This window comes from Festucalex cinctus, chromosome 2 (assembly GCF_051991245.1).
Source record: "Festucalex cinctus isolate MCC-2025b chromosome 2, RoL_Fcin_1.0, whole genome shotgun sequence".
NCBI classification, from domain to species: Eukaryota; Metazoa; Chordata; class Actinopteri; order Syngnathiformes; family Syngnathidae; genus Festucalex; species Festucalex cinctus.
In genome coordinates, this window is record NC_135412.1 from 12446631 (window position 1) to 12590809 (window position 144179).

At 40.0% G+C, this 144179-nt stretch overlaps 1 protein-coding gene across 1 annotated transcript; it reads left to right on the forward strand.

Moving 5' to 3' along the window:
* Positions 1 to 6771: 6771 nt before the first annotated feature.
* Positions 6772 to 94655, forward strand: LOC144014952 (chemokine-like protein TAFA-2). Its single transcript, XM_077515249.1, has 5 exons — positions 6772 to 7272; positions 48125 to 48225; positions 83029 to 83178; positions 86753 to 86877; positions 93898 to 94655. The coding sequence occupies exons 1-5, from the start codon at positions 7226 to 7228 to the stop codon at positions 93907 to 93909; spliced, it is 435 nt and encodes a 144-aa protein (XP_077371375.1). The 5' UTR covers positions 6772 to 7225; the 3' UTR covers positions 93910 to 94655.
* Positions 94656 to 144179: the final 49524 nt, after the last annotated feature.

Consider the following 144179-nt stretch of genomic DNA (forward strand, 5'->3'; position numbering starts at 1 on the left):
TTCGAAAAGATTTATCATGGTCACATTTTTTTTAGATCACAAAAACCTGGCATTTGAACAGGTCTATGTAGCCTTTTTATGTCCATTGTATACAGTCGGCCATTTGTTTTATTGGTACCTAATAAAATGTCTTAGATGTGAGAGTGATCCATCAAGAAATACTATTTTTTATTTTCTCCCACCACCAGGGCTATATCACCATCAGAAATCTGTATATCCCCTGCTATTCCCCTCCATCATTTTATTTGACATTCTAAAATACATCTATCAGCTGTTTTTTCAGCCCGTATTGGTCAAAACAGAAAAAGTCAGAATTCATGACAAACCTGTAGGCCTACCTATCTTGACCTTGACTACTGAATGTTTTAAAAAGTCATGGCAACGAGTCTTCTTGCAGCCTCTCTCCTTGCACTTGCTCCCAGCTTTCCAGCTGGTGTGCATATCACGGTGCACGTATAGGATAACTGTCTCCCTTCACACGTGGACATCTGATAAGTTAGAGGATCATCACGTTTTTTCCCCCCCAAGTGAGACAGCAGGTTACTCAGTCAATAAATGGTCATATGAGCATTTCCTCATCTGCCACCTCCATCGCTTTGGCTCAATGAAAGACTTGGAAGTCAGACACAATTTCTATCATAACTCAAAGAACTTGATAGATAGATAGATAGATAGATAGATAGATAGATAGATAGATAGATAGATAGATAGATAGATAGATAGATAGATAGATAGATAGATAGATAGATAGATAGATAGATAGATAGATAGATAGATAGATATGCACAATTTATTCATCGAGGATATGTACTGTAAATGCACAATTTATTAATCGAGGCAGTCTAGCTAGTAGCAGAAATACAATACTGCCAGCGTAAACGACATCCAATGTTACAATTTGACTGAGAAGGCCAGTGAAGGTGTGTCTAGAATGTCTGTAATGTAAATTTAATGCATCTACTGTAACTGCGCTGTCACTGCCGCTAATGAGAGTCTCGAGCAAGGCTCACTGGGCTTTCATGCAGAGATGTGAGGCCACCAATTAGCAATGCGGGAGGAGACTGGCCTTTCATGCTCATTGCAGCTTTGAAGGAATTAGTCCGTTTGAACATTTACATCTCTGAGTGAAAAAAGGGAAGGGGAGAAACAGACAAGAGGAGAAAGTTGAGATGGTAGGTTGCACCCCGCTGTTATCTGACATAAAGCCTTCGTTGCCGAGGGCCGCTCTGCTTTTCAACTTCTTACAGCCTGGGATAAATGATCCAATGTAACTTTTTTTTTTTTTTAGATCCAATGCAACTTTTTTTTTTTTTAACTCCAGAACGTGCAAGTGTTCAGTTTTTTTTAAGCATGTCTCAAAAAAGGATATTCCATTTAATACAATGCAATTATAGGATATATAGTGGCACAGTATGAGTGGTTTGCACATTCACAGTAATGATGTTGGGGGTTCAAATCCAGCCTCCTTGTATGGCATCCACTCATGGTTATGTGGCTATTTCCCATGCAGGTAGTCGAACTTCCTCCCACATTCCAAAAATATTCATCTTAGACTGATTGAAGATACTAAATTGTCTTTTTGTACTTTTGCGTTCCCTCGCAATCGCGAGGTTGGTTGCAAAGTCGTTTTGCGAGGGAACGCAAAGTTGTTGTTTTTCGCCTACCATGTCACCTTAGCTGCGCCGTAAACACTTCCGGGTCATCTTCCATGTGAACAAAAGCGACGAGGATGGAACGTTTGTAAACATGAAACAAAACAGTGGGAAAGCTTTCCCAAAGCGACTAGGATGGAGCATATATTTTCCCACTGCTTTGTTTACACGCTTTTGTTCACATGGAAGATGACCCGGAAGTGTTTACGGCGCAGCGAAGGTGACATGGTAGGCCAAAATTCTTTTAGGAAGTATGTTAATGAAGATAGATTTTTTATTATTAATCTGTTAATATTTATGGCAAAATTCTTTATCCATAGATGCAAGTATGGAAATCAAAAACCCAACTTCACACACTTTCACATTGACATGCTCACCTATATTAGACTTATAAATGGCTCTCATAACAGGAAGGCTATGAAAACTATCACTATTTGTAAAAAATATAGATTGTTTGAATGTACATGAACCCCTGGCATTTTTGTTTTGTTTTGTTTTGTTTTTTTGTTTAGTAGTGTTGTCTTTGTTTTGTGCTGTACTTAAAACTCATTCACTGCCAGTCATTATAGAAAATTTTTACATTTCCAATACTCACGTGATATTACATTCAATAATTATATATAAACCGAATCTACCAAATAACAGAATAGACTCCCTACTTTTTGTCCCGTCCCGTTCTTTTATAATTGACAGCAGAAAAATGTAGGTTTGCCAAAATACAGCCATTTCTCCCATGGACTCTGAAACTGTGTTTATTTCCTATAAAATGGGGCAATGATGTCATCTACCGGTGGTTGGGCATCAGTAAAGTTGTTTCCAAGTTTGATATTTACAGTGGAGCATGCTCAGATTCGCCCCCATTTAGCACCGCTCTAAAAAATACAATTGACAAGTATACTTGTCAAAGGCAGTGAATGAGTTAAGTATATTGATATATGTTCCATTTTTTTAAATTCATTATCCTGATCTGTACTTAGTCTTTGGGTTAATAAAGCAAGCAAAAAAATAAAATAAAAATAAAAATAAAAATAAAAAAGAAAGTGACGCTTAAACCTTAAAAAAAAAAAAAAAACAACAACAACTGCGTTCTCTCGCAAAGATTGCGTTCCCTCGCAATCATTTTGCGCAAAGTTTTTTTTTCTTTTTTTTCTTTTTTTTCTACCATGTCACCTTAGGGGCTCCGTAGTATTTCGCCTCTCGTCTAAAATGATCTGGGATTGGTTCCAAATCACCGTGACCCAAATGAGAATAAATGGTGGGGAGAAAAATGCACGGACCAAACAACTTCAGCAAACAGGAAGTTGAAAACAATTAACTTAAAACCAAGCAGAAAATCAGTGTTAACCCCCCCCCCCAAAAAAAAAAAAACCCCAAAAAAACAAAAACAAAATATAATTGGATATGACGATGTGAAGACTGAAAAGAAATGACTCAATCAGCCACGACACAGGCAGGACAAAAAAGCACATAAGAATCTGGATGGCTAACTCAGCATGGCAGAAAGTAAATTACATGTAAAAAAAAACAAAAAAAAAAACAACCTAAAATATACCTGAAACAGCATAGAAACCAACACAAGGACAAGACCCATTTGAAGATTTGCAAAATATGACAGAATATGCTTGGATTTTATTTGAGAAATGACACATTTTACATAATTTCTCTACACTCTTTGGAGTGTCCATACATCTTGCTTTACATGTCTCTTACATTTCCCGAGGGGGATGATTAGCCACACACAGTGTGAGAGGCAAAGACAAAGTGTGATTGACGGGCGGAGCGAGACTCACAGAAAGACCGGAGGAAATGCAAGTGGGAGCTTTAGTTCAGCAAGAACAGAGGAGCTGCCATCCGAATGGATAACACAACAAGCAACAACAACAACAACAACACTGACAGCTACACCTTCCAGCTGCTGTCTTTCATATGCAAATGTTGGTGGGACTGCCTGCCAGGGCAAAACTAAAGAACATGTGTACATGGTGTGAGTGCACACGCGCGTGTATTTCCAGTGAGGTCAAGGTGAGGTACTTTAGCCACATAGCATTTAAAGTGGAAGTCAAGTAAAAATGTGTCTTTCTAATTACATGTTCCATGTGCCGCCACTAGTCTAAACGCGTTATTTTTTTTAATTTTTTTTTTTAAATCAAACCCAGGAGGCGGGTTTTTGTGTCAGTGTCAGTTTGTGCATAGTTTCATAACTCTCATTTATTTAAAAAAAATAATTTATGTTTTTCCCCAAGCAATTCATTTGTGTTAATTTATGTTCCGGGTGTTGATCAAATACTCAGAGACTTAATGAAACCAACTGAAGTCCTCTTTACTATGAGATTTTCCAACATTAGTCAACATAAATTAAAGTCCCCGTAAAGTGAAAGATTTTGACAGCCCACAGAGAAGAGTGTTGTCAACAACCCTGACAAAAAACAAACAAACAAACAAACAAAAAAATCTGTTTAGAAAACCTCCAGACAGTTACTGGAATACCCCACAAGTTTGTCGTGACAACAAGGTGCTGTAAAGCAGCCACAGCAGTGAAAAGTCCTGTTACATCTGTTACATAAGGAGCACACACTCACTGCCAACAACGAGGCGCTCTAAAGCGCAGCAGACTATCTGAAGAGAAGTTGCGTGGCTAACTGCATATTGCAATTGTGGTCGAGGGTCACGCAGCACAATTTTAGCTAAAAAAAAAAAAAAAAATCAAAGAAAAAAAAGCTGAAGAAGTGAAATGGTAAAAAGAATTTGATGCTGTATCACCACAATTAAGTACAATATACAGTAGTCTTCGCACGTTTTCAGCAATTATCTTCAAACGTATAATTTACTATAACAGATCTCAAGCCACATCACCATCCGGGTCTTTAACAGCTCTGTTCATGAGTGTGTGCCATGTGGCAAATGTTTGGAAGGCTTATCTCAGGGTCCAGCAGGATTTTGCCGCATTTAGTGCAAATCTTTCCGCTGCTTTTCACTTCACTTCCACAACTGAAGGAAATGTTTGACAAACAAAAGTGATCAAACGACTCTGACCTACTCTTGGCCTTGTTGATGTTGTACATGTTTATGCACGACTGATATGGTCATGTGGTCTGCAAAGCTCCTCTCTGAGGAAACGGTCTATCTTTTCGGACACAGAGATCCACCAAGGTCTGTATTTGGCACATTTAAATCCCTGTGTGTGTCACTGGGAGGCCACCAACTGGAGTGTATTCACAAATGACTGGGTGAGGGTGTATGCGTGCAAATGCCATTGATCCCAAAGGAGTAGGGATGATTTTTGAGGGCTTCCAAGCAGCAATGGCTTCTTCCAAGCGTGTGTCCGTTATCTTGAGGTCCACATGTCGACTTGAAGTGTTTTGCCAGTTAACAGAGCACAAGACAAATCCCACGGGTGCGGTATCCACAAATACTACTTGAAACGGAAAGCAACGATGGAGGCTTGGGTTTAATAGGAAGATAACATGGAGGGATCAGAGATGGGAAAACGCGAAGAGCGAGGTGAAAACAGAGAACAGAAGAGTGTTGCAAAGGAGGTCGGAAAGGAGAGATCAGTAATGTGAACTCTCTGACAGAGTAACAGATTAGCTCACTGGCTGCGATGATATATGAGTGGCACCAGACCTCCTTACGTACACACACACTCACAATCACACCCCCAATATGGATCAATTACACTGCCATCCATGTGTGCAACCATTCATCATCACCTCAGTTAGCATGCGCACACACGCATCCAAATGCTATATGCTATTGCTATATGCTCTGTCTATTCTACTGATTAATACACAGTCAACACCTACATAATCGTGATTCGGCACCTGTGGATTTGCATATTGGTGGACTTTTTTGGAATTTTTTTTCACTTTTTTGTTGTTGTTATATCTGTATTATTACTATTATTATTATTATTATTATTATTATTATTATTATTATTATTATTATTATTATTATTATTATTATTATTATTTTGACCCATGGCCTTTTTGTTTTATTTGGAAAACATGAACTTTTGAAGGTTTATCAGTGTACTCCCCCCCCCCCCCCCCAAAAAATTTTTTTTTGGTGTTTTAATTTTTCTTTTTTTTCCCCACTTCAAAGAATTTTAGTGACCATCAATTGCACACAGATATTGGTGTGCCGGCCCGTTGACTACCAATCCCCCGTAAATTGTACTGGTTTGTAATTGAGGAAAGTGCAATTGTTTTAATTTGAACTTCTCATTGCCAAGACACAAAGGAATTTTGAGGGATAAAATTGAATGTTCCAGCTACAGAATGAGATTTAGGATGGGATAAAGAGGTTTATGTCAAAAGTTGTGTTGGTTTATATTTAGATGATCAGATTTAGAACAACAAAAGGCATACAATTATACTTAATCACACCTAAGGTCTATTTAGAGTCTCTAATTAAACTAATAGGCATGTTTTGTTTTGTATTGTGGGAGGAAGACACGTGACTAGAATCCATGTAATTTGCCATTATTATTTTTTTGCTTTTATATAAGGGTCAACATAATAGAAGCACTTCATTTCATGGTGCAGCAGTTTTACTGTACATTAGAAAAAAGAAAAAAAAAGTGGTTAAAGTGTATTTGATTCATTTCTGTTCATTAAAAATAAAATTATAATTCTTAGAAAATACCCATTATTTTAGTATTACTATTACTTATTAGAAGTAATCTTACCTTTAAAATTTTGTAAAAAAAAATAAAAATAAAAATAAAAATAAATAATAATAATAATAAGAATAATAATAATAATAATAATAATAATAATAATAATAATAATAATAATAATAAACGACTGGGCCATTTTGTTTAAAAAAAAAAAAAAAAGAAGTGAAACGTGGCCCTTTAAAAGAAGATGAAACAAAAGATTGACCACCACTGCACAAAACTCAAATGTTGATATTATTTAATTTAAATGCAGAGACAGACCAATTCCCACACCTATTAACAATAAAACCCTCCAAATAAAAAAAAATCTTGTTCAGTTCAAGTTGGAAAGTTGATTAATAACTCAAGGTTTCGGTCTCTTCTCTTCACTCTGGTCAGCGGTCACCTCATCTGACCGCTAGAGGGCGCTGCTCCACTTCAAGGCGACCCGAGTACAGACAAGTCACGCACAGACACTCATCCTGCAGGAGGGCACCAACAACCAACAAGCCTGTCTCATTCTAACAGCAGCACACATCTGTCCCGGCACGTTCTCGCCGTTTGCACCACACCGGATAAAGAAGGATTCTGGACACAGCAAAGCCTGATGAGCGGCTTTAACTTGGATTTTTCTGCCATGTTTGCCTCCGGGCTCCGCAACTAAGTTTCTCTCGCTGTCATCCGCGTGCCAAAGAAGGGGAGACGAGCGCGGAACTTTCAGTGGACCATTTTCCGGCGAGGGCAACCAGGAAAACCTGCCTGGTGCCGCGGTCGTGTCTCTGCAGCGCGCTGTGGAGGCGGATATTTTTATGCTGCAACTTTCCCACGCCAGGCGAGCCCCAGAAGCCGTGAAAATTATACCGGAGAGGGGATGAGAACCCTTCTCTCGCGGATAGCGCAGCGGCAATGAGGATTGATGCCTGCGCTCAGGGCTAACAGAACCAGACCACACCGCACCAACAGGTATGGATCATGCCACACACATGGGAACCAACTCCATTTTGTGGAGATGTGCTTGATTCCTGCACATCTACGAGTGGTAAAGTCACAACAAAGTTCACGAACACGCTGTCGCTCCGTTTAATTGTACTGAAAAATAATAATAACGAACTAGATATCATTTGAGAAGCATCCCACTGGTGTCATTTTGTGAAGGGGGAAAAAAATGTGGCAAAGTGTCTGCTCATCTGCTCTCACTATATGATCATGCTTGCCATTATATTGCGAAGACTAATGATTGCGGATGTACGAGTCCACCAGGCACGCACGCGCACACTATAGCTACTGCTTGTACATGCGGGACCGCATTCATAGTTTTCTTTTTTAACAGAAAGTTGGCATTTTCGTTGTTGATATTTCAACATGTGTTCTGATTGAAATGTCTCATAATTACCATTTAAAATACATGCGTTAGTATTTGAACATCATTTGGCCATGAGATGAATGTAAAATTAATTTATAGTATGAAACAGGTCTCCTCTCAAAACCTTCCTCTGGGAAGACCCTTGTTTTAGATGTTTGAGTCTCGGGGTGTGAATTGCCTAGTACCTGACGATTCGATTCGTATCACGATTCACAGGTCACGATTCGATTCGATACCGATTAATCCCGATACGAATTTATAAGTCGATTGTTGCGATTTTTTTTCATTCAAATTCAGAAAATACTAATCAGTAAGCTTGTAGAGTGTAAGATTTATATGAAAATGTATTATTTATTTATCTGAAATTTCAGTCTTATAGAGGTTGTAATCTGTTTCATGTTTGAACAGCATTAAAATAAAATATTAAGGCTTAATGTTCCGTTCATATAACATTCTTCCATGCTCAAGGTGTGAATCCTAAAAAAAAAAAAAAAAAAAAAAAAAAAAAAAAAAAAAAAAAATCGATTCTGCCGATTATTGAATCGATTCGAGAATCGCGCGATGTAGTATCGCGATATATCGCCGAATCGATTTTTTTTTTTTTAACACCCCTATTTGAGTCTATGGGAAATTTCAATCATTCTTTATAAGAACATTTGTGTGGTGCAAAGGTTTTCATTTTCATCCCAAATGGTTGGTAGGAATGAGGTAGATTTGTTCAAAAAGTGTAGGTGAGGGGAAAATAACATTAGTAGGATGGGCAGCACTGGTGCCTCACAGTTTGACATTATGGATTTGAATCTCTGCTCCTTACGCCCACGTTCCAAAAAGCTGCACTTTAGGTTCACTGAGATTCCAAATTGTCTATACGAGTGAATGTGAATGGTTGTTAACTTGTTTGTTACAGAAGTTAGAAGATGTCCCGCAATTGGCTGGTGACACACAGAAAGTCAGCTAAGATAGGTTGCAGCTCACCTGCAATATAAGGACACATATATAAAATAAATGGATAAATGGTAAAGAAAGGGGTGCAGACAAACCTCTATAGTCCCCATACAAATACTTCGCTAGTGATGTAATATCATAGGCAGTAGAGGGTGTTTCAGGGGTTGTGCAGTAACCACGTTTTGGCCTAATCTGTTTATGCAGAGGTAAGAAGTGACATCCATCCGGCTTCTGATCACTGAGGCTCTCAAATTGCTCTCATTTTCTTTTATTTTTATAACCTCATAGCATCAACATGCGAATGCAAAGTGGTTTTTGATTGCAACAAATAAGGTTATTCCAACTTGCAGCTATATTTTGGCATCCAGCTGCTCCTGCTCCCACTTCACTTTTACAAGACCCACTGAAGAGCGTGAGTGAGAAGTTGCAATTTAATGAGATCGAGAAGCTGCAGTGGAGAAATGATTGACAGCAGGGAGTGATGGAGAGAGGGTGGGATGAAGTTGTTGGCTGATAGGATGCCAAGGAAAACACCAGTATGTAACCAGAATGGCACACGTATTGTACACCTTCATTTGTGCCCAGGATTGGCATTATCTCTAAATTTTGTTTTTAATGCACTCGGTGTGAAATTAAGGAAATCACAGCGTATCTAAATGTCTTTACCTGTAATGTGTAAATTGCTTATGGAATTTTCTGTAATATAGCTAACATACAGTAAGCCGATAACAACAACAAGAGACAACAAGGGTGTAAGGTGGGATTTAGTTATTTTCTCTGAAGCACTTTGTGTTGCTTCTTTAGTATGAAATGTGGTACTGTTTATGAATAAAGTATTGATTTTTTTCCCGTCTACTTTAACACTGCCTTTGACAAGTATACTTGTCAATTGTATTTTTTAGAGCGGTGCTAAATGGGGGCGAATCTGAGCATGCTCCACTGTAAATATCAAACTTGGAAACAACTTTACTGATGCCCAACCACCGGTAGATGACATCATAGCCCCATTTTATAGGAAATAAACACAGTTTCAGAGTCCATGGGAGAAATGGCTGTATTTTGGCAAACCTACATTTTTCTGCTGTCAATTATAAAAGAACGGGACGGGACAAAAAGTAGGGAGTCTATTCTGTTATTTGGTAGATTCGGTTTATATATAATTATTGAATGTAATATCACGCGAGTATTGGAAATGTAAAAATTTTCTATAATGACTGGCAGTGAATGAGTTAAAGAGAGAATTTTACCCCTGCTAATTAGAATGAATTGTAATCTATAACAGGTGGAATATATAGATAGAGGGAATATGGAAACAGCTGTTGATGAACTTTCAATCACGTTTTTAAACAAATGGTAACAAAATACAGTAATCAAAAGCACATTCTTAGAGCACCTGCCATAGCCCGAACTGACATTGTTGACCACAGTTACTAATAATATAGCTGGCCAATAGCACATCCACATAAGTCTCTTCAACATAACTCAACAAATCAGACCTAACTTTTAAAAAGTCATGCAAACAGTCACAGTCATAGTTCTTCTGGTTTAGAAAAAAAGAATATCAGCGGCTCACATACATATATTGTATCAGGGCCGGAGTGTCACAAAAAAATAAAAAATAAAATTAAAATTGGCCCTGGCCTTTTTGACTTCGGCCCATCGGCCCGGCACAGCCGGTCTTGCCTAACATGTAGTTCTTCCACTGATGTTTATTGATGATTCAGTTTGCTATCTATTCGAAATGGACTGGCCCTTCTAAATTGTGGGCCAGTGTCTTGTGGTAAAATGTAGGAAAATAAGCACGAAAAACCACTGCATCGGCCCGAAAAGAGGCCGGCCCTCCGGGCATCTGCCCTGTCTACCAGATGGCCAATCCAGCCCTGTATTGCATTGATGCTTGGTGATGAAAGTATATGCATGGAACATTTAAATACAGGCACACACGACCCGAAATGCACTCAAAATAGTGTTCCCATAACAGTATAGACATTTAAAAACTCTCTTCATCTTTCTCGCTAACTTCTATCTACTCTTCTAGCAATAAGCCCTATGGGCCATGGGGATAATGTCAAAGCTCCTGTCCAGTGAACAAAAGAGCGAAAGCGAGACCGAGAAATGAGACAAATAGAGCCACCAGAAGAATTGTGTCCGATAAAAGGCGATTTCTATTTCATTTTGCTTGATGCTGTAGCTGTGCCTGATGGGAAGAAAAAAAGTGCAGACTGAACAAAGGACAAGAATGAAAATGTGATTGAATGCCAAGGAGACCATGCCAGAGTGGATAGAAAAAAGGGTGTGGGGACGTTAACAGCAGATAGATGATAATAAATAAAAAGCAGGTGTCTTATAAAAGAGTGTTGTGCATTTGATTGGCTCCAGTCGCCGTGTGTTGTATGCTGAGGCCCAGAGGGAGCGAGTAGCCACTCTAAATGTGTGTAACCCATCCATCCATCCATCCATTTTCTTGACCGCTTATTCCTCACAAGGGTCGCGGGGGCTGCTGGCGCCTATCTCAGCTGGCTCTGGGCAGTAGGCGGGGGACACCCTGGACTGGTTGCCAACCAATCGCAGGGCACACGGAGACGAACAACCATCCACACACACGCACAAGCACACCAAGGGACAATTCGGAGCGCCCAATTAACCTGCCATGCATGTCTTTGGAATGTGGGAGGAGACCGGAGTACCCGGAGAAGACCCACGCGGGCACGGGGAGAACATGCAAACTCCACCCAGGAAGGTCCGAGCCTGGACTCGAACCGGAGACCTCAGAACTGGGAAGCGGACGTGCTAACCACTCGACTACCGTGCCGCCCTGTGTGTAACCCACATAAAGAAATTGTTTCTGGAAGATCGGGTCCTGTAAATTCCTTTCTAGCCGCCAGTCCTGTTCTTTCTTATCCCACCTCCCAAAGGTGAGCTAAAACATGCAAACACTTCTATTTTTTGACATTCTTTACCAGTCCCCCTACTACACACCTCACTCTGTGTGCACACAAATATGCACAGATTTTTTTCTTCTTTTTTTTCGAGCCACAAATAGGCACACACAAACATACATCGTTACACTCCCGAATGACTTGCGCGGGACAGCATGGGCGACGGCTCCAACAACAGCAGCACCTGCTGTGGAACGGAGAAGCGTGTCAGAGAAGAACAGCAGCAGCAGCTGGGCAGATTACGTGAGCCTGAACAAACTCCATTACTGCCACCATTACCTAGGTATACAGAGCACAGGAAAAAAGAAAAACATTTTGCCGAACCACTGTTTACCGAGCTTCTTTCGGCCCCACACACTCTTCCTTGACTACACAACGAGTTGAGGACTACAGTAAGCAGTCTGATGCAAGTGAGCCTCATGAACGATTGTCTGCCGAGGAGAGTGGGAGGTGCTGACAGCTGGACCACCTAAGTGAGATGAAATAATGATTAGTGTTGCAGTTATTAACAAATTAATGAAGCTGCTGATAGTCAGTCTCAGTGGTATCGAGTGTTTCAATTCATTGACATCACTTGTCATCTGCACTGTGATTGAACATCTACCATCTTCGGGTATTATATAAATCCCACACTGTCCTGAAAATAGCCCAAATGAGACATGCTAACAAACAACAATAGAGGAGAACAGGGGTCTGATTCATTCCATGTGGCCGTTAGCGATTAAAGTCCCTGTAAAGTGAAAATAAATGTCTTATACATTTGACAGACCACAGAAGAGTCTTGTTAACAAACCAGCCAAATTTTCTTTCGAACGCTGTGGGCATATCCCCTGAATGTGCTGAAACTTTGCCCAGCTCAACAGTCAATCAAACACTACGATATTTACCAAACTAGGTGCAAAAGATATCAACTTAAAACCATTGGAGGCTGGAAAATATCCCACCGGGTCTCGCCAGGGCAACAACAAGGCACTCTAAAGTGGTCATGCAAGCCAGACGAGTCTGTCTATGCTCTTTCAAGTTGCTCTTCCACTTTTCTCTGTGCAACATGTGCACACTCACAGCCAACAACGAGGCATCTAGCTAGCTTACAGGCTATGTCGCAATGGCGCCAGATAATGTTGATGTGAATGAAGGCGCTCAAGTTAGTGTGCCACTGGAAAACTACGCTACACAGTTCTCAGTCTTTGCTTATGTTTTTACACATTACTGAATCGGGTATATGCAGTGCCGAGACTTAATGCATAGCAACAGAGTAAACTATGCTACTTATGCTAGCATCCGTATCGAATACCCTGGATTTTCTGCCAATGGAAACAGGTTAATACAGAGTAGAGATATGCAAAATGAGGTAGTAAGAGAACCAGCATGGCTGTAAGGAGTTCATGTAATACAATCGTATAATATGACAATAAAAGATTTGGCAGAGATGCTGTATAAGCATCTGAAAAGGTTTAATGTAGTCAGTCACTTTGTCATCAAGTAACGGCTTCATAATCCTTTTGCTTGTACCTAGATTACCATTTTAATTTGACAAGCCTGAACACTGAGTTAGCATTAGCTTCATTGCTAACATTACTTTTAAGAGTGTTTGTATAACTCTGAAATAGTCTTGTGTTTGCCACAATGACTAAAATGTATTATTTACACATCAGACATCACTTCTGTATTGGGAACATGGGAGCAAACAGCCGTAAATTTACAGCATTACTAGGAAAATGCTAATATCAGAAAGCTAAATGGAACAAAATGGCTACACTGACAGTGGACTATCTCATTAACTAACGAGGGTCTGCAAAAATACTTTTTCTGTGTGTGCTCAGTGCTCACAAATGTTTTCCATGGCCATTGTTGAGAATGCAGCGCCGTACCACATGAAGCACAAGTGGCACGTACAGAAGGTTAATAAGGGCGAAATATTAGAGAACATGAGGGAGCTGTGAATATGCACTGTAAGGATCTGTATGCGTGTGTGTATTTGTCTGTGACATGAGTGATGAACCGCCGTGTATATGAGCTGAAAGCCATCAATCTCCCTCATGAGTAACTCTGGCGTGCTGTCATTATCGGTTTCTCTTCATTTGCACAGATAATGTCCATATACTGCATGTTTAGCAAATTGTCTTTCTCTTAAACATCAAATCTATCAGACTTTAAAAAAATATTTCCATTATTTATTTTCTTTTTCTGGTTGACCTAATGCTAATCCAATTTATTTTTGGGCTATTATTTCCTGTAGCCTACCCCACCCCTCACCCAAAGTCACCTATGATAGGCTCCAGCACACCCTTGACCCTGTGAGGACAAGTGCCATGGGAAATTGCTTGACTGATGGAAACACGATTATGCATTGTGTCTCCAGTAGGTGTTAACTTAGCTTGTAAGAAGAAGTAGCACAATACGATAATCACACGTTGCGCTTTTACATTAAACACTGCCTCATTTCTAGTTTGAGGGCTAATTTGTGTGCATTCATTCAATCTGCATTCACTTAAGGCTTTTCCCATCTTAGCTCATTACATTTATTAGTCAAGGTTGTAGTCAGTTAACACGCTAAAGTTTCTCCTGTGACAATGAGTGGGGTCTACTACATCAAAAGTAGTGAATCAACTTAATATTGTTTGAGATTTGTCCAAATGCATGTATAGATGTCAGATAGTTGGTGGGTAGTAATACGCAAAAAAATTGTCCTTCACATTTACTAAAATGACTTTTAGGATTATGTGCACGGGTCAGAGAAGTTTTAATACAACATAACTTTAAATGTGAGTATTACTACTATTTTTGTTTTGAAGGAACATTACGGTTTCTCTGTTACATTGAGCTACATTCTGCTCGTTGCTTTTATTTTTGTTTATCTATCACTGCTTGAAGTCGAGTTTCCGAGTTTAGAGAACTATCCAAGTTTCAACATGGCGGGATTCGTGAATGGCAAGAAATATTAACACTTATAAGGGCGTTATCGTCTGCTATCAGGTTGTTATCGAAGCTACACAATTACGTAGCGTAACCAATTCAATGTCCTGTCATTTACAAGTCATTATACGCCGTAATTGTTCAGTTTTCGAGCAAAGAGTTCATCAGCTTCCATGGGTATTTTTTTTTTGCTACAACAACAAAAGCACATGAGCAGAACTCGGTTGTACTCTTACTCAAGTACATTTGTGGCGACTCACATCTGCTTGTCGTGAATATGTCACTTAAACTCAATTGCACCACATTTCTGACTTGGTGTTCAAGATCGTTATTCGAAACCACCATTTAAATTTGACAATATTCTTTTTTCTTCGCTGCCGTTTCTGCTAATGAGTCTGTGGTGAGTTAACCTCCCGCCATGTGGGGCCAGGAGGTTGTCTTACTAGCAGCACGAGTTATGAAAAAGGACCAATTGAGATAATGGCACTCCAGCCATGTCATGGCTGATTCATTACGTCTGACAGCTCAAAGGAGCCGATCGCCACAAGTCGACACCACATTGCAGCTTTCTTCTTCAGGAACGACGACACAGTAATCACGGTGGCCATTGGCCCGGTATAATTAGGTCCTGTTGTGTGTGTGTGTGTTCTTTCTCTGCTTTTTGGTAGACCTGTTTGTGTGGCCAGTAGTGAATAGCAAGGAAAGGTGAAGAGCAAATGATGTCCCAAAGGCTGCGACATGACAGAATAAAGCCTCTGTTGACAGATTATAATGAGAACACACACAGGCACACGCACACGGTCATTTTTTCAACTCCTTTTGCTTGTTTAGCTTGAAGCCTGTCCTACTGCTTGCCTTGATTGTGTATGCACTTTTATCTTTTTGTCTTTTATTATGTTCTTTTAAGTGGAACCGCTCGTTGTTTTCATGTATGCCTCCATCAGTTGTCGGGCAAACCCTCAGCATATGCAATTACTACATCTACTCAGCCAATTATTCATTCACTATTAAGCTTCATGTGTCAACATCGAGTGCAGCTTTATTTTGGGGGCGGTCACTCACTCTCATTGAGCCATCCAAGCATTTGATTATTTTCTACCACTTATCCTGTGTGGGGTTATGAGTGAGCTGTGGGTAAAAGAAAGAAATTTCTCAGTGGTGTCCCGCAGGGTACTATACTTCGTCCAGCACTGTTCAGTATTTACATCAACAATATAAACCATGTTACCAGTAAACCTCTTGTCCATTTATATGTAGACAACACAAATGTATTTCCTTCAGCAACACCAACAAACCGACACTAAGCCATTCCAACCAGCGGGCACTGCTCATCTGCTCCTTCTTAAAATCAGCATAGCCATCTTTCTTTTGCAACAAAAATGGTACATGTTGTTGAGGTGTAGTCTATTTCTTACCTAAACTAGCAGCAAAAGACCGAGGGGCCTATTCACTAAAGGTTTGCATCGCCTTTGCATGGCGCTAACCGGTAAAAATGGAGCAATCCGGGAGCGCGCAGATGGGGAAATCCGTCACTAAGTGCGCTGCCAACACAATGCAAATGAGACTCATTGATATACAGCGTCTTATTCACTTACGCCAGCGCAAATAGCCACATGTAGTTTGCGTGACACAAATAACATTTATGGAAAGCATGTATTAACCTGCCACAACCTCGATCCCGGGATCCTGACAGCGGTGCATGGCATTGTGCACAGCCCTCTCTGGCTGATTATGCAGAGAGGAGAGAGAGGGAGGGGGACATTTTTCATGTTGGTTTAGGACACCTAACGTAGGGGTGGGCAATATGACGATATTAGATCGTTAGGAACTTTAATAATGTGTTGACGATCTCATAAAGTTGACAGATTGGCAAGATTGTCTGTTGTGGCACATTCTATACAGTTCAACTTTATATGGGCTCAAGCTTGGTTTATGCTTGATGCATCCGTGTGGTCTTTTTTTTTTTTTTCCCTCCCTCCACTTACTCACACAAACACGACAAACACGACAAACACGAGGCCCAGGGCGCGCACGGCTGCGGATTTTTTGCTCACTTTGCATACCACCGCCCACATTCCGCATTCCAGCAGTTCCGTTTCCTTCCTAAAGTCCATACTACTCATGGTTCACCCTAAAAGTTGGTTGATGACTGGAACATTGCAGCAAATAATATAAGTCAATTTATTCCAGTAGCAGAAACTGCAAATGATTGCTGCACCTGTTTTTAGCCTCCTAAACTTTTATTCACCATTTGCTATGATGTAATGTAACATATGTAAAAATGGAACTACAGCAGGAGAAAAAGAGTACCGGTATTTAGACAGTCACTGAGAGAGACAGAACCAAAAAAAAAAAAAAAAAAAATCATGGAAAACATGACATTTTCAGATTTTTACAAGAATTTATTTGTGAATTATGGTGGAAATTAAGTAACGAAACAGCGATGAAAATGGAACACAATATGAAGCAGTAAAATATGTACACAATAGGCTTGCTAACGGAATATTTCTTCATGAAGGTTCACTCATAAAATGCTAATTAGCGTAATTTTGTAGGTAATTGATTGAAAGACAAATTTCTAACAGTATATCAATAAAATTAACATGAAGTTCAATTGGAAATCAAATTTTTTTTTAAATGAAATAGTCACGTCTCAAAGGCCCCTTAGGTGATAGTGACTCTCCCATACAAGCACTTTAAAAGATGAGATAACGGCATCCACACTGGAAGGAGACCGAGATCCAGCAGGGGGTGCACCTCTGTGTGTCAAGTTACTTTACAGATCCTATTGAGAGATGCTGGAAAATCAACTCCCAGTCTGCTCAGGAGGCTGAGCTGACAGTAATACAAGCAGTATGTGGCACCCCCTCCCAGGGATCACGTCCTTAAGACGGTTTCTCTTACTAATCCCCTCCTAATAAGACTAATGACATAATGCTGCTGTTTGCCACAGTGCAGAGAGGCAACACAGAGGGGCTGAAAAGCTCACATACATTTATGCATGGTGGGATATGTGCATGGAAATAGGCTGGCAATCATGTTGTACAATATATAATGTAGTACCCTCAAAAATATGCCCAAATATGTCAAGTAAATTTGCGCACATTGTCACTGGAACCAATACAAGACGTGTATTAAAAATCCTGCTCTGCAAAGATAGTTTTGCTCAGTTTAAATCGGAACACAACGGATTGATGTGGTGTGAAAATTACTGACCAATCTAAAGTGTAGAAAATGGCATGTTGTCTTGACAATTCAAATGTCAAAAAACATACTTTTTTGGGGGGTGGGGGTGGGGGTGGGAGTTTGCTCAAAAGTGATGGTTAAGGACAGGGGTGTCCAAACTTTTTCATTTGAGGGCCACACACAGAAAATCAGAAGGATGCAAGGGCCACATAATGTTATGAAGAGAAATTGTGTTTAGTATTTAGAAAAAAAAAATGCTACAGTATATAAACCAATTTATTTGTAATATGGCAGTAGGGTTATTATAGTTTTGGAATTTTTCATTTTAGTTTTTATTTTATTATTTTATTTTATTTTGTTTTGAGTTTAGTTTAGTTAGTTTAATAACTTTTCAGGGTGGTTCTGTTAGTTTAAAAAAAAAATTGTTTTAGTTCTTTACTAAATGCTTAGTTTTAGTTTAGTTAGTTTCAGTATTAGTTTTATTTGTATTTTATTTTTTTAATGTCTAGTATTGTGCGCAATATTTAAAAAACACCATGGGTGTTATTCCGGTTTATATTAAAATAAATCTACTAAAAATCACATTTAAAATCATCCCCAAAGGCTCATGCATTAAATTAATTACCAAAGACTAAAACGAAGGACATGTTTGCTATAATTATAGTTTGTTTTATTTTAGTTAGTTTTGTAAACATAAAATGTAGTTTCAGTTAGTTTTCTTCTTTAAAAAGCATCTTCGTTTTTATTTTATTTCGTTAACAAAATTGTTGTTTGAATTTTAGTTTTTTCGTTAGTTTGAGTTAACTGAAATAACCTTTAATAGCATATTTTTAGCATATGTTGCGGGCCACAAAAATATGGACGGCGGGCCGCAAATGGCCCACGGGCCGTAGTTTGGACTCCACTGGTTTAGGAGATGTGATGATTGTGTTCAATGGTAGCGTTTATGTCCATTTAGATGATAAAGTATACCTTTTTAATAGACTGTGTGTTATTGCAAAGAGATTTCGACCATTTCCTTCCATCAGAACACAAAAGTGTCTCAGTTCTAGCCGGAATAAGGCTCCGGCTGTGTGAGAGACTCTGTGTGAGCCTCTGAATGCACAACAAGAATTCTAATTTTAAAGCCATGAATTGCCAAAAGACTACTTCCAATCTGATTGAATCCATCTTTATTAGCATTCCGACCACCATTCTGTGTCAAGGCAGCGTCTGGCCTCCTGTCCTCCTGGAGGCTGCACCTGTGGTGGAGGTGTGCACAAACAGGTGATTAATTCAGGTTGCATGTTGCTTTCGGGCCTTCAATCTCCAAGTTTTACCATATCATTTGTTTTTGTCAGTCCCCCTCCCACCAAAATATGTCCTGTCAATATTTGGATCACCATCCTACCCATTCTGTTCTGACAGTGATGTTTGTTCCACATGAAAGAGATTATTTCAGGGGATTTAATGGTGAATCTGAGTTGAGGGGAAAACAATAAAATCCCATCACTTTTGAAGATGCCATGTGACAACACAGAATTTACAGTGTGCTTGCATCCTGTCTTAATCCAGTTTGATAGACTCATTAATCGTCCTCAAATCCCCTCAAGTGGAAGGGTGGTAAAAGCAGAGGGGATGGTTTCTTTAAAAGGTGGAACGTCAGGTAAGATTTACGATCAGTGTTGTGTGCTGGAGGCTCAAGTGTCAAACTGAGCTGCGAGTATTTTTTATATGCACAATCTGCATATCCATGACGATATTAATGGGGCCCCTGAAGGTTTTTGACCGTCTCTTTGAAACTGCTGCGGGGTGCATCTCGTCCAGGGTGGAGCCGTCTGTATGTGCTGACCAGCGCAGCACAGCGCACAATCCTCCTTTGAGGAAACTCTCTGAGGAAATAAAGACCTTTTCTGCGGCCGCTGTAAACCACTTGGCATGCACGGCAGTCGTAGATCAGAACAAAAGCATTTCTCACTGGGGATGCATCAGTCAGACTTCTGGCGACCCACACGGCAATGATGGCTGGAGAGGCGGTGCATGCAGTGGTGCTGAGCAGCTTTAAGGAATTGTCAGCACAGCGTGGACATCTTAAGAATCTCCTTGACATAGCCTGCTCTGTCCGACCCCCAAAAGGTGTTTGGAAAAGAGGAAATGATGCACAAGGTAGAGAAAATCCATCTGATGCAGAGTGGGTTTGAACTCGGGGTGAGCGAAGAAAGGGGAGGTCATCTCTGTATCACTCCTGAGGAAAAAATGCGTAAAAGGGAGCAAAATCAGAATAAAGCAGATAGACCTCCTTTGAAGCAAAGTATGGTTTGTGTGTTGAATTGGCAGTTTCGATTTTTATTTTTTTTTTAGCTTAAAGCATGCTATTTAACTATTGAACGATGCCAATTGTTGTGGCTGTACTGTAGTTTGCAGCACATCAGAGTACTTCACAGTACAATAATTAACAGTAATAATGGCAAATCTGAACATTATTGTAATTGGAGCTCTGACCCACACCCAAAAATCTGCGTTCGCTATTCCCGTTCATGTTAACGAGCCAACACTGAATTAACTCGAATTGGTCATTTTGTGCACTTTTCCTGAAAAACACTTCATAATCCAACAAATAAAAAATGTACGTTGGATCAAAATGGCAAATAGTAACGTGCACTTATACAGCACTTTATGCACAGCATGCATACGGTGTCCAAAGCACTTTACAAGCCTCATTCGTTCACTTATTTGAAGGCATAAGTGTCATGTTTTGGATGTGGTGGATGGACCCAAAGGGGGAGAAAACAGGCAGGAAGTGGATTGGCAGGCATATGAACAATTTTATTGATGAGAAGGAACGGGGTAGGACGGGTCGTAACGGGGACAGACTGAGCAGGGTGTGGCGTGTAGGCTGGGCGTGGCGTGACGATGACATTTGATGTAGACATGAAGATGGCACTTGGTGTAGACATGACAATGACACTTGGCATAGATGTGAAGAACTTACAGACAGCACAGTTCCGTGACAAAGACAATGATCCCACACAGACAAGACAGAACCCACAGACTAAATACACCAACACTAATGAGAAACACCTGGGGAACAAAATAGGGAGAGGGCCCTGATTGGTCAACTCACACTGGGAAGGGGAATGACACACAGGTGGAACCTAATCAGCTATAACGAGACAGGGGAAACACAGGTTCGAACACAAGACAAACACACACTCACCAAAATAAAACAAAAAACCAACTCAAACCAAACTGAAACACAACAGTAAGTATGTGAACCAGAGTATACGCCGTGCGTTGACGCAGCTGCGTTAAGTGATGGAAAGGTTATCTTTTTTTTTTTTTTTTAGTTTAAAATAGCTTACTTCAACTTCCAGGAGTTCTTGCCATACAATTCCCTGGTATAATTTGGGGTGTTTTTCTTGATTTGCTTTGTAAATCCATCTGTATTGTTTCATAACAGCTAGCTAAGCGCTAAGCTAACCTGTCGTCTCCGGGCCGGTGTCCGCATGCCAATCTCGCTTCTGCTTACAGTTGAAATTAATGCTCATTAGCTGGCTAGATATTCCCTTTTCACATGGCGCGTTTGCCACTCCCACATGTGTATGTCACACATATTGAGTGTGGCATGGACGTCTGTGGCGTGTGACCATTCAACATTCCTCCGTGACGTGACAATGCTAGGAGTCGTTCTTACTCTGAAATTTCTGATTCAGAATTCTAAACGTCAAATTCACATCTCTATTCAAATCAGCACCAATGCACAGCCCTAATTATCATGTTACTGTATTAGTAATGCTGTGACAGGTGAATGTAAATGACTCATTTTCCATCCTTTTTGGTTTCTTGGTCCTATCAGATTAATCTCATCTTTCTTTGACTTGGACAGAAATGAAAGTTGGGCTCAGGGTTGAAGTGAGGATCCAAGTCTGTGTGTGTGTGTGTGTGTGATTGTCCGTGCGCTGTGCAGGGTAAGCCTGCAGGTAAGCTTTTAGAGGTCTGAAAAGATGGGCGTGAGCGAGAAGGAGAGGACAGATTTGAGCGGTTATCTCTCCCTGCAGACCCCCCATCCTGCCGGTCCACATATCTACACCCACACACATGACAGCAACAGAGACACACACAAACACTGTTCACATCATGTAATCATGTTTACTGTTTAGCATGACTCACACACGTGCACCAGGTGGTCTCAGTGTTGTCAATGTGCAGCGGGAAAATCTCCCTCAAATCACCAGAAGCAGCCAGCAAACACAACATTTCAACAACAAGTTGTTATTTTTTTTTTTACGGCTAGTGGGATGGTGGATGTGTTGATAGGAAAAATCTCACTTCTACTCCAGATACTTGATTTAGAATGCATACTGTCTCACCTTAAGTTTAGATGAGATCATGTGGAATATGGAATAAGAAACGCGCATGTTTAGGCTATATAAACTACATTGCTGCCTTGAGATTCAAGTATAATTTGTTTCGTGACTATGCTCAATTTTCCTTCCTGAAATGACCACAACTGCCATTGTAGTCCATTTCAGCATCCCTAAAAAACATTTTTTGTAATTTTTAAAACAAATAGTACTTTATAATATTGTACTTTATCAACTTATAACAGATATAAATAATAAAGCAGCTTGTGCATGAAGGATTAATTCATCGCAACTCCTGGTCCGTGCGACTTTCAGTCATGAGGACACAACAGTAGATTTTCACAACTACTCCAATGACTCTGAAAACTGTGGTAATATTTAGGGCCTGACCGATTAATTGGCCACGATTATAATCGGCCAATAGGGCCAAATGACCGATTCTTTTCCCTTTAAAATGTTATATTGTAATAGAAGAAAACCGAAGTTTCCGACCTTGAATGCCCCATTTTGCTTGCGTAGCAATAGCAACGAGCAAGGGTGTAGCATATGTGACTCTGTTGTCCCTTAGCGTCCTTCAAGCTGTTTAACGACACTCCAGTTGGTGTTACCTGTAAAACTAAACACACGGCAATAAGAATTACATCCTCTATATTTAAATACAAAACATGCTTCGTTTTTAAAACATCGCAAGCCTCGCATTAATACTAAAGTGAATGGAGAATCCCATTCAAAATGAGATGAATTGATTCCATTGCCTCTGTGCAGTGCTCGTATTTGAAATTTTTGCATACAATTGAAAACAAAACACAACAACATCCATCCATTTTCTTGACCGCGCATTCCTCACAAGGGTCGCGGGCGGTGCTGGAGCCTATCCCAGCTGGCTGTGGGCAGTGTACACCCTGGACAGGTTGCCAGCCAATCTCAGGGCACACAGAGACCAACAACCATCCACGCTCACGCTCACACCTAGGGACAATTCGGAACGCCCAATTAACCTTCTATGCATGTCTTTGGAATGTGGGAGGAGACTAGAGTACCCGGAGAAGACCCACGCAGGCACGGGGAGAACATGCAAACTCCACCCAGGAAGGCCGGAGCCTGGACTCGAACCCGAGTTCTCAGAACTGGGAGGCAAACAACACAATGACACATCTGAAAAAAACTCGGGTCACGTTGCATCGTGTGTAAGCAAATAATTGACGGCTTATTCTGAAGGTAGATTTATTGACAAGCATGTCTGTGTGTGTACTAAAGAGGAGGTGAAATCAATGCAGGGAATATAGTGGCAATTACCAAGGCAGTCTGAAAGTCAACCTAGTAGAACAAACTAAAAATGCATGAATAAATAAGATCAGAGAGAAAGAGATACACTGTGTGCATGTGTGTGTGTGTTTGGCTGGTCTGTAGATCTTGTACAGTTCTTAGCAGAGGCCACCAATTAACTGAGTGTATAAATTTAGCTCACGAAAGAAACACATGGTCACACACAGTAAGCGTTGCGTTTTGTTAGTCTTGTGGAGCTGTTTGTGTTTGCTATTGAGTGAACACCGGTCCGGGTGTGAGAGAGTGTGTTTGGGCACGCTGTGAAAGATTGATTTCGACTATGTTGCTTTGAACCACTCGCCAAGAGCCGCCTGGTGAGCCACCTGTGTTCCCTGAACAAAAAGATTGTCTCGCTGCCACCTACAAACTCTTCCTCTCTCCCATTGTGTCTCTCTATCGTCAGTTTCTGCTGCCACTTGGCTTGACTTGTCTGACACTCACCTGCTTCCAGTCTGGCTTCTCCATTTCTGCAAATCCTGCCCTCTGCTCTCCAGTGCTGGATGAGATGAGCAGCGCAAATAAAACATTTTCCTTGTTTCGCCGTGTAATAACGTTGAGTCATGGCGGCTTCTTCGGCTCTGTGTGTGTCTGTAAACTGTCTCTGCCCAATAAGATCGGGGTAATATGCATTATTATGATTCCGTTGGAAAGCAGGTGTGACTTTTTAATTGCATCCTATTATGTAGTCGATGTATTACCCGCCTGCCTGACTGCATCTTGATTCAAATGTGTTTCCTTCACTTAAATTAAATTACTCTGCTTCTATGTCATGAACACTCATTTCAATATTAATAACTAGATGTAAGGGCAACGATTGGTTGGTTTGCGTGTTAATTATCAGTGCTTTGCAAAATCTATGTCACAGACTTCCATGAGTGTTTGTGCACATGTGTCTCTTTGGGGAATTTTTCAGGTACTGTGGCTTGGTAGAGGAAGGACATGCAAATCGTGCTTTTTGCTCAGTTTGACTGAATCTGATACAGACTTATGCCCAGTCTCATTCACTCTCTAGCACACCCAGCACATGAATTCATACACAGTAAATTCTGGAGAGTAAATTGGATTCTATTTGGTGTAAATTTGACTCTATTAAGAGTGGGACCAAATAAATTCAGTTTTAGAGTAATATTTACACTTGGAAGAGAGTAAAATATAGAATTGGAAAAAAACAAAGCCACTCAAGGGTTGAGGAACGAACTTACAAACTTCAGCTTGCGAGACTGCAGCACTACCATCTGAGCTATGCCCATCCTAGTGTTTGCTTATATTCAAGATGAGACCATCGTTTTTGGTCTCTTTCAGTTACGAAGATTCCAGCTGGCACGAGCAATATACGAACACACAGCAGGCTCAGGGAGTAGCTGAAGGTCGTGAGTTCGTTTCTCCACCCTTGAGTCGCTTTTAGTTATTTATTTATTTTTTACCACAATTCTTCATTTTATTCTCTTACAAGTGTAAATATTACTCTAAAACTGAGTAAATTTCATCCCACTCTAAATAGAGTAAAATTTACTCTACAGAATTTACTGTGTACGTGACTTTATGATGCTGCTTGTATTGAGAAATAATTAATGTTAATTTTTTTTGTAACCGGTATACTGTAAATGTGAACATACTTATTGCATTTTAATTATCTTGCCGTTTCCCCCACACACGGAAGCACTTATACCATCCAGATAAGAATCTGCAATCTGTACACAGTAAATGAGGCCAGGAATCCTTGGCAAAAATCAAAACTAGATTAATATTAAACATAGGCATCGTCGTTAATTAGTCACGGGCCTACTGGGTCAAGTGAGGACACAGAAACTCACAGAATCCCCAGGCTGTCTATATTAGGAAATCTTATCTTTTTATTTCCATGTGAAACTTTGTAAGCAAGAATAATATGGGGAAGGTGGGCACTGGGCATACATAAATGTAACTGCACAAACAGTATCCCTCACACAGAGATAGTATCCAGTTCAACCTTTTGCAAGAGTGGATTGTGTGTTGTTTTTGAGTGTGCGTGCGCACCGAGGGATATGAGAGATGAGTGAAGCTGTATCACAGATTTACCCTGGTTGTACTAACTACACCTTTTACAATCAATGCTAATCCTAAGCATCAATACAGTTGCCACAATTTTCAGCTATCATGTCACATCTCCACCAAGCTACATGATCTTATTTTGAAAAAAAATAAAAAATAAAAAATGCACTGCACAACAATATACATTCTACAGTTGTGCTGGACAGTAAAGTTCGACTAGGATTTGCATTAAACCGCTTTGAAGACATTTTTTAAATTATTATTATTATTATTATTATTATTATTATTATTATTATTATTATTATTATTATTGGGTGGCACGTGGTTAGCACGTCCGCCTCCCAGTACCGAGGACTTGGGTTCGAGTCTAGGCTCTGGCCTTCCTGGGTGGAGTTTGCATGTTCTCCCCGTGCCCGCGTGGGTCTTCTCCGGGTACTCCGGTCTCCTCCCACATTCCAAAGACATGCATGGCAGGTTAATTGGGCGCTCCCAATTGTCCCGAGGTGTGCTTGTGAGTGTGGATGGTTGTCCGTCTCTGTGTGCCCTGTGATTGGCTGGCAACCAGTTCAGGGTGTCCCCCGCCTACTGCCCCATAGCCAGCTAGGATAGGCTCCAGCAACCCCCCTTACGACCCTTGTGAGCAAGTGATTCAGAAAATGGATAGATTATTATTATTATTATTATTATTATTATTATTATTATTATTATTATTGCTTGATATTTTAGCATTAAAAATGAATATTTAACTCACAAATCACGACATTGCCCAGGGAGGGCTTCATCGTGAAATTAGGGGCAGTCAAGCGTTAGCCTAATAGCTTAATTGCCAAAGTATTTATTTATTTTTTCTGGCACAATATCAATTAAAAAAAAAATACTATATGTTTGCTTCTTTTTTTTTTTTTTATCTGTGCATATTATCCAGCCCATGTCACAAGGCAACTGGACTCTTCTTTTTGCGTTTTTTCCTCAATGTCATGGTTTGGGTTGATTTTGTTACTTTTGTCATGGCTCGGGTTTGATTCTGGTTTGGTTTGATTTTGTTCTAAAGTTTCTTTGAGTTCTCTGTGTTTTGTCATGTCCGTGTGAGCTAACACTGTCTCGTGAAACCTGAGTATGTCCACCTGTGTTTGCCTACCCCTCCTAATGTGTCAACCAATCAGCACCCTCTGGCCCTTGAGTCTTGCCGAGTTGTGTCTCGTTGTGTCAGTTAGTGTGTGTATTTAGTCTCTTGTCTGCACACTGTCTGCGTCGATTCATTGTCGTTTTCCTCATGTCATGCTGCCGGTTCTGTTCCACGTCTTATCTCGTTTTACTCTTTCCGACTCTTTTTTGCCTCCTCATTTTTGTTTATTAAAGATGTTTATGACCACATTCTTTGCCTCCTCGCCCCGCTTGCCTGCATTTGGGCCCACCACCACCACCACACCCCTGACCTGACACTCAAATTACTTTGGAAATTACACAAATAGGCCAACAAAATGCTCTTTTACATTCACGTTCCACCCCACACACAGCAAGAAAAGGACAGGAACTGACCCGCCCTCCACGCCACCTGCCACACGGGTCATTCAGCCAGAGGTGGCATGACCGTCAGGGCAAGGGTGAGCTGGTTAGCCAGCCACCAAGCACTTTAATCTCCAACAGATTCCCACCACCTGGCCCGGCTGGCGTCACACCAGGCCCCGCAGCACTCAATCTGGCAACCCCTGCCATCGTGCTGCAAAAGGGTTCAACAGGCACTCAGCTGGAAACGGCAGCACGGACTGAGCACACAAGTGTATCAAACCTGCCTTTCTTAAAGAAGATTGAACATCCTCTATTGCTGGCTCTGTGAGGGCTACAGATGGGGCTACGCCACTGTGTATGTGAGCACCTGAATGCTGGGCTCAGGAGATATTGGGCTTCTTTAGCTATCAAATATTTTAACGGGCATAGAATAATTTACATTTATCTCGCCAGAAACTGTTGAGTCATTTGGACTCATCCATCCGTATGAATTTTCAGCACCCAACTGCAGTGATGTGGCTTATTAGCTAAAGCAGTGATTAGTGTGCTGTTAGAGACCATCAGATGTGCCGTGGGAAATTATACAATTTGACTTAAGTTAATTTGTCTGGATTTTTTTTCCCCTGCCAATAATGCAGCTCTGTTCATCTATTTAACAACTGATTTGCCACTAGATGGCAAAAAAACAACAACAACTAATGGACTGTGTCTACTTTTTGTGGCATTTGTTTGGTGGTGTGTAGTGTTAATTTTGTCCGCCATTTTTTTAAATTTAGTCTCAGTTTTAATCCAGTTTCAATCATGCTTGTTCAGCCTCATCCCGTTTTTATTTAATCCATTTTTAGACTATAAATCTAGCATTTTAGTCTTTATTTTAGTCCTCATTTGCTGCTAGTTTTAGTCAACAAAAACTGTCAACGTTTTAGTCTAATCAAGACAATCATTTCACCGCTATATTTTTTTGGTCAGCAGATTATGCTGAAATTTAAACGGGAGTCCTTGAGTTGGGCGAGTTCCGTTCCTACACTGGCGATGTAACCCGAATTTCAATAATTTCTCTACAATAGAAGGTTTTAGGCGGTTCCTCTCCATATTCACTATTTTTACGGATTTTGAAAACATTGGTTCACATCTCACTGGATGCACCTATTTACAAGTCACTTTCCACAAACTTTAGTCGGAGATTTTAGCTCAAAATAATTCCAAAGTGTAGAACAAAATGACTATATACGATTGTGGTCATTTTGTAATAAATTGTACCCGTGACATCTACTGTATGTGTGTTAATTCGTAATAAATGGACAGCTGAACAATAATGAGAGCAGCATTCTTTTGGGAAACTTCCATTGGGAGTCTCTCCTGCATGTTTTGCTGTCATCAGCCTCAGTTTCGCGGCCGAGCTTTACCTGCTCCTTCCAGCTGTGCTACAAGTCAAATATGAGAGGAAAATACACGAGTGAGATGTCAACAACACCTGACTAAAACACAGCAGAGAAAAAAAAAGCCTCCTGGAAATCACTTATCCTCCCTCTCATTTGAAGTAAATTCATTTATGTGTAATATCAATATCATGCTGATCCTCTTCTACCTGCTGTGTGTGCGTTTTAGCACGTCTGTCTGCCAGATGTGTTTGTATTATGTGTAGACAGATTTATATTAGAGTGCGTGTTGAGGTGTGTTTGTGTGTAAGACAACCAGTGGTGTGTTGGAGTCACTCTTGCAGAGAGAGATCTGTGTCGACAGGGCTGATGCTGTTTATTTTGGCAATGTGCTGTCAGGGGCGATGGGACCTTGGCTCTTGGTTTGTGTGCGCGCGCGCGTGTGCATGTGAGAGTTTGTGTGTATCACGCCACACCGTGTAGACGGCATCCCATAATGAGACATAATGAGGTGGCATGCCTGGCTGCACATGCGTGTGTGTTTGTCCCTGGAGACGTTCAGCAGGAATTTGGTGCGATTGTGGACCCATGACGTCACAGCTGTGTAAGAAACACACAAGCGCTGACTCTTTTTATGTCGGTGTCCACTTAATTGTTTGTTCTCTGTTGTGTTTCTGTGTGATAGCACCCCACAGCTAACTGCAGCTGCTCGATAGTAAAACCAGCCAGGGGCAAAAGCAACACCATCATTTACAGACTTCCTTTAGCTGATTGCTTAATTTGGATCCATATGTGCTACTTCACAAACGTAACAGAAGGTGTTAAAAATGTACTTTTTTTTTTTTTCCTAACAAAATTAACCCAGTGACCTATATGTCATGACTAGGGTCATACAAGGGTTATGCTTACTGTTGTGACTTGGGTCATGTAAAGGTAATGTTTACTGTCATGACTAGGGCCATGCAAGGGTTATGTTTGGGTCATGACTGTGAGGTCAAGTGTCTGTTTTGAACTGATGTAATCGGCATCTAGTTTAAACTGGTAATATGCTATGTGATGTCAGAAGCTATGTGATGTCAGGAATCTTTAATCTCTTTATCTGGTCAACAGCCAATCAGATGATTCCATGTCAGTCCTGTTACCCACATGTCTAGCCACAACCAACAGATCAATTCACTGTCTATATAAGCCTGTCTGAGAAGTGTGTGTTTTTGTCGGATTATTACCTCTGTTCCTCTGTGCACCTCCACAGCCCAAGTTAGCTTAGCGTATCGTGAGCCCCGATACATTCTCGTTGTTTCTCGTCTAGTCAAGTTTGTTCTACACCTCTCGATGTTATGCGAATAAAGAGTTAAAATCTTATTGGTGTCTGCGTTTTTGGGATCCAACTTCAGAACATAACAAAATACTGGGTTAGGCCTATACAATAAATACTGTACAGTATATTTCAGTTTTGCATCACAATTAATTTGAAATCAGGGACATGCGTTCAAACGTCCGTGGTCTGAGAGAGTTAAGCGGGAAACATTTTGGAAGTTAATCCATGCAAATTTGATTAAAAGAATATGGAAAGCAGACTAAGTAGGCTCGTGCCAGGCGTGAAAATGAATAACATGAATGCATTACGGATCAGGATGATTTATGCATTTCAAATAGCTGAGCATTAGAGATGTATTTGTTCACCCAATTTGCAGATGCAAAAATATCACACGAGGTGTCAGATAGGCTTGCGTGAGAACACGTATGTGAAATAGAACGTTATATCGGGGGTACATTGTGTGCTTACATGTTTTGAGGTATTTTCTTTCACATTTGGATTGCATGTGAGTTAGGGGTGTGACATCGAAGGCACCCCATGATTACGATTAAGGGTGAAACAATTCGATTATTGAACGATTATCACGATGATCATCATGATTATCAAAATTTTCGATTTCACATCACAGTAAGTGTAATGTGAGGTTTTGCATTGTCTACAAATACAAATTTTAGTCACTTTATAGCGAAAAATGATCAAGCCAAGGAAATGAGTGCGAACGAGGACACATTTCCCACAGTGTCTTGCAAAAGGTTCTTTTTATCGAAGAATGTTCTTAACCTTGTATCGTTTGTCTTGTATTTTCATGAACCTCTTTGAGTTGCAACCCTCAGCAGAGCAGATCTGCCTGCTCAGAATATGCGCAGTCACAGTACAATCTCACTGGCTTGACATTTTTCATGATGGAAGGTGACAATGCAACTATAGAGAGAGAAGTAAATTCTAGTTCATTCGATTTGTACTTTGCATTTTTCTCTTCCGTGTTACATGACATTTTTTCCTGGTGTTTGGGGCATTTATGGACCAAATTTTTCAGCCAAAAATGTGCCCACTGCTTAAAACCTTACATCCAATGGATGTATGCTGAAACTATATCCATCATACACAATCACACGCCACTGAATGCATTCTTTTTTTTTTTTTTTTCACTGCACCAGGCTCTAAAGCAGGGGTGTCAAACATACGGCCCGCGGGCCGGATCAGGCCCGCAAAGCGGTTTAATCCGGCCCGCAAGATGATTTTGTAAAGTTAAAAAAAATAATAATAATTGTAACGTCAGATTAATTAATCAGCCGGCCACAATCAAAATATATACAATTTGTGATTTCACAAGCAGTCCTCAGATGAGCAATTCAACTTGTACGGGGGTCGTCCTGGATGTCATTATTTTACATACAGCTTAAAGTTACGGTTTGTTTAAAGGCCCGGTCTGCCGGTTTCACTCAGGAAAATGCACATTTTAAATACAGGATTCAAACAAAAAAAACAACTTCTCACTTTACAGCTCTGGGCTTCTCTTAATGTCTGGTGGTGATTTTGTCCTTGTCATTAACTGCGCCACCCAATGCATTCTGGGAACAATATATATGCAAAATGGGTCGATTTAACACGTCCGGAACGTATACCGGCAAAGTGTCGCCCCGTTCCGTTTGCATTTGTGTTATTCTTCGGAGCAACACGATGACAGTTGAGCTCCGTAATTTAGGGCTGGTCCACAAATCTGTGTATAAATGACGGTAATCGTTTTTAAGTTATATATCGTTATTTTTAGTGTTGTTCCGATACCGTTTCTTGGCTCCCGATACCGATACCCAGCTTTGCAGTATCGGGCGATACCGATACCATACCGATACTTAAGGTTTTTTTAGTGCTGTTCCGATACCTTTTTTTGGGTCCCGATACCGATACCCAGCTTTGCAGTATCGTCCGATACCGATACCATACCGATACTTAAGTTTTTTTTTTCCTCAACATGAAAAAGCTGTCACCGATAGTCACCAATACCGATACCACTGTTTTAAAGCAGTATCGGCACCTCTGCCGATACCAGTATCGGTATCGGAACAACACTAGTTATTTTACCTATGCGGCCCACTTGGTAATATATTTTCCTCCATGCGGCCCCTGAGCGAACATGAGTTTGACAACCCTGCTCTAAAGTGAGCCCAGCGACGACTGTGTTCTTGTGTGTGTGGTCGTGATAGTGTGACAAAAGGGATGAGGTGACCACATTTACATGATCACAACTCTGATAAAGAAAAACCGCAACTTACAAGCCACTCTGGAATACCCGAGAGACATTCATTCAAGAGCGAGATCAACAAGATGCCTTTACAAAGATAGCACTGGTCAGTTTTGATTGACTGTAACAAAAAACGATTTGAACCGGAAATCCGGTTTTAATACAAATAAAATAAAACTAAACTAAAATAAAAATAAATAAAACTAAACTGCACTTATCAGAGTGGCCTTATCTCAGCAAAGGAGAAGTGCTCACACAGATTTATTTTAGTTTGTGGACAATATTTGAGAGATATTTTGATATTGTGTAAGTGGAAGAAGTTTTAGATCTGTGAGTTCATCTCATAAAAAAATGGAAGCAAAAACAAAAGTCTTGCCATTATATTTTTGTTGAGTGTAGCAACAATTGGAATCAATCAGGAAATGAGTAGAAAACGTCATTGAGTGTGACTTGTTTGCGTGTACTCGCCCAAAATCATCGGCGAGAGGCTCCAGGTCACCGACCCGAGCGAAGATAAGATCGAAAATAGATGGATGGATGTCCTCATCATCAGATTTCAGTCAGTCATGCTTTGGAAACACATCCACAATGTCAGTGTGTGTCTTGCGGGCACCCGGGTGCGCGAGGCCAAGTATTATAAACTCAAATTACAGAGAGTGTGGGTAACATCTGCCCAGACTTAGCGGATATACAAAACCAAACCAGCCACAAAAGGTCACACTAACGCTCCAGATGTCAATATTGTGCTGGCAAAATGGATGATTCATGATGAAATTATCAAAAATGTCGGCCCTATTTTTCTATCCTTTTTGAGTGAAAATATGTCATTGAAACCACACCTTTTATACTGGAAATAGTCATGAGCAGCCACATAAGAAAATGCATTGATGGTATAAATTCCTCATATCAACACAGTCAATAAAAGCAAAAGTGAGCGACATTTGTTTGCTTTTTTTCTCTTTAGAAGTCCCTGGCAACGGCAGTTAACTTATGAAATGTACAGTATTATACTTTAAAGCTACTGTGATGACTTTGAACAGTCCATTTGTTGAAAAGCATCAAGGTGTAGTTTCTTAGATATGAAATATTACATTGATTATAGGACTAAGCAGTTCAAGAAAAACGATGCCATGTGACCTTTTGGTTCAAATGTAACGCTACATGAGAGGTGCCTGTATATAATGTACTAATTATAGACCATAAAAGTGGGTAATTTGGGGTTACCGTGGCAATGACAGAGGCACTGTTCCTATTTTGACAAGCCAGGATATTGGCAGGATTTCCAACAAACTGTTGGTTTGAATTCCAATAATTAGGGGTGTGCCAAAAAAATCAATTCATAAAAGATTATCATTTATTAATCGAATCGAATCGATATTAATATCCAAAAATTGATTTTATTTAAATTAGAAATGAAGAAGAAAGGGAAAAGGCAGTTGTAGCCCACATGCTGATTTTGTGGAAAAAGGCACTTACAATACAAAATGAATAAATGTTTAAAAAAAAAAAAAAAAAAAAAAAAAGACACTTTAATGTCTCTATTTGTCATTTTGTCTTGCAAAACAGACTGGAGTAGATCATGACAATGTTTTGCATATCTGTAAATTGAAGCAGAAATCATTTGTCAATCAATTAATTTTGAATCGAAAATCGTTTGAATCGAGAATCGGAAATCGATTCTGAATCGAATCGCAGGCCCAAAAATCGTAATCGAATCGAATCGTGAGACAGTCAAAGATTCCCAGCCCTACCAATAATATATTTGTATAGCAGGACTAACCAGATTGGTATTGTGAATCATTTTCATAACTTGTATTTTCTCATAACTGGGACATTTTTTATCATGACTTCTCCTTCAGCACAATTCTACTTCAGACATTACTGCACACTTATCTCTGCCGAGATTCACATCGATGTTGGACTTTTATTTTAGCAATCTGAGCCTCCTGTGGTGCAAAATCATTGCTTTCTTGATTTACTTACAATTTGACAAATCAGCATTTTAACCCCAAATTTGGAACATTCCATCTTTCTTTTGTCATATAAAACCAAGTTTCATTAGCCTACACTCTTTATTTGCTGTCTGCAGCAACAAATCAAAGAAAAAAAAAAGTGTCAAGTTTTCAATCTTTCTGATACTAATTCTTGACACAGCCTAGTCCGCCTGCCCTGACAGCTTCAGTTCTCCGTAACCTGGTAGAGGAACTCAATGTCTCATTGTGATTTGTTGGCGGTAGCGTGTGACTGCAATATTGGTTTGTGTGTCCATGTGCCAAATGTTCCAGTTTAGCAGAGATGCTGGCTCTGTAAACTGTATTCTGATGACAAACCACATTGTGGCTGCTCACCTGCCTGGCCCGCCATGAGACTTTATAGTAATGGCTTTCCACAATCGCAGTACACAGGAATGCAAATAGTTCCAATAATAACACACATTCCATTTTTTTGTAATATGATAATTTAGATTACTTGCTTGTGTGTGGATTTGCATGCATATGTGTGTCACTGGAGTCCATCTGTTGTTATGCGTGCTGAAATTGCAAGTGCATCCCCGGGATGCTACGAAGGACATTACAGACACACACACACACGCACACACCCCGTGCATATACAAAATAGATAGCAATTCATTTGACACTGTAATTACAGCTAGTGATCACGTATCCATTTATCAGCCCGTTTCCTCCGGCTGTTGGCTGACCTCCAAAAAGTATCAGTGTGTCGCAGAGGAATGCGAATGAAACAACCGCTGCAAAAAAGAAAATTGCTTCACTTGTCACATAGCCTGTTTGCTGTGTATTTTCACACCATTCCAGCAAACTGCTAACACTGCTGTCCCTTTTCTCAAAATCCGGCCTCACGTGACATCACGTGCGCTCCCCTTTGTTCGAGGCAACTAACAGGTCGGAGACCTTGAGTTGATGGAGTGCTACTTTAAGAGCAGACCCCAGGAGATGGGTTATATAAAGTGCATATGTGGGAACTGTGTATCAGTAGGAGACCTACTTCCACACTGACTCAGAAGCAGCTGGTGACTCAATGTGCAAGCATGAATAAAAAGGAAGCCACTGTCACTTGGGTAGATAGAGAGGAATGAATAGAATGACCATGGAATTGTCTTGTTGTTGTTGTTGTTGTTGTTGTTGTTGTTCTTCTTCTTCTTCTTCTTATTCTTCTTATTCTTCTTCTTCTTCTTCCATTTCTTCTTCTATTTCTTTTTCTAGTTCTTCTTCTTTTCTTCTTCTATTTCTTCTTCTTCTTCTTCTTCTTCCATTTCTTCTTCTTTCTTCTTCTAATTCTTCTTCTTCTTCTAGTTCTTCTTTTCTTCTTCTATTTCTTCTTCTTCTTCTATTCTTCTTCTTCTTCTTCTTCTTCTTCCATTTCTTCTTCCATTTCTTCTTCTATTTCTTTTTCTAGTTCTTCTTTTCTTCTTCTATTTCTTCTTCTTCTTCTTCTTTCTTCTTCTAATTCTTCTTCTTCTAGTTCTTCTTCTTTTCTTCTTCTATTTCTTCTTCTTCTTCTATTTCTTCTTCTTCTATTTCTTCTTCTTCTTCCATTTCTTCTTCTTCTTCTTCTTCTTCTTCTTCCATTTCTTCTTCTTCTTCTTCTTCTTCTTCTTCCATTTCTTCTTCTTCTTCTTCCATTTCTTCTTCTATTTCTTTTTCTAGTTCTTCTTCTTTTCTTCTTCTATTTCTTCTTCTTCTTCTTCTTCTTCTTCTTCTTCTTCTTCTTCCATTTCTTCTTCTTTCTTCTTCTAATTCTTCTTCTTCTTCTAGTTCTTCTTCTTCTTCTATTCTTCTTCTTCTTCTTCTTCTTCTTCTTCTTCTTCCATTTCTTCTTCCATTTCTTCTTCCATTTCTTCTTCTTCTAGTTCTTCTTCTTCTATTTCTTCTAGTTCTACTTCTTCGGCAGTTGGCAAGCAACTGTGTGTACATTAACTGGACAGATGTCTGGTGAAAATCTTTTTGCAGAGCTAATCTGCGCAGCTCTGCTTACCTTTTGACATTGCACGATCGGCGTCAATTTCTTCTGCTCTGGAACGTGCCATTGGTGGAGGGGTGGGGTTATGTAAATGAGCCAGTTGTGACATCACAGCGTGCCGGAAATTGTCAAGGGCCAATTTTTGAAGGAATGCTGTCAGTCCAGAAATTTCATTTCCTCCTCTTAACATTTGAATCAAAACCAAGAACTTTTCTCTTCAGCTGTTCACATTTTGAAGCAATAAATGAAACTTTGCCAAAAAATAAAAACTAAAATGTGTACATTACCACCACCTTCTGAAATACAATGCAAGTCTGGTGAATGGCTGTAATGCACCAAAAATTGTTTGCCAACCGCCAGGAGAAAATGTCAAAGAAGAAAGGTTTATGGATCAGTAAATTTCCCATGCTTTTGAAGTTTTTTTTTTTTGAATGACTTTGATTTAATTTAAAAGATTTATGGGATCCTTTTCTTTTTTGACAATTTGTAACAACGCCCCTTGTTCTTTTTTTCTTCGATTTATGTATGTTTTTTTTATTTATTTTTTATTGCATATTTCTTGAAGCATTTTGTAATCGACGTGTGTAACATTATGTGGTGCTTAATTTGTTTGTATGGTATTTGATATCTAATTAAAAAAAATACTGAGAATCAGCAGCTCAATGTTTATTCTACATTTTTCATTTTAATAATGACATTTATTAAGTGAAACAGAAAGGTGGGAACGGGGTGTGTTTGTGTGTGTGTATGCCTCCCCAAATAAAACAAAATAAAACAAATAATTTATGAAAAGTCTACCTAAATTGCCTCAATTCACCTATTGCAGGGGGATTGAAACTAATAATAAAAATAATGATGATAATAATAATACATTGTGAAAAAGAATTTATGCAGTTACAAAAGCTGATACTCTAGTGGAAATTTGGATTTGTTTTTTTTTTCAATGAAAGTTGTCATTTCCCTTCAAACTGAAAATCAATGCAGAGTCAAACTATTTTTGAATGATGGCGTGCCTGTTTGCATGTGTGTGCGCCTTAGCCAGACACACACAGGGGCCTACCGAGACCACCCAAGCAGATGCTTCATTTATGAAATTATGCATTTAGGGCAGGGAAATAGGTCTTAACCGGGGAGTTCGGAAAACTTGCAAGATCAGAAAAGGGCCACAGCTTTTAGTGCGATGGCCCGTTCTGATCTCTATGTTGGTCCTTAGATAATCCTGCCAGAGAGAAAATGAGGGAATAAAAGGAGAAATGCAAAGATGATTAGCCGATGACATTTCACCCAGTATTCATCCCAATAAAAAAAGAATTTTACCTTTATCCTTTTCCATCTCTTTCATGCAAATTTTTGTCTCCATGCCACACAGGCAGACACACTGACAGGCCTCCTCCACTAGTACACACGGAAGGTTGCAGATGTTTTTTGTTTTTTTTTAATTAAGTTTGCATGCCACTTTATGTGGGAGTACTTGCCGTTAAGTGTGTGTGCATGCCACTCTCAGGGAGGTGTTGCTTTCAGAGTGCTGCTCTGCTGGGATGTTCAACTTTAGGACTTAGAATTTGCTTGGAACTTGCAAGTGTGAAACTTCAGTGGCAGGAAGTCCACGTTAATGTGTTGAAAGTCTCGTTGATGTCATCTAACCGCTGCTGATGTCACTTGATATGTTTTCAGTGCAGTACTGCAGGCAAATATTCCTCAGTCAAACCCCTCCCTCATATGGAGAACTGATTATCACACCACGTTATTATCGCCATATCATCATTTGAAGATCCTTTATGGCCAGTAGTTCGCTAAAGTTTGTTTAATATGATCCAAACTTCAAGGTTGCTACTATTGAGGCACTGACTCTTTATTAACTCTTTGACTGTCAGCCATTTTCAGAAAAGATCACCTCAGAGTGCCAGCTGATTTAGAGCATTTTGACTGATTTATTGTTCTTCCTCCTTTCTTCTTCTTCTTCTTCTTCTTCTTCTTCTTCTTCTTCTTCTTCTTCTTCTTCTATTTCTTCTTCTTCCTCAATTTCTTCTTCTTCTTCTTCTTCTAGTCCTTCTTCCTCCTCTTCTTCTTCTTCTTCTATTTCTTCTATTTCTACTTCTTTGGCAGTTGGCAAGCAACTGTGTGTACATTAACTGGACAGATGACTGGTGAAAATCTTTTTTTTTTCAAGGACCACAGAAAATTGTGTGTTAGGACTATGCAAACACAGAGATGACCAAATGAAAGATTGAAGTCTCATTGTATTCTCATTTTATTCAGCTTTTCCGTAATCTGTTCTAGAAAACAGGTTGGTTTGAGCGAAATCCCATTTTTTGGACGAAAAGTCAGAGAAAAGAGGCTTTTTGTGAAAAGATGTATTTCATGCACATCTTTGATTTTGATGCTGTTTTTTTTTTTTCTTTTATACACCACAAACATCGGAAGACTGTTTCCCTTCGATAAAACATATAACACCGACAATATAAAGTGTAAATTCCCATTAAAAGTGTAGTTTTCGGGAATTCCCGACGATGGCCTTTTACGGTCTGTTTGTAGGGTTCGGGAATTGCCGAACCTGGCAAACAAAGAATCACTTAACTTTCAAATGATCAGTTAACAGCTGAGCGAATGCAGAAGTAATAGTACAGCTTACACTAGTTAGTTGTTTTGATAATCTAAGATGAAGAAGGCAAAAAAAGCAAAAGTGATTGAATTAAAACATTCTTCTGTCCTCCCACTGGGTTATTTTTTCTTTTTCATGTTCTCCCATGCCTGACTCTATCCTCCTCATTACTTTCATATTTTTCAACTCCTTTAGCTGCTGGTGGTGTTTTGTTTTTTAGCTTAAAGTTTGTTATTGTTTCAAAACCAGGTTTAAAATGCAACAAAATCATATATACTATTGTCGTGAGGAGCAGGAGTCAGCATGTGAGGTTTTGATGATGTTGGGCTCAGTCAACATGACTGCATTTACCACCTGGATCTGCACTGTCAGCAGCCGCACTCATCCTTTGCACGTCTGTTTGACCTCAGGATGTTTTAGGGGCTGCTGTGGAGCCTTGTAGACGACGGATTTGCAGTGACATCGGGATTGTACCTTGAGGTGAAACAAGTTCTCCAGGTTAGCATAGTGAGCGACAGAGGCAGAGCAATAAAAAGAGAGAGATCGGGAGGGGGAGATGGATGGATGGAGTGTGACACCCTTGGGTTGAATCAAGCTTTCGGGTTGTGTGGCGGGGACATGTTGAGGACATGCATATATGGCAAAAGCTGATTTGAAAGATATGAATGTCAAGTGTCTGATGTGCTTTTTGCTGGAGTCGGGGAAAACTGTCTTAATGAGAACGTGATGGTGCGTGCACACACACACACACACACACACACACACACAGTTGAATTTCCCAAGTTCATGGTAAATTGGAGGCTTAATTTAGAGCCACTGGCCTCTTTGACAAGCCACATGGAGTGCATTAAAAAGGCCAAATTGAGGATTTCATGTGGTGAAACACACATGAACCACACAGCAAAAGCATGCAAAAGGACACATACATGCTCCTGGCTGTACTTGGGGAACCTTGTCCAGTTGAAACCTCTTGAGGTTGCAATTAGTTTGGAAAGACTGCGGCAACAGAAGAGATCCTTTCAATACGTCAGAATATACACAGTGCTCTGACAATTGAATTTTCAATTTTGATTTCAGCTTTTTGTTTTGCTTCACTGAGATAAAAACATACAAGATAAAACAGAAATATGCTCTCACAAAAATGAACCCAACAAAATTTGATATTAGCCTGTTGACGATTTCAAGCTTACGTCACAATTGCGTCACAAGTCAAAATGGCAGTCTATTGCTGCATTCAAGGACAAGAGAAAGGTGGGGACTTCAAACTAGGGCGTGTACACGAGATCCGAGTTGCGAAGTCAAGGAAAAAAAGGACACAGGCATCACTGACAGGCTTCAATCTGATGTCACTCAACACAGACCGTGAACTGCAAAACATCATTTACACCATTATAAATATATTTCTCTCTTTATTTATTATGACATAAATTTTGTTATTTGAAGTAACTTCACGTTACTCAACATGATTTGGACTGATTGCGTTAATCAGAACAACAAACATTTTATCGTAATAAACCATCTTTGTTATTTACATTTGCCTCGAAGCTTTGAGGTTGGAAGTGGGACAATCCGAGTAATCTGACTTTCCCACCTTCCTCGAATGCAACATTAACTCGGTGAAAGTAAGCTCTCCGTTTATTGACAAGCATTGGTCTTTGGATCATTGGAATTTGATTTGAGAGGATTATTTTGATTTCAAAATGTGATGAAATGTCGTTTTACTAATATAACAATCTGTCTGGTTTGTATGCTAGTCACAGGCAAGCGCAATACAAATATGCTGTTTGTTTGTTTTCACCAAAATATCAGAAATGCCCAGATGTTCGTAATTGTCAATATTCATATATGATTGTTTTATAGTAGTTATTCAGTATTATTTCCCCACATTTGTCCTAATGCTGTGCTTTTTTTTTTTTGAAGCACTTTGTGCTTTTCATATTTCGATGCCTTCTTAAAATAATTGCAGAAGTCATTTTTTCCAGATTCTTCAGGAAAATAAATAAATAACTAAATAAATAAATAACCATTTGCATCATGAGGAGAGGTTTTAGGCACAAAAAAATGCAAAAAAAAAAAAAGACAGACAATTATTTTAAGAGGGTGACATGAGTGCTATACAAATAAAGTTTGATTTGAGGTGCTAGTACCTACCATGTAGTTCTCAATATCTATCTCCCGATTTTCCAGGCAGATGAGCAGCAGGCTAGTCTTCCGCTTCACCTTCTAGCTTTAAGTATTTAATTTACATGACAAAGAGCTGTTCTGCAAATTGGGGCACCTGGGGAAGATGCATTTTCAGGGAGTAAGCATAGCTAGCTAGCTAACTAAATTCAATAGTCGTAGAAATGGGCCTAACAATAATAACTCGCAATTGCGCCGTTTATAGTCACTCATGTGAATGAAGGTGCTCAAGTTTTTATGTGTTGTGGGCAAGTTTGACTCACGCCGGACTTCAAAGTGCGCCACTGGGCACCATTTTAGCAATGTACAAATGATCAGGAAACTGGGTTCATAGTTCTCCATCTCAAGTATATGTTTTCAGCATTTTTTTCCAAACTTACATGATGTGTTTAGAAACATTCAGAAGCTGTATCAGGTCATTTTATGGTCAAATGAATGCATATTATCATTTCTTTAACTAAAACTAAATTTGTTGTCCCCCCCCCCACAAAATATGCTTTTGTGTTCGCTCCAAAAACAACTTGCTTTTAATTACTGCTATGAGCGATGTTGTGGGATATTCTCCAAATATCTCCAGGAATGGCTACACCTTGAATATTAATATATTTCCATTACATTTTCTCTCTCTCACCTTTGGGAACACAAAAGATGCCCGCGGGATGTCGGTCCAGTTTTAGCAAGAATGCACACAAACATGCATGCCCACAATGTGCACACGCTGAAAACAGAGTGGAGTTATAAAGAGGAGGCAGATGAGGCGTGCGGAGTGGGGAGCGCATTCCAACGGGACTAATTAAAGGAATGGAACAGACTGCACAACTCATCAGAGACCACCACTTTTTCTCCAACTATCTCCTGCTCTTCCTTTCTCTTTTACTCCTCTGAGTTCGATTAATGAAAGCAACATCATGCAGGGTTGTAAGATCCACTGCTGCTTTATTGCCACCATTTTGCCTGGCAGATATCATCAAGTGGTGTAGACTTCTCGACGTGACATCTATCAGAAATACCTGCGGAAGCCGCGCAAAACGTTTTCAACACATGCTGCTGTAAACAATACCGAAAATATTGCGTTGTTTGTATGCAGTCAGTTAATTATTCTAGTGACAGTATGCGAGTTTGGTTGTGATTCAGATCATGACACTAATGGAGTCAACGGTCGTCCACCTGCCTTCCTTTCTCTCATCCTCTCTTTTTTTTCCTGTGCTGTTCTGTGGCCATCACACATCACACGCCCTCTCTCTCCTCTGCGGCAGACAGACCAAACAAGCAGTCATGATGAAATGGTGCTGCGTTATCACAGACTCTGCTCCGTGTGTGTAAATGAACTGGAAAGGGAGCAGGTACGAAGTGAGGACAAGAGAAAAGTGTGGGTGGGGATGAATGAAGGGGGAAAAAAAGAAACAAATGTGGCAATAAATCATACATGTGCATGATTCCATGTGTGATGCCCTCTAGCCTGAAAAAAAAAAAAACGTCTTGGCTCAGATTGTCTGGCTTTGCAGCTTCCCTCAGCTCTAGAACTGCCTTGCATAGCCAGATGACTCACACATGCTGCTTAAAAGTCAAGCCAAGGCTTAGCACACATACACAATCCCGCATAACAGGACTCACATATGTAACCTCCGAAAGTCAAGATTGGTTGACAGTAGAGACCAGTGGAATGATATAAATAAATGAATCTTGCTTGTTTAAAGTACCGTATTTTCCGCACTATAAGGCGCACCTAAAAGCCTTCAATTTTTTCAAAAGCTGACCATGCGCCTTATAATCCAGTGCGCCTTATATATGGATCAATATTGAGCCGCAACAGGTCTCGCTGTCAAGACGCTATCGATGACCCTGCACGATCGATGACACGCATGCGCAGAAGATCCCGCCAACTTGGATCGCTAGCTAATACTAATACTTTAGCTCAGAGAAAATAATAAAACAGCTGTTTATTCATTTTGGGAGTGAATGGAGTTGTCAGAAAGCTGGTTTGTAATCTAATAATAAAGTTTGACTGACCTATCTAACTTTTTTTGTTGACATTCCCTTTAGCACAGCACCATCTAATGGATGCATAACATAACTCCAGCCTCTACTATAGCGCTATATATGGAAAAAGTTTTAAAATATGTCATTCGTTGAAGGTGCGCCTTATAATGCGGAAAATACGGTACACTGATAGAATGCTGACAAAATATTGGTGTGGGCTGGGGGTCAAATCCCATCACAGGGCTACGATTATATCCTAGCATGTCACGTCCACTCAATAAAGTGGCTCTCACACAAAGATATAAACTTACTGTACTTTCTCTATGTTGTGAAGTCCCAAATGTTGAATGAAATCTTCAGGGTATTCTACATTAATATATGATTGTTTAAAACAGTACAGAATAGAAAAAAAGCACAAGCAAGCAAGAGATTTACATTTTATGGTGCATTCCATCAAATTGGTGACTATTTGTTTGTTATAACACTATCAAAATAGACTTACATTTTTGTTTGTTTTTTTACCAATTCAAAATATGATCATACACAAAGTACTCAAAATGTTTACCTGGAGGTATTGTCCCATCTCAGGCAACCTTATATTTTTTATGTCATATTTTATGCTAATTGTTTTTGAGTTGTGTACCATGATTTAACTCAGGGGTGTCCAAACTTTTTAATTTGAGGGCCACATACAGAAAATCAGAAGGATGTAAGGGCCACATAATGTTATGAAGAGAAATTTTGTTTAGTCCTAAAAATTGTACAAATAATTTATTTGTGCTTTTGCATATTTAGAAAAATGCTACAGTATATAACCAATTTATTTGTAATATGGCATTTTAGTTAGTTTTTATTAGTTTCCAGGGTGGTTCTGTTAGTTTTTATTAGTTTATTTCTTTTAAAAATGCTTAGCTTTAGTTTAGTTTGTCAGTTTCAGTATTAGTTTAAAAAAATGTGTATTACTTGTGCGCAATATTTAAAAAACACCATGGGAGCGACATTATGTGAAGGTGCTTTTCTATTGGCTGCTGCTAGATGACGTCACTTCTGTGTGACATACTTTCAAACGTCATTGTTCCGGTTTATATCAAAATAAATACTAAAAATCATATTTAAAATCAGCCCCAAAGGCTCATGCATTAAAATAATTACCAAAGACTAAAACGAAGGACATGTTTGTTATAATTATAGTTAGTTGTAGTTAGTTTTGTAAACATAAAATGCAGTTTCAGTTAGTTTTCGTTTTTTAAAAAGCATTTTCCTTTTGATTTTATTAGGTTAACAATATTGATTCTTTTTGTACTGATTGCACATTGTCCTGAAGGGAAAAAACCCAGAAGAATTCAAACAGAAGAAGAATGTGAACTTATTTATTTAAACTTAACATGATATATGTTCTATATTTTGTTTAAAAATAAAATAGCTTGTGTTCAATGGAAACGTTTTATTCACCCATTTTTTATTTATTTATTTTTTTAAATGCATTTTATTGTCATGTTTTGGTTTGGTGGGGGTGGGTTTTTGTTGTCTTTTGGTCGTTTGTCATGTGTTCCTTGTTTCTTCCCTTGTCCCGTTATGTCAAACCACGTCCACCTGAGTGTTTCTTCCCTTCCCAGTGTATCCACCAATCAGCTTCCCCTGCCACTTGTGTCTTACCCAGCTGTGTCTAGTCATTGTCATTAGCCTGTGTGTATTTAGTCCCCTGTTTTCCGTTCGGTTCTTGTGGAGTCATAGTATCTGTTGTGCCTGTTGTTGTCCCTGTGTTCCATGCCATGCCATGCCTTGTGTTTGTTTTTTGATCTTGTTAATTTTTTCATAGTACCTTGTTTATAGTTTTTGTTAGTGATGGCAAAAGGAAGCCCCGTAAAGCAATGAAGCCCTGCATTGAAATGCTTCACACACACGTAGGGGCTTCAAGATGATTCATTTCCTCGACTACGCCATCATGTGGACAGAAAATGTATAACATGCTTGGTGCATGCAATAAAATGGTGGGGTGTAAATCATGCTCTAAATACAAAAGAATATATAGTGGAAGAGTGTTTTAACATGAATTGTTCTGTGTTACTTTGTCTATGTTTGTGCTTATGCAACAAGTGAAAATGTGAAAAAATGAGGTAAAATAAAGTGCTTATTCATTTTTATTTAAAAACAATATTTTTTCCAAAGTTTTTGGACTCAGGCGGTTTCTTTTTGTGCATAGAATTTCACCTGCTTTTGAAAAAACTCTTTCACATGGTACTGATGAAGCAGGGGTGCATAGATATGAGACAGCAAGTTTGTATAAACTTGGAAGCGCATATTTCTGTGATTCCCAGTACTGAAGGGGATTTTCAACTCTGGGGATATTTTCTTCTCTTTCTTGCTGGTTCCTTGAACTCCATCGCAAAAAAAGAAGCTCGTCGTCGTCGGTCAAATCGAATGCAAAATGCAAAGAAGTACCGCAGTAAGGGACCCGAAAACACAAAAAGTGAAGGGGAATCCATAGCGTTTCTTTGCCGCTTTTATTTCGAACTACACTCAAACCTAGCGAATCATTTCCTGAATCAGTCACGTGGTACACCCGCTTCGCGGGGCTTCAAACGTCATCACGTACGTCATCGACACACGCATTGAATCGCCGTTCATGAACCACTCATCTACATTACTCGGCACACGCTTCAGGGATTCGACCCGAGAAGCACATCACTAGTTTTTGTTAATTAAATCCCCTTTTTTACCTGCATCCCTGCCTTGCCCTGTTTTTTGGTTGCCTCCTGCATTTGGGTCCTGCCTTCAACACCCCACTCCCGTGACAGAATGACTCCACCAGAACTGGACCCAGCAGGGGCAATGGCGGAATTGGAGACCTGGCAGAGGCTTGAAGACATCGCCCGAGTCATTGCAGAGATAAAAGAGTTGATGGCTTTGGACCGTGGCGACTGGAGTGATGGGTCGGACTGGCCTCAGAACCCCGAACCTCGTCTGCTGCAGCCTCTCGCCCCTGAACCTCGTCTGCTGCAGCCTCTCGCTCCGGAACCTCGTCTGCTGCCGCCGCAGCCCCTGGCTGCTTCGCCTGTGCCGCTGCCGCCGCAGCCCCCGGCCGCTTCGCCTGTGCCGCTGCCGCCGCAGCCCCCGGCCGCTTCGCCTGTGCCGCTGCCGCCGCAGCCCCCGGCCGCTTCGCCTGTGCCGCTGCCGCCGCAGCCCCCGGCCGCTTCGCCTGGGCCGCTGCCGCCGCAGCCCCCGGCCGCTTCGCCTGGGCCGCTGCCGCCGCAGCCCCTGGCCGCTTCGCCCGGGGCCGCCACCTCGTGTTCCTCGTCAGGCGGCGCATGGATTGAGGCCGCCACTTCTTGTTCCTCGTCCGGCGGCGCCCGGCCAGCGGCCGCCATCGCCTGCACCTGTTCCGGCGGCGCTCGGCCAGCGGCCGCCATCGCCTGCACCAGTTCCGGCGGCGCCCGGCCAGCGGCCGCCTCCTGCTCCTCATCTGGCGGCGAACACCCCGCCGCCCCCTCTGCTCCTTGTCGGGCGTCGAGGACGCCCTCCTGACTGGCCCCGCTGGGACTCTCTTGTCGGGCGTCGAGGACGCCCTCCTGAACTGCTTTTTGTCTGGGACGGATGGGTGGGCCGTGTGCCCTCCTCCGTGCCCCCTTCCGCCCGCCCTTGTTTTTGGAGTTTTTATGTTGGACGTCTGGGAGCCGTCCCTTGAGGGGGGGGTTATGTCATGTTTTGGTTTGGTGGGGGTGGGTTTTTGTTGTCTTTTGGTCGTTTGTCATGTGTTCCTTGTTTCTTCCCTTGTCCCGTTATGTCAAACCACGTCCACCTGAGTGTTTCTTCCCTTCCCAGTGTATCCACCAATCAGCTTCCCCTGCCACTTGTGTCTTACCCAGCTGTGTCTAGTCATTGTCATTAGCCTGTGTGTATTTAGTCCCCTGTTTTCCGTTCGGTTCTTGTGGAGTCATAGTATCTGTTGTGCCTGTTGTCCCTGTGTTCCATGCCATGCCATGCCTTGTGTTTGTTTTTTGATCTTGTTAATTTTTTTCATAGTACCTTGTTTATAGTTTTTGTTAATTAAATCCCCTTTTTTACCTGCATCCCTGCCTTGCCCTGTTTTTTGGTTGCCTCCTGCATTTGGGTCCTGCCTTCAACACCCCACTCCCGTGACATTTATAGCAATAGTTTGAATACCGTGACATTTTTGCTCGTGGTTGTCATATCGTCAGAATCTAATTTGGGCCACTGCCTATTTTTCTATTATTATTATTTACATATGCAATAAGATCAATGTGCCGGACGAATTGCCTTTTAAAGAAAATATATTATTTTACAGTTATTTTTATCATACATTTAACGGTCCTCATGCATTTCCTCTGTCAACCTCCAGTAATTATTAGGCAATCCCCCTCGTTATCCTCTTTTAAAAGACATCTTAAAACACATCTGTATTCTTTGGCTTTTGGCGCACCATGAGACTTGTTCTTGGTGTTTTGTGGTGTGTATGAGTTTGATGTTTAGTCTACTTATTTATGTATTTATTTATCTCTTTATTTACTACTTCTTATTTATTTACTGATGTAAATGTATTCACTTGTAAAAAAAAAACAAACAAACCTGTATTCGCACTTCAAAATGTTTGCTTTGTTCTTGTTTGCTGCAAAACCGATGTTTGTTTATGTACAGCACTTTGTATACAGCAATTCCTGTTCTTAAAGCGCTTTAGAAATAAAGTTGAGTTGAGTTGAATATAGCATCGTTTGCAAATTAAACGAGCTCACAGGAAAGAACAAAGTATTTTCCCTAGTTGATGAAAGAACTATGTTCCTTTGTTCTTTACACTTTTTTCACACTGTCAGAACTTAGCAAAATTTGTTAGTCCTCTGCATCACTACTCAACCCTATGTAAACACCTGCTGTTATTTCGCTCTGTTTCGACATGCTATTTAGAGTACAGTGCATAATGGGAGAGACACGTCTTCTCCTAAAATATAAGGCAACGTGATTCATTATTAATCAAACCTTTGTTCTAAATAAAATATGATTAGTTTATTTAGTTTTTAATCATGTGGTTTTTGACTGCTTGTGTTTTCACAGCAGACCTGGGAAGGCTTTGAAATCAGCTTGTTTGAGATGCTGCGCTTCATTTAACAGATGCCAGCTATTTGCAGCCATCCGCATTTACTATATTAACACAAGACAACCTGGCTCATCTCCGTTTCTGATGTTGACACGATGTTCCAGTTGGCTGCAAAAGACGGGAAATGAAGGAATGATTTCGCCAACATCCCTTGCCCTTCACCCTTTATCTCATTGCTTCCATCTCCTCATCTTTCCATTCTTGCTCAACCGTGTGAACATTTAAGGCAGAAAACAACATTTCCCCATGTGTAAATGTTTTTATTTCTTTTCGCTGATGTGCCGAGCCTGCTGGTATGCGTTACCGTTTTCTTAGAGCGCTTCATGTTTTATGCATGTCTGCTTTACACTGGCATAAAAGGGGAAGCAAGTTAACCTGCATTTATGACAATTTGATGTCACAGGATTTGTATGTGTTGTCTGATAAAGTATGCATGCATTTCCCCCCTCCCTCTTTTCTGGCAGAATGCGGGAGCGGGGCCCTTGTATGTGTGGAGTCGGTGTGTGGAGTCTACTGCTGTCACTTTGTCTGGCCTCCCTCACTCAGGCACACAGGAGTCACACAGGTAGGATGACATGTTTTTTAAAGCACGATTGTGTCATACTTTCACCAGAAAAAGTCAGAGTTGATGCTTAATTGGCTTTTAACTAGAAGTCTAGTACATTTGTCAACAATATAAAGTCCATTATGGCATTTCAAGTCAGGTGACTTTTTTTTTTTACCATCTTGCTTAGCAAACACTGCATCTTTCAAGTTTTTATTATACATTAATTTGCTATCATAGTATACTATTATGCACCCACATCAGCACAGCACCACACCAAAATCATGTTAACTCATTTAGCATGCTAAAAAAGAAAAAAGAAAAAAAAGGTAATTTTTACAAAGCAGTCTTCCTCAAATGTGTGTTACAAAACTATTTTCACTTGGTATTATCTGCTACGGCTGTTTAGAAAGTCCTATATAATGAAGGATTACTTGATTTTACTTGACTTAAAATAAATTCCAGACGTGCAATCTTAAGGCGGCATAATGCTGCATGGCTTCCGCAGAGTGAGGGAAGTCGCAATTTGTTCTTAGGAAGCTATTTTCAACACTTTGAATTTGTTAATAATGTGTAAAAATAACTATTTAGCAACAGACTAATAGTATTGATTTTGGGGCACAGTGAAATTGACCATATTGGCCATGTGAGCCATGGACATGTTTTTTTATTTTTTATTTTTTTATTATTATTATTTTTTTTGCCTCAGTCTCCTTCTCCAAAGACTGATTTATTTTCCTTCAACGTAGCTGAAGGAAGCGTAATAAAAATAAATAAATAAATAAATACGAACATAAATAAACAACCAAACACACCTATAAATAAATAAATAAATAAATAAATAAATAAATAACACACTGAAGATCACTTGGAGTCCTAAAGTGGGCCAGCTAGAGCTAGACAACCTCCCGTGTTTTCTATCCTAATGTTACTTCTGACACGAAGCGAGGAGGTAGGACTCAGACGCAGAGTGACAGTTGGCCAACAAGGCTGCAGTTTTAATATATCGAAACTCAAAACACCTCTCAAAGAGGGAAAAAAGGCTGAACAAAAAGAGCTCCAAACTGGAGATACAAAAAGGGCACTCAAAAACAGGGACAACTAAAGGCGCTCCACAAGGGAGGAAAACAAGGGGCAAACAAAGGGCGCAAGACAAAGCAAGGCAAGACATCAAACTAGGACTGTGGATCAAGGACTGTGAGGACGCTTCCATGCACTGAGATGTGACACTTCGGCAACGGAGGGGAGAATGCAGGTGGCTTTTATGTCCGGGTTGATTGGGAACAGGTGGTGGTGATCATGGGCGTGGACCGGTAATCAGTGAGCTGCAGGAAGGGTAAGTGACCTGGGGTGAGAGGAGAGTTAATACTTTCAAAATAAAACGGGAACCTGACTGTGAAAACAAAAGCATGAACCGCCACTCTGGTGGCGGCGTGACAGTACCCCCCCCTCAACGGCCGGCTCTCGACGGCCCAGGAATGTCAGGGTGCTCTTCATAGAAATCGTCAATGAGGGAGGGGTCCACGATGAACCGGGCGGGCACCCACTGCCTCTCTTCTGGCCCGTAACCCTCCCAATCCACCAGGTATTGGTGTCCCCGGCCCCGCTTTCTGACGTCCAACAATTTCTTAACTTTATACACCGGGCCCCCCTCCACCATCTCCGGAGGGGGCGGCGCAGGCTCGGGCGGGACCAGGGAACTGTCCTGGACCGGCTTGACCTGACTCACGTGGAAGGTGGGGTGGGCGCGGAGGGATCGAGGCAGGCGAAGGCGCACGGCGGCAGGACCTATGGTCTTGGCAATTGGGAACGGCCCCACGAATCTAGGGGCCAACTTTGGACATGGAACTTTGAGATGAAGGTGTTTTGTGGAAAGCCATACCTTTTGGCCTGGCTGGTATTGGGGTGCGGCCTTCCTCCTCCGGTCAGCAGCTCTTTTCACCCTGTCGCCTTGACGCTGTAGTGCCAGTCGAGCTGCTGACCAGATTCGGCGACATCTGCGGACCATGGCGAGAACCGAGGGGACTGAGGCTTCCTCCTCCAGGTCCGCGAAGTAAGGTGGATCGTATCCGTGAACACATTTGAATGGCGTGATTCCTGTGGCAGAGGTGGGTAAGGAGTTATGTGCAAGTTCGACCCATACCAAGTTTTTGCTCCAAGTGGATGGGTTTTGGGAGACCAAGCATCGAAGTCCGGTCTCCAGCTGCTGGTTGAGCCTCTCAGCTTGTCCATTGGCCTCTGGGTGATAGCCTGAGGTTAGGTTCGCCTTGGCTCCTATGGCTCTGCAAAACTCCTTCCAAAAACGAGAAACAAACTGGGGCCCGCGGTCCGACACAATGTGTCGCGGGAATCCATGGATCCTGAATACCTGGTCGATCATGATTTCGGCTGTTCTCTTGGCGGAGGGTAGCTTGGGTAAGGGAATAAAGCGGACCATTTTTGAAAAGCGATCGACTACTGTAAGTATCGTGGTTTTACCCTGTGAGGTGGGAAGTCCAGTCACAAAGTCCATAGAAATCTCCGCCCAGGGTCTTGAGGGGATCGGCAGTGGTTGGAGGAGACCCATCCGGGGTTGATTTGATGATTTATTTCGGGCACAGACTGGGCAGGCCTTGACATATTCCTGCACCGATGTCTCCATAGAAGGCCACCAGAATCTCCGGGCGACGGCGAACAGGGTCCTGCGAGTGCCTGGGTGGCAAGACAGACGAGAGGTGTGTGCCCAATTGATCACCTGTGCTCGTAGACCCTCCGGGACGTAGAGCCGTTGTGGTGGACACTCCTTTGGAACGATCGTGTCTTGGAGGGCCTCCTTGACATCCTCTTCAACCTGCCAGGACATGGCTCCGACAATGCAGTCTCTAGGCAGGATGGGTTCAGGTTCGGTTGCTGTGGTTTCCGGGTCATGAATACGCGAAAGAGCGTCTGCTTTAACATTCTTGCTTCCGGGTCTGTAGGTCAGAGAAAACGAGAATCTGTTAAAGAATAATGACCACCTGGCCTGTCGTGGGTTCAGTCTTTTGGCTTGACGTAGGTATTCCAGGTTGCGGTGGTCTGTCCAGATGATGAAGGGGTGTTCCGCGCCCTCCAGCCAGTGCCTCCACTCTTCCAAAGCGACCTTGACAGCCAGCAATTCTCGGTCTCCTACGCTGTAGTTGCGCTCGGCCTTTGAGAGTTTCCGGGACAAGAAGGCGCAGGGATGCACTTTTCCATCCTCCTGGCTCCTTTGGGAAAGCACGGCTCCGACGCCCAGATTGGAGGCATCTACCTCAACCACGAACTGGCGGGTAGGGTCGGGAACTCTGAGTATCGGAGCCTCTGTGAAACGTTTCTTAAGTGTGTTGAATGCGGCGTTGGCTTCCGGGGTCCAGACGAAGCGTTGCTGTGGCGAGGTCAAGGCATGGAGTGGAGCAGCGATGGAGCTGAAGTTGCGGATGAAGCGTCGGTAGAAGTTGGCGAAGCCCAGGAACTGTTGCACCTTTTTTCTGGATTCCGGTGTGGGCCAGTCCCTGACCGCGCTGACCTTCTCCAGCTCCATCTCGACTTTGCCAGGAGATACGATGAATCCCAGAAATGAGACGGTATCCGCATGAAAAAGGCTCTTTTCAGCCTTTACATAGAGCTTGTGTTCTAGCAAGCGTTTCAGGACCTGGGTGACATGGTTCTGGTGGGTTTTCAAATCCGGTGAGTAGATCAATATGTCGTCAAGATACACATACACGAACTGGTCGAGGAAGTCCTTGAGCACATCATTAATCATGGCCTGGAAAACCGCTGGCGCATTAGTGAGTCCAAAGGGCATGACCAAATATTCGTAGTGGCCTCGTGGAGTATTGAAGCCAGTTTTCCACTCATCTCCTGCACGAATACGGACGAGATGATAGGCGTTGCGGAGATCCAGTTTGGTGAATATCTTGGCTTGCTGGAGCTGGTCGAATACTGAAGACATCAAGGGCAAAGGATAACGATTCTTGACTGTGATTTCATTCAGGGGACTGTAGTCAATGCAAGGGCGTAATGAGCCATCCTTCTTGCCCACAAAGAAAAAACCGGCTCCAGCTGGCGATGACGAGGGCCGAATAAGTCCGGCTTTCAATGAAGTGTCTATGTACTCGTTTAGGGCCTTGCGTTCGGGACCCGAAACCGAGTACAATCTCCCCTTGGGGATGGTAGATCCAGGAATCAACTCGATCGCACAGTCATAGGATCGATGTGGGGGAAGTGACATGGCCTTGGTCTTGCTGAACACCTCCCTGAGAGGATGATAGCAGGTGGGAACGGTGTTCAAGTCCGGGTAATCCTGGTCATTCACGAGAGACACCTGTCGGATGGCAGCGGGAGGTGCCTCTGCCGCTGGCCGCTCCACCCCATGGTGTTCACAATCATCTCCCCAGTCCAGGACTCGCCCCGATCGCCAGTCGATGCGGGGGTTGTGCAACTGCAACCAGGGATGACCCAGGACCAGTGTGTGTGATGGGGAACGGAAGACATGGAAGCGAAGAAGTTCTCTGTGCTGTCCAATGTGGATCTCGAGTGGCTCTGTGACGTGCGTGATGAGGAATAGGTCTTTGCCATTGAGCGCCCTGGCCCTCATATGGGTCGAAAGTGGTTCCGTGCCGGCCTGCAATTTCTTTACCAGACCCCAATCCATGAGGCTCTCGTCCGCTCCGGAGTCAATGAGAGCTAGTAGGTCTGTGGAAGTGGCATTGCAGGAAATCGTGACTTGCGTGAGTTTTCGGTTCTTGACCAGTTTGGGAGTCTCGGAAGTCACCGGAGGGCCTCGCTTGGTGGGACAAGCGACCACCAAATGTCCTCTTTCTCCACAATAGTAGCACCGCCCCTCTTGACGACGTCGCTGGCGTTCGTGGTGAGACAATCGGGCGCGGTCCAGCTGCATCGGCTCCTCGTCACTCTCGCTGGGCCTTCCCGCGGTGGGCGACTGGGGAAGTGCACCTTGCGGAGGGCCTCTTGCTTCTGGATGCCAGAAGAATCCGGAGCCGTGTCCCCGTTGATGTCCGCTGGTCTGCAAAAGATCTCGCCTTCGATGACCTGTGCGGATGGCCAATGAGATCAATGAGTCCAAATCGCCAGGTAAGTCCACGGGCAGTAGGAGTTCTTGCATGGCTGTGGAAAGCCCCTTTAAAAAGTGGTCAAAAAGGGCTGTGTCATTCCAGCCACTCTTGGCCGCTAGAGTTCGGAATCGGATTGCATAATCATTCACCGATTCTCGGCCTTGTCTGAGGTTACTAAGCTCTCGAGTCTTTTCCCGATCCATGTTGGTTGGATCGAACACGAGGCGAAGTGCCCTGCTAAACCCGGCTGCGGTTGAGCAAGTCGGGGAGTGCCGTGCCCATTCCGTGGTGGCCCAGTCTCTGGCTCGTCCAGTCAGGTGGGAAATCATAAAGGCCACGCGGGAACGGTCCGTGGGGAATGCCTGTGGTGAGAGTTCAAAGTGTATGTCGCATTCGGTCAGGAATGCCTGACATTGTCCTTGGTCTCCCGAGTATCGCTCCGGGGAAGCCAATCTCAAACCAGCCCCGGACACGACTGTAGTCGGGATCGGTAGTTCAGCGGTCTCTGGTTTCGTGACGTTCGGCGTGGCGTGTTGCAGGTGGCTCACCAGCTCCTGCACCTGTCCAGCGAGCTCTCCCATCCGGGTGACCATAGCCTGCTGGGCCTCCTCCGTGTGCGACAGGCGGGCAGCCTGTTGCCGAAGTGCAGCCACCAACTTCTCCGCTGGGTCCATGCTGGCCGAAGTGTACTGACACGAAGCGAGGAGGTAGGACTCAGACGCAGAGTGACAGTTGGCCAACAAGGCTGCAGTTTTAATATATCGAAACTCAAAACACCTCTCAAAGAGGGAAAAAAGGCTGAACAAAAAGAGCTCCAAACTGGAGATACAAAAAGGGCACTCAAAAACAGGGACAACTAAAGGCGCTCCACAAGGGAGGAAAACAAGGGGCAAACAAAGGGCGCAAGACAAAGCAAGGCAAGACATCAAACTAGGACTGTGGATCAAGGACTGTGAGGACGCTTCCATGCACTGAGATGTGACACTTCGGCAACGGAGGGGAGAATGCAGGTGGCTTTTATGTCCGGGTTGATTGGGAACAGGTGGTGGTGATCATGGGCGTGGACCGGTAATCAGTGAGCTGCAGGAAGGGTAAGTGACCTGGGGTGAGAGGAGAGTTAATACTTTCAAAATAAAACGGGAACCTGACTGTGAAAACAAAAGCATGAACCGCCACTCTGGTGGCGGCGTGACAACTTCTAAGTGTTTGCAGCACTCAAAAATGGTAATTTTCATTTATTTCAGGACATAGGGTTGTAACAGAAAAGTTGTGTAAGTATTTAGCATTTACAACAACTGGCTTGACTAATTATGCTTCAAATTATAACATAGATTGTCAACAATTTCAATACACGACAAATGAAGGGCACCTGCAAGCAAAAGGAACACAAACAACTTTTAATGCTTCTTCTCTTCTATACAGCAGATGGCATTTATAGCACACTGTCTCTATGTAACCTCTTTTATATATTTAAAAATGGAACCAGTAAAGCACACATAATACCTGTCGGCATTCAGAATGATGTATGAGACCTCTGAGGCATCTTTCCAGGAAGCACCTTCTTAAAATTGTCCAATAAACCAGGAGGAGTGATATGAGTAACCCCAACAAAACAGGTCTCCAAGTAAGGGCCTTTCTCATTGTTGTAGTCCCATCAGGGAAGGATGACTCTCCAAAATGCCTGCAGGTTGCGACTCAGACTGAGCAATGAGCCTTATACTTTTGAAATCCTCTGTTGCATGATATCACTCCCGTGTGAGCCAAGTGGCTGAGTCACAAGTATAATTGAGCCCAGAGGCCTATTACTCCTCAACACTTTATTTCTCATGTGAGGGCTGGATATCTTCTCCCCTCAGGTGCATTGTGATCACCTGTGTGGTGCTGAAAATGGCTTTGCGCTAATGGTTCTGCTTTTCATGTCTGAATGATATGAATTCCGTGTATTATTGGTTCACTGATTTATTGTTGTCAGAGTGTGATCTAAAATCTTTTAACAATTCATGTAACTACATTGTCACGAGTTTATCATTATTATTTTTATTTGTTTTCTTAAAACCCATGATCAGTTGAATGGCATGTATGCTGCGGCTGACATGCTAGCATGTCAACTTATGGAAGGGTTTTCCTTTTTAGTTTAAAATAACGTTCTTTAACCTTGAAAGTGCCTTGCTGTAAACTGGCTGACGGCAGAACCCAGATTGTATTTTTCCTTTTCGTAAAGTTGTACTTCCGTCCGTGTTCTGTCATACCACAGCTAGCTAGCGCAAAGCTAACATGGTAGGGTTTGTCGTTGCAAACTCCCGACGTGCTAGGATGGCGGCAGAGGCCAACAGCTACAACAAAGGCGTTGATAGGCTACGCTGCCTAGATGGACTTTATTGACTGAGTGTTTAACGGGTTAATATAAGGCTCACTAGCTGGCTAAACATTTCCATACTTGCACAAACATTTCCAGAACGATACGACTCATTCTCACTCAAATACAAACATTCTGATTCGGTATTTGTTTGTAACAGCCAATTCACATCTCAATTCGAGTTACCACAAATTCTTATTCATGTTTAATACTTGAGTCTGAATGAAATTGGTTGTCAGGTCAGAAAGTAAAACCAATAAAACATCGTATCCATCTTCGTCGTGTTAATTAGGATGAATGATGAAAAATGGCTTTTTATAAACCTCAAAAAAGGCGCCTAAATTGTACCTGCAGACAAAAACGTTCTGCACTGCAGTGCTGTCACACGTACTTACTTTTACTGTCATTCGGTGCGACATGGTATGCAGCAGGTTTGAAACACAATCATTTAGCCAGAAAATGGCATTTAAGATTGCCCTTCCTGTGCAACAAACCTAAGAACCAAAGCAGGCCCAAAACAGCATCTGGCCAAAAATGACTAATAAACAATGACACCATCACCTGAGGAGAAAAGCAGAAAGTTATTAAAGTGGGCTTTACTGTATGTTTGCTTTGACCTTAGATGATAGAGAGTGATGGCTTGAAAATGTTAAGCTGCGCCTTTGGCTTCCGTGTGGTGATAAGGCTTTGCACAGGGTGCCCTTCATCTGAACCGCTTGTCTTTGTTGTGTTTAATTGTCACAACCGCTCAATACATTTGTTTCTCAACTCAAGTTAGTGTTTCATGTCGACGAGAGTGGGTGACTGAGAGCGGGGACAGATTGTTATTGTTATTATCAGGCGCTTTTCTGGGAGTTTACGTGAGCAAGCGTGCAAATGGCTATAAACGTGACTTTATGGGTTTCTATAGCACAAAAGATTGCACCCAGTGTTCGCCAGCTGCCAGGCATTATTATCTACTTGGGCAGAGGATGGAAATGTTCTCTTTAACACCGATGTTGCCGTTTTGTTTTGTCTGATATAGCCCACACTTCCTTGACGGGTGCAATAAATAGCGGCAATAACGCTGATGTCAGTATCCGGGTTGAACACAGAAGGTGTGTCGAGTCGCTGTGTTCGTTTTAATTAATGATTGATTGCAGAACAAGTTGTCATCAGGGATTCACAGCACCCATTTACGGCTTGTCGCATGGGTGGGAACAAACATGTAATCAGATCATTACTGACGATCGTCCCTTGGGTCACTCCAAGGTTGATGCTCCAACATGTACATTGTCTCTTGCACACATCATAACATGTTTAATGTGATCTTGCATTTTTCATGGCTAGAGAGCAATACACTAACAATACAAATGCGTGAATGTGTAGTTGAAAAAAGATACTTTTTTAAAATTTATTTAAACACTTTGGTATGATGCCGTGCAACCACAACAACACTCACGTTGCGGGCAGTGAGGCTCAAAACTGAACATTTATCTTCCTGTTTAATCTTTGTAAGGAAGGATTTTGAGGAAGCTTTTGTTCGAAAACAAAAACAAACAGTTGGGTCATAAATAACTAGGGGTGTTAAAAAAAATCGATTCGGTAATATATTGCAATATTACATCGCACAATTCTCGAATCGATTCAAAAGGCGGCCAAATTGATTATTAAACGTCCATTTTCGATGGGAAAATATTCAACAAAACTTCTTACTTCGGGTTAGGGTTCACACCTTAATCATGGAAAAATGTTATATTAATTAATGGCACATTAAGCCTTAATATTTTATTTCAAAGCTGTTCAAATATGAAACAGATTACAACACGTTTGTTCAATACAGTGGCTCACAATTATGACTGAAGTTTCAGATAAATACATTTTCATACAAATCTTACAGTGTATATGAACAAGTTTACTAGTTAGTATTTTCTAAATTTGAGTAAAAAAAAAAAAAAATCGCAACAATTGACTTATAAATTCGTATCGGGATTAATCGGTATCGAATCGTGACCTATGAATCGTGATACGAATCAAATCGTCAGGTACTAGGCAATTCACACCCCTATAAATAACCCAATTTGGGTCAAAAATGGACCGATCCACTACCCGGGTCGATTTTACCCAACTTTCTGGGTGGTTTTGTACAAAATAACGACACAATTTTTTAAAGTTGTTTTAAACAAAATGACCCACTTTATTGGGCTGTTTTATACAGAATGACCCAACATATTGTATTGTTTTATACAAAGTGGCTCACTATTTTGGATTGTATTATACAAAATTACCTGTTTTTTGTGTGTGTTTTTTTACAAAATAGCTGTCTTTTTTGGGGGGGGTTGTTTTATCCATAATGATTCAAATTTTTGCTGCGGGCATTGGAGACGCCAGCTTCACAGACTTCAATTAACCAAACAGGCTTGATTCTTTGAACGTGGGTGTGAACTAAAGAACCTGTAGAAAACCCACAGAAGCACGCGTAGAGGGTAGATATTCAAACCTAGAATCTCTTTGCTATGCGGTGGATCTCAGACCACAAGTACACCATGCGGCCGAGGCTTCAAGCAGATGATGAGGCTTTGTTTCAGGGTTATAGATCTCAGATATCCTACAAACGTCCTCCAATAATGTTACATTTGCAACTCGGCTCGGTGGCAGTGACATCATTCTCGTAGAAACAGCTTAGTTTGGACTTTCAGGAAATGTAGAATAGTGATTATGCCGCCCACTTTACCACACACTGTCGGCTCATTGATTCGAAATCTATCAACGGCAATCTCCAGATAATGCCACTGATTAGGGGCCACAAAAGAACTTCATTTCCTCTGAAAGGAACCCTGTCTACACTTATAGTGAACTACAAAGTTACAATGCTGTTTGTGTGAAGATGTATAACAACTCTCACGTGAGCTCAGTCAGTCAAGAATATAGACAATGTCTTCTCTGGCAAGTGCACAGGGAAGAACTCACACATGCACACAGGCCCACATGCATCCAGTTAACACACATGCTCTGTAATGTGATGTTTGCAGACAGGTTGTCTGCACGCTCTAGAAGCTGATCCACACTTAAGCTTCTCCCACATGAGTCCATATGGCTTGATAAAAAATTCAAACTGAAAATTAGAATTGTGAAAGTTTCATGCTGACAAACGTACAAGCACTTACGAAGATTTGCACTAGATTTGCTGGAAGAGGCACTTTCTCAGGAGCGTTTGCTAACGTTTAGCCTCCAAGCGGCGCAGTTATGTTCAGCTCACCGTGATATGCTTCGGAACAGTAAACCCTCTTCTCAGTGGTGTTTCCAGTCTGATGGAATGCCAATAAATGTTATGATATCAGCATCAACATTCTGTCAGTAGGAGAGGAACGCCATAAAATAAGCAAAGCACACAACTGACAAAAGCATAAATTTTTTTTATTTTTAAACCAAGACAGTATATTACAAGGAGGAGAAAAAATATTGTTTTTTATGCTCTTCACATTCCAATTCTGAAGCGGGTGTATGAAAATCAATAGACTGCGCTATATGACTATAACAATACTCACATGCAGGCATACGGTATATACTTCATCCAATCTAGGTGGTTACATGAGAGTGGATCCCCCCCCACCAAAAAAATAAATAAATACAGAAATAAATACAAAGAAAAAAATCCTGTACCATCCCAATCCCGTGATTAAAGCTATAAGTTGACCCCCAACCCATAGAAAGCTCAGCGGAGTCCTAAAAAAAAAAGAAAAGAAAAAAAGTCTACTAACATTACTGCAGCTTACTGACGAGTTGTGACCGTCTCCTTCACTTCCATGTCTACCCATATGGCTGACTGCCACCATGTGGCCAAGGTGGGCAAACAAGAAAGAGTTGAACAATAATCATTGAATTGAAACAAATAAATGTGGCAGAAAATGTTTAATTATATACATATTCAATTTTATTTAAAAGTAATATAGCAATATGGGTTTGTGTGGATGCCTTTCAGAAGTGTTAAATAAGACCACTTTGTATGAGACTTACCATCAAATTTGTATTCACATTGATACTTTGAATTTCAACTGTGTCTGGGTTTGTCAACTCCTGACAGCGGCTTGCACTTGGCTGCTGCAAGTGAAGTTCAATTGAAGTTCATGTATTTTTTTTATTTTATTTTATTTTTTGTGATTCGACGTCAACTCTTTAAATTATTTAGCGACAATCGCTACCAGCTTCTGTAGCCCGAAAATAAGCCATCAAGCTCAACCAGGAATCTTCCTCTCTTCGAGCTGCAGTGAATGAAGGAAGAAGAGCTTAATTCATTACTGTGGTTACAGGTGTAATGGAGCCCAGCAGGACAAACAAGGCAGATGAAGCAGGTAGGACCGGTGCTGCTTCAAGCGAGACAGGCAGCCTGCGAAGCACTGGGAGTTATCGCATGACAACGAACAAAAGCAAAACAGCTAAAAGCACTATTTTAGCGCACATGCGATGCGCTTGACGTGAACAAAAGCAAAACAGCCAAAAGCACTCATTGGGTTACACCGGTGGAACAATGAGGCAGCAAAGATCAAATGAAGCGGATACAATGCAGGGTGAAGGCTGATGGCTTCTGATGGCTGTCAGGAAGACCATCAGACAGGCTCATTTCAACAGGACCTTGGTTGGCTTTTTTGTTGTTTCCCCTGGCATTGAAATGAAATATTGATTATGCAGGCAGCGACAATCAAGCATCCGGTTTTGTGCCACTGCATGCAATGGTAGACTGGGTACATCATCTGTCACGTTTTCACTATTTGGTGAGAAAATATTTGCTAGCTTAAGTAGAATGGTGGTTCTTAACCTTGTTGGAGGTACTGAACCTCACCAGTTTCCTATGCACATTCACCGAACCTTTCTTGATTGAAAAATAATATATGATTATTTTTCAAATTCTTAGATCGGTATAGGGTGAACAAAATGAACAGGGAGAGTAGCCTTTCATCCAATCTGGCGCTCTTCACCTTAAATACACCAAGCGTGTTCTTGTATTCCCCATCATGCATCTTAAAATGTGTTCCTTTAATTTTGCTAGATAGCAAGTTGTGCTGGACAAGAATTGCTCAACTTTGAATTGCAAATCATGCAGTTAGGCCCCTCACTCCCATTACTCAATTCAACTCAACTATATTTGTAGAGCACATTAAATGCAACCCAGGGGTAACAGATACAATGAAATCAGCAGAGGCCCCACAATTGAACCCTGTGGAACACCACACATGTGAATTCATAGTGCACATACTGTATTCAACCACCCACTTTCTTTTTTTTGCTTGATGTAGTATGAAGAAATTAAAATAATAAAGAAATCACACAATGTACCATCACAACAATCACAAGTTGACACCTGAGCGCATTATTGTTGCAGAAATAATTAAAAGCATGTATAAAATTTGTATTTAACTTTTTATTGAAATTTAAAAAGTTACTAAAATACTCATGTATATTTGAACAATAAAACTGAACTTTCAAATTTCAATCCTTGCTTTTCACATATATATATTTTTTAATGTGCACATAATAAATCATATGAAAATGTAAGCATTGTATAAGTTTATTGTGTTAACAATGACATGAATGAGATGCAAACTTACAATACCACTTTTTTTCAGACCAGTTTGACACCAGTATGAGTACTCAACCCTTGAGTAATCACTGATACCAAGTACCGATACCACCACTATGTTTGATATATAAAATGTCCCCCCTGAAAAGCAATGACTTACAATTAAAGAAAGACCTATAAATGCAAATATGGCATTTGTCCTTAAAATTTCATGAAATGAACAGCAATTTTCTGTTTTTGTATTTTCTAGTTTGTGATCATAAAATGGCCACTTCACAATACGATAATATGAAATAAGGCTGGGTATCGGCCTGATACTGCTATGTGTTATCGGCACTCGCACGTCCCTACTTCTATTTGGACGTTGTTTACTGTCAAATATTTTCAGTACCAACTGAAAAAAATATACTTGTCTTGTAATCTCCTGCTCCACTTCAGTTGGTGTTATTGGCAAATTCCGGAGTCATATTTGCATCGCCTCACCTCCATCAGACCGCATGTCTGTGTTCCACTACAGCATTGACTCCACTGTACTTTCAAGGGACTTTTTCTCACATCTGCGAGGCAAACTGCCTGCTGGCTAAAGTAATTAACCGGCACATCAGAAAACAGCCAAAATAGATTTCTCTGCAGGACAAAAATGTGTTAAGTTGCTGTTGTTTTTTAAACCACATGGTGAAAATGATAATCTATGAATGTGGAAAGGTGGTGAACTTCGCTCAGAGGCTTTGTGATTCATGGCTTGTACTTGAACAACTAAGCTGACAGAACCAAAGCAGCCTGTCAGGAGCTGACTCACTAAGGCTGGTTAGTTGTTATGCATATGAGTGTACTATATGAGCAAAAGTGCCACGACGCACCTCTTGAATCAGTCCACGTTGCTTTCGAACCCTCCCGCGATACTTGGTCCCTAAAAACATTCTCATAGAGTCGTCTAAAAAAAGAAGACCTCATGGTATCTCGCTGCCTTTGAGAGTGCTAATTGTTGTATTCTGCAGTGATGTGAACCGCTGCTTTTTTTGTTGAACCAAGAGAGTCATTCTTTCACAGCTTTCATCACAACACGGTTGTTACGCCCGGCTCGTCAAGGGGAAGGGAAGTAACACAATAGCAGGAAATAAAGGTAGATAAACACGGGGTCGACTTTAAGATCTGAGTAGTTTTAATTGACGTTTCAGGCAGGGGTTTGTCAAGGGAGTGAAAGTGGAAGGTGAACAACTAATAACCGTAGTTGACAGCACTGACAGAACGGAGGAGAAACAACAATAACCAAAATGGAAATAATACAAGTCTACACAAGAGCACAAAAATGGGTTACCCAGCTCACGGGTCTAGCGAGTGTCTCACACCAACAGCAAAAACGAAAGAGACACGAACGAGGCAAGCTGCACTGAGAAGTTCCAGCCGCCCCGAGGAGCGGCAATGCAGCGCTTTTTATTGTGGAGCAGTCCGGCCAGGTGGTAGTCGGCGATTGGCGGAGAGGGCTGGAGCTGCTCCACCGAGGGCGTAGGGGCGGACGACCACCGCCCAGGACGTCGCGCTGGCACAGTCGTCCAATCAGCGCGTCGCGCTGGCACAGTCGTCCAATCAGCGCATCGCGCTGGCACAGTCGTCTACTCCGGGTGTCGCGCTGGCGCATTCAACTGAAGTCCCATTATACGGGCACCAGCCGACACAAACACACACATACATACTAGGAGAGCGTAGCCGGCGGCGGGCCCGAGCCGCCAGCCGTAACACTCCCCCCCTTAAGATACTAGTCAAAGTACATCAAATAAACACCGTGCAACAAAACATACCTACAACCTGGACAGGGCATCAGCAAAACGTTTTCCGACCCCTTTTTATGGCGGATGGTGAGGTTGAAGTCCTGTACTAGCAACGCCCACCGCATAAGTCGTTGATTGTGGTTGTACATGTGTGACAAAAAAGACAAGTAGGTTATGATCGGTATGCACAGTAATCGGCGAAGAGCTGGACCCAGGGTATACCTCCAAGTGTTGGAGAGCGAGCAATAGAGACAGCAATAGAGACACCAAGCAAGGCGAACTCCATGCACTAAAACTATGTTTGGCCAATCCATTTTTCAATAGGTATTCAGCTTCTTTTTTCATAAGAAGGCGTTTGGTGGGATTTACCCGATAGGAACGTTGATGGATAGGTTTTGCATCCGGTACGTCGATATGTTTTGGGGGCGGGCCACTTTTGGCCGCTTCTATTTTGGGTTCGCGGGAATTATATTGTTTTAGCATTTTTATGTGGCATCTACGGGTTTTTCGTTTCCGGTCCGGCGTACTAATTACATAGTCAGTTTTATTAAGCTGTTGTTGCACCATGTAAGGACCGGAGAACTTTGCAGATAATGCGCTATTCGAAACAGGAAGTAACACGAGTACTTTATCACCTACCTTGAAACTACGGTTCACAGTTGTTCTGTCAAAACGACTTTTCATTTTTGACTGAACGTTTGCAAGGGAGGATTTGGCTATTTCGTTAGCCTTCAGGAGACGAGTGAATGTTGGAGATTCAGCCTGGATCCGGGATGCGGTCGTTGACTTTTTAGAATCAGGTATAAAATGGGATGAGTCAGACATGGTAGACGCAAAAATACTATCACACACATCAATATCAGGATTTTTCCGGGCTTGCGCGCGCGTGAGGGCACAGATGGGGTATAGTTCTGGGGGACCCTCATCGTTTCTTTGAGGCGAATTTACCACCTGCAGGGCTGGAGTAACTTTACCCCCGGCTATATCATTTCCCATTAACATTTGTATTCCCTCGATGGGCAACTCGGGACACACCGCAACTGGGAAAAATCCGGAAATGAGATCGGATTGTACGTGAATGAGGTGAACAGGCTGAGGAATATATCCCATCTCTATCCCTCGCAGTACCGTCCCATAACCACATGCTGACTCGGGAGAAAAAGGCAGTGCGCTGGCTAAAATAACTGATTGTGAACCCCCGGTATCTCTAAGAATATGGATGGGGCGCTGGTCAGAGGCTTTTCCCGAAAAAGAAACGAATCCCTGAAAAATAAATGGTTTAAAACAAGGGTCAGGATTTTTGGTGGCGTCGGGAACTAAGGTGCACGGGTCAGATTTAATCAACCCGACGCCTTTTGGGTTTAAAGCGGGCTGACCCACTTTACGTTTTAGCGCGGGGCAGAAAGCGATGACGTGCCCAGGTTTGTGGCAGTAATAACACTCTCGGTCAGTGTTTTTGACTCTATCGGCAGCGGGTTTCTCAGCAGAACCCGTAAATGGAACACGAGGTCTGTCAACATGAACATTAAATACATTTTTGTGTGTCAGAACAAACTCGTCGGCCAAAACAGCGGCTTCGGCGAGGGTTTTCACTTTTTGTTCGTTTAGGTATACCACAACCCGGTCAGGGAGATTTTTCTTAAAGTCCTCAAGCAAGATCAGCTCCCGTATAGTAGCGAGAGTATCGGCTTTGGCTGAGTAACACCACTTGTCAAAAAGGGTTCCCTTCTCCCTGGCAAACTCGACGTAGGTGCGGTTTGGGGCTTTTTTGTAGTTCCTAAATTTTTGACGGTAGGCTTCAGGTACTAGTTCATATGCGCGTAAAATAGTTGATTTCACCGTTTCGTAGCATAAGCTATCTTCCAGTGGCAATGCAGCAACCACTTCCTGGGCTTTTCCCTGTATTTTGCATTGTAACAAGAGAGGCCAAACTTCACGCGGCCACTGCAGGGCCGTTGCAATGCGCTCAAAAGCGAAAAAATACGAATCCACTTCGCTTTCTCTAAAAGCGGGCATGAGGGGAAGGTATTTGCCTACATCGAAAGCAGAGCAGGGTTGAGAGGTGGGAGGCGGTGCTGCAGCAGGACCGGGGCTTGCGAGGCCACGCTGAGCTTCAAGCTCCAGCCGTTTAAATTTAACAGCTTTATCCGCCTCAATTTCCATTCTCCGAACCTCCAACTCCAAATGGGCTTTTCTTGCACTCTCCCGTTCCTCGGCCTCTATTCTGAGGCGGGCTAGGCGCACTTTCAGCCGCGCCTCAGTAGACGAGTGGCCGGTTGTCCCACTGGATGAGCGGTCTAAACGAGAGCGAAGGAACGGTTGATCGGGCCGTCCATCACCCTCGGACTTCGCCTCAGCCATGGGGGGGCCCAGGACGGGCCTCGTACTGTCCTGAGGAGGTGTTGTGAACCCTGGGTTGGGTGGAGGGAGCGGTTCCTCTGCTGGCAAAGTGCCCAATTCCACCAACCCCTCCCTGACAAGAGCCTTCAATGCATCCTTTCGAATTTGGCTCGGAACAAAAATAGAAAAATGTTCTGCAATTTCTATCAGGTCCACTTTCCTACAATGGTGCAGATCCTCCATTGAGGGATTTAATATAAACTCTCTTAAATCAAAAGACGCCATCGTTGGCCTGTCTGGTTACAATTAATATATATATACACAATAATGTTTGTCCCCTACCCGGAAATTAAATCTACTATTATTATTGTCGCGGGAGTTTGGCTCCCGGACGAGCCCCCAATGTGTTACGCCCGGCTCGTCAAGGGGAAGGGAAGTAACACAATAGCAGGAAATAAAGGTAGATAAACACGGGGTCGACTTTAAGATCTGAGTAGTTTTAATTGACGTTTCAGGCAGGGGTTTGTCAAGGGAGTGAAAGTGGAAGGTGAACAACTAATAACCGTAGTTGACAGCACTGACAGAACGGAGGAGAAACAACAATAACCAAAATGGAAATAATACAAGTCTACACAAGAGCACAAAAATGGGTTACCCAGCTCACGGGTCTAGCGAGTGTCTCACACCAACAGCAAAAACGAAAGAGACACGAACGAGGCAAGCTGCACTGAGAAGTTCCAGCCGCCCCGAGGAGCGGCAATGCAGCGCTTTTTATTGTGGAGCAGTCCGGCCAGGTGGTAGTCGGCGATTGGCGGAGAGGGCTGGAGCTGCTCCACCGAGGGCGTAGGGGCGGACGACCACCGCCCAGGACGTCGCGCTGGCACAGTCGTCCAATCAGCGCGTCGCGCTGGCACAGTCGTCCAATCAGCGCATCGCGCTGGCACAGTCGTCTACTCCGGGTGTCGCGCTGGCGCATTCAACTGAAGTCCCATTATACGGGCACCAGCCGACACAAACACACACATACATACTAGGAGAGCGTAGCCGGCGGCGGGCCCGAGCCGCCAGCCGTAACAACGGTAATGATTGCTAAAACAAGCTTCAAAATATGTAATCTTACATATTCAATTCAGTTCTTTCCGACGTTCCAAATCTGCCCTTTTCTCACACTTATCCTTTGAGTCCTACTCGATTTCTTCACTTTTGCCCCCTAATTCGCAATACTTCTACCCTCCTCTTTCCAACTTTTGCTTTATTTCACAGCTATTAAACCAGGAAATTTCAATCAGGTTGCACAGCGTGAGTTTCTGCAAGGGCAGGGATATAGAGTGAACTTTTTTTTCTTTTCTTTTTTTTTTAATGCAGCAACCCTTTTTCTTTTCTCTCCTCCTCCATATCATCCGTCCTTTCTTCCCACCCAAACTCAACCTTGCCGCTTTGTTGTTTATGAGTCCATTCCTATTTCGTCCTCCAGAGGTGTTTGCCTGGTGGGTGGTGCAGTGCGCTTTTCTTCTTATGTGTTTGTTCACTGCTCACCTTTTGGTCTTCGCTGGGCCACAGTATATGCATTTCAATTTGCAGTTTGGCTTTACTAGCTCAGTGTTTTATATAAAAATGAGATCTTTATTTAGATATGAACATTAATTTAAATGGTAAGCAGTACAGATAATGGATGCTTGTTCGGATGAACAGGCACAAAATTTACACAGAAATACAAATATAGTCAGATAAACACAGTACATTCAAAAGTCAATGGCAAACTGTACTAAATAATAATTATATCAGATATTCAGCAGTGTTGTAGTCAACAAAATTTGACCTTTGACCTAAGAATTAACATCTCAGTCTAATTAACCTCTAAAAAGCTGAAGCGTTCTTGCTTCATCAGACACATATGAAGAAATGTGATTAATAAATTATCAATATGACTTTTAAAATGAGTTCAGAAACTTTAGAGAGATTCTGTAATTCGTTTAAAATTCCATTTAAATACTGCGATTGGCTGGCAACCAGTTCAGCCCCGCCTACTGCCCGAAGCCAGCTGGGATAGGCTCCAGCACCCCCGTGACCCTTGTGAGGAGTAAGCGGCTAAGAAAATGGATGCCATTTAAATAATAATAATTTCAGTGGTGTCTTGAAATAAAATTAATATCTCAAATAATCTATCCATCATTGAAATGAATGGAATTGTCATTAATCCATTACAGCGCCCCCAAACCCCCCACAATATTTTATAATAAAAAAAGAAGAAAAAGACTACATGTTGTAATTTCGAAAAAAAAAAAAAAAAAAGAAGAGAGAGAGAGAGACACACACAAATGACAAAATAAAATGAATGATACAGTATGATACAGACAAACAAAGAATCACACACAAAAAATCATTTCACATCCAAATCAGTAAGATTGAGGAAATTACCCATTAAAGACCCGCCATTGCTAACTTCAACTTTCACAGATACCAAATGAATCTCTTAACAGTAAGTGCGTTCTTCATACCAGGAAGTCATCCTGAAACGTTTTAAGCTGACATGTTGAATGAATTTATTCAGCATTAAAACATTATCTTGAATGGCATTGTGTTTTTGTTTTTTTGTTTTTGTTTTTTATGCAGCCAAACTGGAAGCGTATGACAGCAGGAGCCACGTCCCTTCTGGGTGCTTTTCTCCCATGTTCCCCACTCGCTCAAATTCTCCGTTTGCAATCTTTTTGTCGTGTCATCTCGCCTTAGAATCCATCTAAATATTTTTTAGACTTGTGCAGTATAGGAATTACCTCGAGTACAGTAAATGTACAACAAAAACATCCCCGCATACAGTATTACCTATAGCCTCTTTAATGATGTTTATGATTCCCTCGAGTTGCCTCGACTAGATTGTGAATCGCTTTTCTCTGTAGTTCTCCCAGAAGTGCTTGACGCTGTGAATAATGAATGGGATACATACTTATCCTATATAAAAGCTCAATATGTGTGAGTTGAAAATACGTGGCCACATGGACCCATCCATCATTAGACCTTTTACAAACGTCTTTCCATTGTGCTCATGCAGCTTTCACGAAGTTCCATAATCGGCATCACTGCTGCAAACATTGGGGAAACGGCTCGGTCCATCCCCGAGGCGCTTTGAAACACAACGAAGCAGGTCATGAGCACAGGAGTTTATGCAAGATGACAGATGTTGCACGTGGCCTGTATTGCTACCATAACGGCAATTCACTGGTGCCTTTCGATTCCAGTTTCAGTTGTTCACAGAATACGCTTGATCTCAAATTTAAAGTGGAAGTCAACACAAAACAAAATTTCTTGACAATAATATTTTCTATGCAGCCCCACTAGCCTGAACACGGCATTCTGATTAATATTGCATTTGTGGAATGTGAGTAAATTCAGCCATTTTCCCATTTGATGTCAACTGAAAATGGCATCAGTTGCTCAGGTAACGCCCATATCTCAGATTTTTGCTCATAATTGAAAGCGAGGCGGCACGGTAGTCGAGTGGTTAGCACGTCAGCTTCCCAGTTCTGAGGTCTCCGGTTCGAGTCCAGGCTCGGACCTTCCTGGGTGGAGTTTGCATGTTCTCCCTGTGCCCGCGTGGGTCTTCTCCGGGTACTCTGGTCTCCTCCCACATTCCAAAGACATGCATGGCAGGTTAATTGGGCGCTCCGAATTGTCCCGAGGTGTGCGTGTGAGTGTGGATGGTTGTTCGTCTCTGTGTGCCCTGCGATTGGCTGGCAACCAGTCCAGGGTGTCCCCCGCCTACTGCCCAGAGCCAGCTGAGATAGGCGCCAGCAGCCCCCGCGACCCTTGTGAGGAATAAGCGGTCAAGAAAATGGATGGATGGATGGATTGAAAGCGAAAAGTCAAGTCAAATCACTTGTATGTCAAGGCACCACTAGGTATGATTCCATCCACCTAATTTTATTTAGATTTTCAAGAATTATAAAATAAACCTAAACTCTAAAAATTAAAAAAGGGCCTAAAATTTGCAGGAAGAAATTAAAATATTTCTGGAATTAATAAACCAAGTGTATTATTTATTTACAGTTAGACGAGTGTCTTGTGGCAGAGAGATGCCCTCATATGATGTCATATCATGCTGCAGTCTCCTTTCCTCTCTATATTTGCAAACTAATGAATGGAAATGGGCATAAGTCTCATGTTTGTTTTGCACATTTTCAATAAAAAATAAAAAATAAAAAATTTGAAGCATTTGGATGGAAACCCCATTTCCACAATTTATTGTCTTAGCTAGAGCTGTCAAAATTCATCAATTAATTGACAAGTAATCGAATATCAAATTAATTGACAACTATTTTAATAATCAAGTAATTGTTTGGAGCCAGTTTCTAATTTAAAATTTTCCAAATCCTCTTATTTTAGCATATGAACAGTAATTGTTCACACTAGTCTTAAAGGGATACTTTACTTATTTAGCCATTTTTGTCAGTCAAACATTAATATTTTGCCTAGAATAAATTAGATATTTTCATTATTTTTCATGTACAATTACCGTATTTTCCGCACTATAAGGCACACCGCATTATAAGGCACACCTTCAATGAATGACATATTTTAAAACTTTTTCCATATATAAGGCGCTACAGCAGAGGCTGAAGTTACGTTATGCATCCATTAGATGGTGCTGCGCTAAAGGGAATGTCAACAAAACATTCAGATAGGTCAGTCAAACTTTATTAATAGATAACAAACCAGCTTTCTGACAACTCCATTCACTCCCAAAATGAATAAACAGCTGTTTTATTATTTTCTTTGAGGTAAAGTATTAGTATTAGCTAGCGATCCAAGATGGCGGGATCTTCTACGCAGTGAGACCTGTTGCGGCTCAATATTGATCCATATATAAGGCGCACTGGATTATAAGGCGTGTGGTCAGCTTTTGAAAAAATTGAAGGCTCTTAGGTGCGCCTTATAGTGCGGAAAATACGGTAGTACCTTTAAAAACACATTTTGCAACTTGCTGTCGACTGAAAACATCACATCACAAGGGCTCAGGTAACCAATCACAGCTCAGCTTGTGAATGTCACATGACCAAACCTAGAGACCAAACAGGTGAGTTGTGATTGGTTACCTGCAAAATGTGTTTCTAAACCTACTAATTGTACGTGGAAAATAAGGAAAGTATCAAAATAATTATCGACAAAATATTGACTTTTATTGCTATAATGAGCTAAATAAGTGAAGTATCCCTTTAACATTGCCTCGATACGGGATGTGGTGTGGAAAACAATGAGGGTTCTTTTTGGTGGCGATGATCCTCGGCGTTGTTAAGAGCAGCAGGGGGAGTCATGGGCTGATGGATGCAGCGCTCTCCACTTTACTGATGCACTGTGATCAATGCTGATGCGAGGAAGGAGATGGACAGCGAAGGAAGGAGATGTAATGTGCTGCCTCTGCAGATCGCTCTCGTTTTCTCCCCGGCTCTCTCTCCTCTGCTCTTTTTTGATTTAATCCTCTCCGCTCTACATGAGCTTCCCAGCCTGCCCGCTGAAGCGACTCGGATCTGCCTGCATATGCTGCACTCTTACTCTCGCCTTAACTAATATGACACAGTGTTTCCATGCCGAGCATATGCTTCGCAGGGCAACTTTCAGCAGATTACTAGATTAGAGATTAAACACAGAAAGTTTTGCGTGTGAGAGCATCTGTGTGCGGATGCGTGCGCGTATTCAAGCACATTCTGTTCCAGCTCATGTCCTTAAAAGGACACAAACATCATGTTTGTCTAGCTGTCAGGCCCGGCCTCTCATGTCTCCTAAATGTGGTTAAGAGGCTTTTATTTTTAGTCTTTTGCTGTTGTGAGTTAAATAAAACAGCAGTAATGCAGCTTTACTAATCCTCTCACACACGACTAATCCTTGCAGAACACCACTGTAAATACTCTGTGGGTTGCATTAAAGCACAAATCACTCAATCCCTCACTGAGTGTTTTATGCTTATTTTGGCTCTGATTAATTGAAATTTCGTTTCTTCTGTTTTTTTGGGGGGGGGGGTTTTAACCAGGAGAAAAACCTTCCACAAATAACTTTTCTTCCTTCTGGAGTATGTGTATATTGTATGCTAACCTGTCCAAATATAAAAAAAAAAAAAAAAAAAAATGGTTTAAATGTCATGCTAAGGTGGGAACTATCCAAGATGTCTTTCTTAAACGGCAGTTCTGCTGTAAAATTCAACATTTCAACCTGAAACAATGAGGCCAGACATTTCTTCTTAACTCATTGACTGGCAGCCATTTTGACTGAAGAAACCCCCTTTGCTCCCCGCTGTTTTACTGTATTTGGACTGATTTTTCCCACAGAATATTGTGTTCTAAGCTATAAAACATGGAACCTGCCAAAAGAAAGATTAGAGTATCTTCTTTCATCAGAAAAAAAAGTATATTTCTATGTTTCCGTTTTGCAGCAATTAGCATTAGAATATAGCTGAGTTTCATCATTATTCACACATCTGCTTAGAATTGTGGGGAAACAGCTTGTTTTTATCATGACCCTGCTGTCACCTGCTGGCTGTTTTTGTAATTACTACAATTTTTTACCCATTCTCTGCAGTTGAGAGGCTGCATCAAAGCCTTCTGTATGCTCAAAGATAAAAACAAAACAAAAACAAAAAAACGTATAAATACGTGTTTGGGACACATAGTACATTTGAAATAAAACGTATTTATACATATATATATGGGTTAAGATTGTAAACCTCGTCCATTTTCTACACTGATTGTCTTCTTCAGGGTCATGGGTGAGCTGAAGCTTAGCCCAGATGACGTTGCACCCTGGACTGTACGGCAGCCAGTCACAGGGGACATGTAGTTAAACATTCAATCTTAGATTGACATCTTTGGACAAATTTAAAGTCGTGAAGTCTTGTGTGTTTTTCGGAATGTGGGAGGAAGCACACGCAAGCATTAAACCTCCACACAGCAAGCCACCATGCTGTGCAAAGTTGTAACATTTGCTCATCTATTATTAAGTAATCGATACTGTGCAATTTCATTGAAATGCCCTTTTTCATTTTACATGTACACCATTATTTGACTTTTTCTGCAAATGACAGTTCTACTGCCTCATAAGTGAGGCTTATGACTTTCATGTTCATTGATTGTTCCTTGCTCAATAAGGGGCCAATCAGTCTCATCAAAAAAATAAGATAAATAAATAAATAAAATAAAATAAAAATAAAATAGAGCAGCAGGCAATAATATAATAAAATAGAGGCTTCCGAAGCCTTTGTGGCCTGCAACTTTACAGATAATACAATCACCATTGCTAGTAAAATAAAAGCAACATTAAAGTGTTTATAAAAAGAAAAGAAATTTGAAATGGAACCTTGCCTGGCTCCAGCTGCCGTAAGGGACAAAGCAAATGTTTTCCTGGTAACTTCCTAATCAGGCATGTGCACACATAGACCTCAGGTGGAGCTGAAGCAACTGCCATTTTGTCCTGTAATAAGAATAAGTGCCCTTTTTTAATTCAGTCATTAATAAAAATTAAATAAAATTACACCCTCTGTTATCATTTACTCCATATGGTTTTTGATATCTGACATTTATTTGAGACTTTTGGGAGAATTGTGTCACTGCTCTGTGTCACATATGGGCACACCTTTCCACTTCCACCATTATTTGTACTGCTTGATTGAAAAAGAATAACAATAAACAAACCTGATTATGTATAGACTAGAGGTGTTAGGCGATTAAAATTTTTAATCCGAATTAATCACATGACTTCAATAGTTAACTCACGATTTATTGCAAAATTTATATCTGTTCTATATCCATCCATCCATCCATCCATTTTCTTGACCGCCGCATATTCCTCACAAGGGTCGCGGGGGATGCTGGAGCCTATCTCAACTGGCAATGGGCAGTACGCGGGGTACACCCTGGACTGGTCGCCAGCCAATCGCAGGGCACACAGAGACGAACAACCATCCACTCACAAGCACACCTAGCGACAATTCGGAGCGCCCAATTAACCTGCCATGCATGTCTTTGGAATGTGGGAGGAGACCGGAGTACCCGGAGAAGACCCACGCGGGCACGGAGAGAACATGCAAACTCCACCCAGGAAGGCCGGAGCCTGGACTCAAACCCGAGTCCTCAGAACTGGGAGGCGGACGTGCTAACCACTCAGTCACCATGCTGCCATCTGTTCTATATATATATAATAAAATGTTCAATAATTTTTTTCATACTCCTGTTAACATAAAAGTGGAAAGAAATGTTAAACGTATAGAAATATGGCTCCTTTAGTCATTTATAGAGTAATTTCATATTCATAAAATTAAGATAAAAGTAAAAAGATGTTGATTTGTGTTGGTTTTTCTGCCACTAGATGGCATAATTGCATTTATAAGACGTTGGTGACAGCTCAGCGAATTTTCTAATCTTTAACATTAAGTAACTTGTGAAATTCTGCACATTTTTTAAATTGTAAAATACAACTAGACCTCAGTCTCCACAAAAATATGCATATTATTAAATTTATTACTGCTAAATTTTGACGTGGTCGTGCCTGCTTCGTTGAGACTGGGATTCCCCCTTTCCAAGTACGGTGTGGTCATTAATCACGTGTTAAAAAAAAAAATAGTGGAGGTAAAGGAACTTTAAATTACTCAAAATTAATGCGCTAATTTTGACACCCCTAGTGTAGACAGAAATATAATGCAGCTGTGTTTCGAGCGAACCAATCAAATATGTTAAACGTGAGTCCGCACATACAAGGAACCTTTTAAAGCGATTTTGATGAACATTGTAAGAAAGTTCATGAGTTTTTGTATGCATTTTTTTCTTCTTCTTTTTAGGCACTGATGTGGGCTTAGCCTGCATGGTGAAGACCATGGCCTTGATCTGGTCTATATGGAGTGATGATAAATAGAGAAAGTATAAATAAAATGCCATGAATTGATATCATTGGCTAGAGTTTGAAAACATGCTGCGGCAAGACCGTGCTGGTCCTTCACTTTCCTTCCCACAGAGTTGTAACGGCGACTAATCAGCCAGCGTCGCCTTCATCTCTCCTCCTCCTCTCCCCTTCTCATCTTTCCCCACCTCTGGCTCCGCTGCCGGCCGGCTGGCCGGCCGGCAAACACGCCGGGGCTTCTCTTTCGTTTGAGCGATGGCGCGAGAGAACGGGAGAGGCGCAGGAGGAGATGAGTGGAAGAACGTAATGATCTGTCCTGATGAAGCGGTGTGAGGGAAAGTGCTGATGCGAAGGAATCGCGCCTTTACGAATTGATGGGCTTAATGCACCAATCACAGAGCTCATCACATCATTAGTCAATGTTCAGTGGCCAATGGGGGTGCGTGAGATGACTTGGGATGAGATACGATTTTGTAGCATATTTGAAAATGCATTAATTAGACATGCCATATCAAACATGGAGACGGTTATATTGCTGTCAGTTGGGGTTGCCATTTGTTTTCTCAGATTAGATACAGGCATAAAGGAAACATGCTTGTTTTCCTGTGTGTTAGTTATTTTGTATAACCTCCACCGAGATGGAAAGTAATAGAATGGCTGCAGTAACAGCAGTGTGTGTATATGAACCAGAACAGCTCATTCCATTTCATGCGCTTTTGTCAAGGGAGGCCATAACGTTATCCAAATTGTGAAGAGTGCCGAGTCAGCATCATGCCACCCCAGCAGCTTAATGATGCTAAAGGGCTGAATTAAGTTTAACAGGAGGTGTTGTTGTACTTAACTAATTGTGTAAAGTAATTTTCCTTTCCTAAAAACAATGTCTGAATTGACATGGACTCCAATAACTTTAATAATGATGCTGTTTAACATAAGGCAACATTCTTATGGAGGTGCACCTCAGCAAAGAAGTGTTTTTAGTATTAGATGCTTTCTAAAAAGTAAAAACATTTGCCTGACTTCAGTGCCACCAAACAGTGACATAAAAAAGTATCAGCCCCAATTCTGATTTCTGATTACTGTGCCAACTATAAATTCTCCGATATGACAGTTAAAACAATCTGCACAGAAGAGTGGGCCAAAATTCCTCTACAGCAATGCAAACGACTCTTCTGCCATTTCAGTTATTGCTGCTAGGTTGGCACAGCCATTTATTACGTTGATGGTGCAATTACTTATTCACGTCGTCAGACAACTTTGGATTTTTCTTCCTTTAATAAATAAAATCAAAATTTAGACACTGCATTTTATATTTCCTTGGGTTATCGTCGTGAGAATCGAGAGGCTCTGAAAGAGGATGGAGACAAATCCTTTTTATGACACTGGAGACTTATGATGCAGCACTGGTGCAAAAAAAAAGATATTCAAGAATTTCAGCCATTAGAATATTCTTTAAATGTAATTTCTGAAAATACTATATATATATATATATATATATATATATATATATATATATATATATATATATATATATATATATATATATATATATATATATATATATATATATATATATATATATATATATATATATATATATATATATACACATATACATATACACACATACATATAAAATTTTATTTCTGTATATTCTCAACCAGTCGTTGAAATTCACCAAGGTTGAATCAAGGAAAGTGGACATTTTAGCTCTATTTTCAGGCATGTGCACTCGCCGTAATAACTGACGTATCATCATTTTTGTGCCAGAGTAAGTCTACTCTACCATGTTTGGGACCTCTTTTCACCTCTCTGGGCTTTCTGGTGGACAGAGATGACATGCACAAAATAAATCAATCAATTAATAAAAAAAAAAAATAAAAAAAATAAAAACAGACTCAGATTTAAGACTCACAAAAACCGGGTCTAACTTGGGGTGCAGGTGTTGTATCGTGATTTTGGTGGATTTGATGGAGGCACAGGCAGAAAGATTTGTCTCTACACGGACGTGCGCGATCGATCTTGTATCTCATTCATAAATAACAACTGCGTCGGACAATCCGTCTGAGGGCCCCTAATTTGTTACGTTTTGACTTGTTTTCCGAAAGCATTAAAAACTGATTAGCAATTATGTTATCAAGCTAACGCTACGCTTCCAACAATTATAGGAAGAGCCTTTTCTATCCCAGCCTGATTGTGCCCCTGTGCAGAAATATTGCCACGTGCTTATAACATAAAAATTGTCCCCACCTCAAGTCAACCTCAAAAATCTCCAATAATCCCTGACATTAGCCACTTTAGCTGTTTACAGATGCCAGTGTGAACGCTGTGTTGAGTGGCAGTGTGCATTGTAGCATATGGGACTGTCCAATCTTTCACGCAGCGTAAGCAGGATGATAGCAAGCCATTTATCTCGATCTGCAAAATGACACCTCCACAACAGGGTGACATAAACAACAACAATAACTCATCCTCACACACACGCACCCACACGCACACACCCACAGACAGTTTATATATTTATATATACACACATGCACACTAACACAGCTACTACAGTGAAATACACGCCGCTTGACGTTTACGAGTGTCCGTCCTCATTCCTTTGACATGAAGAGAATCCACACAGAATGTAATGCTCATCAACATGCCTGCTGTGCTATCGATCTTTCTTCTCCATTCTTGCCCTGGCAAAGGGAACCAGGAGGAGGTAGAAGAGGCTGCTTGTTATGAAGACATTCATTTTACATTTGCTATCCCCAGAATGACACACAAGAACAAAAAGGAGGCTTGATGGTATAGAATAGAAGCGCTAAAAAAAAAGGCAAAAAATAATGTCTGGTTGGAAAGCGCTGTAGAAGGATGAAGCGGATGAAACGCTGGGAAGGTTTCAAAATCTTCCAACCATGCGGGAGGGAGAGGAGAGGAGGAGGGAGGTGGAAAAATGAGGGGAGATGGAAATGCCTGGAGCGCTTGTAGAAAAGTCACCTCCAGTCAGGAATTAGCAATTAACACAAGGTTTCAAACATGAAGAGCTGGACCACACACGCACACGCGCACACGAAGGTTAATGCCTCACTGGTAATGTTGTGTTAATACATCTGAGCATATTAACATTTTATATGCAATTGGCCGCCCTAGCATTTCGCCTGCAGTTCAAATTAGCGCACAATGGTGTGCTGGTAGCGATGGTGGCGGCGGGCCTTGTAATATGTCAGGACACACCATGTGCCGCCCGATGCGTCCTGTCGCCGGAGCTCATACCTGCCACGATGATGGCAACGTTGCTTTATTGGGGAGTGGAGACAATGGAACATCAGCTGCATGTTGTTTGAGCATGTGATGTGTACATGGAATTGTGTTAGTATGCACTGTTCTCTCTCAGTGAATGCATAATGTGAATTTTCTCAGAAAATGTTTAATAAAAGAAAGCATTTCTTGCCATTCTACAAGAAAATGATAACTGGTCCTGATTATGTGCGTGCGTTCAGTGGTCTATTCAGCTCTTCCGTCTTCGTCTTCCACATGGGGGTCTCTGGAGTTATATTACCGGAGGAACGTTAGTGTGTCAGTCTCCTTTAGAGGTTGCAAATGGTAAACGTATTCATGCGCACGACTCGTATGCATCAGGAATTTATTGGGGAGTGAATTTGTGTTGTTCTAAGTAGCCTGTGCCCAGTTTTCAAATAAAAATAATGTGTACAATATAAAGTGGAATGTAAAAAACACACAAGGCAGAGGAGAACATGTAAACGAGCATTAGACCTGGCCGGGTGCCGAAAACATTGATGTGGGAAATGAAGGAGTGTTCCAATGTGTACTCCTCCCCTTTTTCTCTGCGCTAATTTTCTTGGCAGGCACCATAACAGAATTTTAATTTGCCTGGTGTTTACAATTCATAACGGATGGTCCCTTCTCAGTGGAATGTAATCTAATTATTAGCATAAATGCATGGTCGTACACGGACTGATGGGAACTCACACACGCGCGGGCGCTGCGATACGTACGATGTAATCTAATTAACTGAGCAAGTGTTTTAAACTCGTGCCCCATCTCATAGCACCCCGTGTGAACACAATAAAGCAAATTTAGTATCTGCCCCACCTGTACTGTTTGTTCTATATGTGACTTAAGGTCCATACCTCATTATATTCTTTTTAATTACACTGTCATTCTAAGCATTTTTTGCTTTTATTTGAGATGAGAGAGAGAGAGAGAGAGAGAGAGAGAGAGAGAGAGAGAGAGAGAGAGAGAGAGAGAGAGAGAGAGAGAGAGAGAGAGAGATGATGGCAGAGCTCAACTCAGCTCACAACAAGCAGCAGTTTGACAGAAAGTGAACAAATATAAAAAAAGAAAAGAAAAAGTCTTCAAGCCATTTAATGTAACACCCAGTTGAAGTTTAATGTCAATCTAAACATTAAAGAGAATTACACGTGTATTTAAAACTGCTAGCTTTATGCTAACACATAATGGGAAATGCCTTAGCGCGCTAATGACTAGCATGTGGTGGTGTAACACTTTAAGGAACAGAACTGTGAAGCATCACATTGACAGACAATATAACAACACTAACAGACGTTATCGTCTTCATCCCCTGTGAAAAATGACTACTTTTACTGAAAATTACCTTGTTTTTACAGTAGTTTTGCAACATTTTTTTTTGTTTCCCTCATGACCGCAGTAGACTGCCGCCTCGTGGCCAAGTCAAACACGCCAAGAATGAGAAATCACGCTAAATAAAATATGTTGCAAACATGATTTAATTCTTTACATTCCAATGGTATTCTAAGTATGATTCCAATTATGTTATTGCTAGCTATATCTTTCATAAAGTAGTCAGGGAAGGTACAGAAACTAAACATCCCACCCGCCCCCACACACGAATATATTCTTCAGGCGCAAGGTCATCGTGGATCAAAAATTCGGGGAAAAGAAAAGTATGAAGAAGGAAGACAAGATTGTTGTATGAAGTCTTCTTTGGCTCTGTCAAACAGATCGATTGGTGGGTCAAATCAGGGACAGAAGAAGAGCAGTCGGAAGTGGGAGTCAAAAGGAGTACCAGCAAGCACAAATTTGCATACACAACAGCTTTACCATTACAGATTCACAATAGGAAAATACTATGAACTATAACAAAATATCATTTGTAGTTTATTTGAAAACACATCAAACAACAAAAGCACTGTTGGTATATAATCCTGAACAGTTATGTTATATCGCCAGTGATAGCAAAAAGAAATCTGTTAGTCTGTACAGTAAGTTGTGTTGTCTGAAAGCTGTGGAGACAACCCCACGGACAAAAAAAAAAGAGATAAAAAGAAAAACATGCCTCATCAAAAGTGTGAAAGAGATGAAAAGATGATTTCAGGTCTGAGGTGAACGATAATTTTCGCTACCCTGCTGGGTAAGTGCAGGACACAGTGGTGGCAACATGGTGCTTTGGACGGAGAAATCGTGTCATTTATGAAATAGCAGCACAAGAAGATGATAAAGATGAGTTGGAGGAAAGTAATACAACTAGATTGTAACGTGTTTGTCAGACGCAAGCAACATCTTGAATGTGTTTTTGTAGTTCTATAGATTGTAGCTTTGTGACTGGGAAATAAATGGCGGCGGCATGGCTCAGTGGTAGAGTGGTCTTATCCCATCCGTGAGGTTGTGGGTTCAAGCCTCATCGCGCTGAGTGTCCTTCAGCAAGACACTGAACCCGGATTTGCTCCCAGTGGAGCTGGCGGCACCTTGCATGGCAGCAGCCGACCACTGGTGTGAATGGGTGAATGTGAGGCATTGTAAATAGCAGACGTGTATGGCGTGGCATAGCTTAGTGTTAGAGTGGTTGTCTCCCAACCCAGCAGTTGTAGGTTCGATCCCTGGCCATTGTGGCCATGTCAAAGTGTCCTTGTGCAAGATGCTGAACCTCCTGATGCATTATCACAGGTGAAAGTATTAAAGCGCTTTGAGTACCTAAGGTAGAAAAGACATACAAGTGGAAGCCCAATTTTGTTGTTGAAAATACAATATTCTGAAACTAATGCTGAGGTCGTATAAAGCTGCTATTTTCTTGTATTTGTACAAATGAAAATGTTTGCACAGCTTTTGTAAGATGATGTTTTAATATTCATCCTTTAGAATATGATAGTTGCAAGGTCCCAATGGTAGGGACAGATCAGGCATCAATGCACTCAATGCAATGTTTGCTGTACAGAAAATACATCTTTCTATGAGTTTAAAAGATCAGAGCCACGGAAAGAGAGACTTTGTGACTGAAAGGATGACAACGGCACAAACTAAATCATTTGGAATCATTTATAATTGGAACTGTCCAGCTGATTCACCATCTGACAATAGAGCATGTGACTGCAATTCTTTTACAATACATCCCACATTGAAGTCATTTACGGTCACCATATTAGCAAATGTAATTCTACTGAAATTCACTTTCACATTCCCCCAGTAAAATTGGCCCTCCAGTGAATTATAGAGAGTTAATAATCTCTGCATGTACTGAGCTCAAATATGGTCCTCTGTGAGTGTACGCTTGCTCAAGGCCAAGGTATTTACTCTGTTTTGATTTTTAGTATAGCCACATGTGCACCAACAGGATTGTCAAGTCTGCAAGGAAAATGGAATGCAAATGAGATGCCAATTAGAATAATACAAAAAGAAAGGGAGCGGGGATTAGCAAGTATCAAACAAGACTAACTTGTTTCAATGAACGGGAATAAAGATCCAGGATATCGTGAATTACGCACAGCCTACTGTTCTGTACAAGATGATGAAGTTAATGGGCCGATACCCTTTAGATTACCAAATTCTATGAGTAAGACAACAGTGTAGCGGTGTCTTGAGATACGAGTGGGCCAACTCACAAGTTTTTCAAGATGAGCCATCGTTTGGCTGATTTTTTGCTTTGACTTGAGAGTAACAATTTGAGATACGAGCACTGTATGGTGGAAGTGAACTCAATTAACTCATTTACTCCCAATAACGTATAAATACGTTTTTTTTAATGTTCTAAGTGTCCCAAAGACGTATTTATACGTTTTTTTTGTTTTTGTTTTTTTATGCTAGAGCATACAGAAGGCTTTGATGCAGCCTCTCAACTGCAAAGAACGGTTGCAGAAATGGTAGTTATTACACAAATGGCCAGCAGGTGGCAGCAGAGCAAAAGAGATGTAGGGCCATGTAGAAAAAAAGCTCAATTACTTACAATTTTAAATAGATTTGTGAAAACAGATGAAACTTAGCTCTCTTCTAATGCTAATTGCTGCAAAACGGAAACAGATAGAAACATACTTTTTTTTTTTTTTTCCTGACGAAAGGGGAGACTTTAATATTTCTTTTGTTGGGTTCCATGCTTTTATAGCAATAGAACACAATATTCTGTTGGCCTTGCAAAATCAGTCAAAATCCAGTAAAACACCCGGGAGCGAACGGGACTGCTTCTGTGAAAATGGCTGGGAGTGAATGAGTTTTAATCTCACTTCACAACGAACATTTATTTATTTATTTATTTATTTATTTTTCTGTTACCATCGATCATATACAACCAGTCATATGGAGTAACTCCAAAATAGCTATAGTATGATTTTGTGGCAAATGTTTGGCAGTCTGCCTTTGGTTTGAAGCGGCAACGAGTGTAGTTTTAAATTCAAGCTCCTAAATCATTGAGGCACAACATTACCTTGTAAAAACATCAATGACTTTTGTTAGTCTTCATTTATGTGACTTGGCTTCTCTCTCACACACACAAAAATACATAAATACTAAATAAATAAATACATAAATAAATGAAAATACCACTGGCTACTGTATCAGCATGCCTAAAAAATTGAATTAAGTTACAATATTAAAAAAAGACATTGTTTTTATGATTACAGTGATTAAGCCATACCCAGACCATCTGATGTCACCATTCGTTTGTGAATATAAAAACATTTACAGCTAATTCGTATGGGGACATCATTTTTTAGGAGACACGGGGCAGCATTGGGAACAGTAAAAACAAGGTATTAATGGCATGCATAATTAATTGACTATAATTATCTCTAAATTAAATATATAAAAGGTCACATTGTAAACAAAAGTGATCCTGTGGGGGTCATTAGTGTGTGGATCCAGAGAGAAGGTCACGGCGATCACGAAGGTTCTTCCTCAATGGATATTTAATGTCACCATCTGATTTGAACAACATTCCACACAGTTATTATTTTTGTTGTTTGCAGCTTGTTAGGTGGTAATGGTTACAGTATATATAGTGCAGATGTTCGACTTGCTTTTATTGAACAGCTCCCAAATCAATCAAAAGTTTTAGCCCACTGCTGGCAAAAGTCAAATCTGGAATAAATGAGAAGAAAATGTACTTTGACACACATTTCTCATTATGCAACTTTTCACATCTCTGCTCAACTGTGCAACATTTTAATATCGAGCCTTTCACTTCATTTGACCTTGCATTTAATTACACTAAGTGTGATTCTTTGTCTCATTCGTATTGCTTCATTGTGATCATAAAGGTTGAAACATAACTATGAAAACATTACACCTGTGTACTGACAGGATGGCAATGTCTCTCATACTGTATGGCTTTGTTTGTCCTTGAGCACTTGCATGTGTTATATAAAAGGCCATGTACTGAAATGGACTGTAATACTTTGTTCCTGACTCAACATCGGGTGCATACAATGAACACGTTTACAAGAACTAAAATGTCCTCCAAATACAAAATGATATCATATACTACTTTCCTTTCAATGCATGAGTCACATTGTTTGCAATATGCATTGTTGCTTACGTGTGTCGCGCCAACTAAAGATCGATGTGGTGAGACCGACCGAGTGTGTCTGTGTCCTGCAGTGCATGTGAAGGCAGGGACGTGCGAGGTGATCGCCGCCCATCGCTGCTGCAACAAGAACAAGATTGAGGAGCGATCTCAAACCGTCAAATGTTCCTGCTTCCCTGGACAGGTTGCTGGCACCACTCGGGCCATGCCCTCTTGTGTCGATGGTACGTATACCAATTGCTTGCGTTATCTTCTGTTTCGTGCCTGTTGGAGGGTTTAGACAGAGAAACAACGATAGGTTACCAACAAATCACTACTTAATTACGGTATATATTTCATTCAGTTCTCCCTAATTAAAAACGACATTTCAGATATCCACAACTTCTGTACTTTTATGCTTGCGGGTCTTCTGCTCCATTTTCCAGTGACTTCCTGTGGCTGCACTACAGCGTCACTTTAGACTTGGCATGTACAGCCTTTCAGAGACTTTAGTGACTTTTTTTGGACACACAAATTTCTTGAACTGATTCCATGTTTCTAAGATTTTTTTTTTTTCGTTTCCACGTGGACATGGACTAAATCCAATCAGAACAAAGTGGTCAAAAAAAGAGACATGACACATGTCAGACATGTTGAATAAACTGTAAATACCCGGAACTGTAATTATAACTAGTCAAGCTGGAATTACAGATATCTATGATTCAGTTTTACATATCCACAATTCCCAGCGACTATCTGCAACTGAATTGTAGTATCAATGAAGAGAAACGCCATAGACATGAATTTATTAAAAAAAATAAAAATAAAAAAGATGCCATTTGTTCAACGCAAAATGACAATGCAGATATCTGCTAATCAATTTTGACTAGGCTAAAGTCTAAGCCTGAATTTGTTGTTCCCATACATCCATTTTGTGGCAAAAATAACTGTACTATAATATATATATATATATATATATATATATATATATATATATATATATATATATATATATATATATATATATATATATATATATTAAACTGCTTGTTGCTGTTTACATCTTATTAAATTATGCATTGCATTTTATGTTTTCCACTAAATCTCTTGAATAGAGATTACAAAAGACTGAACTTGTTCTGCGGGTAAATGCACATTTATAATTTTAGCCATATTCGCTAGGCAATACTTACTACTTACGTATATAGATGAACAACAGAATAAGATACTTAATGCACACCATGAGTCTAAACATGAAGCCAATACTGGTTGGAATTGGTTAATTTATCTGATGAAGTCTCGTGGTGGTAATTAAAACGGAATAAATCTGTATTGTGCAAAACAGTCAACATTGTTCTCATAAAAGAGACCCACGTAATGCTCCACGTGCTTCATTATGATCTTTACTTTTTTCACTCTCCTGTTTGGGGTTGGTCAAAAGTGTTATTTGTCCTTATTCAGTTTTACAGGGAGCCAAAGGAAGCTGTGCACTTTAATCATTTTTTTTGTTTTATTCTGCATTTCAGAGCACTGCTAATAATTCTAATCCCAAGAGATGGAGCGTAAAGTGCATTTAAAATCCGCCTTTCTCCTTTTCCTGTGTCTGCAAAATCAATATTGCTCGCTGTGCGCAGCTACGGATGGCGCTTGATGAAATCCCAGATCACAGTCTCTGAGCTTGCATGTTTGTTGCTCCTTTCAGAATGCAGCAGATAAAGTTTATGAGTGAATCAGCTAAACATATCCAAACAATCCAACTTTAGGTTTCATCTCCCTTTAAAGACATTTACATTTTAGGATGATGCATCATAAATATGGGAAGAGAGCTGAGACTATAACTTCTAAATGAAGCAGACATGGAGCAGCATAGCTTTATTGTGGCTTTATGATACATATAAAATTCAACTGTTCACTTGCTGGGAGGATTTCCACAAATTCCCCCACAACACCTCTTAATGGAGAAAAAAAAAAACTGTTATGCCATTTAATTGAAACATTAATCAATCAGTTGCATTTTTAGCACTTTATTCACTGCTGAGGCATTAATATCAGGGTTAATCCGAACCCTTAATGCATCTGTAAAGTGAGAATAAATGTGTTCTAATATTGACACACCACAGAGAAAAAAAGTGTTAACCTTGCCAAATTTGAATAATTAAAATAATCGCCATGTGTACCGGTAAAAAACAAACAAACAAAAAAAACAATCAAGACATTGTTGTCATGAATCTGGAGAACCAATAATGCAAACAAATGAAACTACTCATGCTTTTCTCCAAACTGCATCATGGAGCCACCCAATTAAACAAAAAAATAAAATAAATTGGTGAAAAATAGTTAAAATTGTGGTTTTTAATTGACTGATACATAGTTTTGTATAGGTGCACAATTGAGCAATTATCTTCAAGCATTTGTACTTTATTTAGAAACACATCTGAATTTACATTACTAGGTGTTAAACAATAAATCACTGCTACTCAATTATTTCTTGTTACACCCCCACAGGAGGAAGAAAAGATTTGTGTATTTTGGGTTGACTTCCCCATTAAATGAAAGTTGAAACCGCGAATGAAAATATCTAGAGATATTATAAATAGAAAAGTACGCCTTACTTTATGACCTGATGTTATGACTTGAGGCGTTTAAGTGAGAATGAATACAGAAAGAATGAGTAATATATAACGAACATAAAAATGTAGTAAAAATATAACAACGTTAAATCAATTCCAATCAGGAAGAAAAACTGAAAGCCCAAAACTGTCAAGACTGAGATGTAAAAGTAATGGATCCATCAATTTTATTTACCGCTGAACTCCTAAATCGCTCGCGGGCGTGTAACATCCTCAATGAGGCGAAATTATGAAGACCCGATAAAAGTCTGTATGTCTCGTTTTTTAATGCTTCGGTCTCTTCCCAGGCGATAAGAAATGTAGCGTGAAAGAAACATCTGATTACCAAGAAATCTCAAATGCAAAGCTGCTCTGTAAGAAAGAGTAACTCCCAAAGTGTCACTACTCTCCCTGGGAATTTTGCCAGTGGATTCACTGCTTTGAGTGAAACAGACTGAGCAACAGCTGTTTTGCAACTTAAACGTTAATCCGGCAATTACCTGTGATTTATTGTGAGATGCTCATTGAAATTGGATCCAATATTCATTTATTGACGGCATATTATTCACGCTCACTGTGAGCAAAAATCCGATTGCGCTTGATGTGTCTTTTTGAGAGCTTTTCTTTGTGATGTTCGCTAAAGGCAAAGAGTCATTTTTATCTGATGTGATGTGTAGCACACAAATCTGCTTTGCAACCCCGAAAGATCACATCTCGGATGTCTGATGCGTATCTTGCCTCCAGTTTTGTCATTTTGGATTTGTTTCGACTTGAATTGAATATGCAAACGATCGCCTGTGTACTGATTAAATTCGCATGACACTATAGTACCCATGAAAGCCACGCACACAAGGATCATAAATAATAAACGCACACAGAGCACTGCAAAATTGGGTTTAAAAAAATCTATATGTGTAATTTGACTACAAACTACAATGCACCAATGCTTTTACTATCAAGTAAAATAGGATTTAAAAAATCGCTACTCTAGTTAGCCATAGAGGAGCATATTAAATTTTTAAATGAGACTTGTAAAGCTTAAGGGCGTTGCATGAGTAATCAGATGTGAAAGCACCACTGTATATATGGAGACTCTTTTACAGTAGGTCTCCATTATAAAACTTTATTTATTGCAAAATCATCAATGAATCAGTTTGCATTCATATGAAGCAGGGTGAAAAATATATCGATCTCTTAACTTTTTCACCAGCCTCCATTGTTGCCCAGAAGTGGTGGTGTCAGATGGAGCCATGTATGGAAGGTGAGGAGTGCAAGGTTCTTCCGGACCTCACAGGATGGAGCTGCAGCACTGGCAACAAAGTCAAGACTACGAAGGTAAGTAGATTACACAGCATTTCATTTCTATCTATCTATCTATCTATCTATCTATCGCTAATTATTTGTTCTCCTCAAAGATTGACCTTTGTAATATGTTTGTATACATATATCTGCAGACATATTCTTAACATCTTATGCGGACTAAAATGACGTAGTCAGTCATTCCAGGGTGCAGGGTGAGGAGGCAAAGGTTAAAACGTGTTTAATTTAACAAAAATGAAAAGGTAAACAAGGTACAACAAAATCAGTCAAAGAACATAAGGCAAAGTAACGTGACGTAGAATGAACAACAATGGACTGTCACAGACTGAAGGAAAAAAAGGAAACTATAAGGCCCTGTTCGCACGGAAGCAAAGCCGTTCGTTCTTCAAACAAATCTTGTACAGACAGAAACGTTTCAAGACATGCGAGTGTCCAAAAGAAGGCTGAGGACGTTTGACGGCTGTAATATGTATGCCAAGTCTGGAGTGGCGCTGTAGCGCTGCCACAGGGAGTTAACGGAAAGCGTAGAAGAAGAATCATCGAAGAAGACGAACCACGGATCTGAATAGCAGAAAGGCCAAGACTTGAGGCCGAAGGGCCGCCATATTGCTCCTCCCAAGAAATATTTCTCGGCATACGATCCTATACATTTACAGTAGGGCTGGGCAATAAATCGAATGAATTCGATACATCGTCATTTTAAAAAATCGAATCGTTGAAAATTTGCAAAATCGTGAAATCGAGTTTTGCCTTCTGGATTATGAAAAGTTGTTGTTCTTATGTTCTGTTACATCCAAATGCTTTTATGTGTTGTAATTTTGCACAAGTGGCAGAATGCTGGATGGGTGGTTTACAAGACGTTTACAATAGCTACCAACTACTAAATTGTGGCATTTAAGTACAAACTATGAATGTTAAGTTTATGTTAAAACTGATCTAGAATCAGTATACGTTACTGGTGTCTGAACATTTTGCTCAGCAATTATTTTTGAATAAATGAAACCTTTAAATAAACATTTGTTGGATTTATTACATTAAAATCGATTAAAATCGTAATCGTCCTGGATGGCTGCAAAAATCGAGATTTTATTTTTGGGCCATATCGCCCAGCCCTAATTTACAGTATTGAAATTAGAGAACATTTGAGACAGTACTTAGTAGAAACAGCAGTGGTCTAGCAACTGAGCCATAAAACAAAAGGGGGTCTTCAAAGTAGTTTAAACAGTAGTCTGCTCGCGAGATGGGAGGAGTAAAATGGCTGCCCTGTAGCTTCAACGGCTTGCACGGGCGTCTATCGGCTAAACAGATCAGTGAGACCAACACAGGAGAGGTAACGATGGCGGGTGATTCAAGTACAACAACATCACGCAAAACATAGCTAAGGAGGTTGTGCAAAACGACGACGACACGGCTATCCGCCATTGTTGTTGACAGACTGGCGGTTCTAGAAAATAGATGGGCAGAACGTAACAGAACATCAAGTTTATTTCTGAAGTGTACATTAAAGCTTTAGACTTTGGTTAACATTTTGCTGCCAAAGTGGTACAAGCAAGACTCTGCGGCCCACTTCCACAACTGACCGTGTTCTTGCTTCCTACATTATTTGTTTGAATCCTGTTTTCCCCGCGCCCCACGTTGACTACTCTCTCGTTACGTTATGTCGTCCCTCCATCCCGATTGGTTGGAACATCAAACACTGAGGGAATACAAAGTCATCAGGAACGAAATTCTTCTCACACCTCACTGGCACGAATTCCACCTGGAAGCATAAACTGCTCACCTTGTGTGACACGCTCCTCACGTGCGCTCCCGCCCGAGGTGCAATTTGTGCATGTGTGTGTTCGTCTTCGCCGTGTGGTCTGTGTGTGAGCGTGAACTGTTCCCGTACATAATGCATCGAGCCTAGCGCCTGCTCTTGAGTGACCCGACCCGAGTGAGCTTGAAACCGTCCGTCACACGCAGGCGTTTGAGTGAAACTCACCTCTCGTCACCGCACACCTCTGTTCCTAACCTCCATGCTGCTCTCTGCCTATTCATCTTCCATTATTCATGGCGAGGCGCAGACCTTTGTTTTCTGCCTTAATAATTGATTGGAGGCGTGGCCGAAGGAGGGAGAGTGCTCCTTTTTGGGTTATAAAAAAAAAAAAAAAAAAGTGAATACACGATGCATCACTTGCAGCCATCTCACGCTTTTGAAAACATTCAAAGGACCTGTCTCTTGGACATCAGGCTGATTAAAAATTCCTTCCCTGTGTTTTCACTCGAGTCACCCATAACAAAGTGGATGAGACTACTTCTCTCTTTAACCAACCATGTTCATATTTAACTAAAGGTGTGTTTATGTTGATTTAATACAATAGCAGTTTTTGACGATGTTGTCAAAAACATTAATGCACTGGTGCCTTGAGATACAAGTGACATGGCATATGAGAATTTCAGGATAAAAGCCATCGTTAGGCAGATTTTTAACTCACTGATGCTTGATTTCAGAACTGTTAAGTTACTGATTACTTGAGGTAAAATAACTTAGTTACATTATTGATTACTTGATTTAAAAGTAACTTAGTTACTTTACTGATTACTTGATTTAAAAGTAACTTAGTTACTTTACTGATTACTTGATTTAAAAGTAACTATGTTGATTTAATACAATAGCAGTTTTTGACGATGTTGCTTTGCTGGACCGCGGTTGACGGCTTCTTTCTTTGGTGGTGGTCCTTATGCATGCCAGATCCGTCGCACCAGCATCTACTGAAACTCAACAGAAGTAGCCTCTCCCTCCCACAGCCCCTTGAATCAGTGGGTGCTGGTGTCTGTGGATCTCACTTTGCTTTATCTATCCTTCCCTCCCTCCTCTCTTTAGTTTTTCCTCTGGTCACTTGAGATCTCAATTTATTGGAAGTTTGAGGTTTCTGGGGTTGGCATAAGACTCTGGTTTTGTAACCACGCAGGAGGGGTTTTGTTGGTGCTGGATTTCACTTTGATGGATTGGATGTACTGGCTTCTATGGATCTCACTCTGCCTTATCGATCCTTCCCTCCTTCCTCTCTTTAGTTTTTCCTCTGGTCTCTTGAGATCTCGCTAAATTTGCTGGAATTTAGAGGCTTCCGGGGTTGGCGTAAGACTTTGATTTTGTAATCATGGGGAAGGCAGGAAGTGTTTGGTCGGTGCTGGATTTCACTTTGATTTATCTTTCTTTTCTCTTTATTTTTTTCTGACCTTTTCTCTGGTCTCCTGACCATATAAACCTCACGACTCTGGCAAGATTCTGAAGTACCTGGTTAAGGCGAAGGGTAATGGGATATTTATAAGGCTTTAGGTGAATTAATGAGTATAAATTTATACGTATTTGCACGCACGCACGCACACACACACACAAAAAAAAAAGAAAAAAAAGAAAGAAAAAAGGGGCAATGATGATAAGACGTTGAATCGGTAAGACTACCGAATGAACAATTCTGAGCTCTTAGGAAAAAAAATTTAATTAAAAAAAAATTAATAAATAAAAAATAAAAAATAACCATTCTAACCGCGCTTCCATCATGCTAAACGACAATTTGTCACCACTGTAACTGCTTGAAATTGCTTTTGTTACTGTTTTTTCCCTCATTAATGTCGCCATTTTTCAACGTTTCCCGTCATTCGTTAAAGGGACTGTCTGCTGGATTCACTCAGGAAAATGCACTTTTTAAATACAGGATGTACACACTTTAACTTTCTCTCAGTCTACACATCTGTGTTTTTGTTAACCTTTTGTGGTAATTTCGTCCTAAACCTCCACCTCCCCAGCCTGTATTTTGCCATTTTGTGTTTGTTTTGTAAACAGCGGGACGTTTCAGTGGAAAGACAGTACCGGTATTTACAACCCTCCAGCCAATCGCAGAGCGGGGGTGGCGTGTCGCAAACGGGGCCGGGCGAACGTGTCAGCTGCGTGACGTCACTCCCGTGGCAATTTGAAAGTACGCACAGATTTTTTTTTTTCACTCACTCACTCACTCACTCACTTACTCACTCACAGAAGCTTACATGTGTGAATGTGTGAGTGAAGAAAAAAACAACTATTTAAAAAGTGCATTTTCCTGAGTGAATCTGGCAGACAGCCCCTTTAATCGTCAACAAAACATGTGACCATCACCGACGGACTGACGGACATTCCGTCAATATTGACGAAATGCCCACCTGTGAACAACAATACAAAATGTCACAAAGTTCTGTACAATATGATATAAAAGAGTTTCAGAAATTATTCTATCACTGATTAATTTAGTTGGAAAGAGCACAATTATTTTCAATTGGTTGCATTCAGGTATCTAATCAATGATTTGTGTGTACATGCACTGGATGTCTGTGTGCACATTGTGTGTTAAATGATGTGTTTGCCAGATGATGAAAAGCCTTGTTGTTTTTTTCTCTCCTTGTTGTGCGCTCGGCCGAGGTCACGATACACGGGCATCCTGATCAATATCACCACACGCATTCTTATAGTCCCATTAAGACCTGCTCGTAAATTGAAATTGACGATGGACTGGAGAGAGCGAGAGATGAGAGGCAGACATGATGAGAGCTGTAAAAGGAAAGAGAGAGCCAAATAGAAAAAAAAAAAAACAAGTGGAGACTCGAGAGGAATATAGAGGTGGGAGGAAGATAAAGCAGTAAAGGAAACAGTTGAAAACAAGAACATTGCACCTGGTCAGCTGACAAGGAGCTTGAGCTTGTGCCCTGCATCACAGCGCAGGCAGGAATACAAAAGAGGTTTTGGCACTCTCGGTCCTTGGCTTCATCCCTGGCTGGGAGCAGAGACGAGGAGGAGGGCAGAGGGAGGAGAAAGGGAGGAGACAGAAGACAGCTCGATCAATGCCAAATAATATCATATGGATGAGCAGCCAGACGTTGCCTTGCTGCCAAGCCACTGAGCTGTCATTGACCACTGTGTGAGCACCCGGACAATATGCAATTAAATCACATTCTGCGTGGGCATCGTTAAAGAGAAAATGCAGATTGCAAGATGCACGACATGAACAGAAGTATTAGGACATGCCTGACTGCATTGTTCAATTCTGTTATTGTGGAGTGCCACGACAGGACAAACAGTGGACCTTTATTTTTGTATTCCTCTTCTCTGGTGTTGTACTTCTGCATTGCGTTGCTTTAACAGCATCTTGGTACACCACATAAGTTAACCTCTGTTGCTTTTAAATACGCTTATAAATATGGAATTTTAGGAGGAATAAAATTGAAGTTCAAGATGCTACAGTTTTTGAATTAATCACACCTTCGCTGATCGTGACCCTGAAGTTTTACTTGAATCCTAATTATTTTTCTTACCATGATACGTTCTATTTTCAAATATGTGAACACAGTTTGGGAAGACAAAAAAAAGAGATGGTGGTAAATACTTTTGTACATTTATGGTATGTAGGAGCAAATTGGTGTCTTTTACAGAATTTACATAATTTTGATGAATATTGTTACCAGCCCTTTTTTTTTTATTTTTTAAATCAGACGGCCAATAATAGATCAATTTAAAACTTCATAAGAGATGCTGCTGACCCTGGGAACTCTCTGCACCTTTTGTTTTTGGTTGAAATTAAAACCAAAATAAGTCAAAATGTAACATTTCGCATATTTAGAAAGTTGGGGAAAAATGTATTTACTTTAGGAAGCAATGTGGAGTTATTTACTTGTTTCATTTTTAAGAAATGCTAATGACCCAGCAGCTCAATTAACTTTTTTTTTTGGTAATTTTAAAACAAAGATGTCTATTGTCTACAATTAAAAAAAATAATTTGCAAATCTGAAAAGCTGTTCAATAAATATGTGCTTAAAGTTGGAGTTTTTATTCATTTTGACACCAATATTTCGACTTTTATTGAACGTTAATATCAGCTCGAAATATCCATTATTGGCCTCATTGACTTCTAATAATCTATATCAGCCCTGAAAAATACATCACTAACCTACAATTAAAATGTTGTTTTAATTTTTGGTTCTGGTAACCTGGCTTTATTTGCAGACAAAACAGTAAGTGATTCCGATCTATTTATTACGTTTGTAAAGTGGCTTCCTTTTAACACTGCGAGGTAACATGCAAAGCTTGTAAACAGTACAGAATTGTCTACTCCACCACTTGTAGTCTGCTCAGTAAAATCAGGCCACCTACAGGCATATTTACACGAGTAGATTACCGCCTAAAGGGACACGGTACCTGAAACGAGAGCAAGCTGAGAGATACAGCGGCGTGCGTGTGCGGAGCGCACTGGCGTGACAACAAACGCCCGTAGACTCTTTGATCAGGCACGGGATGAGATGCCTGAAGTCAATGGGAGCGGGCCCCAGCAGTGAGGAAGCCCTGAAGCCACAGAGCCAGCCCAGATATACACGAGACCCATCCCAGCTGGCAGCTGGGAGAAAAACGCTTTTTCTGTGCTCTCCCGGCGACGGCTGGCCTTCAGCGCTTGGCACCTGGCGTGGACAAAAGACTAACTCCCACAAGAGGAAGTACAGGAGGGCCAGCTTGTGTCGGTGTTAAGAGGGAAAGCCAGTGGGAATGGTGGCATGAATGGAAAGTGAGGCAAGATGACACGATGTGTTACAGCAATCATCTGTGACATTAGCTGGTAGGCCCGGTCTCCTAAAAGCTGGGAATGGCTTAAAAGCATGTGGCCGGACAAAGAAAAATGGAAGATGGGAAGGTAAAAGTGGTAAAGAGATCTCCTGATTATAGCAGTAGCAGTCTCCACTAACACACTAAATGACATGGCAGCACGCCAGGTGCTGAGAGCGAGACGCCGCCATTACGCCAGCTGCGTCTTGTTTAGTCGTGTGCCAGAAGAGCATGTTGGCCGCGTGCTTGTTGCTCCTACAACAAGCATCACTTTCCATTATTTTCAAAGAGACGACTGCTGCACCATTCGGTCCTGTATTATTCACAGCGGTATTTCCAATCTCTGAACTTTTTGAGTTTCATGCAACTCACAAAGCTTTTTTTTTTTTTTTTCTGGATTTTGACCCTCTTCTTTTGTCTTTGTTTGTTAGGTGACCCGATAGTTCAAGAAGACAGGAACTGCAATGTGTTTGCAGCACAATGGACCTGCAAGCACAGTGCAAAAGTGTACTCTGATGGACTTGAGTGAAGATTTGGTTTCATTTCTCTGAGGACGTCCAAGGAATGGCGGCTGACAAGACAGGATTTTTATGTCGGCCAACTGACCCAAGCTCGCGTCTCGGTGTCATGGCTGCAAAGGACAATAACTTTAAAAAGTGAACTATGAACTGAAAACTACTGGGCAAAAGACATTTTTCCCTCCAGCGAGCTATATTATTCAAACCTCTTCTATGACTTAGTGGTGTTCCGTATATACAAGGGGAATTATCGGGCTTTGGAATTTAGAAAGAAAACATGAATTGAAAAAAAAAATGGATTGTGTACCTTTCATTATAAAATTTGAACACCTATTATAAAACATTCAAATCTGTCAAAATGTTTCCCAATAATAAAACCTCTCCGTCAATGCTCTGAAAATGTTACCTTAGTAGGAATAATTTATCTTGAATAGTTTGTGGTTTACCACATTTTTATTTTTTAACGGGCCGTCTTTTTTCTGCTCAAAGTTGAGTTTAGGCTGATTTCAAGTAAGTGTTATGGTATACATGTAAAAACGGTCCATGGATTCAGTGGGGCTAAATGTGAAGTGATGCTCAAATGGTTTTAATATCTGTGTTTTTAAACGCCTGTTAACCGCTATTGAGTATTTGTCAGTATTATATGAAATGAATAAAGCCTTTCAAAAGTATATCCTTTTATTTTTCTTATTGCCAACTCTGACAACAGAGCAGAATTCACAATCTAAAGTAAATACATGAAGTCCACTGAACTCTACAAGAAGTAAACAAAAACGAATCTAACTTATTCATCCATCCATCTACCGCTTATCCGGGGTCAGGTTGACGGGGCAGCTGCTCTAAGCAGGGAAGTCCAGACTTCCGTCTCCCCAGCCACTTCGTCCAGCTCCAGAAGTGTCTTCAAAGACCAACTACATATGTTGACATGATAATCACAAAGTTCTCTTTTAACTCATTCGCTGCCATTGACAACTATAGACGTCAAATGTCGTTTTAATTGAACTGGCAGTGAATGAGTTAAGATCTCTTCTGTTTCCTTATCACAACTGAAAATGAACCACTCTCACAAAATTAAGGCTATACATATCTTTTCTTTAGGTAGTCAATTGACAGATTTTTGTCTTTCCATATGGTGCCCCCCCAAGGGTCCATTCTAAGTCCTCCTCATGCTTGTTTCTCGGGAATTTAATTGGATTGTTCAACCTTTTTCCATGATTGTTGTTTTTGGTAATAACCTCAACCACTATATTTGTAATATATATTCATAAAAACTAGCAAAAAATATATTGAATGATATAAAATATCATTCCTGGGGTTCTGCCCATAAGTTTAATACCCATGTTCAATTTTTTTTTTTTAAACGCCATTGCTACCTTCAACCACACATCTTCGTAGCAGCTTTCAGTAAAGCACCAAATGGTTACGTGGTGCCTCTTTAGCAACATGAATGCAGCTCTGCTATAATTAAATCCCACCAAGATATTTTAACCAGTCACGTTTTATCGGGTCATTTTCTACTATGATTTAAACACCCATGCACTTTACACTTGCCGTGTGAATGTGCTGTATAATTAAATGTGACTTAATGTGACTGCTGCTATTTATTTAAATCTTCAAAATTTGACAAGTGGATAAGAATAAATTCTACTTAGGTGATTGTTGATTGAATTTGTGTATTCTGGTTAATACATCACTCATATTAAGTGAAGTTTCAGCCATAGTAGTTACAGTGCCAATGGGAAACCAAAATCCAAAACTCCTCCTTAAAACGCTTTCTGTCCAGATTTTGGCTAATCTACCAGCCGATCCTTTTCGTGGACGTGGCCTTGCATTGAGCCCTCACTCGTATTTTATTTGTGAGTTCCATGGCCACGGCTCACTTTGAATTTGAGTGGCTTTTTTTGTGCATGTCAAGATTACATATAATAAATCCACACCAGGAGTCACACAAGAAGAGAAACTAACAAAGAACAGGCTGCTATAATTACAGAGGAAGCCTGGTGTGTTAAAGTCTTTTGACACTGCAATCTGACAGCTTTAATTTCAGCACATTCTTGTTCACCGTTTCTCCGGCTCCGCCTGAATCCAAGAAGGGATCGACCTTGTGATGTTTGTAGAAATTGTCTTTTGATTGCCGCGAAGTTCCACAAAATGCTTCACGCGGTTGCTGAGGTGAGGCATCAGGTGGAGCTCGAAGACTCCTCATATCTACCTGGCAGCTCTGATCCTCAGCAAGAAGGCAAAGTATTAATCTTGTCATGTGTGACTACGCTCCGAGTATTGCTCAAGATGAGTCAATGCGCTCTGCGGTTAGCCGGGGCAATAAAAAGTGTTTGCATCTGAAAACAGATGGTGGGCTGAGAGGTGATACTGTAGGTGGGTAGCAAAGATGTTTAATTCACCGGGAGACTTGTTAGCAACGTAGACTCATGGAAAATCAAAAAGGAAAACTTGCAACCTTAAAAATCATATCTAGCTCCAAATTCATTTCCTTTAACTTTTTTTTTTTATTTTTCTCCTCTGACCAACTTTTCATCACAATTCAATGCTCCATCTGGTTTTGTGCTGCGCTAGCGTCGCATCCTCACCCTTCTCTTGCCTGATTCATTTGCTCTTGACACACACATAAAGACACGAGAGCGTGGCGAGGCGAGTCAAAGGCAAGCAGAGACGCTGAAATAATGGAGGAGGGAGGCCTGTGACGCTAGTGGGAAGTGATGGCCTAAAAATAATACGGCTTCTGTCGTGAGACTTGGAGAAGGGAGCCGATCTGAGCAGGTTACAAATGAACTCAACTGATCAGACTGACATTTAATTCAGCAGAGAGACCGTGTGTGTCACACCAGGAGTGCGTGTGCATGTGTGTGTCACTTTTATGAGCGTCATAGACTCAAGGAGTTTTGCACATGGCGGGCTTAACATGTCAATTACGCCAACATCCTTCCTGCTATCCACTCGCACTCACACAAGGGCACACAACCCGAGCTTGACTATGATATGTGTCATTGAAAGCATACTGTACAGGAGGTGGAGACCACTTTTTCTTTGTCACATTGTTACACCTCCACCGTGATCAAGGCTCTTAGGGGAGATTGACACACAACGTAAAGTATCAGTGGTCTCAGTTAAGCAAAACTTTTACTGTAAAAAAAATTGACATACCACAGAGAAGAGCGATATAACTCTGCCAAATTAGAGTGACTTGAAAAATGTATATAAAAATGAGGCTTCAAAATCGTAAAAATCGCTTTCATATACTGTGGGTCACTGAATGCCACTAAATTTACTACAACCTGGAAAAATGAATGTTACTTTATCTACAGTTGTGATTGAAAGGTTACAATACCCCCCACAACGGCAAATGTACAAAAGCTGGACATCACTTATTGAAAGAAAATGCTTTGAATCGTCACCAAAAATCACACATACATCTCTAATCAGGACAACTTCAACCTCGGAAAATAATGCCCATAAAATCCAACACTGTGGCAAGTGTTTATGGGCATTAAGCTTTTGTCCCACCATGCAGTATGCTCATAAGTTTACATGTAAACTTTCAAGCACAACTGTAGCAACTTTCTTATATCCTAACTATACATATTCCAAAATCTTTGAACCAAAAATATACCCGCTTAAATGCTGCATTGTTTGGAATATATCACACCAATTTGTCACAATGAGTCGCTCTAAAGCAGCCACACAATTGCGACTCCCCTGTCCACGTGCTCCCTGTTAAATTACTTTTTTTTTTTTTAATCCCTTTTTATCCTATCACCCTCTGGCAATTCTGTATGCGTACAGTATGCATCTGACATGTAAAAATGATCGTAAAATGCATACCCACCATTGCCGATCGGCCCGGGTTACGTTATGTCCTAAACCAACATTGTGCATTGAGGAATGTACCCTGAATTCCCTCTCTCTCTCCTCTCTGCTTGAACAGCCAGAGAGCAACGTGCACCGTGCCATGCACTGCTGTCATGATCTCGGGATCGAGGTTGCGCCAGGTTAATACATGCTTTCCAAACGTTATTTGCATCACGCAAATTCTGTGTGGTTATTTGCACTAGCGTTAGTGAATTAGACGCTGCATATCAATGAGTCTCATTTGCATTGGGGTGGGCATATTTTGCATCAAATGTATTCAAATTACCAAATTTACATACGCGCAAGTAACACCGGCGCACCATGGCGCAATCTGGTTGGCTGCGCACTTAGTGACAGATTTCCCCATCTGCACATGTTTAGTGAATTAGGCGCTCCCGGATTGCTCTTTTTTTTTTTACCGGTTAGCGCCGTGCAAAGGCAACGCAAACCTTTCGTGAATAGGCCCCTATGTGTAGTGCTACAGGAGCATAAACCCCAAAATCCCAAAAGTTTCTTATGATGGTGACAGCTTGATTGAAACATGCAAAGGACTTTGAAGGACTTGCTTGTGGTCAGTTGGTTTTCTAATAGTAACATCGTTCATCAGGCACTGCACTCTTTCAATAATACCATCCATATTACTATAAATGCTGCTGACTGCTTTTTTTTTTTTTTTTTTTTTAATGCCAGCATGAGTACTTTGGATGCAAGCCTGCACCATCATCTTGTGTTGTAAATGATTATGTTTCACTATGCTGGGCTACGCAGAAGTGATTTATCACCTCATGCTGCGTGCCATGTAGGAAAGAGTATTTTTTTTTTAATCTATTACAACAAACATTATCACTCCATTACTCTTTATATGCCACTTTTGAATGCTTTCCACTTTCGCTCTATCTTGTATATAAGTATTTCTTCTTTAAATGTCTCGTGAGAATTCAATTGATTCATTTCATTTCAACAACTACTGAGGCAGCAGAATCATACACTTCTTTAACCCATTAAGTTTAAAGCGATTGGCAAAAATGTAGAATCACCCCCGAAAACCTGAAGTTTATATTGTCAATGCCTACTAAATAATTGATATATCAGCTCATGAAGCACATAGAAACAATTCCAAAAACATTTCAAAGCTTACACCTGCGGCGTTCACACAAACATAAGTTTATTATTATAAACTTCAATATTAAAAAAAAACATCTGCGGGTATATTTACGGGTATATTTACCCTCACCACTGGAGCCCAGTTGTAACCTCAGGGGATCGAGTGGTAATTATTTGTCGTCCGTTCTGTTACAGTCGTCAACATTTTCAACATGCTTATTCTCTAGCAAACATATTTCTTAAAGGGATACAAGATTTATGAAAAACTAACCAGCTATTCTGTGAAATGCTTAATTTCATCTCTGATTATGATAATTTTATAGTACTTACATGAATATTTTCACATTCAGTACAGTATTGGTCATTTTGGACAGTCACGTGATCATTGTGGCTGTCGTCAATCGCTATCATTTATTCCATAACTCCCGCGAATCTGCGTCAGCCATAAATGCTTGAATAAAATTCTAGGACATGCTACGAGGCCCGCGCAACCCTTTCATGCATATTCTGATGCATTTCATTGGCTAAGGGGTGGGGGTACTGAAGTGAGGCTACATTTAAATCTTGCTATCAGTTCCAAGATTACATTCAGCATGTTGGCCTACTCCTGCTTTATTAGTGCAGGGAACTTGTCCTCTAATCGGCAATTTTCGATGTGTTCCAAATTGGTCTGTGAAGGCAGTGAGACAAATGCAAAAAAAAAAAATATCAGTCTGCCCTGAGATTTCGAGAGTCACAGCACTGGGGTGTCAATGCTGCGATGAATATTCAGTTGTTGACATTTCGGCATGTAACACTGAGGATGGATGACGCCAAGTTTGAGTGAGAGCGTTACACAACATGGCAGAGATTAGGAAAACATGCTCTCTAAACCCTTCTTCTCGTAATCCAACGTGTATTCATTTGCACCAAAGTCCCAAAAGAATAATTAATTCCAAGAAATTAGGGCTACACATACACGCTAGTCTTAAGTCAATGTCGTGAAAGGATGGTAAAGCGATAATTAATCAGACTCGTTGATGATTGCTATTGTCACTTTGCTGTGCATCTCAGTGACAGTCAGAAAACTCCATGTAGGTCACGCCACCAAAATCCACTCATTAAACCCATCGAGTTTCATTGCTGTGCCATCCGCTGCTGTTTATCTCACTATTGAATCCTCATGAATGTTTTCTCCCCAAACTTCAGAAGCCTCTAACACAGAGACTTACTTTAGCTGCAGTGAAAGAAGCCAGTGTTAAATTTGGAGCGCGTTAAAGGCAGATAGGCGGGAGAAAGAGTTTGAGGGAGACAAGAAAGGAAGGGAGGACGAGGGCAATCTGTGCCTTTGTGCACTTGTTTACAGACAACTTTATTAGTTTAATGACCTGTTTTGCATAATTGCAGTCACATACAGTTTGTGCTGAATCCAACACTCTGGAGATTTTCGGCACTATACATAGTTGCATCTAAAGACGGTGAATGTTTTTGTCACAAAAACAAAGTTGTGTGGAGTTGACTAATCAGGGACATGGGCAGATGCCCAAATTCCTCTCACACCAAGGTATGTGATTCTCGTTTTCTGTTTAACTAATCAGAAATAGATCACATTCACACAAATTCGCCTTTGAGGGAATGGCAAATGAGGATGCAAAGTTTTAGCTGCGCAACTATAGAAATGCAAGAAAAGCAAATGTTCTTTTCGGTGTATTGAAGACTTCTCAGAGACAAAATTGGCAGAGCTGAGATTGGAATTCTTATCATCGTGACTACTTTGTGATAGCGTGCTGGAGTTTTCTTTTAACGCTCTGTTATCTTCATTTTGTGCTGAAAATGCAACTTTGGTGTGGTTTTATAAGACTGCAGATGCTGTGGAAGTTATTGTGTTTATTCCTGCCGTTATCATCTGCTGGCAAGTTTTGCTTTTGCCAAAAAGCAAGCTGTGTGGAAGTGTAGCAACAATTGCTCTCCATTAAATACCCGACTGTAAAATGAAAATAAAAATGTCTTCTAAATTTGACATACTGCAGAGAAGAGTGTGGTTAACAACCCTGCCAAATTTGAATGATTCAATTTTTTTTAAGTATGTAAAAATAGATGTGAAAGTGGTTAAAAAAATAAAATAAAAAATAAATACAGTCTGTTCAACATTCAATTTTCAATCAAATACCATCACAGCGACTTGAAAATATATCTACTTGAGGCCTCTGGTGGCTGGAATACGCCTCACCAGATCGTCCACACACAACGAGGCGCTCTTAACTCATTCACTCACAGCCATTTTCACAGAAGCAGTCCCGTTCGCTCCCAGCTGTTTTACTGGATTTTGACTGATTTTGCAAGGCCCACAGAATATTGTGTTCTATTGCTATAAAAGCATCAAAAGAAAGATTAAAGTCTCCTCTTTCATCAGGAAAAAAAAGTATGTTTCTATCTGTTTCCGTTTTGCAGCAATTAGCATTAGAAGAGAGCTAAGTTTCATCAGTTTTCACAAATCTATTTAAAATTCTAAGTAATTTAGCTTTTTTTCTAGATGGCCCTGGTTGATCGCCTTTGCTCTGCTGCCACCTGCTGGCCGTTTGTGTAATAACGACCATTTCTGCAACCGTTCTTTGCAGTTGAGAGGCTGCATCAAAGCCTTCTGTATGCTCTAGCATTAAAAAAAAAACAAAAACATATAAATACGTCTTTGGGACACTTAGAACATTAAAAAAACGTATTTATACGTTATTGGGAGTAGTGAGTTAAGTGCCTGTCAACATACTTGAGGTCACGTCACACTTCATTTTTCCTCTTTGCTCTTCTCCCTTCTCGACAACGTGGCGCTCTATAGCAGACACGCCAGCAGAAGGGAAGATGCATTTTGAGGGTGTAAGCATAGCTAGCTTGCTAACTGGCCGTCACGATTGTACTGGATGCACTGGCTGATGTGAATGAAACAGCTCAGGTACTTTTATCGTAGGGGAGGGGCAACACGACATCATGCCAGACACCAGATTTAGTGACAAACCAGCTGTTAATTTAGCAACACACCCCCCCCAAAAAATGGAAAACTGAAATGGTGGAAAATTGCTGTATACAATTGAGTATGTTACTACTACATAGTTCGGTCTTTTCAGCAATTATCTTCATACATTCCTAATTTATTTAAAAGCTCATTTACTCCTAATAATGTATAAATACGTTTTGTTTTTTGTTTTTTTAAATGTTCTAAGTGTCCCAAAGACGTATTTATACGTTTTTTTTTTTTTTTTTTTTTTTTTTTTTTTTTTTTTTTTTTTTATGATAGAGCATACAGAAGGCTTTGATGCAGCCTCTCAACTGCAAAGAACGGTTGCAGAAATGGTAGTTATTACACAAACGGCCAGCAGGTGGCAGCAGAGCAAAGGAGATCAACCAGGGCCATGTAGAAAAAAAGCTCAATTACTTACAATTTTAAATAGATTTGTGAAAACTGATGAAACTTAACTCTCTTCTAATGCTAATTGCTGCAAAATGGAAACAGATAGAAACATACTTTTTTTTTTCCTGATGAAAGAAGAGACTTAAAGCTTTCTATTGATAGGTTCCATGCTTTTATAGCAATAGAACACAATATTCTGTGGGCCTTGCAAAATCAGTCAAAATCCAGTAAAACAGCCGGAAGCGAACGGGATTGCTTCTGTGAAAATGGCTGGCAGTGAATGAGTTACTCTCTTAACAAACTTGACGGGTTTTTGAAAGAAGGCCACTCAAGCACCAAAATTCTTTTAGGAGAGTTATGCACACACATATTGTTGGACATAATGCACAAGCTCACCTTTAGAAAGGAAACCTGTTGGCAAATTGCACACACTTGAGCAGCCCACAATGAACCCTCTCACTGTTCTTCACAATAACTAATTAATTATAGTGAGCAACACCAGGAGTCACTGCAGATAATTAGGTCTATTTGCATACCTGGGGGGAGGTGGAGTGAGATAAAAAGTTATTGACAGATCATAGTTTGGAATATAGGTTGAGTGGACACTGTAAGAAAGTTGAGGTTTTATTTGAAAATGAAAAAAATAACCTTTGTACCTCTGCACCTCAAACACATCATACATTGTCATTGCCGCTCCGTCATACTTACTCATATGCAAATGAAGGGCACTGTTATTTAAATTCCGATCTTTTTCACTGTCAGATTTTCCCCTCCAGTCATCTACTTTTCTATCCCTCGCTAAAGCTTCTATTCAGCAGGACATTCCTGAGATAAAGTATTCTAAAGGAGGCATCGCAGCAGGTGTGCATAACCAGGAAAGTGTTCATGTACGCTGCACAATGAAGAATTGTTTTCTTTATATTTTTGATGTCCTTCACCTAGATGAAAAAATCTGGACTGTTGTCACATCAATATGGATCAAATGTGTGTGATATATTTATTTGATTGTAATAATGAGAGCATTTTGCACTAAAATTCGATATATTATTATTTGATTGTTAAAGTCTCTGTTTAAAAAATAAATAAATAAAAAAAACGTCTACATTTGAGACATCACAGGAAATTTAAATACTTTAACAAAATTGGCATGTTTATAAAATAAGGTTCCACCAAAAAATAAAATAAATCAACCCTTTGTGTGCCGTATTTCCAATAAATATGTGAAAACACGCTGTGCTGAAAAATAGATGATACTTAATCCAGCAACTTTCTTATGCTTACACATATTTATCAATATGTTGGAGCCACAAAAATATATCTACTTGAAACCTCCGGTAGGTTGGAAAAATTTATATCCATGCTCCGGGTGAAAGTGGCGGCGGGCTCGTCCGCTGTGTCAACTCCTCCACCTGGTGATTTAAATAATAACACCAAACGGTTCCGTAAATGGTGGCATTCAAAAGTGCATCTTAAGTGCTGTTTTGAGTCATGCCCCAAAAATCAACTAAACTGCATCTCCACAATCTAGTAAGGTGTAGATCTCCGTCTTTTTTCAGCAATTATCAAAGATGTCAAATGTACTTATGTACAAATCTCGGAATTCACTTTCAAGTGTCATTTTCTAGATGTTCTTTCATTGATTTGTTTGAGCAATCTTCATTTTATCTTAATCTTAAAAAGCAATCCAAGGCACTGTGGGATTCAACATACACTGATAAAATCACGAGTGGGGCAGCTTTTTTTTTTCCTCATAGTAATTATGTTTTTCTCTTAGAAGTTGTCCCCAGATGTGAATTAAAATCAACATCTCGCAATCTGTATTCTTTCAAGCACACTGTTGTTCAATAGGCAGCCGTGAACACTTTGCTGTGGTACTCCTAACCAGACACATACTTCACAAAATGCATTACAGAAAGCCATACAGAATTAATTAACGTGGCTGTACTTGTGGGCAGTTGCAGACTAATATATGAATAAAAAATGGATGCAGACGAAGACAATAAAGTAAGGGTGCAGCAATGGAAAAGCATTTATCTTATAGGGGAAAAAAAAAAGTTTCATCTCCAACAGAGTTCCCTTCGTTTCAATTAGATTGTTCCTGCATTTCCACAGTAAATAATTCAAAGGAAAAAGCATCAGCAGACAGGCATGGGCATATGAATGTTTTAGAGTGTGCACAGGCAGCGCAGGGAGTGACGTCTGAGATGGCTGTGTGGGGTCGAGGAATGGAAATAGTCTTTAGCTGCGTTTCCTACGCTTACAAATATTTCTTGCCAGGTCTGTCTGCGTCTCGTCCTCTGATGGACTGACTACACGTGGATGGGGGTTCGTGTTGCATGTTGCTCTAATCTTAATGCAGGAAGTCAGCTATAATGCACGTCAATAGACGAGTAACACACAGACACGGCTTGGGCATTTACAAAGATGTATTACGAATTGAAAATATATGGCATATGCTACAATTTATATGGTAATATATTAGAAAATACATCTCAATAAATGAGGAAGTTGGTCATATATTTGAAAATATATTGCAACATGTGGATCGGCAGCCTATTGCTGTATATTGATTGTAGTGTATTATAAAATGCATCCGAACCAATATTGTATTACATTATTGAATGCTGAAACAATGCATATTTATGAGTCAAACACATCCATACAAAGATTTATGGAGCACCTCAACAATAGTCGAAATCACATTTTGAATGATATTCATTTATGTATTGATTTATCTTGTGAAATGTAGGGGTAGAGTATTATACGCTAGACAATGTGCAATTTCTGGATAAATTGTGTGTGAATGCTGAAAGCTAGTATTTGAATTAGGGGCATGCAAAAAAAAAAATCGATTCATAAAAGAACCGAGATTCTCATTTATTAATCGAATCGATATTAATATCCAAAAATCGATTTTATTTAAATTAGAAATGAAGAAGAAGGGGAAAAGGCAGTTGTAGCCCACATGCTGTTTTTGTGGAAAAAGGCACTTACAATACAAAATGAATAAATGTTTAAGCAAAAAAGAAGACACTTTAATGTCTCTATTTGTCATTTTGTCTTGCAAAGCAGACTGGAGTTGATCATGACAATGTTGTGCATATCTGTAAATTGAAGCAGAAATCATTTGTCAATCAAATCATTTTGAATTGGAAATCGTTTGAATCGAGAATCGATTCTGAATCGAATCGTAGAACCAAAACTCGTAATCGAATCGAATCGTGAGACAGTCAAAGATTCCCAGCCCTAATTTGAATGCATGCTTGTGAAATGTTTACATAGGATATTGAAAGATAAATTGTGATAAAATTAGAAATTATCAATTGTAGATGAATGATGAATGAAAAAAAAGAAAACTTGAACTGCAATCAGTCTAAGGTGGAATTGGAACCACACCCTCCCATTTACTGGATAATGCTCTGCCACACTACCAACCGAACCACAGGTGACTTGGAGAAGCAAATGAAATATTGTGTCATGATATTGAAGGAAGTCTCGCTGAATGCTGTCGTGAATATGTCATTGAAAATTAAATTAAATAGATGTTAAACAATTACACAATGACTATTTCTAAAACGTGTAAGGTGGTCCAAACGAGATTTGAACCCGGGTATGTCGCTTACCAATCCACTGGGTCATTGTTGCCTTAGGTAATTCTGTGACATTGTATGCAATTGTATTGAATAATGCAGTTTAATACTTGAAAGATAATATAGAACATAATAATATAGATAAAGTAATAATGAGAAATGACACTAAATATAAAGGATGTTAAGTAATTACACAGCGATTATTATTAAAATTTGCATTTGGAGTAAAGTCTCCATGGCAGATGGCAAGTGCACTAACCACTGAGCTAACTGACTTGTGAAAATCACAGTTCACTGCGTATTGATATTTAAAATTATCATATAATACAACTACCATTGAAGCTAAATGGGCATACTTGCGTTTATGTAAATACAGCATACCTCATGTGACCACCATCCATTTGACACAATGGATAACTTACCCATCATATCTTGTGTTGAATGATTCAGAAGTGAAATCATAATGCATGTTGAAGTCAGTTGGTATACATATATATTACTTATGGATGGTATTCAAACCCACGACCCCCTGGTTACTGGACAATGCACTTTACCAACTGCTACCACAGCAATATAAAACAGCTGGGAATAATGGGAGAGTTTTTGCTCATTAAAAAAGCGGACAGAATAATATACTATAATAAAGATCTGAATAGCATAAGTGCTTTCAGCATTCACACAATTATCATCAACAACAGAAAAAACAAATTAAACTTGTATTCCTTAAAAATATTCCTCTTGGATGTTTTTTTTTCTCCTCCACATAGCATTTCATCAAAAATGTATTCCAATTAAGCGAAATTCAATAATCACACATTAAGGGCTCTGTCAACACAGAAAATGTGCCTCTGCAGGCCTGCAAACTGATTGGGAATCATTGCACTGATCGATGCATTGGCTTTACCATTCCACAAAAATGCTAATAGCTTAACCGCCAGTCACATGTTTTGGCAACAACAAGGACATCTTGCTGAAATCAACAGGTGGTAGGGCTACGCAGCAAACCAGCAGTGCCCCCCAACTTGTTGCAATTCACTAAAAATGAGACCGGTAGCACAGCCACTTGCAAAATATGGATGTCTATCGTCAAATATGGATAACAGTAGCACGAGAACTATGGACGCTCATTGGGGGATGAGGTGAAGGTCTTTTTCGGAAAGTACACCAGATATGTGAGATTGTTTCTCGAGACAAGAGGTGCTCGAAACATGCAAGGTGAAGGCCACTGGCTCGAGACCTTCTGGCCAGGCATCGGACGACCATCTGGGTTGGCGTCCGCTAAACTTAGAGGCCAGATGGGTTGGCTCGAAATGCAGACAATGAGCAGTGTGTGGTGCACCGTTGGGTTGGTAGCGCTGAGCCAGGGGCTGAGGCTGAAGGATAACAGGCTGCTGGCTAGTTAGCCCAGAGGCTACCCAGCCTTGAGCAGGACAGCAGATGGCTGGCCAGATAGAAGCCTCTCCTCTGGAGAAGCGGGTTGAGACCTTGGCCAATGGCTGGGAGATGTTCCAAAACCAATGGGCTAGAGTTTACTGGATATGACAACAAGCTAAAACTGAAATGGTGAACAATAGTTTGAAGCTCCATCTTCACAATGCACAATGCAGTACAGTGCAGCTCTCGGTCTTTTGAAACGTTTTCAGCAAGCATCCTCAAATTTATATATTGTGAAAAAAGACCCTCTAAATTCACTTTCCAGGGTCTTAAAAGTGGATTTTACGAAATAGATACTCTCATTGATTTCTTTAAAGAGATAGTTCGGATTATTTGATATGAATCTCCATTTCATTATCACCCCCAGTGGCATACGATCATCACTGACTTACCCCTGACAGCGTTCTGTGACACGAGTTCTGGTCCGGTGTTGGACGAGAGTAAAATAGTCCGACAAGTTGGCTGGGGCCACCTAAATAAAGTGTTTTTCTTCTAAAAACAATTTGTGTTCAAAAGAGTGATACATTTCCAAACAAAACTCACTCCGGAAAAAAAGTCAGACTCCATGGGATGTTCGATACCACTTTTTTTCAGACCGATACCGATACTCAGACCCTCAGTACTCACAGATACTGATACCAACTGCTGATCAGTAGTACATTTTGACAGATAAAAAAAATAACTAAAAGATATTTTTAAACAAATATATTTCCTTTAATTTTGACAAAAAAAAAAACACAGCACAGTCACTCTTCAATAGTCTTAACGCTCAAAATAAAACACAAAAATGCTCTTTTAGTTTAAGATTCACAATTTTGAAGTATTTCCAAACCGGTGAAGTTTTGGTAAAAAACTGCTGCAAGCTAGCGCCAATTACAGGCAAGGAGGACTCACTTAACGTCTTCCCCCTCTGCCATCGGTCGCTTGTACTCGTCTGCGTCACGAGTACTTGAAAAAAGGCTGGTATCGGCCCGATACCGATACCTGGTATCGGTACTCGGCCATCCCGAACCGCCAGGCACTATTTTTCTGTTGTATCGTCGTATCACTGCGCGATGCCCCGCATACAGCTGATGTACGTGCACTAATCTACAAGTTGTTTGTCTTTTCGAAGGCGGAAGGCGCGACTATCAGTCGTCTGCAGCGCGTCTATCAGCTGTCTACAGGGCGACGCGCAGTGATACCAACGAACAGAAAAATAGTGCCTGGCGGTAATGGAGTCTTGACTTTTTTTCCGGAGGAAGTTTTGTATGGAAATGTATCACTCTTTTGAACACAAATTGTTTTTAAAAGAAAAACGCTTTATTTAGGTGACCCCAGCCAGCTTGCTGGACTATTTTCCTCTCGTCCAACACCGGACCAGAACTCGTGTCACAGAACGCTGTCAGGGGTAAGTCAGTGATGATCGCACACTGGAGGTGAGGATGAAATCGAGATTCATGTCAAAAAATACAAACCATCTCTTTAAGCATGCAAGGAATGGGTAGGGATCAGATTCAATAATCTTCCATGACTTAGTACATGGCTTTTATCCAAAAGAATGTATAACATACATTGCATTCAAATAGATTTTAGATTCGATTCCAGCTTTTGGTGAACGACACAAGGCTTCAAGGTTGAGCAATTTCTGTCCCTCACATTCATAATTATCGTACAGGACATCTCTTTTCATTCCTTCTGGTTTTCCATCACAGATAAATTCAAAGGCCTTCTGCTGATAACTCTTGAATTTTTTTTGGGCGTGAAGATGGCAATAACATTAACACCTATACTGTATACCAGTAAATTGAGAAGTTATCAATTCCATAATTGTAATTTTGTTCTTCTTCTTCTTTTTCTTCCTTATTATTATTATTATTATTATTATTATTATTGTTATTGTTATTATTATTATTGTTATTATTATTATTATTATTATTATCATTTACTAAGAATACTGCAGGTTAGACCACCAAATCTGAATGAAGCTTTAACCATGATGCTGTGAGAAGGCATCCACAAGATTTGATAAACAGTGAGGTTTTAAACGAAGGAAGGTTGTATCATCAGCATATACGTTGATATTCTACTTTCAATATTTGTGGCAGGTACTTGGTATACTGTACAGATGATTTTCACCTGTAAGAAAATGTGCAAGTCATTTCAATTATGGGGAAAATAACTGTTTTAAACTCAATCTTTTGAAAACCGGCAGATACAAAACTGAGGTTAACAGTTTTGGTGGGTCTTGTGCTGCATGCAGCAATACATTACTTTGCATATTATGCTACATTGTGTAGTGCTTGTTTGAGTCAATTGTAAATCACTGCATCAAGACAATTCGATAGACGAGGGCCAAGTGTAGTCAATATACAAGACAGACAAAACACGTGGGTGTATATACAGTCTGCTGGTATAAAAATAAATAAAAGCAATGTTATTTTCGTTTGTATTGACTTTAGACCCAAACATGATCAATATCTACGCTCCGCAGCCTGACTGACAGATGCCCAATGCTGCACTGTTTGGAAAAGGTCTATTTGTTTCGGCTGACAGGTGCCCATGGCTGCACCAAGAGAACCAAAGAAGAAAAAAAGAAAACGAGATGACGAAGGAGTGAGAAATACGGAGGGAGATATCATCAAACATAAAACGCACATTACCTATGATTCACGCACAGCCGCTGCTTAATTAGAATCAACACGTTGAGTAACAGCACTTTGTCAATTACACAAAAGTCATATCTTTAGCGAGTCTGTGTATTATTATAGCAGACATTTGACAGGCTTCCAGTTTAATTGGCGAGGTGAGATTTCCTCTCCCCACCATTACAACGGAATCATTCACACCATTGAGAGCATAACACTTAAGCAGGCTATAAAAGATGTGAATCAGTTTTAATTGAATTGTCAGAAGTGTTAACTCTCGCAAAACCGTTTAATAACGATTAGTAAAATCACGATATATGCCGCCATAAACGTTAAATGACGTCAACTACGTTAACTTCTAAGTGCAGCGCTGCCTGGTCAATGGGTTGTGGAATCAACAACGCCCACTAACCATGGCCAGCAGTTGGCAGCATTGTATTTCCTTTGTATGGAATTACAATGAAACATGAAGGAATCTGATGAAATCCGATGAAATAGAACATTTTCAAGGATGTTACTAAACAAAAAATATTAGTGTCACTGTTGTGGAGAAAATGTACTTTTCACAAAAAGCTTGTTTTCGCCGTTTTTTTTATTTTTATTTATTTTTTTTTAATTTATTTGTTTTTTTTTTTAGTCAATTTTGTAACCTATTTTTATTTTTTTTTATTTTTATTTTTTATTTTTTTCCTCTGAATGTTAACTACTGTTTTTTTGATGCTTATGTGTTGTCTTTCCTTGTGTAAAGCACATTGAGTTGCCTTGTGTATGAAATGTGCTATACAAATAAACTTGCCTTGCCTTGCCTTTCCTTATCTTTTCAATTTTCGCTCAATGTCACTCAAATTACCTATTTTGAAATGGTGATTACTAAAGAACGGAATAAGGTAGAAAAATACTATAAAATAATATTTCATGTGGTACGCACCTTGTATATGTAGTAAAAGCACACAATATTCTGTTTGCCTTGAAAGATGAGTTAAAATGCTTGAAATCGGCTGGCACTGTGTGTTTTTTTTTTTTTTTTTTTGATAAAGTGTGGCAGTAAAAGAGTTAAGCACAAGTACCTCTCTAAACAAGCGTCACACTAAAAATAAGGTTTAAAAAAGATCAGAATTCAGGAGTAATTAAAAAAAATAATGCATTTAATCTAGATTAAAAGAATGTTGGTATGTCAACAGATAATGTAACTTGTGTGGTGATGTATCTAATTACAAGGGACGTACTCAGTGTAAGAATATACAGGCAAATATTTCATCATTTCCTGTACGAAGAACATCCAATCATCAATCAAGTTGTCTCTCAAGTCATGAAAGATGTAATTAACGAACATTGCTGTTTACTGCTGTGTCAAAGTGTATTAGCGCTGTCAATGTTCCTCAAGATGTTGACATCTCATTTTCTCATCATTTTCCTCTCACCAACTCCAACCGCATTCAGGAACTTCACAAACAACCTTGACATGTTGCCGTGTCCGCCCCAGACAGTCAAAGAAGTTTCACCCCATCATACAAACGTGAATGTAGAAACCAGTTGAACACACACGCACACACAACATCCGGCTGTATTCCCCTCTCAACTTGTGATCTGTGAGTTGAGGTGTCAGCAGTGATTTGTTCGTGCTGACTGAGGTGGTCCAAATAGAGGATTCCTCTTAAACCTGAGCCTCTCATTGCATCTACCTTAAAAAAATAAAAAAACATTTTGTCCTTGCAACTTTGCTTTCGATGCCAGTCCGAAGGCTAAGAGGTATAAATACAGTACAAGTTGTGAAAAGTAAAGTAATTCAGTATTTTTACAGCTGGCATAGCTGTTAAACTTTAATCAGTAGCGGTCAAACTACAGTATGTGAAAGAAAATTTTAAAAACGTGATTTAATCCTAATTATGATTCATAGCAAGAAATCACTGATCTGCCATGCCAAAAGAATAATTCAGAGTTTAGCACATAGTGATGGACTTTGAGGTGAACTCGCTGCATGCTGTAATGAAGAGTAATCATGTGGAAAGTGCAGATGAGTAGCAAATGATTAATAACTACGTGTTGTACAAGGAAGTCAGAGATTGGAGATTATACAGTGGAACCCTCGGATTAGGTTCTTTGATTGGTTTGGTAAAAACTCACGGGGTCGAGTGTGCCATGACTTGAGATGGATAAATGGGCTCCTAACTTCCATTAAAGTTCCTTTTTTTCCCCTCCACCCCAACCGCTTCATTTGTATGCAAAGCTCAATCCCTTAGGCTCGCTTTCGCTGTCTTTAATTTTCAGCCATCTTTTTTTAATCAATTTTCTTTTATCTCTGGGAAGTTATTTTAATACTCCTACATCTTATTTCATTCTCAGCAAGGCTGTGTGGGGATATCAATTATTCAATGGGGAGGGAACTGAAGAATATGTTAATATTGATTAAGCTTTCGCCACACCGAAGACGATTACTCTCACTTATCACTAACCTAAGCGTGCCATATTAGACCAGCAAATTAAAGAACACATGTGTTGAATGTACAGTGACGTACACATAATATCATTTATGTTCCGTCTATGTTTGGAACTGTGATTAAAAGCCAATTTATATAACCTTAAAGGAGTGAATAGGACGTGTCATCAGCATTCATCATAAAATGCTTTGCATCTTAACCACTTTATTACAGCAAAGCAGAGCAATTAACCCGAGGGCAGAGAAAATGAAACACCATATATATTACCGTTAGACTCCATATAAAAGAAAATTTGCAGTCTTTGTAATGAACAAGACAAAAACAACATTCCTGAAGGAAAAAAAAACCCATATGCTTATGGTATGGTCATTTGAAATCATAATCATCGTCTGCAATGCTTTTTGCTTGGTGAAAATATAAAGACTGGAACTGGTTGCCCTTGTGCATAGGGTGTCCATAAAGTCTCTGTACAATTAAAAAAATAAAATAAAAATAAATAAATAAATATATATAAATATATATATATATATATATATATATATATATATATATATATATATATATATATATATATATATATATATATATATATATATATATATATATGCGTGATATTAAAACTGCCACAATATCGTTATAGTCATGTTCACGATATTTAAATGTCACACATCTGTTTAAAAAGTCAGGTTGCTTTCCATTTGTGCAGTTCTAGCACCTGGTGGCTAGTTTTTTCGTGCAATTTAATTTTCATTAGGGATGTTTTGGCCCTTCTATGTTGAAAATCTACACTAATTGTAAGATGAAGGGGAACGTAATATTCCTGTGAAGCAAGTCAATATGTGGAGGAACTCAATGTGTGCGTGCATTAACAACACAATATAATAATAATAATAATAATAATAATAATAATAATAATAATAATAATAAAATTGCTGTTTTTCACAAAACCACAATTTTGTGCTTTTTTAAGTATGATCTCATTTTTTTTTTTGAATATTTTTACCTTTTTTAAATATCGCCAACCTCCCCACAATATTGTGCTAATTATTGTATCGTGACGTAATATGTATATATATTAGGGGTGTGAATTGCCTAGTACCTGACGATTCGATTCGTATCACGATTCACAGGTCACGATTCGATTCAATACCGATTAATCCCGATACGAATTTATAAGTCGATTGTTGCGATTTTTTTTCATTCAAATTTAGAAAATACTAATCAGTAAGCTTGTAGAGTGTAAGATTTATATGAAAATGTATTATTTATTTATCTGAAATTTCAGTCTTATAGAGGTTGTAATCTGTTTCATGTTTGAACAGCATTAAAATAAAATATTAAGGCTTAATGTTCCGTTCATATAACATTCTTCCATGCTCAAGGTGTGAATCCTAACCCGAAGTCAGACGTTTTGTTGAATATTTTTCCATTAAAAATGGAAGTTTAAAAATCGATTCACACACACACACACACACAAAAAAAAAGGCAATGATGATAAGACGTTGAATCGGTAAGACTACCGAATGAACAATTCTGAGCTCTTTAAGAAAAAAAAAAAAAAAAAACGTTTTTTTTTTTTATTGAATCGATTCGAGAATCGCGAGATGTAGTATCGCGATTAGGGGTGTTAAAAAAATATATCGCGATACTACATCGCGCGATTCTCGAATCGATTCAATAATCGGCAGAATCGATTTTTATTTATTTATTTATTTTTTTATTTATTTATATATATATATTTTTTTAGGATTCACACCTTGAGCATGGAAGAATGTTATATGAACGGAACATTAAGCCTTAATATTTTATTTTAATGCTGTTCAAACATGAAACAGATTACAACCTCTATAAGACTGAAATTTCAGATAAATAAATAATAAATTTTCATATAAATCTTACACTCTACAAGCTTACTGATTAGTATTTTCTAAATTTGAATGAAAAAAATCGCAACAATCGACTTATAAATTCGTATCGGGATTAATCGGTATCGAATCGAATCGTGACCTGTGAATCGTGATACGAATCGAGTCGTCAGGTACTAGGCAATTCACACCCCTAATCGCGATATATCGCCGAATCGATTTTTTTAACACCCCATATGTATATATATATATATATATATATATATATATATATGTGTGTATATATATATATATATATATATATATATATATATATATATATATATATATATATATATATATATATATATATATATATATATATATATATATATATATATATATATATATATATGTATATACATGATCAAAATTGATCATAACAAATCTGCAATGTGTTTGTAATTCAACCCAGCCAAGTGTGCTGCATGGTTTCCACGGTGATACCTCCGATAGTGTGGCATTTGTATCTCATTTCCCCAGAGTCGTGTGTGCAAGACAGCCAAGAAGTGTATATCTGTCAGGGCACAAAGCCGCCAGTCAGAGGGTCGAGGGAAAAGGGAAATGAACAGAGGTGGGCATTTATGTGACAGAATGGCATTGTGTGTTCCAATGGGGCTCAGAGATATGCACATGTTGAGGGAGCTAAAAGAGGTTTTGAAGTTTGCATTCATACATGCATTTCCACCCAAAAAGATGAAATATTATAACTCATTACTTGAACGGTACCATTCTGACAAATTAAACACTGCAAGCAAATGAGATTCCCTGTGCACCTTGTAACCATGACTATTTGTGTGGGCCTAATAATAATAATCCATAATTCATTTTAGTGTCCAGTGCACACAATCCATGTCTGTTATGTTTATTGGTGAAACCCTCGTGGTAGATATGTGCTTTTAAATCAAACGTGCAAGGGCTGTTACTCAGTTTTTCTAGACTATTCAGTCTGCGTTGCAGGTGTTTTATCGTTTGTCGACAAAATAAAGAGGAAGAGAAAGAGTGAAGGTGAGAACGGAGGAAGAGAAGGACAAGAGAGACAGATAAGTAAAGATTGAGACCAGAGGAGAGCCCCCTGCTCTACATTAATGCTCTGTTTGCCAGTCAGAGCATGTTCTTTCTTATGAGATCAGGCTGATCAAACGCATGTATGTATGCGTGAGTGTGTCCACACACTTACGTGCCAGTGTGTGCGAGTGTATGCACCCTCCCCGGTGAGATTAGGTTTATTTGTCAGTGATGCAGAGGTTCATCCATGATTAATAGCCTTGCCTGCTGAAAACAGTGTTATTCTGCATTAGCTACCTGTGGGACACTATGCACTGTGAATGTGGCTTTCAGTGCATGCCGTGGATATCAATCACAGCATTGTGTTTCAAACATGTTGACAAGGCTTGTACACATGTCAGCCATATGTGTGTGTGTGTGTGTGAGTATTTGTTTGTAAAGTGTGGTGTGTAATTTATGAGTACCGTGAACTAAAATCTCCCAGCTGCAGAATAATCAGGAAAGTTGGGGGAAGATTGTCGATCAGGACATTAGTGCACATTTAGTGTTGATGTTGAAGTCATTTCGGAGGTAATTCCAGCTTGATGCCATTAGATCTGGGGGTGTGGGGATCATTCATATCACATACATACATTTCATACTCCAAGAGCTAGATGAAGGATTTCAAAATCAGGACCAGGGTGATCAGATGTTCCGGTTTAAATGAGAGAGTCCCGCGTCGGATTTCACCAGCCCCATTGTTTTGTCTCACTTTTACACAGATCCAGTTCCAGCATCCTGTCATGGCGGTTCATACTATAAACCAAATAAAAATAATTTAACTGTTAAATTGCGACAGTAACAGGCATGTTTTCGTCATAAACGAACTAGAACTACTTGCTGCTTCTGTGTTTAAGAATCATGGGGAATGTAGTCCTACTAGCTTAATGTTGCGGTCACCGGTCAGACCCGACTCAAGCTCAGCTTTTCTGGCAGCTTATTCCCAGTCTTACAATGCAGACAAATGGCACAGCCAGTTTCCAATAGTTGCCAAGACTGAGCAAAAATGGTTGGATAATGGTGAATGCTTTGGTAATTTACATCTGGTGAACTGTCAAGCAAGAGGAAAGTCATCACATAACCCGATTGACTTGCAATTAGATTTGTTATAAATAGTTCCTGGTGAGAATTTATTGTAAATATGATTAGCAGCAAAAATTTGAGTGTCTCGGTTTTAATTTTAAAAATCTGGTTACCCTCGGTGTCAGGGTTACCTGTTTGACATTGATTAAACATGACAAAAAAAGAGAGAATACAGTTCAGGGCTCGCGAGGAGAGAGGAGAGAAACTGACTAATACAATTCACTCCTGCACTCTCTGAAGATTCCTCTCCTCACCCTCTCTATTTATTTGGTTTTCCATGCCCTTTCCACACCCCTAGTTACATGGGTGTTCCAAACCTCAAACTGAAAATGCAAGGCATAGTTGGAAGACAGTGTATTTGTTTGTCTGTGTTGTGCATGTGAGTGAAAGATTGCTGAGTACATGTGTGGTCAAGTTTGCAATCATTTCTTAACAGAAAACAGGCGACCTCAGAAGACTGGCTCAAACCCTTCTGCTGCGTTAGATGTTGTGGTTCTTCGGCTTTTGCGTCATCTTCAAATGGCCAGGCTACGTGAATGTGAGTGGGAACCGAGAAAAGCATTCTTCATTGCAATTCTTCATTACAAGCAGAAGCAGTTCTTCATTGCAGCAAATGTATGACTTATTATTTACCATTATTCCTACACTCGGTATGGTCCATTTTAGTTGGAATATGCTCAGAATATAGTCCATGGACCTATAATAATCAATGAATGAATCTTTAAAACACTATTTTCTTGAACAAAAATAGAGTGGCACAAATCTGTTTTGATCTTCGCGGTAGCATAAAGTAATTTCACTGGCGCTATTCTAGGAACTGACGCTTGGCTAACGGTGAGTCGGGTGAGGGCAACTCCATTTTACTTCATTTATAGTTTCTGGCAGTATAGTCATCAAGGGATATATTGCTTAGTTCAAAAAGTGAAAAATGAAAAAATGAAAACCTCTTCACCAACATTACTACACTTTTGTTTTTAGCTCCTCTTTGAACGAATGAATGACCTCGCCGAACCACTTTTTTATTTTATTTTTTTTATTTTTTTTTATTTTTTATTTTTTTTTTGCCCAGGGCGAAGAGGTGTGACGGGCCAAGCGCTGTAAATAATGCCTTGTTGGCACCACTGTATTTAAGATGAGTGAAAGGAAAAAGGATTTGCATCAAGAAATCAAAATGTCTTTTTTATTACTATGACTACTCCTTGCTATGAGTTACATTCATTGTAATTTTTGAATTTTGGGATTCACATTTATTGTCAGGAGAGTTAAAATGAAGCTCTTAGTCTCATGATGAATTTGGGTTTATCTGGACCCACATGTTTTTCTTGCAAGTTTAACTTTGCTTTCAATGTATCCCCTGTGGATTTATGGAAGTTGATGCTGATGATGAATAAAAGGGGAGAAGTTTTTTTTTGAATGAGTGTTGGTATTAGGTTTGTCAGCATCAATGCAGCTGGTCTTCGGTAGCGAAAATGGAATTAAAAAAAAGACAAATATGTGTGCGTGTGTGAAAGAGAGTGAGAGAGGATGCAAGGGAGACACCAGCTGTGGATGGGATGAATGAGTTTGTAAAGTGAAGGAAATAAGATCAATACAACATGCACATACTGGAGAGTGGGGAAAGTATGGAGTCAATTCGACCGCGACATCAAAGAGGGAAAGAAAGATTGCATAACATTCCGCTTACTGGAATCTTGATGGCGGCAACACAAGGCAATTATTATACATTATATTATCATTTATTTAGCTCTATCATTCATGAATTTACTTATTTCTCTTAAGAAAGCCAACATAATAGCATGTGGACTTACATGAAATGTATACACACGCAAAGTAATCACATCACGCACTTTGATCAGAAGACAGCATCTGTGTGAAAAAGTAACTCTTTTTCTCTTCAACTTGTGCTCCTTTCAGCAGATGCATTCATTTTTCAGTTCAGCATGAATATTTCAAGGCTGAGTGACACATCCAGTGAAGAATAAAAAGGCAGGAATATGGGAGGCCGGGGCTGGATGTCCAGGGAGGTATGGGTAATCAAATTAACTTTTTGCAGACAGCTGTGGATTCAAATCACTACTCTTCATCATCTTCATACATTTTCTTCACTTTAAAAAATTAAATAAAACCCTCGCATATCTTGAGTTTGGTGTCACACAAATCAATACAAAGTCATGCTTAAATAATGTTTTCATAGGTCATTGTATACTTATTGAATTTTTGACTTATTGACATTGAATTCATTGCAACTGAACTGTTCAGGTTGCCATATATTACATTTGACCTCTCATCAGTTAATGTCTATAGCAAGGACAGGGTCTGTGCAAGCCCGTCTGTCACATGGGCTTGTGAATGTATTTATCCCGTCTCAAGCAGTTATATTTTAACTGAACCGTAACACTTCCAAGTCAAGTCATCAAATGAAGGATTACACAATGTGGGTTTAAAAAAAAAATTGTCAGGAAAACTGACAGGAAAAAAAAAATGTGACTCTTCCAGTCTCTCTGTATTTCTCTTGCAACCAGACAATGAAATCATTGACATCATCGTTTTTGAAGCCGCAAAGGTACTGCTGATCAATTATCTTGGTTTCAACATGGTGAACAGGCCTGCTTAAATACCAACTGTAATTGAACCAGTAAATGTATTAGAGCTCCTTGGTAGCGAACAGCAAATTGTGCAAAAAGTTCTGAAACCCCGTTGGACGTATGTATTCTAAAGTTTAGAGAAGGTCAGATTAAGTTCAGCTGTAAATCGTATTGTGCATTTCAGGACAGGTACATCCTGATATTTCCCAAACCTCAAACTTTTTTTTGGTGAGTTGTTGAGAACAAAAAAAAAATAACTGATCGCAAAAGCTGATTTCAGACTCTCCCCGTCTGTTCCATTTACACAAAATCACGTGAAATCGATTCACAGTCGTTCATACTTCCCAACTGGACAGGTTGATGACTTTGATTGACTCAAGAGTTTCTCTGAGATTTTTTATTTTTTTTTCTAGCAGTGTATTTTACACACAACTCATATTATCACCAAATTGGAGCTCCTATTTATATTTAAAGGCTTTTCCAACAGAATCTTCCAAATTCCCCACAGCAACGTATTTATCCGAACGCGCATGATCTGTGAACCCAAATAACCTATTTTTAGGAAGGCAGGAAACATGTCATGTTGCTTTATACTTTCTTTTCCACTTTAATTGATTCATTCCTTTAGAGAAATCGCTGCTGTAGCAGGAAACGCAAATTCCCAAGGCAGCCAGGTAGAAAATCTGAGAACTTGTAACCTATATCGCTGTGCTTTTACAAATACAGTCAAGGAGATAAGAGTAATACACCCTGCTTGCTTGGAAATGGAGGTCTGATTTACAAACACACACAACTGATATAAAATCAATTTCCCAGGAAATAGAGGGAATAATCTCTTATCCTTTAAGGTTGCAACCAGGGAGGCTGTGTCTGAGGAAAGGCAAACAGAATCGTGGCTACTTTGTTATGGTTGTTTGTCTCTGTGACCGCGCTCGTGTGTACAGAAGTGACAGTGTTAATCCATATAATTTGGTGCAATAAATATTTGTTTCCGCATGTCATTTTCACTTCAATCCACACTAGTCATTTTGTTTATTTCATTAGGACAACATCAAATGTCTTTCCAGCCTCGGTTCCAAAGGACAAACTCTATTCTAATACTAGTAGAGATAGACCGACATGCACAGAACCTCATGAAACTTGGCACACACATCTGGCCTGGCAAAATGAGCAATATTTTTTCTTGTATTGTGTTTTTTTTTTTTTTTTTTTTTTTACAGAAATTACTCAATACCGTCCCGCTAGAAATTTTTAACGAACAGCCATATGCTAAAATGAACATCCATCCATTTTCTTGACCGCTTATTCCTCACAAGGATCGCGGGGGGTGCTGGAGCCTATCTCAGCTGGCTCTGGGCAGTAGGCGGGGTACACCCTGGACTGGCCAGCCAATCGCAGGGCACACAGAGACGAACAACCATCCACACTCACAAGCACACCTAGGGACAATTCGGCGCGCCCAATTAACCTGCCATGCATGTCTTTGGAATGTGGGAGGAGACCGGAGTACCCGGAGAAGACCCACGCAGGCACGGGGAGAACATGCAAACTCCACCCAGGAAGGCCGGAGCCTGGATTCGAATCCGAGTCCTCAGTACTGGGAGGCGGACGTGCTAACCAGTCATCCTCCACGCCGCCCGGGCTATGAAATTAATTAATTTATTTATTTATGTAAGAGCCAATGATTAGTAGTCAAGGAGGCCGATATTTGATATTGATATTATTTGAAGCCGATCTTCATTTTCAGTAAAAAGGGGGGAAATGATGTTGGCGTTAAAATACAAGTGCCAATCTTGACTTTGTTGTCATCTCTTAAAGCATGTTTTTTGAACATTTTATCAGACTTTTCAAAATGTAGAAGTTTATTTTTTTAGCTTGGAAAATAATCTTTTAAAAGGACTTTTTAGACTTTTACATTTCTAAGAAAAAGAAAAAAAAAAGTTCAAGGAGCTCCCAAAGTTATCAGTACGTCTTACAAAGATATGGTTTCCAAAATCTAAAAATACCTGAAACCTTAAACTTTCACATTTCTTTGTTTTAATGTCAAACAAAAACAAAAGGTTCAGAAAGTTCACAGTGTCAGCAGTATTTCTAATAAAGTTAACTGAAAATTTAACTAAATAGTTCCCTGAGATTAAAATGGTTTAAGATTTATCTTTTAATGGCCATATCTTTTGTTTGTTTGTTTGTCTTAAAGACAATACCAATATTTGTCAAAATGCCCAATATCGGTAGCAATATTGGTCTATCTCTAAATCTTAGACGTGTCACAGCTATTTAGTTTTTCAAATCTGTTGTCCTTGTTGATCTATCACAGCTGAAAAGCTTTTCAATCTGTGTTTTGTCTCACCTACATTTGAAATTGTTTGTTTTTGTTTGGCTTCACGATTCAGGTTACAAGGTAGAATTGTGAGAACAGATGGTAATATTAATCAGACATCTATTTCCACCCCCCCTTATTTTTGTGTACAGAGTAAATCATCCAACTATTAGCATTTCCATGAGGAGTTTTGATGAAAAAGCTTGATCTTGATTACAGATCAGAGCATTGATGATGAATTAAGAAAAAGCATCCGCCGGCAGCTTAGAGATCATTTGGGAAATCTCCTGAAAGTATCTTACTATTCATGATGATTTGGTTCTTTTTTTCCTAAAAATATCTGGATTAAACGACTATGGGATGTGAGTTCATGGATTTAATATGTGGAAAGATGTCAATCTAAGATTGTGAATAATCCGTAGTTCTCATACGTTTTAATTTAATGTGACGCGACTATTAAGGGAATTTCTGGCACATTTGTGTTGTGCCACCACACAAAAGCACACAAGTGGTCAGCAATGGTTGAACGCGGTCTACTTTTGTTGAGGGTTCAATCACTTCAGTCGCTCCAATTTTAATATTTGATGTCAAGTGGGAGTAAAAAGCCTGCGGTATTGCACCACGAAACCAACATGATGGGTGACAGTGTCTTTAAAAAATCAAACTATGAAAGACGTTACATACAAATTGGAAAAAGAGCGGATCAATATACTGCAGGTGTGGTCGATAAGACAGGCAGATGGGTTAAAGGGCTGAGAATTAGAAGCATTGTCTCCATGGTAACTGCTGAGTGTAGACATCAGTGTTTTCACAGAGCAAAATCCTTCCTTTGACATCACGCCCTGTGTAGTTAACCCTTGATCTTAAGAAAACACAGAAGGAGAACGTGCAGATCGCGAGTCCACGCACACTCACACTGCAGAGGATGAGTTGAGCTGCAGTTGACTGTGAGCCATCATTAAGCTTCTGACATGGAGCATACAGCACTCGCGTATCCCCCCGAGGCCCTGGCTGAGGTTAACTGGGCTTTTCACGCTCAGCCCTCCACTCATGCGAGAGGTGAAAGAAAACTCGCGGTGAAAGAGCAAACGCTTTGATAAATATGACCAAACGAAAAAGTCTTTTTGTGTGGGAGGATTTCAGAGAGGATTGTCTTGTTTGGTAAATTGTCCTTGAAACATGTACAGATATGAAACAGGGTGACACCCTTTGCGTTCTCTGATGTCAAACTGAGGATTTGCTCACTTTCATCCATTTTGAATGCGTGGAGGACAAATCGAGCACACACCGTGCAAGCTGTTTTAAGCGTAGCAAGAGTATTGTCCAAAGCTAAAGTGGCTGAGTGATGAGAAAAGGGTTACTTACCCTTTGGCTTCAAGCTGAGCTCCTTGGCCAAAAGTGTCATGTCAATGCAAAATGGATTACCATACTGCAGTATGGAAGCTCATGATGCACAATACTGTACAGTACATAGCCGGTGTAGATTTGACCTCTCCTGACCAATCACGATAATGCTTATCGATGAAAATGTATGAAATGTAGTGTGAACATGGCTTCAAGCAGGTCTAACCACGGACCATTTTTATGAGCAGTTAACTCATCCTCCAGGGAACTACTAAGGGAATGCTGGTCGCTATGCTAACTTGCTCCGCATGAGCTGGCTAGGTATCGCGACAAAACTCTGTCCTAGCGCTGAACCGACACTAATCAACTCTGACAAGAAAATTAGGAAGTAAATTAAGTGTGTACTGTAGAGACAAAGTAATACATCACAATAGGCACACGCAACACTTCCAAAAAAACTGTAAATGTCAGGAGGAGGCACTTTCAAGTTGAAAGTATTAATTTATTTATTTTTATATTAGCAATTTTTTTTTTTGTTATTTCTTTAGTTTTCATGTTGAGTTTTGAGATCTGCAGAGTAAATGTCAAATTATATCTGTTTTTAGTTTGTTTTAATTATGCGTTCATTGTAATTATTCCACTAATATATCATTAATGTAAAGTAGGACTGTAGTACTCGAGTCTGGACTCAGACACGTTTGGGGTTTTTTTGTTACGGATTTTAGTCTGACTCCTTGGAAGTTGACTCGGACTTGTCTTGGACTCGGCCAGTTCACTCGCAAAATGTTTGTATTGACTCAACCAAAGTCCAAATGTGTTTTTTGTCCTCCTTCAAAAGAAACTTGAAATGAAGTTTTTCAGATGATCAAAACAGACCAGGATCAACATTGGCCACCTTGTTACCATGGCTACTAGGCAGCAAACCATCTGATTGGTTAACCTGAGTGCGACTGTCAAAGCTTTTTTTTTTTTTTTTTCCTTTCAGTCATGTCAGCCAAAAGCGGGATTATAAAATTTGGTTTTTACCAACCATTTAGGACTAGCGTGACTGTTTTAGCAAAGTTTTAGCAAATGTGTTGAATTTATTGATAGTATATTGAGGATTTTGTGCATACATATATATTGTTGTTTGTCTTAAATTGATGTAACGATTGCATGTTTTTGTTGCCCCGTGTGGCCAGGTCACTCTTGAAAAAGAGATTTCTAATCTCAATGAGTTCTTACCTGGTTAAAAGTTAGTCACATCTTGACATTTTGAGGTCATACTGCTGTGTATACCAACCAAATGAAAATCGTTTGGTTGTAAACATATACTGTAATTATGACTTTATTACTGGGGTAGTGTGTCTTAGAAATAGACTGCAATTCATTCCGTCTTATGTACAAGTCCAAGTTATATCACCGCCTTAGGAACAGAACTCTTGTAAACCAAGACACCCTGTAGTAGAAGAGGTCATAACTATAAAAACAAATAAAAAATGTAGAGTGACTGGCACATTTACAGGTTTGGCTGCCTGATCTTCCAACAGCATTATTACTGAACAGATGTGATGTGTTGTCGTGGTAGTCTAATTTCACTCTTGTCAGACAGCTGGTGCTGCATTCCTGCATTGTTGTAAATGGTCAGATTAGTGCCATATTATATATTCATGCTTACATGCAAACTCTTCATTCCAAGAGTACACATAGTACAAAAATAAATGAACTGTGTTGTGCACCATAAAATATATCTTCTGTAGTATATTGCAAATAGCTTGCATTAACTAGTAACTAAAAAAAAGAAAAAAAGAATGCGAGCATTCACTTTCTCTACTATGGAAAGGTCTATTACATTGTATAATAGTAGTGTCCTCTCCTCTCCCCTATTTCTCACATATGAAGTCACACTGTCAGGGATAATTTGAGTCAAAATCCATCTTCCCGTCAACACTATTAGGTGTTAAAAGGGCCGCTGGACCATTAATAATGTCTCACCACTGCAGTGAAAACTGTTTTGAGTGGAATTGAGTGGCGCGTCTCTTTGAGAGTTAACTCCTGTTCTAACTGTGATTCATTTTTTGTTTTTTTTTTAATAAATGTAAAAAAAAAGAAAAAAAAAAAAAAAAAAAAAAAAAGATGGCATTGATTAGATAGCAGTTCTCAACTATTGTCCTGTCAGATGGTTGACAATGACCATCACTGATTATGAGATTTTTGTATAAGAGAATGAGATGATGGTCTCTCTTCTGGAAACACGATTCGCTATTATACTGTCTGGATCTGGTGCAAAAAGTCACACAGCTATGCTCATTTGAGCCACCCACTGTTTGTAGGACTCAAAAGTATCCCTTATATTATATTTACTCATTTGTCTAAAGACTTTCGGTCCCATTGTGAATGGAGCAGCTATAACCGGAAATTAATTTGCCGATTACCGGTGAGATCGTAAGTATGCCTCTGACTTGCGGTTGTGGTTAGACCATTGTATAAAGAAGATTAAGGTGGCTGGTTGTGTTGCATTATTGCTACAACGCTATTATTAAAGCACTAGCTAGATAACTTGCTTAACTACTCAAACAAGCTTTGCTGCATGACAATGAACCGGTAAGTGAACAGCTCATAACATGTGATCCCAAGAGGTTGCATTGGCGTGTATCATTCAGGCTTAGAGGCTGCTTGAACAGAATGCTTTTGTTGGGGGTGGGGGGACATACGTATTCAAATGCAAATTATGCCATTTCCTATTTGAAAAACCTAGGGAGAGATGAGTGGACATGGGATGAAGTGCATCATTATAAAATATGGATGTTTTTAAAGGGATACTTGGCTCATTGAACAATTTTCAGCATTGAAAAGATGGGTAATAGTTTTCCAGAATGAATTTGATAACTTCATTAATTGTCATGTATTAATTAAATTCCAATATCAATTAATATCTTTAAAAAGTAATTTTTCGACTTGCTGTCAACTGATGATGACATCACCTGTGTTGAGGAAGTAGGTAACGACCAATCATGGCTCATTTTACTGGCCAAACCTGGAAAACAGAACATGATTGGTCGTTACCTACTTCCTCAACACAGGTGATGTCATCATCAGTTGACAGCAAGTAGAAAAATTACTTTTTAAAGGTGTTAATTGTACATGAAAAATAATGAAGTTACCGCATTAATTATAGACAAAATATTAACTTTTTACTGCTGAAAACGGCTCAATGTGTCAAGTATCACTTTAATTAGGGCTCTCAGATTATTAAAATTTTTAATCGGAATTACTCGCAATAACTTCAATACTTAACTCACGATTACCCGCAAATGTTATATCTATACTAAATGTACAATAAAATGTACAATACAATTTTTTCCCAAGTTTTTATACTCTTGTTAACATGAAAGGGGAAAATAGAAATATGGTTACATCTTTTTACTCATTGATACAGTAATTTCATAATAATTCCTAAAATTGAGCTAAAATTAAAAAGAAAAACGAGTGTGATACTGATTTGTGTTGAGGTCCTTTTTCTGCCACTGGATGTTAGAATTGCATTTATAAGACGTTGGTGACAGCTTAGTGCATATTAAGAGCAATCTAATCTTTAACATGAAGTAACTTGTGAAATTCTGCACACTTTTAAAATTCTAAAATACAATTTTAGCCCAGTCTGCACAAATACATGCATTATTATTAAATTTATTACTGCTCAATTTTGACGTGAATGTATGCTGTGTTGCATCTGGAACTCCCCCAGTACAGGCTATCCAAGTAAGGGGTGGGCATTAATTGCTCATTAAATAAAAATAGTGAATTAAATTAAAGGAACTTTAAATTACTCAAAATTAAGACACATATTTTGACACCCCTATTTTTATCATTAGTTTGTGTTGGGCTGCAAAGATAAATAGGGATAGTTTGCTAAATATTGTTGACAATAGGCGCTTTCACACCGCAGGAACTTATTCAGGAACTTCCCTATGTTCCGGGGGAGTTTGTCCAAAGTTTGCGTTCACACACAAAAGTAGTTCCGGGTCTGGGGGGGTCGAAACGGTACTACCTAAGTACCTAGGCAAGAGGAGGGTATTTCGGTGTACCCTGAACTACACAAGTGGGGGCGTGTTGTGAAGTGTGTCATGATTGGTTGACTGGACGAGGAGGTGTGTTTTGGATAGGTGAGTTTTTCGCGGTAAAGCCGCCATTTCTTTTTTACTTTTCACTGCTGAGAGCGCGACGATTTTTCCCCCCAAAGGTTTTGGAAATGGAAGGATTTAAAAAAAAACGATAGGTGGACGGACGAAGAAGTGCAGGCTCTCCTGAGCATTTACGGGGACGAGGAGACCCAACGACAATTTGAAAGTGCCACAAGAAACGATAAAGTCTATCAATTGATAACCGCGAAGCTAGAAGAGCTTAGCATTTTCCACACACAAAGGCAGGTAAGGGAAAAACTCAAGAAACTCAAACAGGACTATAAAAAACTCAAGGACCACAACAGCCGAAGCGGAAATGACCGCAAAATTAATAAATGGTACGAAAGACTGGACGTCATTCTCGGCCACCGGATGGGGTGTACAACCGGTAAAACAAAGGACTCTGCAATTGCAATGCTGGAAGTTATGTGCGAGGACACGGCAGTGGGCGAGGATTCCTCAACAACAGACACGCTAACACACCAAGGTAAGACAGAATTGCCTCATGAACATTTGTATTTATATATTCGTTTAGGTCGCTGCGCGGTCTTAACGTGGCTTTTACACCGCGCTAGCACTAAGTTGTTAGCGTAGCATGGCTTAAGCTTGGCAAAGGCACGCATCCAGCTCCGAACCTATGTAATGTTGTGAAATCATTCCTAAATCAATTAACCTAGTAAATGAAGAGTATTGTAGGCAGCTAATGCCGAAATAGCCTTGCTTCCAGTGATGACGAAATTGGAAAGCTTTGTGCAAAGGACGTGTGGAAACCAGGCATGATATGCACGGTTAAAAGCAAAACAACCACTTCGTTTTTTTTTTTTTTTTCCCTTAAGCCAAGGCTCTGTGTACAACGCGACTAAAGAGTTTTAACTTGTTAGTCTCATCACCTAACAGCTCGTATATAGTTCTGGGGAAACGAAAACGTAAGAAGAATGACTCGAAATTGATATTTTGCCGTGACCTTCACCTCGATACCAGCGCTTCTTTGCCATGAATCGCGCGAGAATTTCGCTGGCAGGGGAGTTGACGGTCACGGTGAAATATCCGTTGCTATAAAAGGTATGCCGTCTAACAGTGTAAACTGACCTTTGTTGTGATGTACTCTGACTTACAGCGGGACCTTCTCTGTGCTCTCCTTTACGTTATGATGCCTCCCTGAACAGTCCTGGTATGTTTCATTTCATTTTATATAACTTCAAAAGCTTCATTTAAAACTTTTAAAGCAACACCCCACTCACAATTAATTTTGCTTCGTTGAATAAGGCAGTGTGTTTTTTTGTTTATTGGACATTATAAACAAATGAGTAGCAGTTAACATTTTAAAAGAAAGAAGAAACTTATTGCAATCATTCATAATAGTTTACATGTTCAAAGGAGTAGAAAGAAGTTAAAAACTTGTCTAGTCCTACCCATTCTTTATATCTACTGACTCATTTCATTAAAAAAAAAAAAAAAAAAAAAAAAGTACATTACTGGAATGTATTAATTTACTACACATTTTCTTTTACTGGAATGTACTAAAAGAAAATGTGTAATCCTGCTTGTGTAAACAATTGCACCTTAACACATGCGTGCATTTGTCATTAACGTATGTACATGAAATTCATAGGCATACACAATAATAAATCCTCATACTCACATATACAATTTTCATTTCACTCATAATGGTGCATTGAGAAAGGGGGAAAAAAAAAAAAGTTACATTCCTGCAATTTTACTAGTGTGTATTGCCTAAAAAAGCTTCAAGTGCATGCCGCCATATTTGGCAATGTAGTGTGGCATATTCTGTTCTGTAACTATGAAAAATGAAAGTACATTAACGTGAGTGCCGTGTTTTACCCCTACCTAAATCATTGTACTGTACTCTTACTCATAGCACGAATCTGTTGAAACCGTTTAAGTCAGGGGTGGCAAACTGCGGTCCTCGAGGGCCGGTGTCCTGCAGGTTTTGCAGATTTCCCTACTCGAAGTGCAGCTGATTCCAATTAACAGGCTCGTTATCAGGTTTCTGCAGAGCTTGCTGATGAGCTGATCATGAATCAGCTGTGTTGAAGGGAAATATCCAAAACCAGCAGGACTGCGGCCCTCGAGGACCGGATCTCGCCACCCCTGGTTTAAGTCGATGCGTTAGGAAGGTACAAGCGAGGATGGTCCGTCCACAAGCAGAAACTGCGCCACTCGAACAGAGTTTCCTGCCCCTTTGTCAAGTTCCAATAAGTTCAAAGTCATGTAACTGGAAGCTCATCAAAAGTATTTACTGTCACTCATTGTACATTTACATCCCTATAGGTTAGCGGACACGGGACCGAGACCACCTATTTTTGGAATACCTGCACCAATTTGATGAAAAGAAGGGGGAGTCCACGAGTGCAACGTTCTTAGAAGAAATGCAGTTGCACAAGGAGGACCTTGAACTCAGACGCGAGCAGCACAAGGAGGAAGTTGACCTCAGAAGCGAGGAGCGCAAGGAAGATCAACACGTGGCACATGAGCTGGTTGAACAAAGGCATGACAGAGAGTTCCAAATGGGCTTCCTGGCAGTCCAAAACAGACTTGTGGACACAAATAAGCCAAATGCATAAGTAATAAATGCTTTTGTTTTCATATCACTTTTGTGGTTCTGTTTTTTTTTCCACACGAATAAAAACTTATGCTCAATGAATTCTTTTTAATGTTTTTATTTTTGACAAACAGTAATGCAAACATAATTACAGCGTCCCACCATTCAGAGGTTCTGATGTTCTTCCACTCCCTGCGCGGAACACACCCAGGTTGGTAGAAGTGGCAAATCTGAAACAGAAACACAACAAATTAATAAATGTTAATATCTACATTAATTACTTTTGTGCAACAGCCTTGTGATTTACATGACAGAATACCTTAAAATAGCGGAATATGCACCAATTTATGGCCCTATGATAAACCACTGGCTTGAGGTGGCAATCTGACACTTCCAAAATCAGCACTTTTCCCAAAATCCCGGCACCTTTGTTCTAACATTCGTGCATCGTCAAAGAAAGCAAGCCATTTCAACACTTTGGATCGGTCAATCATGTGTTTAACAGACAAAAAAAAGAAAAAAAAACATGCGGACAGACTAACAATACGTCCAGGTCCAACGGTATTATGAAATACGCAGCGTACATGTAGCGTGAACAGCTACTCGCCATCAAGCCCTATTTTGCCGTGAATTGCACGAGAACTAGGCAGGAAACACCAGTTTCCAGCGATTGCCCTTTTCATGGCAGAAAGTACGACAAAATATCCACAAACGACCGACGCGCGGGGACACACGCAAGTAAACGTGCAACTGAACGCGCCAGTCATACGTTGTGTTTAAGGCACTAATACACTCTGTAACTTCTTTTTTTTTTTTCGTGTTCTCCACCTTGCAAGGGGAGCTCCGTTACATGTTACAGCTTAATTCCGATGTGAAATAAATTTCGGATAATTGTGTTTAAACCTTACCAGTGCACGTCTTCGTGCTTGCAGGTTTGACTGTCTTTCCAAGTGAGCAAGTCCTGCCCATTTCTCATCTTGATGTGGTAATACGGCGGGTCCCAATGGTTCTCATCAACCTTTCCCGTGAAGTTCTAATTGCTGCAAACACAACTCTGTACAACATGACAAGGAAAACGAAAAGATGATATGCCTTGTATCGTAACAAATGGCGATGGAGGGTCAAAGGTCGCGTTTTTCAACGTCACACTGGTTGTTTGTCATTCAGTTTTACCGGTACCGCCACTTGCTGGACAGGCGGGGTAGTGCTGTTTTTTTTCCTCCCCTGACATACGTCATCAGTCTCATTTGAATAAACTACCCTGCCTGCTTTCATGCCGTGTGAACGCAAACTCGTGGGCCGCTCACAAGTTCTTCGGACCCGGAACTGACTCTACCATGAACTCAAAGTTCCTGGGCTTTTTGGTGTGAAAGCGCCTAATGTTCTTAATTGTTTAGACTTGGTTCACCCATAGTTGGAAAATATTTAAATGAAATTGTCTGCCAGCAGGTGAGTTGTCTTCGAGGCCAAATGTTGTTTTGCACAAATCTACAGGGAACTCTGCTGGAACTCAATTCAGCTAACAGACTACACTCAAGCATCTCCATCTCACATTCCCGCCGGCTTTCCGTGGAGAATAGCAGATGAGCTTTGGGGCACATGGGGAGATACTTAACTCTGCTACTTTCTTCATGTCTGTCGCATTCTATCCTGTTAATAATGTGCATGCAGATTATGGTCAACCTGACACACTGAAACCTCAGCCAGCGTCTGTCACGTGCATCACGTCACTGTTAATGTTCATCGATGTGATAAGTTCTATTTGTACTTCAAACTGGCCTCAGTAGAGGAGAACGGGATAATGGATCTCATTCATGGCAAACACCACAGAAAATTAACGAGTCAGCAAAATCATTGTTTATTGCATTTTCACACAATATAATAGCATTTAAATTACAATTACATTTTTCCTCATTACAAGTCTTCCGATAGGCCTACTCTCCTGAAGTAGCTTCCTTGGCAAAAAAAAAAAAAAAAGAAGTCTTTTCAAACAAATTGATTTTATTTTATTTTATATCTTAACCATGGGTCTGTGAAGAAAAGTAATGCCGCAGAGTGAAGTGGAATGATTACAAAAGTAGAATGTCACTGAGGACAGCTCAAACCTCCACCAAGGCCAAGCAATCATAAGCATGTTTTTCTGAATCCGGAAAACAAACACACTGTTCTACGCCAGTCCTGTAGTGCAGACGGGGTTGTCAAATAAGTTTGGCCCTTGGCCCAATTCTTTTGTCCCAGTTAGTTCAATTCAATTTTTCATCAGGCATTAAGTGTTCACTTTCTTTTGACAGTATTTGCCATATTTTTTTATTTTCAACATTAGAAGATGAATGCTGCCTATGAACAATGATTTATTTGCAGTTGTCCAAAAACTCAATTCAAGTACCGTATTTTCCGCACTATAAGGTGCACCGCATTATAAGGCGCACCTTCAATGAATGACATATTTTAAAACTTTTTCCATATATAAGGCGCGACAGTAGAGGCTGGGGTTACGTAATGCATCCATTAGATGGTGCTGCGCAAAAGGGAATGTCAACAAAACAGTCAGATAGGTCAGTCAAACTTTATTAATAGATTACAAACCCGCTTTCTGACAACTCCATTCACTTCCAAAATGAATAAACAGCTGTTTTATTATTTTCTCTGAGGTAAAGTATTAGTATTAGCTAGCGATCCAAGATGGCGGGATCTTCTGTGCATGCGCGTCACCGATCGTGCAGGGTCAACGATAGCGTCTTGACAGCGAAACCTGTTGCGGCTCAATATCGATCCATATATAAGGCGAACTGGATTATAAGGCGCAGGGTCAGCTTTTGAAAAAATTGAAGGCTTTTAGGTGCTTATAGTGCGGAAAATACGGTAATAAAAACAGAAAATTGAGTGGCAACACATGTATAGAAACAGCCAAATAACAATTACAAACTAACTTTGTTTCGTTTCCTTTTCTAGTGTCGCGATTGTCTTGTCTGATCAGACGTGAGAGTGTTTTGGGAAATCGTGCAAATCGGATGTCCATCGGCAGCCGGTGCGGGGCAGACAATGGTGTGTTGGGGCCACACATGCCTGCATGAAGGATCCCTTTCGCCTGAAGCCACGAGGGGTGCACCCAGGGCTGCTCCTACAATTGACACTAGTTCTCTCTGTTTATTTTATTGGGCAATTAATGTTACGCCCCTTACATAGCATGCAGTAATTAATTCCACATTTAAGCAGCGCACATGGACTACGTGGCCAATCGAGTGCCTAAATAGTGACTACAGGCACCCGATTGGCCATGTAACCCATAACAAGGTAGTAGAGCTCTACAGCAGCCCCGCGAAGTAACATGCCGAAAATATTAGATTTGAAGCAGAACGGGTCATTATTTTATATGCAGAGCCCGTGATTCTTCATATTTCTGTTGCCTGGCGCTGCAGGGAGTTGTTTATGTGAATGAAGCTTGCACAACCATAGTGATGTCGAGGAGCAACATAGCTTTGGCCAAATTATAAGCAATACTTTTAGTTGACTTACCATCAAAGTTCCACGTTGTGCCATGAGAAGTTGAGGAAAAGAACAAATTCTTACGTTAACAAAAAAATAAAAAAATAAAAAAATTCCATAGGTGCAATTCGCATCTGTCATTCAAGCAGAGAAGCTTTGTGGTAATAAACCCAACATATGACCAAGCCAGAAGGCTTGGTCAACACACGCTTATAAAAGAGAATAAATTCTCTGGAGTTGGGTCATATTCAGCTGACAACGTAATCACTGCAAAACCTCAGTGGATGAGTTGATTATCCTTGTGAGGAGCCATGACACCAAATATTCCCACAATGGCTTCTTATTAAACTGCAAATCTCAAAAGCCTCATAGAGGAAGTGGACAGTTGAGCATGGTGCTGGACAAACATAAAGAAGACATCATGAAATCGATTTGGCTGCCAATAATAAAAGTGGGTGAGTTGAAATAGATAACCTAAAGTTACGTAATTTGATAACTTGTTTGCAAATTCAATTCACAATATATTTTTAAGATTCCATGAGACTGTGTGAGAGTCTGTGTGTAATTGTTGACTAAAACATCAGTATTGTTCCAGCGAGGCATCTGTTGGCCTGTAGATAGCTAATTCTTTATAGCTTTAGCCTTTCAGCACCCAGTTATTGGCCATAATTCTGCAGTGAGATTTATGAGTAAAAAATACATCAAATATTCTTCCCATCATGCAGAAAACATGCCTCTGCACCAGTTCTTCTCAGATAGGGTGGGTATTTAAAATAAATAAATAAATAAATAAATTAATTAATTAAAAAAAAAATTATTATTATTATTGTTATTATTATTATTATGAGAAGCAATGCTCTACATTGAACGACCTTTTTGTCTTCAGATGAGCAAAAATTTGATATACGAGTGCACTTCTGACCCCACATAGCAGATTTCACAACATCCGACTACCATCAATTCACATAGGTTTCCTTGCCAGGAGGAGAGCAGTTGGTGGCGGTCATGCTCTATTAATCTGGTTTCCCAACTGCCGCACAAAGGAAGAAGAAGAAGAATAAGGTGAAACATTAGATACAGTTTTGGTTTGTCTTCACATTTTCCGTTGTCTGCAGTTGATGTGGAGCTTAAACGGTATAACTGTTTACTTTTAGAGTATAATGTTTCGTTCAATTTTTCTTATGAAAACAAAAGTTAAAAAATTGGTTTATTTATTTTTTTCCTGGAACAAATTAATTGCATTTCTATCCATTTAATGGAGCAAGTTGATCTGATTTGAGATAAGCGTTTTGAGATACAAGCATGGTAAAGGTACGTAAACACTCTGAGAGTTGCTCAAAGCGGAGTCACATCCTTCCTAAACTTGCAAGCATATACGATACAGTAGAAGGCAAACATGTCTGTGTGCAATCTGTAAGATGGGCCCGACTACTCCCATCCAGCGTTCAAGCTGCTGCAGGCCCTGAGGCTGACTGTGCAGAGAAGTGACAAAGTTGTACTCTTCATCTGGCCTGAATATCAATTATCTATGACAGAAGCAACTTGACACAAATTCAAACTGAAGACATTGCGTACAGACTCTACCTAGGGTCAAACATAATCCATTTGATTAATATTGCAACCCAAAAAGGTTCATTTAAAAAGGCCACAGTAGCTGAATGGTAAGTTGATTGTCACTTAGTAGAGTTACAATTACAACAATGAAAACAAAAATGACGACATGAAACGCTTTAAGATTTAAAGCAGTTGTTTTAAAGCCGCTAGCAAGATTTGAATGTAGCTTCGCTTCACTCGTCCCTCCCCCACGTGCACCTCTGTCGATGACCAACGTGACAAAGTTGTCCCCTTCACTGACGTAAAGTGCGAAGCTGTGATACATATTCACACACAACCCTGTCCAGCTTTAACAAAAATAGCAGAGCTAGCAATACTAAGCTAACGTTGGCACTGTAAACAAGCCAACATTTTCCACAGTTGACTGACTTATTTGGAATAGTGTGTTACTATAACCGATTATATCAGTGTGACATTGTATTATTCCAAATACCAAAAAGAGGTGATAAACGTACCTGTTGAGTAGCTATGGTGCTAATTCTGTCACATCTGAACGTCTCGTCTTTGTTTGTTTGTTTGTTTGTTTGTTTGTTTGTTTCTTTCTTTCTTTCTTTCTTTCTTTCTTTCTTTCTTTTATGCCCCAGTTAGCAAACAATGCAAAAAATACTATTGGTAAGATTACACTCAGATACTTAATTGTAAACAAGTACAAATTCTAAACTGTCTAATGATGATTACTGAAGTCAACTTAAGACAGCTTCTATTATTCCAATTAAATGCCCCTTTAAATGCCACTATACAGTTAGTTGAGGTTATTAATTTTACACTCTCACACAAGCATGCTAGGTTAATTGAAGACTCTACATTGTCCATGAGTGAAGAAATGAGTCTGGATGGTAGTTTGTGTGACCTGTCTGGTCCGAACGGATGGGTGTTACGATTTAACAATTTATTCACGGGCGGAAAATATAATGCACCACAGTGGGGTGTGTGGGTGTGTGTGTGTGTGTGTTTGAAAACCCCATAATCCCTGCACATATATATTTGTCTTCTCCCCATGTCACACTGTTGATATTCTTCTTATCAATCACAAGAGGATGCCGGCCTGCAAGCAGACAAGAGTGTTGGCAGGCGAAGAATGATGCGGCGGGGATACGTGAATGGAACATAATCACCACGCAATCCTTTATGCAACTGTCTGATTGACCCCAAGATAGGCTGGCATGATAATGCACCCCTTTCCTGAAATGAAAATCTGATTATTTTTGCAGCATGATGGAACAGGATATAAAGCACTGATATGAGATCAGCATGTCAGCCTGGCAAGATTTGCAAGGAAAGGAAGGGAACATTGTCAACACAAACAGTGTCCATAATGATGATAAAGCAACGCGCACGTATAAAATCGCTCTCTGATACATATTGGGGTTAGAGTTTGCAAATTTGACCACCCACTGAAGCGAGAAGGGGCGGGGAGACAAGGTTGACCTTTGTTAAAGGAGGAGAAATGAAGACTTGGCAGTGTGTGTGCACTGCTGTTTGTTTTGCGAGGCTTCTTACCATCAGTAAGCCGCCCGGTGCTGACAGCGCTCTATAGATGAGCCACAGCAGAACGATCTGGGACCTGCTTTGGCATTTTCAACGTGATTCATTAAGTCTTGGCAGGTCTGGTGACATCCAGTACACACTAAAATAGGCGACACACCTTCCGCATGTTTTGAGAACGGATTAAAAAGTGCTTAAATGTATGCACATACTTCATGATGCAAGCTCTGCTGACAACCGAAATCGCCTCCTCTTTTTTTTATTCTTCCTCCCTGGAGATGCTCTGACAATCTTTAGTAATTTTGAATTAGAAACGAAATCCTTCTGCATATAAATGTGATTGGGACAGCACTTGAGGGCGGCCACATAGGGGCTATATTCAGACTTGTCCGGAGGGAGTCTGCTTTCAAAGCCCTCGGAGTGTGACTAGTGGGCTGAGGCTTCTGCAGGATGTCTTGTGATACCGCTGAGTTCACAGTGGTATTATAGGAGTCTGTTTTCGCACTTGAATCCGCTTCTGTGATTAACAAAAGGGAGAAAGTCATTTCCGAGATGATGACCTGCTTAAGAATATCATTCACCGTCAGTCCCACCATGACCGAAAAGAATTAAGTCTCACTTAATGGACATAAGCAGTGTGGGAACAATAACAAACAACACAAGAGTATTCAAGGATGTACCAAATAGTTTTCCCACTGAGCTATGGTGATGGGTAAATAAAGGAATGACTAACATGATGGTGGTTAAACTAGGGCAGGCTTCCCCAATCTTGGTCCTTGAGGACAAGAGTCCAGCAGATTTAATATGTTTACATGATCCTCAATCACACCTGATTCATATAATCAGCTCATCAGCAAGCTCTGCGAATAACGATTCTGATCTTTTGAATCAGGTGTGTTGGAGGACGGAAACATCCAAAACCTGCAGGGCTCCAACCCTCGAGGACTAGGAACCTGAGCCAGGGCGACCACCGGAGTTTCAAAATTAAAAACCGAGATGCTACAATTTTCTGAAAAATCAAACATAGGCTACACAAAATTCTCACTGGGAACAATTTATAACAAATTTACTCACTAGTCAGTCTGGTTACCAATGCTTGTGTAACTACTTTAACTAATGTGATGTGCTATCTTGGTTAACAGTTCAACAGCGTGAAAAATCAATGCACTCGCCATTATCTTAACTTTTTTTGTTTGGTTCCGGCAGCTGGCTGTGCCTTTTACCTCACGCCAGTACCACATTATAACAATATGCCACCAGAAAAGCGTACCATTAGGCTAGTAGGACTACATGTCACATGATTCACACAGAAACAGGAAGTAGTTGTAGTTCTAGTATGACAAAAACACACCTGTTAGCATTGTAGTTAGCTTAGTCGTATAAATCGCTATGACAACTGTTTGACCTGCACATAGCCCAACCAATTGGCTTACTGACTGGACTAAAACAAAACAAACAAACAAGCGAAACAGGGTGCTACAATGGGACCTGCGTAAAAGCAGGACAAAACAATGGGGCTGGCAAAATCCGCCGGCACTCAAGACACAAGGCTCAAAAACCGTGACTGTCTTAATTCAACTGGGACGTCTGGTTACCCTAAGTTAAGATCCAGGTAATACACAAAAGCCTAATGTTGAAAGCAACAACAAAAAAACTGAATGACATAGCAAACACAGCAATTAAAAACAGGCCCGGAAAATGCAAGTAAATAAAGTAATTAACAGATAGCAATCCAATAATCTCACTTTTTTTTTTTATAGTCTTCAGAGATTACCTCCCTTTGCTTTCATGTGGGGGAGTTCATGCATGCTAGCATACAACACACTAATTTCATCCTTTTTATGGCCTCCGGCTCGGCAGTTCAATAAATTAAAAAGCGGAGACTCATCACAGTCTGCTGCGCCGACTGGTTCATATCTACGGTCTGAAGTCTAAATTAAAATGTCACATTTCATTTAGATGATCGGCTTCAAGTGAACTTGATAAAAACATGACAGTCATCAGTCATCTTATCGTGGTCAGATTCTTCGTACCAACTTCTCTTGGATGATCACAAGCATTCACGCTATTATTTGACTTGAGACTTTCTTGAAAAGGTGAAAAATCGCCTGCTGCCTTTTAGCGTTGATGTCGGGAAAGCTTTTTGACTCACTGAGGTATTTTTCCCCAAGTTAATCCTTCTAAGAAGATTTATGTTGAATTAATTTTCCACTACAGCCACTAAAGCATGTTACAATGATCTAACGACTATACGGATTCTCTCACTTTGCAACCAAAGAATTAAAACCTTGGTGCCTCAAATCATGAGTTCAGTTGCTTCTGTGATCATGCTCGCAAATCAAAACTTCCTCATTGAAATGAATGGAAATGCCATTTATCCATTCCAGCAATTAAAAAAAAAAGAAAAAGAAAGAAATAAAAGGGAAAGGTTATATTTTTTTTTATTAAAAAACAAAATTATGGTAATGTAAATGATTAAAAAAAACAAAAAACCATATCTAGCCGGGCAACACTCCTCAGAAATAAGAAATATTAGATGTTCTTCACAGAGGATAAATAATGAATTCCTGACTATTATTATATCATCCGTCTGCATGTTTTGTGTTCAAATATCCATTGCAAGTCAGGTCGCTCCCATTTCAAGGCACGACTGTATATGCATTGTGTCATTATTCCTCAGTCTCCATACATAATTCCCTACAGCTACGTGAATGTGTGTACATTATGTGTCGCTAAATGTGTTATGTGCATTTCGCATCATTCTGCTAGTATGTCATGATGACACATGCGTCTTCTCACCAGGCTGGGATCTGCATAGTTCATTTTTTTTTTTTGTGCTGTGCTCAACTGAGTTTTGAATCCAAAAGTGATTGTGGAGACAGACGTCATAAATCTATGTCCCCCATGTTTCCCTCACTGATAGATATATTACCGCAGGACTTATACATTATGTGTGTTACTTTGTGAAGAAGTAATTCCTGTTTGTGTGGAATAGTTAAAATAGATAACTTACATGTACTGTATGTCATTATGCTCTGACAGTTAACTCACTATATAGACAGAGCCATAGTTGTAATAGTAGTATGCTCAATATGCTTTCTGTCAGAAACAGAAAATTACTTTCTCATCAAAACACAGCCCCCACCCCATAATCAAAGTAAAGTTTTTAAATGTAATTTTAACAAGATTGACGATTAGACGTCTTTTAATAATAAATGTTAATACAATTAATTGTTGTTGTTACAATGAATGTCCTAGAATAGATTTTACAGAAATTGTTATTTTCACTTAAAAAAAAAAAAAAGTCAATTCACAAAGAAATTATGGTAAAATAATTATTTTTTTTTTACTGTTAATTTCTCAGTAAAAAATAAATACTACTACTACTAATAATAATAATAATAATAATATATTTATTTATTTATTTTTTAGGGTTTTAAATAACAGAAAAATATTTAACGTATTTTAACAATCATCCATCCATCCATCCATCCATTTTCTTGACCGCTTATAACTTACAAGGGTCATGGGGGTGCTGGAGCCTATCCCAGCTGGCTTCGGGCAGTAGGCGGGGTACACCCTGAACTGGTTGCCAGCCAATCGAGATTTTTAACAATCATCTGCAATTGGCTTTTTACAGTTCCAGTGATTTCAGGTTATTTATTTTACGTTTATTTTTATAAATGAAATTAAATTTTTAAAATGAAGAAAAAAAACTGTTAAATAAAAAGAAAAATTATGTTATGTCCACTTTTTTTCTTTCTTTTATTTATTTATTTATTTATTTATTTATTTATTTTTACAGTGTATGGCATCTGGGTGTATACGGAAATAAAGGCAACTGGGATGTTTTTGTCAAAATTTTGACCCTTCCCAAATGCCGAACTCGCTTGTTTGGGACTGCATGAATTAATGAAGCCTTCTCAAGGCACCCAGAGCAGTCCAGTTGCAATCAATTGGATGTCCTGAGTAAGAAATGACCTGGATGAATGAGAATGTCCTCAAGCATTACATGGTATCCTACTCTGTGTTGATTATCAGAGGAGACCACCCACAATGCAACCATAACTGTTAAAATGTCTTTGTGTGTGGGTTCTGTCACAAATGAAAAATCTGTTCAAAATCCTTACGTGTATAAGATGACATACGGCATGTGTTTGAACAAGGGAGAAAACAGTAGCAGCATATGTTGATGCATGAAATAAACTCATCAATTAAAATGTTTGTCACTGCATGGACAAACGCGTGCCATCCATCGTTTACTTCTTTCCCGTCATTTGAGTGGCAAATTGAAGACGGGAACTGACGTGATGTAGCCAAATGTCACCTTGGTGCTGCTTCCAATTCCATCAAATGAAGGAAGTAATTAAGCAAGTCTCTCCCTGCGCCATTAGCCAATTATCTTCTTGGTCAATCAGTCACTGGGACGTTAGCGTCCAGCAGTATGCGATCCATGCGGCAGCTTGCCATCCAGCACGCACAGACTGCTCAGATGCAAACGCAAGCTAACGGCTTTGATTTATTTTCGACAAGTGCAAGTTTCTCAACAGAAAGGAAACGATGATATTGACGATCGTTTTATTGAGTTAATGAATAAAAACACAAGCTATTGAACTACACGTTTGTAATGTCAGGAGCAGGCATTCAATTAAATGATCATACATATTTGAAGTGTGTATTTATCATTGGTGGAAAACGGGACAGTTTTACTTGACAGAGCCAATTTGGGTTTTATTTTTAAATACATAATGTTCATGTTTAAGTATTTATTACAGGGTTTAAATCAGACCGTCGTCAAACCAAAAATACTTAGCTGTCTGATTTATTTTATTTTATTTTTTTTCAGTTATGAAGCATTATCATCATCCGTTCAGTGTATAAATTTCAAATAGACCATATTTGTCTCTTGCATAGCCCCGAAAAATAACGGAAGCGGAATTTTACAAAGAGAAAACTGACATTAGGCATGAGAGCCTATTACCTTGTTTTAGTTCAAGATGAAATTTGTCATCTTTTATCACGTGTGTTGAAGTATCACTCAGAGGACTTTACAGTGATCGTTGAAAATTGTCATGCATTAGCTATCTCATTCTCTATCGATTGCCACCTCGTTGAGCAATGTATTCTCTCAGGTTTTTGTTTTTTTTTGTGTGCATGCGTGTGTGGAGGGGCGCTAATCACAGACGTTTTCATTACTATGCAAGCAGGAAGTGAGCGAGACCTTCTGTTCTTTTGTCTCGAATAATCATGGGAATAGGAGAGTAAAAACCACTCTGCTGGCTAACACTCAACATACACAAGGCACATGCACAGTCAAGGACACGCGCACTCGCTCCATAAAAAAAAAAAAAAAAAAAAAAAAGTGGTGTGTGCTCACTGATATTCTGATGAAATAAAGAAATACTCGGGGTGGAACATATGACCTTGGGGAAAATGTTTTTTTTGTTTGTTTTTTGACGTGCTAAAATAAAGTGTAATTGCACATCCGCTTCAATAGGTGGCAGTGGTGCTCTCATTCTCAGAAGGTGCGCAAGGAGTATCAACTCCTACAGAAGTGTACTAAAAACTGTTTTATAGACAAATGTTGCTATTTATAGTCATGGTGGGAGCGTTGGTGGGGTTGGGGGATATTTCCTCCTACCTGGGTAATGTAACAAAAACGATGAGAACCACTGCCTTAATCATTCACTGCCTTTGACAAGTATACTTGTCAATTGCATTTTTTAGAGCGGTGCTAAATGGGGGTGAATCTGAGCATGCTCCACTGTAAATATCAAACTTGGAAACATCTTTACTGATGCCCAACCACCGGTAGATGACATCATTGCCCCATTTTATAGGAAATAAACACAGTTTCAGAGTCCATGGGAGAAATGGCTGTATTTTGGCAAACCTACATTTTTCTACTGTCAATTATAAAAGAACGGGACAGGGCAAAAAGTAGGGAGTCTATTCTGTTATTTGGTGGATTTGGTTTATATATAATTATTGAATGTAATATCACGTGAGTATTGACAATTTTAAAATTTTCTAAAATGACTGGCAGTGAATGAGTTTTAATTGCATCTTTCGTTAATACTGAACAACTACTGCAGGGAAAAGGCATGCGGCATTAAAAATAACATACAAGCAAATACAATTTAATAAAAACTTGCATGCATACAAGCAGATTTCTTAAATACAAAACCAGGATAGCTGCTGCTAAGAAGCATCTGTCTATTTCTCCTTAGCGAGGTCAAATATTCACACATGAATAGCTCCTCTTCCACATGTAACCTCCTTTCTTACGTGATAATAATATCAGAGAGAGAGAGAGAGAGAGGGGAACAAGGTCTATTCCTCATTAGAACACAAGTGAAAGAGCATATAGTCTTGTAACATTTAAGTACAAAATACTGTAATGAACAAAGACAAGCGAGGAGGCAGCGAAAATGTGGTTCTCGTGGTAGAATGCATTTTGAGATTTCGTACTGTAGTTGAGGTATGCACTCTTTCTGACCTCGTGTGTTTAAAGCAAGCTGTTTATGAATGGATGAGGGCAAAAACAGATGGGGAGAGGCAAAGACCTGAAAGAGGGGAGTGTTTTTAGGTTAGTTCCAACATCTCTGCCGTAGTTAGACAAGGTGGTGACAACGAAAGGCAGAAAAAACAGTCAGCGTGCTATTGTTGCGTATTAAGCTTATAAAGTAATTGAATACTGAGATGTGAGGAAGGCAATCAGACTGATTGATGCTGAATGATGAAGCATCCATGTTGTAATTAGTATCCAAGAGCACGAGCAATTGGGCACACCATGGATACTTGGCGATGTCTAATAGCAGGGCTCATTACGCACTTCCTCCCGAGTAGCGTCCGACCTGCAGCTCATTTTTAATAGTCTCCATGGGACACTTTACTGGTTGGGCGTGTGGAACATGCCGACACGTAACCATGGCAAGGGACTCCAGTATGTTTGGTCACCATGGCAACTATGGCACACCACTTGTAGGTGGACCCACTGTAAAAACATTATGCATAGTATCAGTGTGCAGGCTGAAAGGGGTTATCATTGGTTAATGCTCCCCAATTTGTCTCCTGTCTGTTTTCCCCATGATACTTAATATAATTTATGACGATTATGTCAACACAAGCATGTACTCGGAAAGGACATTTATCATCTGAAAGATATTTCATTATATGCATTCTATGTCATGTTTCAATAGTTTTCTCGGGGATCGATGTTACTTTTTAAGCCTGATATCGATTCATAAAACCATGAATCGTTTATTTTCATATCTTTTTTTTTTTTTTTTTTTTTTTTACAGAAATTCATAAGTAAATGGAATTTTAAAGTCCTCTTTTTATCTTATTTAGTTTCTTGAAATTTACTGTTCACATGAATTTAAAAGTATTTTCTTACATTTATGAAAGGCCAGACTTGCACTTTAAGACAGTTTATATTCTTTTTCATTTATATTTACAATTATTGAATTAGAATTATGAAAATATTTTCATCTTCTCCTTGCCAATGTTTGTGGAACACTTAAGTGATGATAACACGTGTCACTGCCATTAATACACTAAATCATTTGACCAGTTACTGCCTTCACAAAATTTACTTTGGAATTTAATGTTTATGAAGTTTTTTTCATGTTTTTTTTTAATTATCAAGAAGAATTGATGTGCCATAATTAATCAATATTAGATTAAAGAGAAGTGAAGCTAATCGAATTGAGAAAAATCAAATCGAACTGAACTCTTGTGAATCAAAATCGAAATGATTGAGAAAATTAGAATCAATGCCCAGCCCTACACTCTAAAAAGGGAATTATGAAACCAACTTCAGTTTAAAAAGAGAATTGTTGACCTACTTAATGAAATTGCTTTAATTGGTAACACACGACTGAATTGAATTAATCCAAAATCAATATGTCAAATTTAATGTTAATCCAAAGTGAATATATTAAGTTTGATGTTCGGAATAACTTAATTCAATCATGTGTTGACCAGTTGAAGCAAAAAATGTTTTTAGTTGGTCAACATTTCCCTTTACACTTGAGTTGGTTCCACAATTCTCTTTTTGGAGTGTGTGTATGTCTAAATGTTTCGAGTGACCATTGACCTTTCTTTGATTTCTTGTTATAATATGTGGTGGAGTATGCATGTGATGATTGGACCCA

Coding starts and splice junctions, on each gene's coding strand:
- LOC144014952 (XM_077515249.1), top strand. CDS start 7,226: ATGCCTGCGCTCAGGGCTAACAGAACCAGACCACACCGCACCAACAG. Junction 7,273..48,124: donor AGACCACACCGCACCAACAG/GTATGGATCATG, acceptor CTTTTCTGGCAG/AATGCGGGAGCGGGGCCCTT. Junction 48,226..83,028: donor GGCACACAGGAGTCACACAG/GTAGGATGACAT, acceptor TGTGTCCTGCAG/TGCATGTGAAGGCAGGGACG.